Source organism: Alexandromys fortis, unplaced genomic scaffold (assembly GCF_014885135.2).
Source record: "Alexandromys fortis isolate MF-2015 unplaced genomic scaffold, M_Fortis_MF-2015_v1.1 scaffold_257, whole genome shotgun sequence".
NCBI lineage: Eukaryota > Metazoa > Chordata > Mammalia > Rodentia > Cricetidae > Alexandromys > Alexandromys fortis.
Genome location: NW_026068134.1, coordinates 1,204,131 through 1,327,495, shown reverse-complemented (window position 1 = coordinate 1,327,495; position 123,365 = coordinate 1,204,131). Strand labels below are relative to the sequence as shown.

General features: G+C 46.9%; 2 protein-coding genes across 3 annotated transcripts; one reads left to right on the top strand and one right to left on the bottom strand.

Annotated features, from left to right (window-relative positions):
- The first annotated feature begins 132 nt into the window (after positions 1–132).
- Positions 133–2,293, top strand: Mrpl35 (mitochondrial ribosomal protein L35). The gene is made up of 2 exons (XM_050126445.1): positions 133–653; positions 1,921–2,293. Exons 1-2 carry the CDS (start codon positions 414–416, stop codon positions 2,107–2,109), a joined length of 429 nt encoding a protein of 142 aa, XP_049982402.1. The 5' UTR covers positions 133–413; the 3' UTR covers positions 2,110–2,293.
- A 4,411-nt stretch (positions 2,294–6,704) lies between these two features.
- On the bottom strand, positions 6,705–107,578 carry Reep1 (receptor accessory protein 1). Of its 2 annotated transcripts, XM_050126443.1 has the most exons (9): positions 107,434–107,578; positions 51,208–51,280; positions 47,054–47,130; positions 37,854–37,974; positions 32,156–32,269; positions 20,926–21,103; positions 18,193–18,228; positions 12,409–12,560; positions 6,705–9,897 (listed from the first exon to the last, which is right to left on the bottom strand). In XM_050126443.1, the coding sequence occupies exons 1-9, from the start codon at positions 107,463–107,465 to the stop codon at positions 9,826–9,828; spliced, it is 855 nt and encodes a 284-aa protein (XP_049982400.1). In that variant the 5' UTR covers positions 107,466–107,578; the 3' UTR covers positions 6,705–9,825. The 2 variants fall into 2 exon arrangements, with proteins under 2 accessions (XP_049982400.1, XP_049982399.1); XM_050126442.1 differs by lacking the exons at positions 12,409–12,560; positions 18,193–18,228 and having other exon boundaries at positions 6,707–9,897.
- Positions 107,579–123,365: the final 15,787 nt, after the last annotated feature.

The following is a 123,365-nucleotide window of genomic DNA, read 5'->3' as shown; positions in this document are numbered from 1 at the left end:
TCATTTCTGATGTTGTTCAGCTCTTGTTCCCGATGGAGGATGTCAGGCGAACCAGATCAAATGAGATGCTCAGCCTATGTGGCTTGGCTGTGTGAGAGTCAGTCAGTCAGATACTCAGTTAAGCACCCATAGGTACCCAGCACTGTACTTGCAGAAAGTACACAAAGATAAACAAGCTGAAGTCCTCAAGCAGTTTATGCTTAGGTAGGCAGACAGGTAAGAAACTGTGTGGTTAAAGTACAGGGATAGATTCTCTTGTAGTGATTGAGTGGGTGAGTTTTATTCTTGTTAGGAAATTGGACCTACAGTCTTGTATGTGCTAAACATAGTTCTACCTTTCCCTTACGGGCAGATTTTAGAAGGCTTGAAGTTGGGAAGGGTGCCATCCTTTGTGCTTACTATCTCATGAAGTAATGTGCTGTGCTAAAGGTCAGTTCCCTCCGGTGGAGCTGTGTAATGTCTCGTCTGTCACTCAGTCTGATTGCTACATCTTACAAACTGTATTTAGAGTGGCTGCACTGGTTCCCAGTGTCCTGAAGCCGCCAGTCAGAACTCTAACATACTGCAGCAAACGGAAAGGCAAGAGGAAGACAGTAAAATCGGTTGTGCATCGGTTCCTGCGACTTCATTCTGGCCTTTGGTTGAGGAGAAAGGTGAGTCTTTACTGTTACCTGGCTGAAAGACAGGAAGTTAAGATGCAGCTGAATTCAGTGTTGTGCTCTCTAATCTTCCCAGTAGCTCCTTGGTGTTGTCTGAGAGGCCAGCTCTGCAGGCATCCCTGCCCATCCTTGTGTAGAGAAAGGCATGCACGTGTGAATAAAGTAGAGCATTATTCAGAGTGGCCAAGTCTCCAGTAAGGCAGGCGCAGTCACTATTGGAAGCCTGAAAGGCTTATTCCCTCTCTTAGAGACAGCCTAAATTTGTAGGTGAATGTGTGGATTAGACATCAGCTCATTGCTCCAGTGAGACAAGCTTGTGGTTCCTAGCCGGCAGGAGCTCAGGGGTCTGGAAGATGCTGCACGGCAGTTTCCATGCTTCCTTTTATTATGCCAGGTCCTTTCGTGTGAAATGAGTGATTTTTTTTTCCTTCATTTCTAGTACCTCTTTTGTTTGTTTTAAATTTATTTTTATATTACATGTATATGTTTGCCTGCATGTAGTTATGTTCACCATGTGCATGCCTGGTGCCTGCAGAAGCTGGAAGATGGCATTTGATTCCTAGAATTGGAGTTAGAGATGATTGTGTGCTGTCTTGTGAGTTCTCTGTAAGAATAGCAAGTGCTCTTAGTCCTTCCAGCCCCTGTGTGTCCCTGGTATTGGGCTCTGGACTCTTGGTCTATACTACAGAAGTCCTGATAAAGTCTTTAGCAGTACTCAACCCAGTTTGTGTCTTGTGCAGAAAGTCCTGCTTCATCAAAGTCTAATTCTATTTTTACTTTGTTAGGTTGATTATTATTAGGTAGGTGACATACCACAGCATGCGTTTGGAGGTCAGAGGGCAGCTGTGTGGAGTCTGTCTGTCCTTCCATCTTCCATGGGTTTGGGGGCTGCTTTTCCTTCACCTTTACTTGGGTTCAAGAGCTGACTCAGGTCAACAGGCTTTTGAGGCGAGCACCTTTCTTGCCTGCGTCAATTGGAAAACAAAAGTCTGGGTTAGCTCTCGCTAATTACAAAATCTGGAAGTATTTTCTGGGGCATGGTTTCATCCAGGCCACCCTAACTCTTATAATTTATTCCTTGCTTCTATTTCTGACCTAGAAGCTAAGGTTTCTAGTGTTTTCATTGTGGTCTATTGCAGAGTCATCTTAGGATGCTAATGGTGATGAGCAGGACTCTATAAAGATAACATCACAGTCACCTGTCCACCACACTCTGCTACCTTTATGATTTTAAAAATGTCTTTGTAACGTTATCTCATAGGCGGGCTATAAGAAAAAATTATGGAAAAAGACAACGGCAAGAAAGAAGCGCTTGAGGGAATTTGTGTTCTGCAACAAGACCCAGAGTAAACTCCTAGATAAAATGACGACGTCTTTCTGGAAGAGGCGCAACTGGTACGCTGGTGATCCTTACCAGATGTACCACGATCGAACGAACCTGCGAGTATAGTTCAGAGCTTTCCTAGGTTCCCAGCTGCGGAATGTGGATCTCTGTGTACATGTCCTTGCAGAAGTGAGTATGTGATAAACTGTAAACTGTATCACCTGATAGACAAACAGAATAGCAGCATTGTGCTCTAAAATAAAGGTCCATGCATTAAACATCCTGGAGTTGGTCATGGAACTGAAAGTTACATTTTTTGTGCATTATTTCCAAAAGTGGTAATGGTTGCGAAGAATCTCAAGTGAGGAAAAACACGAAAAGACACTTCAGTAGTGGAGAGTTAGGGTTGCATCTAGGGCCTTGCATATGCTGAACAGACATCCTGCGTGCCTACCCTCAATATAAGGCATGATACATTTACCCTGGAATTCAGGAACCACCTCACAGTTTGACCTACTTCTGAGACTTCCCCACCCCAGCTTTGGGAAGGGTGGAGTTGGATGGAGCAGATTGATGGTGGGGCTGTATGCCTGGTCTCTGCCACGTTGGTGACTATCCATCCCTCTTTTTCTTGGCTGTACTTATGTAAAGTTTGTGTTCCCTCAGACTATTCAATGTGAACCTGTGGGGTTCCTTTTAACATTACAGCCCTTAGCTCATGTCATCTCTTGTCTCTTATTGCTTAGAGACTCCTAAGTGGGCCAGCTTACCCATTTAAATAAATCTTAATCCATGCCACCATGCAATGTAGAGATTGCCTGTGTCTTAGTTGTATTAGCAGGTTCAAGTGGAATGAAAAAGCAGTTGTGAGCAGTTCTGCAAAGGGGTGACACAGGGTAGCAGTGTAGTTTCATCTTGTGTCCTGGGTTCTTTGTGTTCGTGACAGTTATTTATTTTATTGTAACAGGATACTTTTTGTAAAAGTAAACCACCTTTCCATACACCCTTCTTGAAACACATAGCTATATGATAAACTTTTATCCAATTTTTTTCTTTTCATCTTTAATTTTTATTTTTTACACATACGAGTGTTTTGCCTGCATGTATGTATGTATGTGCACCATGTGGTGCCTGGTGCCTTTGGAGGCCAGAAGAGGATTGTTGGGTCCACTGGCATTGGAATTACACATGGTCGTGATCCACTATGTGGGTGCTGGGATTGACCTGAGTCCTGCAGGCATAGCCAGTACTCTCAACTGTTAAACTGTCTCCAGTCGTCTGCCCAGTTTTTAAAAGGTTTTAAAGTTTATCCACTTGAGATTTCTTATTTTCATTTGTAAGAATAAGCTTTTTTCAAGAATCTCTAAAGTTACATTGTGGAAACCAAGGGGATAAGAAATACCCGTCATTTGAGGAGACTGGCGGGCTGCCCACTGCGCTCAGAGGGCAGCAGTGTTGATTCACCCACTTCAGAAGTGGAAGAGGCCGTGGCCACACCACCCTGAATGCACATGATTTTGCCTGCTCTCGGAAGCTAAGCGGGTCCCTGTTAGTACTGGGATGGGAAATGATGAAGAGTTACATATTATTTACTTATGTGCACGTGATGGCCGCAGTCCAAGGCAGCAACTCTAGCGCTCTGGTCGGAATTATCTGGAAGCATTTGCAAACAAAGCAGCTTGCCAAATTGAAGACTCCCACTAAATAGAATTATGAAATACTGTTTGAAACCTTATTCTACTAAACCACTTAGTAGAATAAGATAATTGAAGTTCTGTGTCATGTCAGGCCATGAATTTGAGGCCATTCATCGAAGCCAGTGCTTGTGTTCATTAAACAGAGAGGGATGTGGAATGATGTGAAACCAGAAAGCCGAGCATGTATTTGTGAGACCAGGCACGCAACTTGAGCACCTCATACTCCACATGGCTTCTGTTCTGGTGGCTCTTCCTCTCTGCCACACTCCTGAGGTGGCAGAAGCTGAGTACCGAGGGGCTTCTGCATTTCCTCACCTGCGCAGCTCCCGCTTCCAGCACATCTGTGGCACTAGGGAGCGCTGATGCTGCAGAAACTAAGGAAGAAGGCACCGGGCAGCCCCATAACTTCTCTAGGCTCAGTGTGGATGTTTCGGGTCTCTGCTACATGGCCTCGGCACCTTGGCGTCTCCAGTGGCCAAGGACAGGCTAGGCAGGGAAGGACCAGCAGCCACAGGCCGTGGTAGATAGGCTGCAGGCACTCTGTGTATAGGTTTCACACATAGCTTTTGTTTGTGGGTAGGGGAGTTTTTCATCAGAGCTGAGTTTTTAGTTTGACGATAAAGCAGTTTGCATTAGGGCTTGCCTAAATGATGTTCAGGTGTAATTGTTTACGTACATGTAATTTGTTAAACACTCGCTATATTTCAGTATATCTGCACAAATCTGCCAGGCCTCATATCATTAGCCTTACAGCGGAGCTAGCATTTATCCCTGATATAAACTGGAGGCCACTAAAGCTTACAGAGGCTTAAATAATACTCTGAATTCACCTTATGTGATCTAGAACTCCTGTCTAACTCTTTGGGATCTTGTGTGCTTCCTTTGATTTTCTAACAAGATAGGACAACTCAGATTTTAATCAACCAGTAACTGTGATCCGACACTAGTAAATCCTTCATTTCTCTACCATTTCAGTTCAGAAGTTGTGTGACTTCGCTTTCTACCTGTCAACTCTGTTGGGGCACGGCCCTAACTCAGTAAATGAATAAATGAATGGATTTCTAGCCTTTCTTCCCATCTCTTCTGTTTTCTGCCCTCTGAACCTACCATTTTCCAGTCTGTACTGTACAAACAAAGGAAACAGAACTGTGATTAGCTCTGAAGCTTCAAGGTCCTCTGTGACTTCCAGCAAAGCTGGAAGGAGCCCGCTGCCTTATTGTTGGCTGGTTTTTGAAATAGTCTCCTTAACCAGGGCTGGCTTCAAATTCGCGGGTAACTGAGGATGACCTTGAACTTCTGACTCTCCCTCTCCACCTCTCTGGTTTCTGGGATGATAGGACTGTGCCATCACGTCCTGTTCTGTGGTGCTGGACAGGAACCCAGTGCCTCGAGCCTTCTATTCTAGCACTCTGAAGGCTAAGGCCCCCAGTGCCTGATGCTCATGGTTTAAAGGCGAGAGTGTTGAGGGCATCTTCACCATCCGCAGTGGCTCCAACACATGTGCAAGCCTGTTCTAATCTGCATAGGTGAAGAACACACTCAAGGAAACGGCTACCCAGTGGTCTACTCACTAAAGTGAAGCTGCCTACCAGTGAGCAGGTACCCAGGTTCCACTGATCTCTAAAAGAGTACAACAGCGACACCTTACCATTACTATTTGTGTGATCATCTGGGCTTACGAAACATGTATCAGTGATGTCATCCTATATAGTGGGCAAGTTTCCAGGCTAGGGAGTAGTTAAGCGTTCAGTTTCTAACCCTTGCTACCTTCTACATTTAAAATTAAATTTTAATTAATTTATTATTTATAATTTTATGTTTGTTTTGTATTTTTGAGGCAATCTCATTGTGTCCCAGGGCTGCCTCAATCTCTGTATTGCTGAGTATTCCCTTGACTTCTGATCTCCTGCTTCTGCCTCCGGTGCTGGGACTGCAGGTGTGTCCCACCGTATCTGCTTTATATGGTGCTAGGGATTGGACTCAGAGCTTCGTGCATGTTAGTCAGGCACTCTGCCAACTGAGCTACATCCCTAGACCCCTCCCACGTTGAAAAACTTATATTACATTTTAATGATTTAATTTTGGGGTGGGGTGGAGTATGTGAGCCACAGTGAGTGGAGGCCAGAGGACAGCTTGCAAGAGTGTCTTCTACCATGCGAGGCCCACTCCTACCGTGCGGCTCCCAGGATTTTGTTGTTGCTGTTGTTGTTTGATTGGTTTGGTTTTTTGTTTTTATTTTTGTTGTTGTTGTTGTTGTTTTTCAAGACAGGGTTTCTCTGTGTAGCCCTGGCTGTCTAGGAACTCATTCAGTAGACCAGGCTGGTCTCTTACTCAGAGGTCGGACTGCCTCTGCCTCCTGAGTGCTGGGATTAAAGGCGTGCACCACCACCACCACCCAGCATGTCCCAGGGTTTAAACTTGAGTCCTTAGGCTTGCTAGCCAGCACTTCTGCTTCTTAAGCATCTCACCATCCCTCCCTACATTTTCAACACGTGTTTTGGAGTTGCTGAAATGGTACCGTGGCTAAGAATGCTAAGAGGACCCAAGTTTGGACTGTAATTCTAGCTCTATGGGATCTGATGCCCTCTTCTGGCCCTTGGGTATCTGAACTCTTGTATACAGGAACACACATACACATAATTTGCTGAAAGCCAGGCCAATCCAAGGCTTTCTTGGAGGCCCCAGTGAAAGGACAAAAGGAACCTAGTTCTGTGGCCTGGCCAAAGGTGTGAAGCTACGGCCAAGTCCTTAAAGGAGCTAAGGTTTTGGTTTCTGGGAACTTGGCTTTTTCCCTTGAAGAGACTGGAGTTATCGGTTCCAGTGCTGATGTGTGCCAGGTCTCTGATGCCCTGGAGATACCCTGTGTGCCCTTGTGCAGCACTGTTTGATCAGCTTCCGCTGACGTCATCCCACTGTACGATGGCTTTCTGCTGACTCAGCCCCACCCCTCCCCGCAAACTATATGTAAGATGTTATACTTTTTTTTTAATATTTTTTATTTATTATGTATACAATATTCTTTCTATGTGTATGCCTGCAGGCCAGAAGAGGGCACCAGACCTCATTACAGATGGTTGTGAGCCACCATGTGGTTGCCAGGAATTGAACTCAGGACCTTTGGAAGAGCAGGCAATGCTCTTAACCGCTGAGCCATCTCTCCAGCCCGATGTTATACTTCTTAAGAAGCTTGTCTGGGATAAGGCATAGCTTGTGCAACACCTCCCAAGCCCAGCTTTTATCTTTATCCTCTCACCTCCTGGTACTCCCCCTTAGGACCACTGAGGAATGACTTGGCAGTCTTTGTCAATAATTGTTTAGAAACCACCAAAATAAGAAATCCTTTTTTACAAAAGTATTTCCTCTTTTCTCATAAGCCCAACATTACAATTTTTTTTTAAATAAAATGTTAAGACTTTATTCAAGATGTTTACCAGGCATTATAACGACAGCAGAGCTTCAGCCTTCAGAATACTGCAGTTTACACCCCTTAGAAACACAGTTCAGGGTACTATTTAGTTACAGCTCACTCTAGAGAGACTTCAGAAATAAGCTAGAGGAAGTGTGCACAGTCACAATCCGGAACGCCAGTTGCTGAGGGCTCGCTGTCCGAAGATGAAGCGCATCCTTCGCCACTTCAAATACTGTGCGAGCCGAAGACTGGGAACGCTACGCGACATTGTGGCTGATGAGCGCTCTTAACACAAACACACGGGCAGGTTACCACGGAGAACGTACACATCGAAGGCCAGCAGAGTGAGCAAGCTCACCACACACAGTCAGGAGAGGTTATGACTAAATCTCCAGTTGATGGGCGTGAGCTCTCACCTCACGTCTTCAGAAATGGCCATGTCCTCCAAGGCGAGCAGCTCAAAGCCGAGACAAGCGCAGACCTTTGAACCAGCACTTTGTAAACAGCCCGTGTCTAAGTCAGCAAACTAGAAACATTCATTTTTCTCATCTAGACAGCACCACACCACTCCACAGACAGGGACATTCACATCATACGTCAGTCCACATACAAGTGCACAGCTTGTCTGACAAGTAAACACGACCACTGCGCTCGGCTCTATAGTGAGTGTCTTTAAGAGAGGAGATGACCCTCTAGTCAACACTTGAAGGAGAAGTAGTTACATTTACAATAAGACAACGATTTAGATACCTTTCTATTTTAAATCTCGAGCAAGAATGCGGCACATCCGAGCGGAGTGCTTCACACTGGGTTTTGGCATCGCTGAGTACAAGCTTGGTAGCCTAGACATGCTCTGACTTCCCATAGTAAAATAGTGAAAATACAACAGGACTTGAACTCTGCTCCTAAAGCCATTGATTTGGGGGGAGTGGGCTAGGGGGGCTGCAAAGCTGCTTCTCAGGCTTTTCTGCACCTGTTTCTCTTCATCCCAGATACACCCAACCAACAGGTTTGTACATTGTACAGGGCATCATGTCACCTGTCTGGAGCTGTTGAAGAGGACAGATGTCTTTAACGGGTTCAGATGGGTGTGGGCCTTAGGCAGACTCTTGGCCCTCGCAGTCACCAGCTTCTAAGTTAGTTCCCTAGGGTTAGTTCTCTAGGGTTAGTTCTAAAATACAAACTCATGTTGGTAGAATTTCACTAGGTGTATCTGGCAGCAATGTACTTCAACTGAAACCTGTGAAGCGGCCAAAGTGCAGCTAACGTAGCCTGGCAGTCTCCTAGCGTATGCGTGTGTAGCTCGGTAATGGAGCCTGTCGGCAGTTACTGCCGGTCTATGTGGTATACAACACTACTTCTCTAGTCCTCAGGGCATAGCTATGAACAAATACAATCCAAATAGGAGTAACTGGGTTGGGACCACTGCATGCATTACACGGAAAGGAAACACCAGCTCTAAGCACAAACAGACTAGCCCTACAATTTGGCTCAGCTCTCAGAGGGGAGGGCAGCTCCACAGACCACCATGCTATCTAAGTCAGATACTTGTCAAGTTCTCCCTTCAGTCCTGGCTTGTGTAAAACATCCACAACGACATGGAGTGAGCGTGAGGGTCAGTCCACCCGGTTCATCTTCACACAAGCCAGGAGGGGGCAAAAGCCACGGCTGCCTGTGGACCTCAGCCTCGGTCCTCCCCAGATCCTGCCTTCTTGTGGTTCTGTGAGCGGCTCGTGGTTTCGGAGCACATCTGAAACAAAGCCTAGTTCTAGCTTTTCCTCTTTGCTTAGTGTTCTAAAACAAGGTGCTCAAATGTAGGCTCTTCCTCCTGGAGAAATCGGCCACGGCACTGGTCCCTGAAGGAGTAATACTCTTGCAAGTGATTGGAGATACTTGGAATTCTTCCAGCAGCTGAGTTTCCACCCCTCCCCCCCAAAGGTTCTGCTAAGGGCGAGCCCTCTGCCTGCCTGAGGCAGTTCCAATGCCTTCCAAAGGGCTCAGATGCTTCTGATCTTGAACCCGAGGAGATGTACTTCCTTCCTCTTCCCTGACTCAGCAAACTTCCTGCTGCCGAGAGCCTGCGCTCCGGCTCAGCTCTGCTGACTACACAGCCACGTGAAAGACGTGGGCCATCTTCCTGCGGGAGAAGACATGCCCTACTGGCACTGGCTTTGTAAGCAGGTTGGAGACATTGTCTAGAATCAAAATATTTGTCTACATTTCCACTTTGTTGCAGTCCTCTCGCTTATCAGAACCTCTAGCAGCCCTTGCACGTTCATTACATTAAGCTAAAAGCCGTAAATATGTACATCATAGTCCAATGTATTAGTACCCTGAACAACAAAAAGGGTTTTTAAAACGACCACTTCGTTTGCATTTACAGGACCGAAAACTATGCAACAAAATAAATTACAAATGTCCATCTCAGCAGCAGGGTAAGAGAGCTTATGTATCTAAAAACACTGTGGCCACAATGACAATCCAGCTGCGGGACATTACTAACCCCAGAAGACGGAAAGGTCACCCTCCACCACCTCCTTTAGCCTCTCCCCAGCAGGAACAAGAAGGGAAGAACAGAAGAGTCTTAAAGGCAGAAGAGGGGAGTAAGTAAAGGCCATGTCTGTGAGGCTGCACACGCAAAGCACACCCAGCCCGTGGACTGCCGTGGTACTAGTGACTAGCTCTTTAAGGCAGAGGAGAGACATCTGTGGATCCGGTGCTGTTGGCTCATCTCACTCACGTGGTTTCAGTGGCCGAGGATGAGGTACTTTTCTTCCTGAAGCGAGACCGAAGGATTCTAGGCGGTGCCTGGTAGAGGAAGCAGAGACAGGGCATCCTCCATGTGAATGAAGTGGAGGAGCTTGGGGGACAGCATCTGGGGAAGGGATACTGAGACATCACCTCCTTTGGCCAGCTTCCCTCGCAGGTAGAGCTGGGGTCCCCACAACAGGAATCAGCTCCTACCGTCCCACCCTTGTATCATGTAAGGTGAGACTGAGCCCCCTGAGAAGGCCATCACGCCTTCTTGAGTCCAAAGGAAGACAGCTCCAGCCCTTTGCTTATTTCCAGTTCCTCTGGGAACTGTTTTCTGGTGTATGCTTCAAACTTCAGTCTTTATTCTGCATGTGAAACCTTTTAGTATCCAGCAGGCCACACCACAAAGGCCAACAGCACCTCACCTCCCCAACAATGACTGTGGGGACTTTCTCTTAGGGAGGCACAAGCCACAGGAGGCATTTTGATCCAAATAAGGAAAAGGGAAGGTGTTCTCCTAGCATGCCACCCAATAGGGTCCCCAGAGCTGGCCCCGACCCACTGTCCACAGCCTGAGCTTCTCTGCCAGGACAGAGAACTTTCCCGCATACTGTCAACCACTGTCCCTTCTGACAGGAAGTCCTATTGCTCCTTTCTCTGTCCTGATACTTCTGGTCCCCCTGAGCTTGTCCAGGAGACCTCTTGACTCTGACCTGCCTGGCCACACAGCCACCTTTGTCCCTCATAGTGGCCTGGTCAGTGTTGTTCATTAGAGACAGGTGGCCATGAGATAGATTATTTTGTAGCCCAGGCTGGACTCAAACTTGTGTTGATCCTCCTGCTTCAGCCTCCAGAGTGAGCAGAGCTGACAGATGTGCTCCACACCTGGGCTCATACACTGCTAAGTGAGCACTCGCCCTACGAGATGCACACCTCCAGTTCCTTTTCCTCACAGTGGTTTGTACACATAGCAGAGGGCTTTGTACCGGGTGCAGTGAGTGGGACATCAGACTGAGGTGAGGCCACTATTTGCTGGTGACTGACCCAAGTGGGGAACGGGCTCAGCCAGATCCCTCAGGCCACAGTTTCACTGGTAGGAAAGGTTCACTGTCCCTTCTGGATAGAGACTGAGACAGCAGCAATCAAAACCTCCTTTTTTAGGCACCCATTTCTTGGACATTAGCAGGGAAGCCGTGTGCAATGCTTTAAAGAAACCCCAGCTAGGTGTGGTGGGGCACACCTGTGACCGCAGAATGCCGCAGGCAGAGGCAGGAGGGGCGGGAGTCTGTGGCCTGCATCCACTCTAGAGGGGGCTTGATTGAGGCCATCATGGGCTACAGAATGAGACCCTCTGTCTGTCTGTCTGTCTGTCTGTCTGTCTGTCTGTCTGTCTCTCTCTCTCTCTCTCACACACACACACACACACACACACACACACACAAAGCATGATCCCTTGGGCATGGGATATTTAGAGTGAATTTTTCCATTATGAGGTTTCCCAGACTCTGAGGCCGGATAGGACTAGTCCAGTACTTAGAACTAACCCACACCGGCTGGTTGGGGACATAACTCCGTGGTAGAGTGTGTGCTAATATATATGGGAGGCCCTGGTTTGATCCTCAGCACTAAAGAAGAGGTGGGGGAAATAATACATGAGAGAATATGAACGATCCATCTTGGGCGGGAATGAAGGGACTCCTACATCTGAGGTGGCTGCAGCTTCCATTCCTGAGGAAACAAAAAAACTAGGCCTCCGTGCTTATGAAGGGGGTGTCTCTGACATCTCATCTGATTCTCACAGGGCCCTCTATTTTTTTGTTTGTTTTTGTTTTGTGTTTTTTTTTTTTTTTTCAAGACAGGGTTTCTCTGGAGCTTTAAAGCCTGTCCTGGAACTCTGTAGACTCACTCTGTAGACCAAGCTGGCCTCAAACTCACAGAGATCTGCCAGCCTCTGCCTCCCGAGGCTGGGATTAAAGGTGTGTGCCACCACTGCCCGGCCGTCCCTCTAATTTTGTGACAGGAATCATGACTTTCTCACAATGGACCCCCAGTCCAGAAAGCTCAGTACACAGTGAACCAGAGAGGAACCAAATGGCTTTGTCCTGAGCCAGTGACTACTGACTCTCCACCTGTATCACAGAACACAGCCCCTGAGTGTCAGGCATGGTCTTTCTGCCGCCACACCTGTCGGCATCCCAACCGGCCATAGTGCCAAGTATACTGTTTCCTGATAACTTTAAAGAACCGTGGTGCTGGAGAAATGGCTCATCTAATGAGGCACTAACCGCCAAGCCTGACCTGATTTCCATCCTTAGAACTGATTCCACATGTGTGTGTGCATGTATGTGCACATGCAAACACACACACACACACACACACACACACACACACACACCTTGGCACGTAGCTAGAGGCTACCAGGTGGCTTATCCTACCTGTTTGATGGGGAAGTCACTTTCCCCCCTAAGCACTCAGAGAATGTTGAGTATTACAAGTGATGCTGTTCTCAGGACCCCCAGATCTCTAGTGCAAACATCTGCTCCAGCCCCCCCCCCCACCATGTACCTCCAGGGGCAACTCCGTCCTCCTCGGTGCCTTATACTTGTACATGAACTCCAACAGGTCCTCCTCCTCGTCGTCAGAAAACGCCAGTGGGCTTTGGACCTGGTGGGGCTCCCATGACTTCACACCACCCTCATTCACATCTCCCTCAACCACTTAATGTCCATCTAACAGAGGAGACAAAGTGCAGCGGGGAGGGGTCAGTGTAGAAAGGAGCAAGGGCAGGCAGGAGGGTGAGATTAGGTACACAGCACAACAAACCTGTTAGGACAACCAGGGGCCCAGGTCCAAAGAAGCTGCACTGTCGTGTGTGTGTGTGTGTGTGTGTGTGTGTGTGTGTGTGTGTGTGTGTGTGAAGGTAACTGGAAGACTTGGCAGCTTGCAGATAATCAACTGTAGGCTCAGAAGCCACTGAACAGCCACCAGGAGGATGGGGGAAGACGTTGAGACTTGTCAAGCCCTGACGCTTAGACCCTTGAGCTGGCACCGGAAGAGCGCTCAAGAGAAACCTCTTCTCCGAGAACAAGAGCTGTGCTCCTGAGGAGTGGCCCCCGGCTTTCTAAATTGTATGCACGGGCGATGTTGAGAGTGCAGTCGGCACCCAGGGCACGCAGCACTAGGAGTTCTGTGGGAGACGGAATATAACACGCCTCCGAGAGGCCTCAAGGGACAGCTTTAAACTGAGCTGTGCAGATTTTTCATTTCAAAGGACCCGGTGCTAGACAGCAGAGGGCCCTCATTTCAATGCAAAATCTGAATGTATCTGCCACCCCACCCCCACCTGACAGCAAGATTCCTATTTCTGGCTAACTTGAATGAACTATAGGCATAGCTCCAGAATTAACTTGGCTCATTGAATGCAGTCATGTTACCGAGCCAGGAGGCCCTGGCTTAGTTAGTATGTAAATTATTCTCTGCGTATACCCAGTTTATCTGGCATCTACAGACATGTCTTTCTATTCTTTGTGTGCTGTCGCCGCCCAAAACCACAGAAGGTAGAGCTAGAGGGCCCACAGCTCCTCTGGCTCCACCACTCTGAGGCCTGCAGGCAGAAACCTGAGCTTTCTGGGGTACCCTGCTACTGATCCTAAAATCACATTCAGCCACAGAACTGGCTCCATCTGTCAGCAGCGGGCTGGTAGCCCTGCAACAGCAGCCCGTATGAACTAAACTAAAAGCCCACAACTAAGAGCTTGTTTAGTTTCTGTTGCTGTACTCCATATAGCCAGCAGGGGGCAGCACGAGATCACGGCTGCCTTTAGCAGGCCTTGCAGAACGGAGTTGGGAGTGGAGGGAGCCAGCAGCTCAGGCTGTGCCTTCTTAGGACCTGACATCATAAATTTGCCCCTTCTTCACTTTGTGCTTCTCTTAGTCGGTTGACTTCAAGTTCAGTTGTTTTCTTGTCCCTCCACCACCTAAATCAGCTTGCTGAACTCGAGGACAGTAACTCCATGACAGTTCCTTCAACACCCTGGTCCTCCAGAGGTTCGCCGCTACAGGCCCCCATAATGCTTAGAGTCTGTACCCTGCGGTCCCCGCCTCATGCCCTGGCTCTTGCCAGCTACCCTGTCTCAGCTCAGCAGAAAACTTCCTCAAGTTGTAGGGTTGTGGCTGCCCATCCCTCACGTCCTCTGAGTATCTGAGGAAGGATTAGCATTCAGCTGGTACAGCCACTCCAGAAACCTAAACAGAAGCCTGTTGGCATCTCAGAGAACTCAGCTCTGGTCTGCACTGGAGCATGACACTCGCTAACCAGGGCACTCCTCTGGAACAGATTCCTCCTGCTTGGGAGGAAGAACAGGTCCAGACCTACCCAGGACCCAAAGCTCCCAGGCCAAGGTAAAAATGGAGAAGCATCCTGGAGAGCCCTGCCTGGCAAAACACCTGCATCCTGAGGATGGGATTGGGCACTGGCTGACGTTGGGCCTCTGATCAGCTGTGTGCTGCTCCCCTTAAACCCTGTTTCCAGGGCTTTCCCTATACTAATCACCACAGGCATCAGAAGATAATCCAGAGACACAGCAGGATCCTGGGTATCTAATTACCCAGTCCACCCACCAGAAGGCACCGAGGCTGAGCATCCCAGCCACGCATTAACCGCAATACTAATGAGCGCTGGGCATGCACACCGGTAATTGCCATGGGTTAACCCGGGCCACACAGTGAATTCCAGGCCAGTCTGGGTTACAGTGTGGGGACTCCGTCTCAGGCACAAAAGCAAAATAAAACAAACAAACTATGCCCATCTCAGTACGGAAACTCTTAACAAGGCTTCGCACTGCAGCCTTGAACAAGGGCTATAGTTTGCAAAGAAGGGATCCCGTGACTTCTAGGAGCGGAGGTCATTCCAGATGAACAGGCAGGAGCAGAAGCCAGACCTGATCTGGCAGAGGCTGGGGCGGGGGGGGGGGGGGGGGGGGGGGGGGGGAGGGGGGGGGGGGGGGGGGGGGGGGGGGGGGGGGGGGAGGGGGGGGGGGGGGGGGGGGGGTCTGGGGGAGAGAAATAGCTTCAGATGGAAGCCACACAGAGCCCCGCCTACAGCCAGCCCCAACTGCTGGGACAGTCCCTGTAAGTCTGTCACGTGTGTCGTTGGTATTTATTTATTTAGAGTGTGGGAAATCAAATCCATGGCTTTGCATCTGCCAGGCAGGGGCCCTACCACTAAGCTGAGTCCCTAGCCTCTTGTTTGTATATGATCTCACTCTCAGGACAGAAGGTAACCATGGGCAAGCCACGCCTCCGAGCTCCAGTGCACTGGGGGCCCTGGCTAACTGTATTTCCCTCTCCAGTGATTTGTCCAGGGGGTCCAGTCTTTGATGCTCCATGACCAGGTGGCCGGCATTAGAATTTTCTCTTAATCCTATTCCTTCTCACGTCCCCCAACTTTCATTTTCCCCCTTACTTTGATGAACCATTTCACATATATTTCCTTCACATTCGTTTCCTTTTTGGAACAAGCAGCAGAATAAATAAGAAATAAGTCACAGTGAAATTGGCCACACTGAAGGGTGCCGCCAGTTTGAGGGAACAGGACAATTGATGGGGCAGGAAACTCAGGAGTGTGCCTATAGATTTGCATAGACTTGTGATCTTCTATGTCCTCAGCCTTAGCAATGGACCACACCCCAAGACCCTGAGAACTTGTGTGGGTACAGGTTCTCTCATAGGAGGTCTCACGCCACACTCCTCCCAATGGCAGCAATGGCAGCCCAGGCCTGGAGCCCACTGGTTTGTCACGTTTGGGTCAAGGTTGGTGGTTTCTACTTAAGGACATGTGTTAGGGTCAGGCTCAGCACTGGATGGTGCAAAGGAGAGGCTGGGAAGTCTAAGCCCTTTAAGGACCTGAACAGATCTGCCAGGCCCAAACCCACAGTGCAGCCCCACACCCGGGTTAGCATACATCCCACGCGACACACATTAGTGAGGCAAGGCAGGACATGCCTGTCTGAACACTTACATCCAGGTCCCCAGCAGTCACCGAGGAGAGAGGAAAGAACATTCTGTTAGAGAAGGAGCTTTCGAATAAAACTCACATGTACTTAAATTTATGTCCTGCAAACTCGGTTTTGGAAAGGGTATCTTTCCTTTTTGGACAGGCAGCTCGGGGAAGGAGAAGGAGGGGAGGTGAGGTGGTGGACGTGCCCCATGATAATAATAATAGAAGCATCTCCAGAGACTGGACTATGCAGGACACCGACAGGCAGATTGAAGCAGAGGTAAGGAGAGAATGCTGTGGTGTCTGGGAGGCGCAGTTTAGAGCAGGCTCTACCATCTGCTGCTTGCTGGGCCTGTGAGCGCTAATGCCATGGCTGTCACTGTCCTCTAAGGTGACTATCAGCTTCCCAAATGCCCACTTTTCCTCTCTCCACTGTCGGGAATTGAGAGCTGGATTTGCAAATCCTTTAGAAAGTTCCGTTTCTGCTCAGGGATCCTAAGCTCCTAAGTCTCTAAGGATACCTAGAACCTTCCTACGCTCTGGGGTGTACACCACCCATGTGACATAATTTTTGGGGGTCAGGAGGAAAGCATCCAAGACCCACTGGAGTCCTCTCAGAAGATGTTGAAGTTTCAGACAAACATACCAGCACTTCCCAGTGGAGCCCTCGCAGAGAGCTGGAGGGACCACAGAAGCCCTTAGGAGGCCCAGAGAGTGGGGAGTTGTCCCTAAGGACATAGAGGGACACACTGTGGGGGGAATCAGGGATGGGTCCTTACAAGGAGCTCTAGGGGTCAGGGAGAAAGTTCTAGAATACTGGGTGTTAGCCGGACCCTAGGAGAGCAGCGCCTGCAAAAGACAGCCCCGGTCCCAGGCAGTACTATCCTGGCTCATGGAATTTACAATTTAATATGCAGAATGCGGGACAGAAATGGCCATGACCTTCTTGGGGTCACTGAAGTGTCCTATGAACTATTTCCTATGAACTAGGAAGTCTACCTGACCTATGTGCCAGTGTCTAACAATGGAAGGCCCCAGCTTCCCTGCTGGACTGGGAGGCCCCAGTTGGACACCGGCTGGTAAGACTGGTTGAATGCTTCTCTCCCACTGTGGCCCTGCTCAGTGTTCCTGTCTGTCACTTGTCTGGGACTTCTGGCTTTCATTACCCAGGACCTTCCCTAGTCCCTAACGCATCTAGTTAAGCTCAGGCAACATCTTCTAAGAGAGCAGTATAGCTGGCCCCAGAGAGCCACAGCTCCACCAGCTGTCACTCACACACCAGCAATTGCAACATTGCAACATCATGAGTGGCTGTCTAGAAGTGGGAGTCCCAGAATCCTGAGTACGTCTGGCTAGTCCAGCCTGTGAAAATAGTAGTCACAGGCCAGAGAGATGGCTCAGCAAGCAAAGGTGCCTGCTGCCCAGCCCGATGGTCTGAATATGATCCCCCAAACTCACACTGTGTGAAGAGAGAACCAACTCCCCCACGTCATTCTCTGACCTCCGCACACAGGCCATGGTACGCACATCACAGGTACACGTGCACCCCACACAAATAAATAAATACAATTAGTAGTTCCCCTTCAAAAGCCTTTTAACAGCCATTTCCTTTACGGTGCAGGGAGGAAGGCAGGGGCCCCACCTCTGTTGTGTGATGAAGAAACAGGCTCAGGGCAGTTAGCTGACTCACAGAAAGCTGCACAGCTAGTAAGTGGCAAGCCAGAGCTCCTTGAGCAGGGCTGACTCCCCTGAAAACTCAGGGCTTCCTCCCTTCTGTGGAGCGTGGGCAGTCTCTGCATCCCCAGAATGCACTGTACAGGGATGCGACTACACATTGGCTTAAAGATTCACACATGAGTCTCTGACATTCCTTCCAAGAGGCTGGATAATTCTCTCGTGGAACAGAGGTTTGGCTTGGTGACTCACGGCCATCAAAGAGAACATCTCAAGGGTAAGTGCTAGCCTGACTTCAAAGGCCAGGTCATGAAAGGTTACGGCTTCCTGCCTTTTCTCTCTGTCTAGAGCCGTTCACTTGCCATGTGTTTGGACTCTCCAACAGCAGCCCGAGAGGGACCCAGGCAGTAAGGAGCTGTAGGTAGAAGCTCCTGGAACCATATCAGAGTGGATCTGCCAGGCTCGGTCAAGCCTTCAGCTGACTGAGCTCAGCCAGAGTCCTACGAGGTTTGGCCATGGAAATGAAAGACAGTGCGTTTGCTTGCCTTAAGGGTTTTGTCCCCCATCTGGCCAGTGCAGCTGAAAGGGAGCCCCAAGGTCAGGGGCCAGCACCTGGTTAGTGCCCCCCTGAAGCAAGCTGAATCCAGCAGGCTGCAGGCAGGCTGGCTGCTACTCACCTTTCCGGGTCCTGCAGGAGGAGCAGCAGGTGCACACTGTGGGAGTCGGGTGAGGGCGCTGTCAGAGACGGCCCCGCCCAACAGGAACCGGGCCCCAGCAAACAGGCAAGTCACCCCAGGAACAAGGAGGTGTCTACAGACACTGCAGTGTGGGAAGGGATCACCTCTGATTCAGCTTCCTCTAAGGGCAGGCCCTGCTCCTAGAACTCTAAGGGGATGGGAACTGGGAAAGTTTCCCCTGGGAATAAGTGCCCCTTCCTCAAAACCTCTTCTTCTAGACTTCTGGTTCAGAGATTCCTCCAGGAAACCTTCTCAGGCCGGTCCCTCAACCCCAGTGAACTATTGTCTGAGCATTTGGCAGAAGGCTAAAGGCCTACTGGTTTGGACGCTGCATTCATTGGTCTCCAGACCACGTGGACCCTGACAGATAGTAGGTGCTCACTAAGTCCATGCTGACCTAGTGACTCAGAATCTGTGGGAGACTCTCTGCATCCTCTCGGTTCCAATGCAGGCCCCTCCCTCTCATTCACTCCTCAGGGAGGGCAATCATTGCTGCCTGCCCCAATCCTTCAAACCAGAGGGCAAACTCCAGGCAGGTGAGCCAGCTCTGGTGTGTGGCCCAGCCTCGCCCCGGGAGCTGAGGGTGGCAGCAGAAGGCTCTGCTTCTCCATCTACCAAGCTCAGGTCCTGTGTTCTCCTCGTGATACACACAGGGCGCTGTGTATGAGGCCCGTGGCAGGCAAGTGGAGGTCGGCTGGAGAGGGAGGCAGAGCCAGGGTCTGTCTGCTAGAAGCTTGTAGGCAGAACAATCACACCTCTACAGTTTCTGTGTCTTATTCTTTTCTGTCCTCAAGATGCAGAGAACAAATGATCTTGTCCCCAGTTCTCAGCCGACCTGACGCTGTGTCTTGGATACACTCCATTGCTTCTCTCCCGTATCATTTGTCTTCCTCAAGAAGCATGAATCTCAATATCTACATGCATCTTTGTGCTTAACTGTGCTCTGGAAAACTGTTATTCTGTATTCTGTATATTTTGTGTGTAATATATGAATGTGCATGTGAGGGTGAGCCTGCTCCTGCTGTGAGTGTAAAGGCGAACGTGGCCTCTTCTCTTGCTCTCCACTTCACCATTTGACCAGGATCTCTTACTGAACCTGGAGTTCACTGGTTCTTCCAGACTGGCTGGCTGGACAAGTCTCAGGGTCCTGTCATCACCTTCCCAGAGCTGGCTTGTGCTACTGCACGGGGATTTTCTGTGGACTCTGGGGACCCGAACTCAGGTTCTTATGCTTATAGAAATACAGCATCTCTCCAATCCCTGCTACCACCTACCTACCTACCTATCTGCCTACCTACTTCCTATGTACCTACCTACCTACCTACCTACCTATCTGCCTACCTACTTCCTATGTACCTACCTACCTACCTATTTTTTTTTTTTTGAGACAGGGTTTCTATGTGTAGTCCTGCTGTTCTGGAATTTGCTCTGTAGACTAAGCTGGCCCCCAATTCACAGAGATTCTCCTGCCTCTGCCCCCTGCATGCTGGGATTAAGGCATATTTCATCACATCTGGCTGTATATTTACGTTATATAAATAAATACATAAGACCGCACTGTGGGCTGTGCATTTCTATGTGGTACCCTGCTTTCAAGACCCACCAATGCCCACTGGATCTGGGGCTCCAGGTGCTGCAGACACAGCCTGCAGCCATGCTGTCCCCTGTTCCTTCTCCTAAACTGTCTTCAGCTCCTGCCATCTGTTAGGAGTCTAAAAATGATCTTTTTTTTTTTTTTTTTATTCTTCTGTAACAAGGAGGGGAAAGGTGGTGGCACCCCCCCCCACACACACTCGGCCATCAGGAGGTGGTAACCAACCCATCATCGTCCTCTATGCTTCCTGCCGTTCATCATTTTCTGTTAGCAACCCAGGTCTGCTCCCCAAGTCATTGTCACCTCCTAAGGATCCATCTTGGAAACTGATGGCTCCCAGTCCATACACCAACCTCCAGAAGCATCAAGTCCACATGGGTAGATTAGATACTGGCTTCACACCTCAGTCTACACAGCGGGGTCTCACTGAGACCTCTGGAGACAGGCCCGAGTCTCCACATATTAAGCAAGGTCCCTGGTAAAGACCTATATGGGCAGTCTCATGCTAAGCGCCTATCCACAATAGTTAGACAGCAGAGGTAGATTTTCAGATATCATAAGGTCTTGACCTCCCCAGGAACTGGACCTCAGGTCTAGAGTGGTCCATGGTAGGTGCAGGCTGTGGGCATGCGTAGTGTGTAAATAGTCAGAGATGAGGTGGAGATGGGAGAGGGAGGAAATGTCTAGGGGTATCACCAGCCCTGAGGAGTGGAGAAGATGCTCAGGGGGGGTCACAAGATCTGAGTAAGGGGCCAGAGAGAATAGAAAGTGCTTTCAAGGCCCAGACCACACCTCCTGCTCCAGACATGACCCAGTTACTAGCACCCAACATCTGATTCCACAGACAGTGATGAAGGAGAAATAACCCCTGGGTGTGTGTAACCTCTCCTGCCAAAGGCACAGTCCCTAGGCCAGCTTCCTGAGTGGCTGTGCTCATCATCTGGCCTGGGATAGTCTAACAAATACCTCTGTTTGGACAGGTCCACGGGACAAAGGGATACCTTGTGTGTGATCCATCCAGTACTGCTCCTCTAATGACAATGAGGCCCAGGAGTGAGAAAGGGAGGGGACAGACCTACCTGAGCTGCCAGCACTCTCAGAAGCACTCCTGGACATCTTGGGCTGACCATGCTTGCCGCTGGACCGCCCAGTCCCTGGAGGAGGGGGGCCTGAGGGAGCAGGGGCACCATCACCCCTGATAGTGGTGAGGTCCTGCATGCTGAAGCTTCGCAGTCTCTCCGACAAGGCACCCTGTCCCTGGACACAATACAGGAGAGCACTTGTTAGAGGCCTGACGGCGGGCTGATGGGCTCTAATGGGAACAGGCATGAGATGTGACAGCGGCCGAGAGGCCTTTGCTCTGTGAGTGGACAAGGCAGAAAAAAGCCCTGGGTTGCCTCTCCTCAGGTTCCCGCGTATACTTGCTGATATGCAGGTATGTTCCAGGGCCACCTCTGGGGGTCCCCCTTTCTTTTAGAGATGTTCCCGTCCCTTTCAGACCCAGGGAAATCTGTAGCTAGGATCACTGATCTCTCCAGCTCCCCACTTTGTATGTTTGAGACAGGGTTCTCACGTGTCCAGGGCTAACCTTGAACTTGCTGCTTGGCAATGTAGGCATACCTGCTAGGATGATCTTGAACTCCTGATTCTCTTGCCTTCACCTCCCAAATGCTAGGATTACAGGCATGCCTGGTTTATGTAGTGATAGGCTCAAATTCAGGGTTTTATGCACCTCAGGGACATCCCCACTACAATCCCAACTCTCCAGAGACGGCTGGAGGCTGCTGGCTTCCCACCAGTAAAAGTCTATATATGGCTATGTTATCCTCAGTTCTCAGAATCTGGATACAAACTCAAAACCTAATATTCTATGAGCTTAACCCTACTTCTTCCCAAAGGCTATAAAATGCAGACAGTGTTGTTTCAATGTATGACAACAGTTTTGTTTTGTTTTTTTAAATCTGTGAAGCTGAGACGGTTTACAAGGCACATTTACTCGTATTGGGCATATCGAGTTTCATAAAATACCCAAAAGGTAATGAATCAGAAAGGAATAAGTGATATTTAAAAAAAATCTCTGCTGCCTAAGTAACCACTTCAAATACTGAAGGAGCTGTGCAGGGAAACTCAGTGTGAATGTATTCTTTTGTTTAGGAAAGCAAGGTAAATGTGTTGTGTGGATGAAAAATCAAACCTCCTCTCCCCCACCCCAAGTGAGGGTCTGTCTGTGCGAAGAGAAAGGACAAAGGCAATGACAGGTTTGGGTGTAGCTCTGGGTGTGCAGGTGTGCCTCAGGGCAGGGGAGAGCCTAGTGACATTCTGTTGTTGTTTAGATTTATTTTATTTTTTATAGTTTAATTTTCCACTTACTATTTGAGGCTTTCATAATGCATGTGATGTGTTTTGATCAAATTCATGGAAGTCCCGCCTTGCTGAGGAGTTTCTGGCAACTGATGGCTGCAGGCAGGAGTCAGGGAGTCAGCTACCTTTTTAAAGATTATTCACTTAAAGTTATCTCTCTGTGTGTGTGTATGTGTGTGTGTGTGAGCATGCGTGTGTGAGAGCATGCGTGTGTGTGTGTGTGTGTGTGTGTGTGTGTGTGTGTGTCTGAGCAAGCACACACTGGCCAAGCTAGAAGAAGGTATCAGATCCCCTGGAGCTGGAGCAACTGTGAGCTGCTGGACGTGGACACTGGGAACCAAACTTGAGTCCTTCAGAGGAGCAGCAAATACTCCAAACCACGGAGCCATCTTTCCAGCCAGTTTTCTACAGGAACAAGGCCCTGATAGGTTGCCTTTGTCTCTGGCCTTGAACTCACAGAGATCCATCTGCTGGGATTAAAGGCTGTGCCACCACCGCCTGGCTCTATTTTATTTTCATGCTACTGAAGATGACGGTTGTTGCTGCTGCCTGCTGCTGGCCATACCCAAGTTGCTATTGCAATCAGTGAAAGAAAAGACAACTTATGGCCAAAAGGACCAGGCTGGGTTTCAATACCCCAATCCCAAATAACTGGTCAGGGACTAACTCCATCAACATCTTCTGGATCTTGTAAACACTCTGCCACAGACCTGAGGGAAACAGCAGTCTACACATTACGTGCCCATTTGGCAAAGGGCTCAGTTTCACTCAGAGAAGCCGAGCCAATGCAGCTCCAATATCACCAGCATCAGGAAGATGGAGAGTGGCAAGGGTTAGGAAAGAGGATATAAGGATGGCTCAGGACCAAGCCCGGTGCCAAAGGGAACCACAGAAGCAAGGAAAAAAAAGTCCTGAAAAACAAATCAGAACAGCTGGAGATGTCTGAAAACAACATGCCTCTCACTCGAAAACCTCATAGCCTTGTTCAGTCTCCGTTCAACCTCAGTCATATTTATCGTCCAGGAGGACTTCTTTAGCTGTGCTCGGGAGAACCCCCATCTTTTGTTTGGAAGCTGTTGTCTTCTGGAAGAGCGTCTGTCTGCCACACTGGTTTCCCTACTCTGGGAAAATAATTCTGGATTTTCTATGCTTGAAGAAGCATAATATAAGCAGGGCATAGTGGCGCTCACCTTTAATCCTGGCACTTGGGGGGCAGAGGCAGGTGGATCGTTGTGAGTTGGAGGCCAGCCTGGTCTACAAAGTGAGTTTCAGGACACCCAGTGCTATATACTGAGACTTTTTTCTCTCTTTTTTGAAGATAGCGTCTCAGTATGTAACTCTGGCTGGCCTGGAACTTACTATGTAAACCAGCCTGGCCTTGAACTCACCAAGGTCTATTTGTGTCTGCTTCCCAGTGCTGGAATTAAAGGGATGTACCACCACATGCATCTTTTTCTTTTGAATATGTGTGAATATGTATTGCATGCAGGTATTTTGGGGCATGTGTGTATTTGTGTATGTGGAGGTCTGAGGCCATCCTCAGGAACACTGTCTACTTCCTTTGAGTCAAGATCTCTTCTTGACCTGGAATTCATCAAATTATGCTCGGCTACCCTGGGGACCCTTTAGTCTGCATCAAACAGCCCCATCACAGGAGTTGTAAGCATGTGCTACCACACTTGACGTTTTTTCTGATCCTGGGGACTCAGATGCTCATCCTTGCATAGCAAGTGCTTTACTGACTGAGCCATTTCCTAGTCCTCATTCCTGAAATGATTACAAACAAAACTTAAATGTTCCTGCCTCCCTTGCAGCTATGGCTGGCATTATACCACCGTCTTGTCCAATAGGGTGTGAGGAGAGATCTGCCGAGGGGTTTGAAGCTAGGGAGATATTTTCTCTTCCTGATATGCAGAAGGGGAAAATCCTGCCCTGCTCCCTTCTCTCTGCCTTTGAGGATGGTTCAGATCCTGGAACTGGTGAAAAGAGAGTCACAGAGCATCGCCCAGAGCCATGTTGTAACAATGCAACTTCCATCCACTCCTAGTTTTTCCACAATTGGTCTTCATCAGTTCATCAATACAGTCTTCCACCTCTGAGAGATACAGTGCTTCTGATATCACTGTCTCTACCTACACACAAGTGTACTTGGTTATCACCTGTGGCAAGACTGGAGACAATGGAAGGTTCTGAGTGTTCAGCTAAGAGAAAGGAATACAGGTACTGGTTATCTAAGATTCCACTGATCTTTCCTGGAATCATCAAGGATCAATAGCATGGGAATAATAGGTATTCACAGCGAGATGAAGGTTCCAGAAATAATAGCCCTATATCACTAGTCCTTTGCAAGAACCAAAGAAAGGGCTATTAGCACAGGTTTCCGTGGATGGCTAAGCTGTGGTGATTCAGTAGACTCTTGACAGTAACAATGGGGTTAGTTAGAGCTCAGCCTGTTTACTGTGCGTTTGTGCTCCTTTAATTTGTGCATAAGAGCTTTTTAAAAATCTCAGTCTAGCAGTGTGTTAAATAAGAAGCAGTAAGCACTCTAAGTGGAAGGCATCATGTCCCCACTTCACTAGCAATGTTTCCTTTCTTAGTGGCACTTGAGTTAATGACATCCAGGTAATGAAAAGGGCTGCCCTTTTCTGAGCAGCTTCCGATAAATATCTAGACTCCTTGTAACACGCTCTCCATGGCATCTAGCCTGCTCCCCATTCTCCATGTAAATGCACTTAACTCTGGGTATTGTCTGCTGGTCTTCCCCTCCAGACAGTTTACTATTGCAGTCCTGAGTCCACCTTTCTACTTGACACACATTAGGGCCGAGGAGCTGGAAACCATCAGCATGTAGGCGTCTATCGTGTTACTGCCCGAGAGGAGTAGCTACAGGAGACCACCCACCCCACTCCCATCTATCAGCCAGGGGCCCAGACCTGAGGGGCATTCTGTTGAACACACCTTGGGATGTATCCACAAGAGTAGGACATAGGGACAGGTCGCATACCTGTGAGGCAAAGTGCTCCAGAGGAGAGCCCCTTCTGGAGAACCTGGTTGTGAAAATATGTGAACCAAGTGGAAAGAGGGCTTTTGGTCTTTTTGTCTGTTTTGAGACAGGGTTTCACTGTGTAGCTCAGGCTGACCTAGAACTCTTTGTGTAGATCAGGTTAGCCTGGAATTCACAGAGATCTGCCTGCCTCTGCTTCTCAAGTGCTGGGATTAAAGACATATGCCACCATTCCTGGTTGTTTTGATTTTTTTTAAGACAGGGTTTCGTGTATCCCAGGCTGACCTCGAACTTGCTAAGTAGCTAAGGATAGGCCTGAACTTCTAATCTTCCTGCCTTCACTCTCAACCACCAGGAGGAACCAAAACCACACTTAATTTTATGTGGTGCTAGGGATTTGAACCCAAGGATTTGTGCAAGCTAGGCAAGCACTCAACCAACCTAGCCACACCCCTAGCCTAAGAGAGGTATATTTCTTGGGCAGTTTTTAATAAGTTACCTATTGCCAGTGCCCATGACTGTATCTGTCTGGTGGAAGCATGCCTGTGACAGGTTTTACTAGGTGCTAGGATTAGGGGGGACCTCACCCTCTTTTATCCCTTTTCATCTTGCACAAGGCTCACACACTCCTGTAGGGAAGCAGTGCAACTGAATTTCCAGCAACACACAGCAATCTCCAAGATAACCCGAGGACCTGAGGTTGTGAAGACGGGGATTCTGTGACAGTGACAAAGGTCTTCAACCCACACAACAATGCAGGCAGTTCTGGTTTGGTTTTAACTTTTAGTTATTTTATGTGTATTATTGTTTTTGCCTGCACGTATGTGCGCCATGTTTATGTCCGGTGCCCATGGAGGTCGGAAGTAGGCACTGGATGTAGTTAGATGTTTGCAAGCTACCACATGGATGCTAGAAACTGAACCTGGTTCTCAACCACTGAGCGATCCCTCCTGCTCCTATTTTGATTTTGGAGACAGGGTTTCACACAGCCCAGACTAGCCTCAAGCTCACAATGCAGTCAAGGTAACCTTGAGCTCCCCATCTTCCTTCCCCACTTCCTAAGTGTTAGGATTACAGGTGAGTACCACCATGGCCCATATATTTAACTGAAATTAAAACACAATGGAGAGGTAAAGCAGATACTTGCAGACACGGAACAATTTACAGCCCTGAGGAGGTTCTGGATGGAGCCACCATGTCACAGGGGAAGGTGCAACGGAGTGTCAACTCTATAACTCATCTCATTTCCCCGAGCACCCAGTGCTCACTTTGGATGACCGTGAGGATAAAAGGGACCGGTTTTAGTGAATCAGGCAATCGTCAGCAAAGCCACTGGCAGAACCACATTTCCCAGGGGTAATTCAAGAAGAGTGAGGACTTCCTGCTAACCCTCACGGCACAGCCAGCCCACTGACAGCTTCCCCCACCTCAGCATGCCACACAGAGAGCAGGCTTTATAGGACATAAAACTGGATTAACAGACAAACTAGAAAGAGATGAGGACTTCTACCAGGAGAGCATCAGTACAAATCCAGTTCATTCTCCAGGCATTAAACAAAGGAGGCGGGGCTGAGTAAGTTAGTCACGTTAGAGGCTGCCAGGTGAACACACTAACAGGCTCTGGTATGAGGACAAAGTGCAGCCAGCCTGTGTGTCTGGCACGGAGTCACACATGCCACACAGAGGAGTTGGGGCAGCAAGACACCTGCCTCTGATCCAGACCAGAGGCTGGCAGGTAGAGACAGCTGGCGGGCCTCTCTACCAGACTGGATTGGTTTGGAGTTAGTCACACCTCTCAACAGGGTTACCTGCCCTTCTCTGACGTCCAAAGAGGAAACAAAATGAAAGAGTCGAGCCACCTGATAAAAGGTAAAAGGGACACAAAAAAAAAAAGGAAGAAAAAGAAAAAGAAGAAGAAGAAGAAGCCATGGGCACAGGCCAGCAGAGACTGAAGAGTCATGTGATCCTCATTTCTTTCCTCGTTCACGCACTCACTGCTCAACTCTTGCATTTCTCTGTCCACACACAACAATGCTGGGAATACTGACAAAACTCCACTAAATCCTGAAGAGGAACGGATGCCGGTGTGAAGTGGCTCCTGCTCCCAAGGACCTCAGTCAGACTGGGGCATCAAGACAGAAATTTGTACAAGAGACCACATGGCCAAGGTGACATAGCATGCACCGGTCTGGGTGGAAGGACAACAGGGCTGGTCTGATGGAGGCCTCGCACAGGAGCTCACAGCTGTGCAACATCCCAGGAGGGAAGGGCGGAGGACAGAACTGGGTTCTCTACTGAAGGTTCTGGAGTAGTGCGTGAAAAACAATAGAGGACAGTAGGAAGTGAGAACCTTCTAGAAACAGTTTGTAGACTATGCTGAGAGCAGCCCCAATGTCCCAGTGTATTTCTCTCCTGTTTTTATTTTCATTTTGCAGCTGTGGACAGAAAGGTCTGGAATAAGATCCACGTCCTGACCTCTGCTTTGAGAAGCACCCTTAAATGAGAAATAACAGGCAAAACCAAACCGCCTGGAGAGCCAGATCCCTGTGTCAGGCCACCCATAATGGTCACCCCCAGGAAATGGGTTTAGGACCCTCTGGATCCTGAGTGCTCAAGAAAGTTGTCTCAGCTGAAAGCCCTGCCTGCCCTGTGCATCCTTAGAGATCTCTCCAGTCCTCATCCATGTTTCTGATGCTCTCTGGCACCCAGGTAACAAATTCCAGTCATTTCTGAAGCTTACCCCTTTCCACGCCTCAAATCCTAACCCTGCAGCATCCTTCCTCCTTCCCCTTTCTCTGCCCTTCTAACACGGACCACTGCAGTAGCCACTCAAGTGGCTGGCTGCTCTTCCCCCTTCCTGTTGAGGCTTGTGCAGCCCAGCTCTGGTCCCAGCTTCCAGTCCCATCTTTCTCTTTCCATTCCTTCTTGTGTTACACCTACAGGACCATTTTCTTATCATTTTAGAAAGAGCAGCTCTGAGTACTATTTTTTTAAGATTGACTGGGAATAAAACAAATGAATGAGAAAACATAATTTTATTTCCCAGTGAATGGTGCCCATCTATTCGGAGAGGAGACTGTGGCCAAAACTTGACTAACCCGTGGTCACAGATCACAACTGCAGGCCAAGTGTGAGTTTCTAGTATCAAGTCAAAAAAGGAAATGGCACTCATGGTGTGGAAACCGGGCCCGCACAAGGGAAAGGACGAAGGAACAGGAGCCGTTGCATGGGTGCTGCTATAGGCAAGGACTCCCAGCTCTGCTTCCCTGGGAGTCCCCAAAGAACTTGGTGAGTACAAGAGGGGAGCATCCCACCAAACCAGAGTAGCTGCAGGTGAAAGAGCGAAACAAGGCCGGGCGATGGTGGCGCACGCCTTTAATCCCAGCACTCGGGAGGCAGAGGCAGGCGGATCTCTGTGAGTTTGAGACCAGCCTGGTCTACAGAGCTATTTCCAGGACAGGCTCCAAAACCACAGAGAAACCCTGTCTCGAAAAACCAAAAAAAAAAAAAGAGCGAAACAAGACCAACGAGAACCCAAGGATGCTCAGAGGGCTTGAGGCAGCTGCCCAGCAGAGGTTCCCCATAATGGAAACGTGCTATGCCTGCGCCAGTCACTGGCCAGCCAAGGACCTCAATTCTAGCATGCCAATTAACTGCAAAACTAAGCATTGTTGTTTCTATTATTTAACTCTTCTTCTTGAGATCTTATTTTTAATTTATATTTACTCATCTGACTGTATATAGTCTGCGTACCATGCCTATGCTGTGCCTACAGATACCAGAAGAGGACACCAGATGCCCTGGGAGTTATATATAGATGGTTGTGAGCTGCCATATGGGTGCTGGAAATTGAACCTGGGTCCTCTGGAAGAGCAGTCAATGCCCTTAGCTGCTGAGCCATCTCTGCAGCCCCTTCTGGTTATTTTCCAAAGGAAAAATGAAGGAAAAAAGGAAGGCACATTCCTGTGGCTCAAGACACCAGCAATCTAGGGGCAGAAAAGACGGCTCTGCAGAGGATCTGAGTCCAGCTTCCAGAACTCATGCCAAGTGTCTCACAGCCTCCTAGAACTCCAGCTCAGGAAATCATATATCTCTGGCCTTTCTGGGCAACACCATTTATGTGCAAATACCTACACACAGACATGTAATTTAAAATAAAATAAGTTTTTAAGTAAAGAAGTCTGTAATCTAATTTTAAAAATGGGGCTCCTGTGCCGAGGGGGAGCAACATGCAAGCACGTGAGTGCCACCCCCCCCAACACATTGAAAAGGACCTGCAGGACAATCTCCAATTCACAGAATGCAAGTCTCACTTAGGGCATTTTTCTTCAATGGCTGACTTTAATAGCAGGGCTGGTAATTAGGGCTGTCCCAAGGACACATCTTCAGGGGAACTAAAGCAACTTTGTTTTTCGAGTCAAATGAGGAGTTAAAAAGAAAAGTTGGTCTAGTAAGTTTAAGAAGAAACAGGTAGATGGGACCTAGTGCAGCGGGCAAGTTTCCAAGGGAGTAAGGTGTTCTGGACGCCTCCCGGTTGCATAACTTTGGTTCAGTACATTCTTCTCACTGGGGCCTTCCGTTAATGTGAGATTGAGCTCTTCTGGACAAATGACTTTCAAGAGAATTGTTTTTTAAAAAGAGAGATTATCAATTCTAGTCTTTTAAAGAGTTGGAGCTGTCTTCCTTCTGCATGGAACCATGGGCTATGAAATAGGAAATAGAGGGAAAAAGCTAGCAAGGCCATGGGGACAGAGAGTGAAGTTTTGGAGAAAATGGTATGGACAGGGATAAACAGCAAACAGAAAGTGCCCATGTCTGACGTTCTTGTTTTAGTTTTTCTAGTTTCAAGATAAAAATAACAGCACTATATAGAAATAAGAAATTATATTTTCATAATGATATGATTTATGAAGCTCAAAACATTTGTGTGTATGTGTACATATGCACATGCTTGGCACACATGCAGAGGTCAGAGGTCAACTTTTTTAACAGTTGGTTCCTTTGTTCTACTATCTGGGTTCCAAGATCATCATAAGCTTAGCAGCAAAAATCTTGACCACTGAACACCTCAGTGACCTAGACTTATAAAGATGTCCGTCCATACTTCATGAAGATAAAACATCTTCCACAGGTATTAATTTTACTAAGGAAGTTGCTCAGAGCCCAATATTGTTTTAATTTTAAGTTGCTTATTGTATGGATATTTTGCCTACATGTATATTTGTGCACCATGAGCATGCTGGGCCCCTGAGGCCTGAATACGACACTGGATTCCTTGGGATTGGAGTCTCAGAATCTTTTGAGCTGTGATGTGGGTACTGGGAACTGAACCTGGTCCTCCGGAAGAGGTGCTCTTACCCACCGATCCATAATGTACCCAAAAGACCTTTCCTCTTCCATGTACAGCTCTTAGTATACAGGATGTAAAAATAGATGAGAGAGCAGCAGAAGGGTTGGGGACCAATTCCTTGATCACATAACCTGGCAGAGGAATTTGCAGTTCCACTGTGGCACAGATTCACGCTGCACAATGATGTCTTGGTACGCGTGCGCGCGCGCACACACACACACACACACACACACACACACACACACCCCACGACCCTCCACCCCCACAGCTCTTCTCATCTTCAAGGTTAATGTTCTAAGGTGTTACATTTGCGCCACAGGAAAAATACAGAAATAGACTGTTTTAACCTCAGTCACCCATGTTTTCTACTCTGGATGGGACTCCAGGCAGTGACCTATCCAAAGCCGAATGCTTAAAATCACCTGGGGACCTTATTAAGAACAGAGATCCATGGCCCAGCGGGCTCACTGCCCGGGGTTCTGATTCAGCACTGCTTAAAATCAAAGCCTCCTAGGTGGTTCAGGCATGAAAGCCAGATCTGGACCCATAGCGAGTGAGTCATCCTCCAACACTGCTGGGTGCTGTCCACTGTCGCTATGGAAACCACTGATGGAGAACTCCGTTTGAAGTTTTGGATTGTATTATTACTTTTAAAGCTCATATCTGTTTCAAAAAATAGAGGGCATTATTTTTGGAGGAAAAGATGTGTTTTCTCTCCCTATTTATATTTTGTGAGAAAAGGCAAGGCTTCCACAAAGCAGGAAAATTTTCTCATTTAAAACCATTGGACAGAATGAGGAAGTTCTTTGCCACGTGAAACGTGGAAGGAACTGACAAGATGTTGCTCCCCGAGGCGAGCTCTAGAGCGTCTGGACATCCTTCAGGTTTGAGCTGAGGTAGGGTGATTGGCTGGAGGAGGTTGGTTAGAGCACGTTTTCCCCCCAAAGATTCATTTTATTTTTAATTACGTGCACGCCTGTGTGCGGATCCACGCATGAGTGCAGGTACCCACTGAGACCTGGAGAAAGCATCAACGCTCCTCCCGGGAGCGGGAGATGTAGCTGTGAGCCCCCTTCTGGGAACCAAACTTGGGTCCTCTGCAAGTGTAGCGTGTGCTCCCAAGTGTTGAGCATCTCTCTAGCCCAGGTGAGAGGTTCGTCACCTGTGATCCACAGGGAGCTTCAAGGGCTCTGGGAAACTCTTGCTGTCACATATCATGTATGTGTGTATGTGCATTTGCATATATATGTAAGAGGGGAGAATGTTCTGGAGGCAAAAATCACCATCTTTTCCCCATCATAGTTGGTTTTTTTTTTTTTTAGTCAGGTTTCCTTGTGTAACCTTGACTGTCCTAAAACTCACTCCGTAGACCAGGCTAGCGTTGAACTCAAAGAGATCTGCCTCCCGAGTGTTGGGATTAAAGGCGTGCTCAGCTACCACCCCACTCCCTAGCATGTTTTTAAAGGGACCTTTGAATATAAAGATAATGGGGTGCCAACTGGTCTTTAGCCTATCCTGTGCAATCCACACAGGTGACCAAGGGGCCTAGGGTATGGAGCAGCCCTGGTAGTCAGACCCCAGCATGGTACTGTACCTTAGAAGCAGCCATCACAGCTGCTGTGGCCGCCACGTTCAAGCCCCTCTTCCCGAAGTGCACAAGGGCGTCATAACTTCGATCTTTGGCTTGGACCAGGCAGTCATCAATTTCCTGTCAGAGGAGAAGCAGAGGCACACTGAACTGACAAACTCAGATACATCTCTTCTCAACCTTTCTTCCCAAATACGGGCTTGGCAGCTTGCCCGATGGCTGCTCTTACTGGCCTGTGAGGTCATGGACACTTTGAATATGTGTTCATACATGGAGGATGGAGAAGACAGGCTAGCTATGGCCGAGTGCAAAGAGAATTCTAAGTAAGTAAAAACACAGCAACTCACTGACCCAGCAAGGCTCTGAGTTATCTCTAAAGTTTCTCTAAGTTCCAGGGATGCAGAAATCTTGCCTTTTTCTGAGAAGCTGTTCAGCAAGACAGACCGACAGAATCCGGCATGACAGAATGCCACAAACAAAGCTTTAGTCTCAGATCTCAGCTAGCCGGTGGCAAAACTTAGGGGTTTGTTTGTTTTTCTATTTTTGGGGGGATTTACTTTATATGTATGAGTGTTTTGCCTGCATGTACATGTGCACACCATGCAGTGCCTGTGGAGGTCAAAGGGCGTCGGATCCCTGTAGTTACCGATGGCTGTGAGGCACCACCTGAGTGCTAGAAGCAGCCGGTACCCTTAAATGCTGAGCCATCGCTCCAGCTCCTCTACATGTTTTATTTTCTAGAAAAGGGTACCAATGATGGCGTTTCCCTTGTGGTACATGGTGAGGGCTCACAAGGCAAGCGTCTTGGCTACCACATGTGATAGCCTCCACCATCCTCTTCATCCTCGGGAAAGGCGATGGGAAATTTGCAACCCCCAAGTTCTGTTATTCCAAGATATTGATTGCCTCATGTGTGTAATGAGAGGAGAGACTGGATATGGAAAAAAAACAGGCATTAATTTTGTGGATAAAGGAGATTTTAACAGATGCTGAAATAAAAGAAATTGAAGTCGTTTGCTGTCACACAGCCAGGGAAAGGCAAGGCGGTAAACCATTCTGGGGTCTCCTGACCAAAGCCAACGACAGTATACTAGTTTAGATCAATTCAGGATCACCTCTAGTGTATTCTGGATATTTCTTTGTTTTGTGCTTTTCATTGTTCTGAGAAAGTGGGTGTTTGGTAGCCACCGTGGCTCACTTCAAAGCTCAGTAAGAAGTGTGGCATCAGTCTTGTTTGGCGCTCCACTAGTTAGTGAAGTTTCCTTTGTTTGGGGTGGGGGCGGGTGTCAGCGCCCCTGCTGTGATCCCTATTCACAGCCTCCCCAAGAGGTTCCAGCCACTGTGATCTAGAAGACTAGGGGAGTGATGCTTGGCAAGTCTGAAGACACACAGCATTTCCTCCAATCCAAGGAAAGACAGCCGTCATTCAGGGAAAGGAGAGAAGAGGGACGGACAGCCAAGTCAGGAGGTACCAGTCTCTAATCCCACCTTTCTGAGACGGGAACAGCTGTGGGCTTGCTTCCAAAGGGGATGTTCAGGGCTGTCTACAGATGCCCAATTAATTGGTCTCTTTTCCAGAGCCTTCCTGTACAGGAAGTCCAAAGCATTGAACGTCAGAAACTGCAGACATTGACACACTAGTGGGCGCTACCTACAGAGCTCTGGGTTTGGTCATTTTCTCGGTGCTTGACAAAAACGACTCAACTTGAAGAAGGGATTTTTTTCCCCTGATGGTTTAAGATGGTACAGTCCATCGTGGTGGGCAAGACGCAGTGATGGGACTGCGCAAGTTCACAGTGCAGGAACATGTGACAGCTGTTTCTTACGTGGCACAACGAGGAGCCAGAGATCTCAGTGTGCCGGAACCAGAGTCAGATAGAGACTTGAATTCCTGTCCCACAACCCACATTTGCCCCTTACACCCCATGTCCGAAAGAATCCACAGCCTCCACAACAGCACTGCCAGCCGCGACCGGCTCCTCAAACACGGGAGCCTGTAGGGGATATTTCACATCCAAGATGTGACAGACTCCTACTACACAATTGTTAGAAAATAATCTAATTAATGAATTATACACTTTTAGAATCATTTAGCCCAGTAATCCTACCCTTGGGAATTCATTTTAAGATATAAGAAGGAACTGAACAAACTCGGTGGAACAGGAAGAAAATTGGAATAATCTCAATGTCTAGCTAGTAGAAGTAAACAGTTCTCTCACTGCGGTCATTAGAAAGACCATGCAGATATGAACTGTAGTCATTGTTTACTATTGCAAAATACAAGTAACTCTTTGCTTGGAGACTCATCCCTATTCGTTTATTTACCTAGTGTGTGTGCTGTTTGCATGTTAGGGAGGGGGAGATGTGTGCACCCATGCATGCACATTGGGTATCTCCCTCTATTGCTCTCTACTTCAATAAAGATTTTAAATCTACAGTTATTTACTTGTGCATGTGTGGAAGTGGTGGGTCAGAATACAACCTCTCTCCCATCTGGGTTTTGGAGCTCAAACTCAGATAGTCAGATTTGATGGCCAGGGTATTTATCCTATGGGTAATTTAACTGGCCTTCTATACCTTGGTCTTTGAGACAAGATCTCTCATTGGACCCGGAGCCCACCACATTGACTAGATAAGATATCTCATTGGACCTGGAGCCCACCATGTTGGCTAGACAAGATCTCTCACTGGACCGGGAGCCCACCACGTTGGCTAGACAAGATCTCTCATTGGACCTGGAGTCCATCACATTGGCTAGACAAGATCTCTCATTGGACCTGGAGCCCATTACGTTGGCTAGACTAGATCTCTCATTGGACCTGGAGCCCATCACGTTGGCTAGACTAGCTGACACTGAGTTCCTGGTATCCACTTGTGTTTACTACCCCTCCCCACCCCCCAGTACAGGGGTTACAGACACATACCATGCCTGTCTTTTACACGCTCTGGGGAATATGAGCACAGGTCCTCATACTTGTAAAGAACTGAGCCTTCTTATTCTTTTTTGTTTTTCCAAGACAGGGTTTCTCTGTTTTGTAGCTTTGGAACCTATCCTGGAACTCACTCTGTAGACCAGGCTGGCCTCTAACTTACAGAGAGATCTGCCTGCCTCTGCCTCCAGAGTGCTAAGATTCAAGGTGTGTGCCATTACTGCCTGGCTGAGAGAGGAGCTGCTTGTTCCTGGCCGGCCTGGGACTCCCTCTGTAGATCACTCTTGTGTTAGGAAAACTCACCTGCTCCTTCCTTCTGAGCACTGGAACTAGAGGCATGTGGTTTGGGAGGAGTTAAATTATTCATCTTTTTTTCTTTTTTTATGAAACTGTTTTATCAATAAAGATAAATAACATCTTTATATAATTTTGCCACTTTATTTGAGACAGGATCTCACTATGTAGCTCAGGCTGGCCTCAAACTTGTAATCTTCCTGTTTTTGCCTCTTGAGAGTGAGGATTACAGGTGTGAGCCAGCGTGCCCAGCCATTATGTTCAAACATGTGCAAACACACACTTTTTAAACAAAATGAGTACTTTCAGATGTCCTTGACAACAACATTGTCATTGGTGTGTTAGGATGTGACTGAGGGGCTGGGAACAGAACATTTGCCTAGCATTCATGAGTCCCTGGGCTCAATCTTTAATACCATAATAAAGAAGGAATGTTACTGACTGTGGTGTGCATGTGTGTTTACATATGTGCACACAATTGTGGAAGCCATATCTCTATCCCTCTCTACCTTCCATTTTTTGAGACAGAGTCTTCACTGAACTTGGAACTCACTGATGTGGCTTGACTTCCACACAGGGATTTCCATGGATCTATCTGTCTCCATTCCTCCCCCACCCACCAGGGCGGGGTTACAGGGAGGCACCTCAAGCCGGTCTTGTCCTGTGGGTGTGCATGGTACGGATTTGATACCTTGGTATATTTTTTAATTCTTTGATTTTAGTGAATTCATTTGTCAGTTTAGTCTTTTTGTGGAATCCTTAGCTTTTTCTATAAACAGAATCAGATTATATGTAGATAGAAGTGGTAGACTTCTCTTCTTGTACGTATGGATGTCTTTTATTTATTTATCCTGCCTGACTGCTATGGAGAGACTTTCCAATACTGTAAGAATAGGAATAGTGTGGTGGACACAAAATTGTCTTATCTGAGACATAAAGGCAAAACTGAAAACGTCTCCCCAATCAGGTATAACACTGGCAGTGAGTTGTCATACATGGGGTTTATCATGTTCGTGTATGCTCCTTCTGTATGTAATTTTGATAGCTTTGTTGTGAATACTGTGTTATGTTTTTAGATATTTATTTTTAGATTTATCTGTTTTATTTTTATGTGTATAAGTGTTCTCCCTGCACGTATGTATTAACACCACAAGTGTGGTGCCTGCAGAGGTCAGAAGAGGATGTTGGATCCCCTGGAGCTGGAGTTACAGATGGTTGTAAGATACCATGTGAGTGATGGGAAAACCTCAGGTCCTCTGGAAGAGCAACAAGTGCTCTTAACTGCTGATCTGTCTCTCCAGCTCAAGGAATACTGAATTCTATCAAATACTTTTTTCCTGTAACTGTAGATTTTGAACCAATCAGATATTGCTGTAGTACTGATAATAGTAAGATAGGAAATCCATATGCTCATCATTGGATAAATGAGGAAATATGGTATAATATCCATAACGGAAATTTACTCAGCTATAATACAGAAAGATAATCTTTCTAAGGAAAATGGGCCACAGTGGAGGACTGCTGAGTAAGGTGAAATTAGCCAGACCCAGAAGTACAAACACCATGTTTTCTTTCCTGTGCAGATGCTAAAACAGTCAGTGTGGACGCAGAGATCAAGAGGAGACAGGGACATGGGAAGCTGGGCAGCACTATGGACAGGAGCAATGAGCGCCAGTGTTCTGAAACCGCCGAGTGACAGGAGTTTACAGTGAGCGGGAAGAGAGACAGACAGAGAGAGGAGGTGGAGGTTCCACAGACAAAGCGAGAGAGTAACACTAACTACCTTGATTTGGTCAGCACAATTAAATGCATCTATAAGATTATCACGCAATACTCCATAGATACATACAATTAGAATAATAAAAGTACAATCTGAAAAATAACTGGGGAGGGGACTCACTTTGTAGAGCAGGCTGGCCTCAGACTCACAGAGATCCATTTACCTCTGCCGCCTGAGCGCTGCAATGAAAGGCATTCAACATCAGTGCCCCGCTACTAAAGTGCTTTTAAAAAGGCATGAGGGCTGAGTACAGTGGTGTAAGCCCTCACCCAGCACATGGGAGGCTAAGGCTGGAGAATCATGAGCTACATTGTGAATTCAGAGATGGCCTAGGCTACAGAATGAGACCCTATCTAAAAAAAAAAAAAAAAATCAAGAGAGAGATGGACTGAAGAGATGGCTCAGCCTTACAACCTGAGTCTAGGTCTTAGGGTTCTTATGGTGGAAGGAGAGAACCATGTTCTCCCTGCAGGCCGTCCTCTGATCTTCACGTGCGCCACGGCATGCACGTGCCCACATACAGTAAGAGAAAGAGAGAGAGAATGAGAGGGAAGATTGTGTATGTGTGTGTGTAGCTATTAAAGGAAACAGCTTACCTGCTGAAGTAAAGAGGAACCACGAGGGGTCTCCTGGAACAGAACAGTTCTTTCTACACAGAACTTTGATTTATTTTTTGCTTGTTAGAAGCAGTGTCGATTACCTTTTCTTTTGAAGACAGTGTGGGATGAACAAACTTCCTGTACAGGAGGCTGGATCCTTTTGTATAGGGAGACAGCAGCCAGGCTACAAATGCTATTTTTAGTTCGTAATAGAATGGGAACCTGGAAAGAAAAGAAAAACACACTTTCCATTCCATCCTCGGAAGTACTGCCCGAGGCCCGTGTGGGAAGGACCGGGGTTGGCACGGGTGCCTCCCACCTCAGACACAGATGAGGTTCCCAGACTCCTCGTCCTCCACCTGTGGAAGGCACGTGCGCACACATGCACATCTGCACACCCGAGACCTCTCCCTTAAAGCCAATTCGAGTTTTGTTTTGTTTCTGTTTCCCAAGAAAAACAGGAAGGCAGGTTCCCTCCAGCAATTGCAGCGTGGTTCTGCCTGACAGCAGCTGGCAGCAGAAACGGCGGGGCGACTGCTCACTGAGGTTGGCATGTGGCTCCAGCTGCAGCTGTGGGCTCAGAGGGTCAAGTTTGTATCTGGGCATGTCATTACTCACCCTTCATTATTGATGGCCAGGAGACACAGAGACCAGGGGAATTGCAGCAGGGTGGAGCTAGCAGGGTCTCCACACTGGCCCGGTACCTCCCCTTCTTGTCTCAATAGAGGCAGAGAGAGGAGCCTGCCTCCTACCAAGCAGGAGAATCTGACTTACTCTATTCAACTCAACAGCAGGCACAGAGATTGTAATCTTTTCTTGTGTGTGCCAAAAGAAAGAAGAGTGTGAGGTATGAAGTAACACACGATCCTGGCCTCCTACACCCGCGGGCCCATTCATTCGTGTGTCCCACAAACACTCCCCCTCCCCCTATCCAAGCTTAACTATGGTGCTATAAGGGGAGCGGCGCAGACCCCTGCGGTCTTGGAACTTCCAGAAAGAGGCGAGATTTTGGCATCTTGGTTGAGGAGGTAGTGAAGTCAGGAGAAAGCTTGCTTTGCGAGTGTGATCCATAGAACCGCACAGAAGGAAAAGCCAGATGTAGTCGCATGTACTTAGAACCCTGGCGCTGGAGAGGCAGAGACAGGCGAATCCCTAGGACTCTGGCCAGCCAGTTTAGCCTCCTCAAGTTGGAGCCACAGGCATGGAGATTCAGTCTCAAAAAAAAAGTAGATGGATCAGAGGAATCACACCAGAAGCTCTTTTCCGGCCTACAAATACACGAGCACACATGATGTGTATCTTTATTTTTTTAATTATTCATTTATTATGTATACAGTGTTTCTGCCTGCATGTATTCCTGCAGGTCAGAAGAAGTTACCAGATCTGATTATAGATGGTTGTGAGCCACCATGTGGTTGCTGGGAATTGAACTCAGGACCTCTGGAAGAGCAGCGAGTGCTCTTAACCACTGAGCCATCTCTCCAGCCCATGATGTGTATCTTTAAAAACACACACTTGCACACACACACACACACATGCACATATCCCTTCAGAAACACCAACAAACAGAGAAAGAGGATGGAGGTATGAGAAGAGAAGAGGAGAGGGCCTGACATCCTTGAATTAAGGATCGCCTGATAAAATATTATCAACCTGAGACAAGTGCCATAGTGGGTCTCTGTTACTCTACAGCAAGTCTTTGAAAAAATGGAAAAGCCAAGCCCCTCAAGCGGGTGCAGACCAGTGGGACCATGTAGTAAGTAGGGTTTGACCCAGATCAACCCCACCACCTCAGTCTCTACCTGGGGCTGTGAATAACCTGAATAAGCACAATCATATTGTGGTGCCCAGCGGTAGATTACCACGAGTTTTGATTTTCTGAATTCTGACAATGTGGCATCCTGAGGCTTTGCTGACCCTGGGGGAAGTGTCCTTACTAGGGAAAGCCAATTCTTAGAGCTAGCCAAGAATGCGCTCCCAGCACAAGGCTCCTTCTGAACATTACTTTTTTTCTAATATTTTATTCTTAGATTTTGTGTGTGCATGTGTGTGAGCGCGGGTTTATGCATGTAAGTGCAGTGACCATGGAGGCCAGAAGAGGGCACCAGATTCCCCCAGAAGCTAGAGTTACAGGCAGTCGTGATCCACCTAATGAATGCTGAGAGCCTAAGTTGTCCTCTGCAAGAGCAGCAAACATTCTTAACCGCGGAGCCATTTCTCTAGCACCTTCCCCAAGCTGCCTTTTTATTTCATTTTAAGAGAGGGTCTCACCTGCAGTTCCAGTAGCCTAGAACTCATTATGTAGACAAAGCTAGCCTAGAACTCACAGATATCTGCCTGTCCTAGCTACAAATCACCATGCCCATCCTCCATTTCTGTTTTTGTAAAAGAAGAAACAGAGACAGTCTATTAAGAAAGGGGAATCACTGCTGGGAGTGAGAGTGGGCTAGTGGGTGAGGAAAGGCCCTTGCTCAGAGTCCTACAGCTACACACACAGGCCAGCGGGCCAGAGTCTGCAGGATCTTATACTCTGAGCCACTCTGCCCTTGCTTGCATTTCCCTAGGAGCACGAGCCAGAGCCAGAGATGCACCTGTATCTCAGAACCAGTGGCAACAGCAACCCCAAACACACTCACCTTCCTAGTGCATTCCTTCCCATGGAACTGTGCCCACAGTGAGAGCCACTGTTCCTACCCTCGGCCTCCAGTACCATCCTGGCACCTCCCCTGGTGGCCTTGTATGGTGTGGTAAGCCGCACTTCCTGTCTCTAGGGATCTATGAGCTGAATAAATATCTCCCTTCCTATCAGTCATTTTCAGGTTCCCAAGTTGGACCACATCTCCTTAAAAGGAATCTCAGGTATCCTTAAAACAAGATGCAGTGGGCGAGGAGGCCCCTTATGCTAGGCTGAGGATCAAAACCTAAGTCTTTCCCAGGCATCCTTTCCAGAGGAAGGAGCTGAAAATAAAAAGCAATCCCTAGCAAGCCATGGCAGAGCCTTTTCAAAGGCTCACGCTCCCCACCTTCCCTCCCCATCAGCAGTTCCACCTCACCAAAGCCTGTCTGCTTTCTGCCTCCAGCAGACTCTTCCTGAATGTTCTCCAAGCCACTGGGGTGGGGTGGGGGTGGGGAGGGCTCTTTCCTGGCAAAGCTGTTTCATCTTTCACAGCCACAGAAGACTGGGGCTAAGAGAGGGGAGGTGTGATTGATTCCCCCAGAGTGAAACACACGGGTGATTAATAATGGAGGAACTTTTGTTTTGAAAACAAATTATTTGCCAGCCCAAGGGGAAGGCGACCGAATCTAGCAAGCTCAGACAGACAGTCCCAAGGGCAGCCGTCACACTGCAGCTCTTCTGGTATTATGTAAAAGATATTTTAAAAAAGTAGGTCATGCACACACACAGTTAAGAAACGCTAAAGAAAGTAAGAGTATACAGGAGAGTCTCCTTCCCACCACGTCCTCTAGACTTTTTCTTCATCAGTTTCTTGCACATCTTGGACTAGGAGCTAGGCCTGTTCAATCACATAGGTACCTGTGATTCCTTTAGCTGTCTGGTGGTGGCATTGGTAGCCTGGCAGCATCGCTACACTTCCTTCAACACCTTGCTTTCTCTAATCTGCACAGAATCAACAGTATACATTGGGGAATGTCTCATACCAGAACATGGAAAGCTTCGGTCCTCTTCATGGCTTCCTATAGGTGTGCAAGCATCTTCCAAGCAGACAACCCTTGTCTATTACAAGCCAAGCTTCCACCACACTTCCCTGTGTGTGCTTTTTTGAATATACATGCAAACGAGGCAATGGCATGGGGCTCAGGAGTGAATTATCTGTGTGCACTTTGTAGATAGCAGACACCTCCGTATAGACGGAGTAACGGCGTTCTCACTACAGCCAACTAAGAGCCTCTGTCCTAGGCTACACGGTTAGAGTTTGAGGAATGCCTGTCAGATTCTCCCAGGGGCCCCTCAGGACTGCTCAGGCTATCTTGATTCCCTGAACCATTTGTTCCAGATCACTTGTTCTATAGAATCTTTCTGGCATATCCCACCCATGCTGATGCAGCTTTTCAAACCTTCCTGTTCCTGCAAGAAGGCTGGAGAGACATCCTGTGCTTAAGAACACTCGCTGCCCAGAGGGTGGGCGTTTGGTTCCCAGCACCGATACTGGGAGACTCACAACTGCCTATACCTTCATCTCTGGGGATTTTGACACCTTCTTCTGTCCTCTGAGGACCCACATGTGCCTGTAATGAATGCATCTGCAGGCATATTCTCTCTCTCTCTCTCTCTCTCTCTCTCTCTCTCTCTCTCTCTCTCTCACACACACACACACACACACACATACACACACACAAATACATATATACTTATAAGAATATCTTTGAAAAACAACAATTTTTTTCTGTCTCCCCACTTTTTAGTTCATCCCTTGGGCCTCCTCTGTCAGACCAACAGAGCACATTCCTGTGACGATCAATGTGAAAAGCATTAACACAGGTGGCCTCTCCCACCCTCCCTGTCTCCCGCATGTTCTAGCCCAGGGAAGCCCATCCTTATCGCTGGGCTACGGCCCTGAATCAGGATGGAAAGCTGGTGTAGGAATGCAACAACTCCAGAGATAAGGGACTGCCTGCCCCTCCAGGACCGGATGCTTACAGGCAGAAAACAACTCCTAAAGCTTTGCTGTGGCTAAGGAAGAATGAACAGACCTTAATCTACCTCTACAAATGGTGCCCACGAATGGAATTCCAGTCTCTCTGTTTGTCCCAGAACTGCCCCAGTCCTGGTTCCATTTCCTCATCCTTAGCCTGCACTTCCTTCTCAACCAGACTTCCTGTGAAGGTCCTGACTGAAAGCTCGGCTTCATCTCCAGGTGAAGGGGTTAAACTCTGCCACTTTCACAATAAGGACACGCACGCACGTGTCTTTTCCAACAAAGGGCTATTTATCTACAAGGCCCTTACATTCAGGGTGGAGGGAAAAAGCAAACACAGAGGGCCTAAATTAGCCTCACAGTATCTCAAGGATACACCCAACAGCCCCCTTCCCCGTCGTGGCCCAGCTTGTGAAGATGTGACCCAAAGTGATAAGACCAAACCTCAGCCAATTAGAACTATACTAGTGTAACTGCTGCTTGTTTAAACTAATTATATAGCTGGCCCTGAAACACCCCTTAACTATACTTAAAAGCAGCCTACACATCCCGCTGGGGCCACTGCCCTTTCGCACAGGTGAGTGACCCTACGTGACCCCACACGCATGACGGTATAATAAACCCTCTTTATTTTTGCATACTATTCGAGTCTGGGGTCTTCCTTCAGTGTTTCCTCAGACCCAACACAGGGGCACTGAGAAGGAAGCTCCTGCTTGTCCCTTGTTGAGTAGAAGAATGTGGCTTACAGACTTGCTCTCTCAGTCCCTGGCAGGCTCCTGTTCAGATGCCTTTACTATCTAGCCCAGGAGCACCTGGTGAGGGGTGTGCTGCCCTCTGGGCTGAGTGCTCCTACACCAGTTATCTATCACTACAACCCTCCACTGACACGCCCATTGGCCAATTCCTCAACCTGTGCTTTCCTCCCAGAGGACTCTGAAGCCGAGTCAACTTGACAGAGACAACTAAGACAATAGGTTAGACTCGTCCTTGCCCCAGGAGAGAGCCAAGACAAAAGGGTGAGACCACAGCAAGGCCACACAATGCAGTCTAAGTGTGGACAACATAGCTGTGCAGTCTTTCTTTTAAAGAAGCCATGTACTGGCCATTGCAGGAGTCTGGATTTCTTTTCTTTTTTTGGGGGGGGGGCGTTGATGGAGGAAGGTCATTGGTTAATAAAGAAACTGCCTTGGCCCATTTGATAGGCCAGCCCTTAGGTGGGTGGAGTAGACAGAACAGAATGCTGGGAGGAAGTGAGGCAATCATCATGCCTCTTCTCTCTGGGTCAGATGCGATGAAGCTCCAGCCCAAGATGGACCTACACTAGAATCCTTTCCGGTAAGCCACCACTTCGTGGTGCTACACAGATTATTAGAAATGATTTAGTCAAGATGTGAGAGTTAGCCAAGAAGAGGCTGAAACTAATGGGCCAGGAAGTGTTTAAAAGAATATAGTTTGTAGGGGGCTGGAGAGATGGCTCAGAGGTTAAGAGCATTGCCTGCTCTTCCAAAGGTCTTGAGTTCAATTCCCAGCAACCACATAGTGGCTTACAACCATCTGTAATGGAGTCTGGTGCCCTCTTCTGGCCTGTAGGCATACACACAGACAGAATATTGTATGAATAATAAATAAATAAATATTTTTAAAAAAAGAATACAGTTTGTGTGTTGTTATTTCAGGTATAAAGCTAACCATGTGGGAGCTGGGCAGGACGAAAAGCAGGCTTGCCCGCAGCACCATCTACAGGGGTTGGTTTTTGTTTTTGTTTTTTTATTTTTCAAGACAGGGTTTCTTTATGTCGTCCTCACTGTTCTGAACCTCAGGCTGGTCTTGAACTCAGAGATCTGCCTGCCTCTGCCTCCCAAGTACTGAGATGAAAGGTATGCCCCCCCCCCTTCAATTTGATTTTTGTGTGGTGAGACATGTAAGTTTGATCTTGTACACAGTCGTTATTCTACCAAGTTCCCTGCTCAGAACCTCCTAAGGCCAGGGTCAAGGTGTGGAACAGCCAGGCTCTGACTGAAGGCTCTGGGAACAATTCCCGCTTACAGTCACTGAGGTTGTGAGCTGTATTTTATCTGTCGTGGTTGTAGGACCACGGGCTCTGTTTTCTTAACCTGCACCGCTCCCTTCTTCAAGCTCACAATGCTATCTTGATCCTCCTCAGGCTTCGGAATTGTCTTCTGCTTCCAACGGAAGATCTGTGTGTTGGCTACGTAACGTGTAATTAGATAGGCTCACCCAGATAATCCAGCTATCTCCCCGCCTTAATATGGGCTCTGAGTAACCTTCATTACATTTGTAAGTACCTTATATGAACGAGGTACATGTGACATGGGCATACATCAGGAGAAGAAGGTCATCAGTAAAATCCCATCTAGAGTGGGAATATATGTGGTACCTGGTGTGTCCAGAGTGTTTATACGGGCAGGGTAGAATCCCTGCCTTTCTGCTTGTCAGCTGGAGGCCTCACCTGTTCCTCCTTGGCCCTCTTAGCTGGTGGTGTCTAGGAGTTTATGGGTAGGGGATGAGAGTCCCTTGCCCTGCTCCTGGAGGCCAATGACTCAAAATGGAACTCAGAGAATTGCTGCCCAGGTCTGACTCTGGGCCTATGACGCCGTGGGGTGGGGAACCATACTGGCCCTTTCGGAGTAAAAAGCTTTCTATTATCCAGAATGGGAATCACTGCTGTTTGGGTGGAAGCCAAAGCTGATCTTAAACTCCTGATCCTGCCTCTACCTCCCAAGTACTGAGATTAAAGATGTACATCTAGCAACTGTATTGTTTATAAGCAAAAGAAGCCAAACAACTTATTGTCCATCAAAAGGACATTAACTGGGACTGGAGAGAAGGCTCAGTAGTTAAGAGTGCATGCTGCTCTTTCAGAGGACTTCAGTGTGGTTCCCAGCAAGCACTCTTGTTAGGCCCCTCTCAACACCCTGCAACTCCAGCTCCAGAGGATCTGATGCAGTCTCCTGGCCTCCTCAAGTCCTGGACTCATGTGCACAGCTCCCCTCCTCCACCCACCCACACACACGCAAGTGGACCTATACACAGTTAAAAGTAAAATACATCTTCAAACATTCCAAAAGGACACTAGTTAAATAAGTTATACTTCATCTAGACCATGAAATTCTATGTGACCATTGAAAAATAGGTAGATATGCTTATGCTCACATGAAAGTCTTTCCAAAATAAGGTCAGTAAGCAGACTGAGAACTGTTATGTCTAATACTATTATTTAAAAAAGAGAAAACAAAACATATAAGGAGCATACTTAGGAACCTAAAAGAGAAACTTTTTTTTTTTTTGCATTTTATTTATTTGGTTTTTCGAGACAGGATTTCTCTGTAGCTTTGGGGCCTGTCCTGGAACTAGCTCTGTAGACCAGGCTGGCTTCAAACTCACAGAGATCCACCTGCCTCTGCCTCCCAGGTGCTGGGATTAAAGGTGTTTGCCACCACCGACCTGACAACGACAAAAAAAGTTACCATAAGAAAAGAAAAACTTTGGGCCAGTGAGATGGCTCGGTAGGTAAAGGCGCTTGCTGTACAAGGTTGATGAGACAGCTCCAAGGTTTTCTCTAACTTCCACTTGTGTCCCATGGCATGTTTGTGCTCAATGCACCATGTATGCATCATATGCAGCACACACACACACACACACGCACACACACACACACGCACACACACACACGCGCACACACACACATGCGCACACACACGCACATACACACGCATGCACACACACACATACACAATCAAACTTTAAAAATTAAAAAAAGTCTGTGTAAGTGTATTTATTAACACACCAACAACTTCGTTTTTGTTATTTGGAGACAGAGTTTCTCGATGTAGTCCTGGCTGTCCTGGAACCCACTATGTTCAAGATGGCTTCAAACTCAGAAAGATCCACCTGCCTCTGCCTCGAGAGTCCTGCAATTATTAAAATACCATGCCTGGCACCAACAAATGTTTTATGAGGACACACAAGTGTGAACAGCAGTAATGAAAGAGCACAGGGGGGGCTGGAGAGATGGCTCAGTGGTTAAGAGCATTGCCTGCTCTTCCAAAGGTCCTGAGTTCAATTCCCAGCAACCACATGGTGGCTCACAACCATCTGTAATGAGGTCTGGTGCCCTCTTCTGGCTTGCAGACATATACAGAGACAGAATATTGTATACATAATAAATAAATATTAAAAAAAAGAAAGAAAGCACAGGGGTCAGGAGGAAACGTGGTATTTTGATCGCATGCCTATTTTGCCTTGCAGTGCTAGGTCTCGAACCCAGGACCTCATGCGTACAGCATTAGTGTTTTCTTTTGAGGCTCAGCCCCTTCATGCATACTCCCGTATATTACTTTTTCCTTCTCTGGCATGCGAACACGTCACTAACTCGGGTCACGGAGGAACTCTGCCCATGCAGTCCATACTACATCCCCAGGGCCTTACACAGCACCTGCTCTTAGGAAGTCCAGCACGGAAATTTACTTGAGCAACTTTTATGGAGTAATTTACTAAAAATGCTGCAGCTAAGATTCCAGTTTTGGCCCTGCTCCTCTGCCCAAGGGAAGGCTGAGGTCCTTTCTACCTCTCCCCACCCACAAAGCTGCCCTCTGAAACGTGCCAGTCCCTGGAGCACTTACCAGCAAAGGAAGATGTCTGTGAACGTCTCTGCTGTGGTGAAGAGGGCAAATATAATCCAGTACATCATCCATTTGACCTGTGAAAGAAAGACTTGGTCGACAAGGCCATGGCTGCCCAGCCCGAGGCAGCGGACACAGAGGCGCCCGTCGCCACCCTCCCCATACTCCCTAATTCAGGTACAGTTCCACTACACACCTTCCACGCTGGGAGCAGCTGTTGTACGGGGTAAGACTTCAAGCAAAACCCTTGGAGAACTCTTAGACTTTACCCAGGTTAGCTATACCTTAGGACAGAGAGCTGGGGAAGGAGCCCAAGCCTGCCAGACTGGCCACAAGTTCAAGAGGGAAGAGCCTCAGAGAAGGGAAGCCAAGACAGGAGACCCCAGAATTGACACTCTAAGCTGTTTTCAAAGTCTTGATGAGAATCCTGGCACTTGGGGCTCTCAGACGGATCATGAGGTTGGGGTCAGCCTGGATTACCGAGCAAAAACCTTTCACAAAAACAACAAAGCTCCTGACCTGACCTTGAACTGCAAAGAATCAAAGTAAGATTTCAAACAGGGATTTAAATATGTACAGAAACAAATTTTTTAAAAAAAAGATAACGTAATAGGAAAAGATAGAAAAGACTGGGTGTTCTATGGATGCCAGGTGTCCAGCACAGTTCCAAATTATCCTGGTTCTTCAGGCTTCTTACTTCTCAACACTGGCGATTATTTATTGTTATAGAAAACTGATTTCAATGACAATATTCTTTCCATAAGGATGCAAATCAATTTTGTCTGGGGGGGCACACCTGAACTTTCACGCATTCCTGCCAATGACTGTGTCTAATCTTAGCTAACACATTAATTCCAACAGTTTCAGTTTTGAGAAAGGGTCTCCCTCACTATTAAAGTGGCTCCCCAGGGATGGTGACCACGACAGAGCTAAAAGGGTTTGACAGAGTTATTAATGATATTGAGATGGCAAAGTCATCCTACCGACTGTAATCACATGCACCCTTAAAAGGGAATTCTTCCCAGCGGTGGAGAAATGGCTCAGGGGTTAAAAGCACTGTCTGCTCTACCAGGGAACCCAGCACCTACATGGCAGCTCACAACTGTCTGTAACTCCAGTTCCAGGAGATCTGACACCTTCACACCAATGCACATAAACTAAGTTAAATAAATTTTAAAAAGAGAGAGAGAGAATTTTTCTGAGTTGGGTCTTTGCATTATCCTGGGATAAAGAGATAGCTGGGCCATTAAGAGCACTGGCTGCTCTTCCAGAGGACCTGGGTTCAATTTTCAGCAACAACACGGTGGCTCACAACTTTCTGTAACTCAAGTCCCAGGGGATTTGATGCCCTGTACTTATGGACATTCAGGTAAAACATCCATATACATGAAATAAAATAAATTTTCATTATCCAATAACCTATGTTTCTTGTACATATTTTGTAAATTGTAGACAATAAATATAATTTCAGATGTAACCAATTTAAAAATAATAAATAAATACTTTTTTTCCCTCGAGACAGGGTTTCTCTGTAACTTTGGAGCCAGCTCTTATAGACCTCGAACTCACAGAGATTCGCCTGCCTCGCCTCCCGAATGCTGGGATTAAAGGCTTGTGCCACCATCGCCCGGCTAAAAAAAGATTTTTGAAAGCTAGTTTAAGAGACCATTGACTCATCCCAGGGAAAATGGTGGGAAGCAGATCTCAGGCGTGGCTGAGAAGGATGGGAGACCTGGTTTGGACTATGACAAGGGTTCTAAGGACGAAGGGGGACTGTCACCAAAGGGACATGGTAACTAATGGAACTGGATAGGGGAGGAGAGGGTGGAGTCTCAGGAAAGTCCCAGGTTTCCTCCCGCACAAATGGAGTTATGAGTGCCACAGAGTCTTCATCAAGAAATTCCCTAGATCAAACTGGCCTGTGGCAGTGTCCATAGGCGATGGTCTTGACTGTGGGCAGTACCATTCCCTAGGCTGGTGGTCCTGGACTAAATAAGGAGCCTAATCGCGCCATCAAAGCAGCACTCGCCATGGTTTTTGCTGCACATCCTTGGCTGTGAGTGAATTTTTTGGTTAGAGGCACTGTTGCATGACTAGCAAGCTCTACCTTTAAGCTCCTACTTGAGTTCCTGCCCTGGGTCTGCCAATGATGGACAGGGACCTAGAAGTGTTAGCCAAATTCTTTCCTCCCCAAAGTGTTTTCGTTTTTTTATTTTTTAATCTGTCTCTCCGTCTCTCCGTCTCTCTGTGTCAGAGAGAGACAGAGAGACAGAGAGAGAGATGTGTGTGTGTCAGAGAGAGACAGAGACAGAGAGACAGACAGAGAAAGATGTGTGTGTGTGTCAGAGAGAGAGAGAGAGAGAGAGAGAGCGCAAACATGTGAGGACAGAGGAGGGAGGCAGGTCTCCCCTGGTACTGCCCAGCTCCTGTCTCCCAATGCCATTTTTACCCAGAAACCTCGAATCCTAACTCCCAAGCTTTCCCGCAGGGGGACAGTGTGCACGTGCCAGCCAACACAGACAGCTGTTCTGCTTGTCGGTTGGTTTTCACTCTAAATTAATGAATCACCATTCTGCTCATTCATCGGGCTCCTGTGAGTTTAGTCAGCGCATAACAATTTACCAGGGTTTGATCTCTCCCAGCTGGCTGAGAGCGTGCTCAGCCACCCCGCATCTCCCCTCCCCCGCTTTGCAGAGGATCAGCCCTCACACTGCAGAGACCACAGTAAGGCGTCCCTGCCTGGCGCAGCTGCTGAACACCACAGGTGGGAAGGGGTCAGGAGGGGCAGGGCTGGAAGAAGCTGCCTATTGCTTTAGCCTGGGCTGTGTCAATTGAGAACCAGGAGCCTCTGTGTTTGCAACTTCCCCACTATTTATAGTGTGCTCACACATACTGGAGACTGAAGAAGTAACTCCAGAAGTTAGCGGCTCTGGAGTCCCTGGCAGAAGTAGCTGAAGCAAGTAGTTCTGGGAAACTGGGAAAAGGGGGCTGATGCAGCTGATCTGGAGGTGTACATCATAAAGACTTCTTGGGAAATCCATGAGAATAATGCTTCCAAGCTAGCTCTGAATTAATTCTTTAAGATTTTACTTTTCTTTTTTCGTGTGTGTGTGTGTTCTTATGTATGTAAATGCCTGCGGAGGTCATGAGCCTCCCCAAATGGGTGCTGGGATCGGAACCCTGGTCCTTTGTGAGAACAGCAACATTCTTAACTATTGAGCCATCTCTCCAGTCTTGAATTATCTTTTTATCTACACCCCTGGGTGACTGGGGTAATGCTGGGGGCACCCAACATTAATGATTGCCATCTTCTAAACAATGCATCCTCCTGACCCCAAACTTGTCAAGTAACATCTTCTAAGAGGAGGAGGGACTGTCACTGCTAAGACTACCTGAGGCTCTTGGAGGTCTAAGCCACTTGTCTAGCATATAATTAGCACCAATAAATTTCAGAGCTAGGACTTGGTAAACTGGTCTCTTTAGGACCAAACGCACATCCCTTGCACTCTGACCTGGGCTAGCCCCCTACAAGGGAAAGGACATTGTAGTCGCATCCTTCATTCCACACCGTCTCGGTCAATCGGGTGGCTAAACAGGAGGTGCCTGGGGTCACCAGAAATGATGTGCACAGCACCCAGACCACCCAACAGTAATGATGGCAACCCTCTAACCAGGGAGTCCTCCTGAGGGATGTGACTGGAAGCACCTCATGCTCAAAGAGCTTAAACTGCAGGTGCTGGAAGACAGCCCGGAAGGGGGTCAGAACTGGAGAGCCAGGAAACAGCCAGGTCAGCTGGCTTCGCAGACCTGTGCACCTCAGTGCCAGACCGAGGTCTGCGAGGTCTGCGGTCTGCAGCGTTTCCCAGATGGGGAAACCCAGGCTGGGAGAGAGAAAGTCACCATGGCTCTTGGCCTCCAGTTCCAGAAGCAATTTCCTCTCACACTTCTCTGCGTCCCTCACAGCAACACTTAGCATCTAGATGGGGGCAGTTTTGGAAGGGGGCAGGACTCCCAAGAAGTCACATGAGAAGAAGGGCGACTAGGGGTTCCCTCCTGTCACCAGTACCCGTCCCAAAGGAGTATCTTCCTCTACCTCGACTTCGCACTCAGCCACTCACCCCATCAGTCACCCCCAGACGAGAGGCTGTACTTACATATTCTTTAATGTCCTTGGACTTCACAGCCTTGTAGGAATAATATGCAGGATAGAGGGTGCCAAATATAAGCCTGGAGAGGAGAGACAGAGGAAGAAAGAAGAGATGTCATTTTCCCCGATGCTGTGAATTGGGAAACTTACATCAAATCCAGGGACTGTGCTCTGCGTCAGGAAAACGAATCCCCTGAAAGGTTCCTGCCTTAGGAAACATCTTCTCCTGAGATAGTCCACCCACACACTTCCTACTGCTTTGGTTTGGGCAACACGGAAGGGAGATTTGGTGTTCTGGAGGTCAAGATGGGAGGGGACAGCTGAGCTGAGCAGCCAAGGCGCTATCCAAGGCTGCCCTCCTTTCCTCACCTCGAGCCCATCAGCAGCTCCTCAAGCCTTTAATCACTGGATTTGACCTCAGCATCCTCGCAGCCAGAATAAGCTTTTATAAAACTCACAGATCTAATCAGGTCGAGCTCTCCTCCCACCAGCCTATCTCCACTCTGCCTTCACTTCCACATCGCCCTTAAGATGCAAGTAAATAGTACACCAGCTGGCTGGCTGCATTTCCGCTCTCACGGTTCAGCATGCAATTAACTCTCAGACCTGCAGCTGAGATCAGTCTTGAAGGGAAAGCTCTACCTGCCCCTACTCTCTACCTTACCTTCGTCAATGCTGATTTCTTCTGGAATCCCCCTCTCCATCTTTTTTGATTAATACCTGCTCATTCATCAATCTGAATTCCCACATGACTTCTTGGGCACCTCTCTGACCTCCCGGACTAGGTCAACCTTCCCCATTGGACGCTCTCAGCACCATGTACATATTGTCAATGTGATCTTTTTCTACTCCTTGGTGCACTGGCTGACACCAGTGATCCGTAAATGCCCCCGAGGGCTGAGAACACTTTTTGAAGGAGAGGGGCCACAGGGCCTCATTATTTGGTCCAGGATGACCTCGACCTGAGGATCTTCTTGGCTCAACCTCCTAGCACTGGGACTTTCAGGCATGCAATACTATGACCCAGAACAGGGGTTTTAAAAATTACATTTATTCATTTGTGTATGTATAAGTATTCATACGGATGTAATAGCACACGTGTGGAGGTCAGAGGACAGACAACTGTGGAGTGAGTACCCTCCTTCCACAGTGTAAGTCCCAGGGACTGAACTCAGGTCATCAGGCTTGGCAGAAGACGCCTGTACACACTGAGTCATTTTATCAGCTCAATACATCATATTCATGCTTTTGAGACAGGGTCTCTCGACGTGGCTCTGGCTGTCCTGCAAGTTTCTATGCAGACCAGGTTGGCCTCAAACTCAGAGTTCTGGCAAAGGTGTGCGCCACCACACACAGGTATTATTATTTATTTATTTACTATTGTAGAAGGAAGGGTTTATCTGGGCTTACAGTTACAGAGGGGGAGTGTGGCAGCAGGCAGGCAGGCCTGGTGGCTGGAGCAGCGGCTGAGAGCGCACAGTTTATTTAACTTTATTTTATGTGCATTGGTGTGAAGGTATCAGATTTCCTGGAACCGAAGTTACAGACAGTTGTCAGTTGTGGGTAGTGGGAATTGAACCCGTGTCCTCTGGAAGAGTGATCAATGCTCTTAACTGCTGAGCCATCTCTCCAGCCTGAGAACTCACATTGTAAAGCAGGAAGTCCTCCAGCAAAGTCACACCTCCTAAGCCTCATCAAACAGCTCCACCAAAGTATCCAATGCTTGAGACGATGAGAGACATCTCAGCGGTCCTCACTGTAGATTCCCTCTGGGTAGATCTGGGTGGTCATCCCTTCCCAATAGGTATTTTAAAATAAACAGAATGTCAGCTCTAGAAGACTTCGTATTTTTGCCCAAATGACAAGGTCACTTGCAACTGTCACCTCAGTGCAAGCTGACCTAGGTACAGAAGCCACCCAGTTTCAGGTCTTACAGGAGCTGGAAACCTCAGGCAGAGAGTGTGTGTGTGAGTGTGTCCCTTCAAGGAACCTGCCTTGTTAGAAAAAAAAATACCATGCTGAGGATCCCAAAGTCAATGCCCATTAGACAGTCAGAAGTCATAGAAAGATACGCAATTAACCTAGCAGGGAGCAGCTTTATCAGGAGCACCGTGGCTGGGAGACAACAATGTCCATAGAAAACAGAAATAACAGAACCAGGTCAATTCTGTCACTGAGGAGATAGGTACGTGCATGCGCGCGCGTGCGTGTGTGTGTGTGTGTGTGTGTGTGTGTGTGTGTGTGTAAATGCCTGTTTCAAGTACTTTACAAGCCATATATATCCTAGACTTCTCTAGCTGAGGACCCCCTCAGCTAGAGAGTTCTCACAGAGGCTGGCTGCTTGCTTGCCCAGAGTCTCATTAAGGAAGGGAGAAAAGCAGGCCCGACAGACTGGCCTCCTATAATTGATTTCCTATCACCACGGCTGGCTGAGATGAGAGGCATGAGAAGGCAGATAGCAAGAAAAAGGGACAAAAGTAGGTTGAAAGGGAGAGAAAGAGTAAGGGTGGTGGTGGGAGAGAGAATTTAAGACGGGGAAGGCGATAGTGGACGTGGGAGTGATGCTGGGCATGGCGGTGATAGTGGGCATGAGGGTGGTGCTGGACATGGCGGTGATACTGGGCATTGGGATGATACTGGGCATGGGGATGATGCTGGGCATGGGGTGATGCTGGGCATGGAGGTGATGCTGGACATGGTGGTGATGCTGGGCATTGGGTGATGCTGGGCATGAAGGGGAATGACTGAAGTTCTAGCACGCAGGAGACAGAGGCAGGAAGATTACTGAAAGTTGGAGGTCAGTCTGGTTTAGAGAGTGTATCAAGCCAGCCAGGCTTACATAGCAAGACCCTGTTTCAGAGCACAAAACAGGGCAGGTGAGGTGGCTCCAAGCCTGATGACCTGAGTTTGATTCTGGGGCCCACGTGATGGAAGAAAAGAACGAACTCTTCCTACTTGTCCTCTGACTTCTACACATGCTCCATGGTACCTGCATACCCACCCACCCCACACTAAATAAGTAAATAAATGTGATTAAAAAAAGAAGCTGGGTCAAGATGTGTGGCCTGGCCCGAGGGGCACAGGTGACCCTGTGAAAGAGGTCTCTCCCGTCACTCTGTCCCCCTTTTGACCTGCCCCACTCCCAAGCAGTTTTGGGAATTAGAGGACACTTCCTTCTTAGCCAAGGCCTTCCTGCCTTTTTTACTGTCTCCACCACCCCTGAGATCAGGCTCCTCTCCCTATCCTGCCAACACAGTCAAAGCTTCCTGCATTTTTTTATTCCTCATCTTTATCCAAAACACTCAGGTTGTATTTTCAGGGCTGTCTCTCCCACAAGGTGGGAAGTTCCACAGAGTCAGGAATCGTGTCTGCTTTATTTGTAGCTGCATCCCCATTCTTGGCCATGAAAGAGAGTGCAGAGTAGAGACATCAAAATCAGCATCCTCCAGGGGACACCTGTGACCTTGGACGAGCTCTGGGCAACGAGGTGTATACCAGGCAGCACCAGGCTGAATCAACAAGGCCTCAGGCACAATGCCAGCTATTCTGGGGAAATAACAGGCAGCTCCTGGGGCACAGATGCCATGGTTCCTATCCATGCCAGGCTGGTTTCCAGCCCTTTCAGAGGCGGCTTATAAACAGTGGAAGATGAATCCAGGGTCCTACTGAGTGGTACCTCTGAACTCCAGTGAGCTGGAGTTCCTTCTCAGTGGTCAGAGCTGAAAATCTCACAGGGCACCTAGCCAGGGAGGTCTGGGCTCCAACAGCCAGTGTGTCTTCAGACATGAACTGGTAACCAGCAACCCCTGCCTTTGCCCTGTTTGACAACAGAGCTCCCTCCGTGAACACATTTACATTTGAGTCTCTGCTAACTCAGACCTCCCCAGGGAAGAGAGACGGATTAAAACGGCGAGTTCTCAAGAAGTAACAAATGGAGCCAGTCCAGCTGGAGGGATGTGGCATTTATGTCTGTTTAAACCAGATGAACATTCTGAAGAGTTTTCACAGGGGAGGGGGGATGACAGGGGAGCAAACCTAAGACCTGTGCCTCCCACACAAGGGCTCTCTCCACCACTGAGCTACCCCCTCAGCACTTTAGGTCTGTTCAAGACCAAACGCCTCCTAAAAGAACATCTTCCAATGATCCGTCTGTCCACATCCCCAGTCTCACAGCCGCCCCGCCCCCACCAGCTTCAGATTAGAGTCCCAGGCGCTTTGCTAAGGAGCCAGGTGGCCAGCAATCTTCACCTTCCCAGCAGCTCTTTCTGTCCGAGTCTTAGAGTAAGATCCCCTCTCAACCTCCCAAGTGTTTTGTTTTCCTTGATGGAACCCTGCTGAGCTCAAGAAAGCCATTTCAGTGAAACCCGGTCACTCCTGCCCCAGAAGCTTCTCCATGCTCTAGCTTTGTTTGTTTTTTCAGACAGCATCTCACGTTGCCAAGATCAACCTCACAGTCACTCTGTAGCTAAGGATGACCCTGACCCTCTGACTTTCTGACCTTCCTGCTTCTACCCCTAGTGCTAGGAGCACTGGCTTGCATCCCAGGCTTTGTTTGCAGGTGCTCAGGGCTTCCTGAACCTATTTGAGCTCTCGACCCTGAGTTACATCCTCCACCCTGGCACTGCTTTTTAAAATCTTTTCTTTTACATAGTGTCTTGTGTAGCTCAGGCAGGCCTTGAACTTGCTGTGCAGGAGCCAGAGGTCGTCTTGAACTCCTGCTCCCGCTGAAGATACCTCCACTTCTCAAGTGCTGGGATTACAGATCTGTGCCACCCTGCTCAGCTTGGTTCTGTGGGCTTTCCTGTAAGTTTAGGCCGTGTTTTAGAATCCACACCCTTGCCCCCACCCCTCCCAACTCCATATTCTTCCTTGTCTTCTTTTTTAAATAACCCATCCAGTTTTGAGCTGCCCATAAACTCCTGGGTGTGGGGTCATCCACTGGAGCTCCGTCTACCTACCAAGGACCACACCCTAAAGCAACTCAGTCTCCCTCCCCTAAGAGCATCAACTGTCAACAGCATCTCAGCCAGGGTCGGGTCCCTCCCTGCTCTACACTGGGATGTTTACTTGCTCTTGTGCCAGTCGTATGCAGGGAACCAAAGCTGCTGCTAACTAAGGAATGACGCTGTCTTGGCATGTCCAGAAGACATGGTTTCACTTCAATCCCCCCCTCAATCTCTGGCTCTTACAGTCCCCTTTCCACTTCCTCTATGGCCCCCAGTCTTGGAGGAGAGGATGTGACAGAGATGTCCCATTTATCAGTCCTTGATTTTATTTTTTAAAGATTTGTGTATTTTTATTTTATGTGTATGAGTCTGCGTGTACGCATGTGTCTACTCACACAACTGGCACCCATGGAGGCGCCAGAGCTGTTGGAACTGGAGTTACGGATGGTTGTGAGCTACTGTGTGGATGCTGGGAGCTGAACCTTGGTCTTCTGCAAGAGCAGTCAGTGCTTTTAACAGCTGAGCCATGACTCCAGCTCCAGAAGCCATAGATTTTTGAGACAGGGTCTAGCCACATAGTCCAGGTTGGTCTCAAAGACACGATCCTCTTACCTGGTGTCCATCCAGGAAGCAGAGGGAGCCAGAGAGATGCCCAGAACAAGGTAGGAATCTCAAGGACATCCTCACCTTGATCTAGCTCTCCTAACAAGGTTCCTCCATTAAAATGCTCATCACCTCCCAATGATGCCAATAAACTTTCAAACCATCGGTGAATTAACCTACTGATTGGGTTAGAGCCTTCACAACCCCTTCGGCTCTCAGTGAGCAGACCCACTAGCTGGGGACCTAGCTCTCAACATATGAAGCATTTTGTTTGAGAAGGCACTTCACATCCACAACATGACAGATGGGGACATTGTGTGGCAATGCACAGCATCTTCCCCTGGGTCACAGGAAACCACTCGGCAGCATTGTATCACCTTCTTCTTCTCCTGCAGACAGAGTTCTAATGCTCCCATTTTTGCCAGCACAATATTATCAGATTGACATTTTGGCCAATCTGATGGATGTGAAATGGTGCCCTTGTTGAAATTTCCTCAAATATATGCCCATGGGAGCTGCTTAACTGCCCTGCTCATCATCCTCAGTAAAGTTACCTTTCTAGAGACTTTTTTTTAAAAGAAGGAATTCTGAGTATAGATATTTCCTTGGATATATACATTACAAATATTTTTCCCCAACATCAACTCTAGGACTTTGACCTCCTATGTCTTTTGTTGTCCAAAAAGTTGGGTATTTTATATGAACGAATACACTCCTCTTTGACACTTATTTCTACATATTTTAAGAAGGCCTAGACACATTTTCTTACAAAAGTTTTAAACTTTTGAGGCTGGACAGATAGCTTAATTGGTAAAATGCTTGCTACACAAGATAAGGACCTGAGTTTGGATCCCCAACACCATGTAAAAAGCTGGACGTGAGGGCTGGAAAGGTGGCTTAACAGTTAAGAGTTCACAGAGCTCTTGCCAAGGACCCAAGTTCAGTTCCCAGACCCACATCAGGTGGCTCACAGCTGCCTATAACTATAGCTCCAGAGGATCTGTTGTAGCCATTGTCACCTGAACTCACATACCTATATCCCACATCACAATACTCATAATAAAAAGAAATCTTAAAGCTGGACATGGCAGTGCACACCAGTAATGCAATTGCTGAAGAGGCAGAGGCAGGAGGATAGCCAGATCAAAAAGCCCCAAGTTCAGTGAGAGACCCTAAGTCAAAAAATAAGACTTCTGGGTACTACATGCATATACACGTGTACCCATGCACATGCACAAATATACACACATATGCAAACATATGTGTCCATACAAACGTGAAACAAGAAAACGCGCAAATGTGCACATACTTAAACATAGGCTTGCACACACACACAGGTGCCCACATGCAAATGTGCGAACATGCAAACTGCACACACAAACACTTTAAACGCTTGTTTTTCCACTATCAGATTTTAACTCATCTGGATTTTATTTTCTATGTGACATGAATTACAGATCCAATGTTATTCTTTTCTGCTTGGAATGTGCACAGCACATTTGCTGAACACTTTCTCGCTAGTGTGCAGTGCTACCTTGTCAAACGTAGAGGTTTTGACATGCTAGAGTATCATCGCTCAGCACTCTGGTCTGTCCCACTGACTTGCTGTCTAACAGGGCATCTCAATAACAACAACCATGAACTTGGTAAACAAAGCTTTAGAATAAATCCTGATAGTCCCAAAATTTTCCTGGCTATTCTTACCTCTTTGTTTTTCTATATAAGCTCACATTGTCTGTTTGTGTGTGTGTGTGCATCCTCCTGCCACGGATGCCTATGGAGATCAAGGAAAATTCTCAGGAGGGGACTCTCCTCCACCACGCCAATACTGGAGGATCAGACGCAAGACAACAGACTTGGCCACAAGTCCCTTTCCTCGCTGAACTTTCTCACAGACCCAATACAGTTCACTTTTTAAGTTAGATTTCTCATTGGTTATTAATGATATACACGAATGCTATTGTTTTTCCCAGCCAATCTCAGGACTACTTCCTTAGTTGCAACAATAAAAATTGGATTATGAAGTGGAAACAAAAGAAGCAAACTCAAATGGTAACACGTGGCACACCCCACTAACACACTGTTCTGAAAGTGGAACACTACAAGAACAAAACCATTTCCATGGTTGCCAGGGTTGCTGGCTCACAGAGGGTGATACAGAGCTGTGTGAGCAACTTCGGGGACCTTGAATGTGGCGGTGTTTATTCAATTTTATGAGCTCCTAATACTTAGATTTGAGTTCGCACTGAAAACACCCCCTCACCAAGAAGGGTGGGTGCATTTTACTAACTTGGCCTCCATAAATTAGGCACTCAAAAACACAAAAGTTGCAAGTGTCATGACTTAACTTTAATTCATGGCAGATTAAAATTCCATTGTATGCATGTACCACCGTTTCCTTATTTACTCCTCTACTGATGGGCTCTTAGGATGCTTCCATCCCCAGCTGTGTGAGCAGGTCCATGGTAAGCAAGGATGAGATGGTGTCTTGTGATAGGACTTGGATTCCTCTGAGGATGTGCCCAGGAGTGGTGTAGCTGGGTCATATGGTAGGGTCTATTTTTAGTTTTTAGAAACTTCCATACTAACAGCTGCACAATGAATACTCACTCTACAGATTGAGGTGTCTCCCCAGCCTGGATCTTGGGTGTGTGTGTGTAGATATAAAGGGAAGGGGACTATGAGAATAAAAAGGTCTCAAAGCAGGATGGGAGAGGGGGAAAGAAGACCACAGAACTCACGTGACATGGAAGAGGAGCAGGGGCTCCTCTATTCTAGGGGGGCCACAGGAAGGAGGGAGGGGTTGGGGAAGAGATCAACAGCATGAAACATGCATGAGGGTGCTATGAGGGAATCCACTGGTTTGTTCAGCAACCTAAAAAACCAAAACCACAAACACTTCGGGTGAAATTCATGCCCATCAGTGAACTGTGTGTGCATAGCTCTAAAAAACGGAGAAAGCTGACTTTATGTCCGCCTCCACACTGAGACAATCAGGATATGGTGATGTCAGAGAGCCCAGGCGTGACAAAGCAAAACTCACAAAACCTGCGCTGCATCTCCAAGGCGCAGCTGCACTGAGTCCTCAGAGTCTCAGACACGTGATGAGACTGAAACCCTCGTCTTTCCCACACCTCTGCAGGGAACATTCTTACTCACCATGAGCACCCAGAAGCTACTGCTTCACAGAGCTGCTCTGAGCACAGCGCTTCTGGTTCCCACAACACAGAAAGCCACCTGGGCTTGGTTGCCGTGGTCCCAACCCTTGGGCTTCTACTTACCCATCATGACCTTCTAATAGGCTGGAGGGAGACAACAGGAAAGCAGCAGGCCTGGTTCCCTGTGCATTTGGCTCTCCAGAGAGTTATGTGTGGCTTGCTTACTACACATGAGAAGCTTAATAGGCAAACTTATCAACAAACATAATCTCTAACCTTCATTGAAGTCAGGTACTATTGTTTTTCTCATAAGACAGGTGAAAACACTAAAATCTGGTGACTTCAAATAATTCCACCATTAGGCAGGGCGCCAGACTCTAACCTGATGGTGGTGACGCCACTGCCTAGTTCCTTTCCGCTATGACATATGCCCTTCTCGACTCCACACTGTAGAGTGCAGCGTCTGCCAGCGGTCCCTGAGTGAAGGAGGGAGTAGGAGGAAGAGGAGGAGAATGTGAGGTTTGAGGGACAGCTCAGTGGTTAACAGCACCGGTGACAATCACCGGTGACTCTAATTTGAGGGGATCTGACACCTTCCTCTGGCTTCTTCTGGCCCCTGTGCTTAGGTGGTGCATACACATTGAGGTGTACACTCAGTCACACACACACACACACACACACACACACACACACACACAGATAGGCACACACACACACACACACACACATCTTTAAAAAATAAAAAACCAGCCAGGGGGAGAGTATTGCCAATTATCTTTTACCAACTGTCTTGTTTAACACAAGTCTTCATTGGTCCTGTGTTAAATATTAATTTCTTGGCAATACACAGCAGTATGGCTACAGGGTCTAAGCACATGAAGGGTCACCCAAGTGAGCTGCTTTCTCAGGCTGAACGGATCTTGGCAGAAAAGAGGGAATGTCCCTGCTCACCTTGGCGTGTGCTTCTGCCAGCCCATCTGCAGCCCTCCTTCTCCCAGCGTTCCAAGTGCCTGTTTCTCTCTGCAGATCTTCACTGACTAAAGGACACACACATCCCCTAGCCTATCCCTGTCATGCACTGTGTTGGCTATCTGCCCCTTTGATCTGGGTGACAGCCTCTAAGACACTAAAATGATGGAGGTTCCTGAGGAAAACCTGAGCTACAGAGTGACCAGGGAGTTGCTAAGACCTTTCCCAGTCCGGTAAGAGTGAAACCCAGGCCTTTCATCTCCAAGGCCTGCTCAGCCTTTCTGAGAGAGAGGAAGTCATTTCTCAGAGCTATGTGCATTGTGTCTAAAGGAAAAAAAAACACATTTAAATTGGATTATGGAAAGCCTCTCAAACCAATTTAGGAAAACACAAGACCGAAAAGTCTGACGCAAGCAGGAAACATTCTGGAAATCCTGAATTCACGCTGTTGAACTCTATAATCCAACCCACTCAACTCCCGCTCATATTTCTAAATCCTTTTTTTCATTTTTTGTTTGAAATATAAATTGTAGAGAGTTCTATTCTTAAGATGCTGTTTGTGGCTAGCAAGAGGCTGGGCTTGGATGTCAGACCTGAGTTTGAATCTGACTCCATCAGTAACAAGTTATGAGACTGGAGGCATGTCTCTTAACTATTTTGCATCTGTTTCCTTGACTACAATGGGCAAGAACACCTACTTACAACAGCCGCTAAGGAGCTCAATGAGGAGGTTTTAGGTAAAGATTTAATAGCCCCAACAAACAGCATCTGACTCACAATTACTGGTTTCTTTCTCTACTATTTCATCTCAGAAATAGTAATTTCAAATTCCTATTCTTTTAACCACAAAACCCCCTTTTCATTCAACGATTAAATCGGGAAATGGTGCAGTGGGGGAAAAATTCACTTGTCCTTAAGCCTGACAAATTGGGTTTTCTCCAGGGCGCCAATATAAACGTTGATTATGGTGGCGTGCATGCGTAATCCTTCACGCCTTCAAGATGAGCTAGAAGCACAAGGCCAGGTGGCCTGCAGAACACAGTACAGGAAAAAGAGAACTCACATACACACACACACACACACACACACACCCCTGCGCACACAGATACCTGCACAAACACACATGCAGGTTTTTTAAAAAAAAAAAAAGGAAAAAGAAAAATTAAGCATTTACTGTGTGTCCTGGGTCCCCTGATAGGGAAAGCATCCAACAAACAGATAATTATATAGATAACTGATTAACAAAGATCAGCCTGGTGAATCCTGCCAGCTCTGTATTTGTTTGCTCAGATTTTTAAGAGAGCATCTCATGCTGTAGCCCAGGCTGGTTTGGAACTCACTATGCACTGCAGGTTGGCTGTGAATTTACAGTCCTCCTCCCGCCTTGACCACTTGAATGTTGGGATTACAGTCATGGTCACCACACCCTCCTGGGTCTGTTCTTTGAGTGACAGCTCCATGGCTGCCTATATCCAAGCCCATTTCCCTTTCCAGATCTGAGAGCCAACGGCAACCCCTGTTTGCTACTAGGACCATAGTTCATTATTCCAGAAGACTTCCTCTAAGGCCCCCCACCAGGTACATGTTTGGGAGATCCCTGTCTGTGTCATTAAAGAAGGGGAGGGGAAAGTCCAGGGAGCTCTCCAGACTGGACTTGTGAAGTTCAAGTCAGCAGGCATCTGTGGGGCTTTCTTGGCATTGATCTGCTTAGTAAGTGGCCCTCATGGCTCCCACCCAGCAGGTGCTCAGATCTAACCTTATCTCTGAGGTCTGCACCATATGCACAAATCAGTCTGAAGGGAGGAGCCAAGGGACTGACTTTAAGGACAGCCATGGAACAGGACAACCTTACGGATGCCGACAACAGGTGACCCTAGATGCTGACACCTACAGCAGCCAGGTAAAGGGTCCTCTCACACAGGAGCAACTAAGATTTCAGAAGGGTGAGTTCATTCGTTCATTCAGCCAACAGGTCCCCACTCTGTGTCATGTTCAACAGAAGGTCACAGAGCTGCTATGTTTGAGCTGGCTTCAAACAATCTGCCTGACTTCAAACTGCTCTTTCCAATCCCATTTGATGCTCCAAAAGGAGCAGCGTCTCAGGCTGGGGAGCAGCAGGGCAACCTACCGTCTAAAGACCCAGATTACCGGACCCAAGTAGGTGCTTTCCTCATCCCTGGCTCTGAACTCTCTGAGGACCCAGCCTTCCCCATCTCAGCATCACCAGAGCTGGGCATGGGGGAGCAACATGCGACACAGATAACATATAAACGCACCAGCAGCATGGAAGAAGCAGACACACAAGACCACATGGTACAGGCCAACTTAAGATGTCCTTTTTATACTGAAAAATGCAAAGCCACAGAGATGGAAAACTCGTGCTGTGCCAAAGGCTGGGGATGAACTCGATTAAGGCTGTCTTTTGGGAGTCGTGTGCCTGCTCTTCCTTCCTACCGTATGCACCTAAGTGACTGTGCATTTGTCAAAGCTCATGGAGATGTGCAGTAAAATTAAAAGGCTGATTTCACCATGTACGAATTATACCCCACTTTTCAACAGGTAAAAGGGTGAGGATAAGCAGGAGTGGCTGAGACAAGCTCCAGGTGCCTCAGCAGCACGGGGTCCGGGGGTCCGGGAGGGGTCCCAGCAGGATGTTCGCCAAAATGCTTCTGACCTGGGGATGGGAACGCAGCTCACTGGCAGAGCACCTGTAACCATGGGCGGAGCTCTAGGCTCAGTATTTAGTACTGCCAAACAAACAAGAACAAACGTCAATGTTTTTTCTAAACACTTTATGCCTAGGGCTGGCTCAGTGGATAAGAGCATTTGCTGCTCTTCCGAAGGTTCCCGGCACCTGTGTCAGGCGGCTCACAACTGTCTGTCTCCAGCTCTAGGAGATCCGGTGCCTTTCTTCTGAGTACCACACATAGGTGGTATTCACACACACACAGTCACACACATGTACATTGAAAAGAGAAAAAAATTCAGGTTCCAGAAAATCTATCTCATGAAACCCTGAACATAAATAGACTATGAATAGAATGTTCCCAAGGAGGTGGACTCTAGTGGGATCCTGAGAAGGGCAGAGAGAGGTAAGCAGAGAGGAGCCAGCTCGATGACAGCAGATTCTCCCTGTGAACCATTACCACATGGCCACCAGGGATTGGTGTGTCTGTTGTAAACATTTACACCCCCGCCGGCCTACATGCCAAGCCATTCTAGGCTGATAAGGGGAAGTGAACGGTCTAAATGCAAATAAGCAATATAAGAAGGGTCTGGCATTCTTCTGGCTCCCAGTAAGGCAGGGACCCCTCTGCCTCACGTAGGAAAGTTTCTGCCTTATGAACCTAGAACCATCATGTCTTGTGCTGACTTTCCGTTTCCCCTGCAGCACACCATCCATCCATCAGACACACCTGCCCAGGTCCTTGCATCTCCTCGCACATATACGGAGACTGAATCCCTTATGCATACAAGCCCGTGACACCATGTGAAACTATTACCAAATGAGGCTAGTCCGATGGGTTCCATTGCTGAATTCCTCTTCTGTTAGCATCTGCCAGCTGGCATCCCTGTAAACCCCAGGCAGCTGAGGCAGGAGGACTATGAATTGGAGGTTAGCATGAGCTACGGAGCAAGATTCCGTGTTAAAATCATCATCATCACCCAAGTTAACAGAGTTGCAGCTGAGCCCCCAAAGTGCTTCCCACAGAGATATTTACACACCTGTGTTCACAGCAACACAATTTGCAGCAGCCAGGAAATGGAAGTGAAGCAATTGCCCAACAATGGAAAGATGAAGACGCGAACTTCAGAATACGTACAGAAGGAATTAATGTACTCAGCCTTAAGAGGGAAGGGAATTCGAACACAAGTTACAACCCAGAGGACATTAAACTAAGTGAAATAAGTCATCAGAAAAGGTAGATCCCCAGTGAGTCCATTTACAAGACTTAGCAGATACATTAAATTCTCAGAAAGCCAACAATCAACAAAAAAAACAAGCAATACAGACAAACCGGGGGAGTTGTTTGATATAGAGTTTTTCAGAGTCCAATCCCGCAATGGGCAAAATTCTGCTGAGTGGTTGTATACCAACATAAGTATGTACCACTAGTAAAATGTCATTTAAGATGAGAGCTGGCATGCAAACTCTTTTTTAAAGTAGTCCTGGTTTCTTAGGAGGGAAAATGGCTGTGTATTATGTTCCATTTGGAAGTTACCCAGGGTGGTGGTTCCAATAGGAATGGCCCCCACAGACTCATGTATTTGAATGCTTGGCCATGGGGAGTGGCAGTATCTGGAGGTGTGGCTTTGTTAGAGGAAGTGTGTCACTGTGGAGGTGGGCTTTGAGTCTCACATGCTCAAGACACACCCAATGGGGCAAACTCTTTCCATTGCCTGCAGATCAAGACGTAGGACTCTCAGCTACCTCTCCAGCACCATGGCTATCAACATGCTGGCATGTCCCACCATGATGACAACGGACTAAACCCCTGAAACTGTAAGTCAGTCCCAATTAAACATTTCCTTTATAAGAGTTGCCGTGGTCATGGTGCCTCTTTACAGCAACAGAAACCCTAACGAAGACACCCAGCAAACGTGTTTCAGTTGGGGCTGAGGGTGTGGCTTGGTGTTACAATATGCATTCTGCATGCCCAAGGCGCTGGGTTCAATGTCTAGTACGAAAAAGAAGAGAAAGAGAAAAAGGTTTCAACTAGGAAAAAAAATGGTTTTTGAGACAGGATCTCTTGTATTCCAGGATGGTTGAGCTCCAACTCACTGTGTAGCCAAGAATGACCTTGAATTTCTGATCCTCTAGCCTCTACCTCCCAGATGCTGGGGTATTTACTACTAAGACTGGTATATGTGATTCTGGGTTATTGAACCCAGGGATGCAAACATGCTAGGCAAGCCAAGTTATATCCCAAGCCTGACATGTTCTATTATAGACATTTTATATATTTATTTGACTTTTTAAAATTTCATATATAGAATTACATACACACATATATTGTGGTGTGTGTGTATGTGTGTGGGTCCGTATGTGTGTCTGTGTCTGTGTGTGTGTGATGTGTGTTAGGGGTGTGCATATCACAGTGCACATATGGATGTCAGAGGGCAGCTTTGGGGGTCAGTTCTCTCTGTCCACTGTAGGTTCCCTGGATCAAACTCAGACCACAGGCTTACAGGACAAGTACTTCTATCCACTGAGCCATCTTGCTGTTTCTCTCTCGTTCTCTCTCTCTCTCTCTCTCTCTCTCTCTCTCTCTCTCTCTCTCTCTCTCTCTCTCACACACACACACACACACACACATGCACACATGGAACAGTTGGAATTTATTAAGACACAAAAGGTGCTTGGGAAGAAAGTAAACACTCAAGAACATAGGTGTGGTCTTCTCAAAGGAGAGCCACCTATGTGTTTTGTTTTTGTATGCAAGGCTCTGCTGTCTCTACCCTGAAGTGGAGGAAGAATTGGGGGAAAGAATATTATGTTCAGGCCTGAAACTAAGTTTCACCTGATCTTGGGCTGACAAAGATCCTGTGAAGGAGGGATGTTGGGCTCACGTCCAGAATGCCACTCTCATTAGACCACGAACCCCCATGGAAAGAAAGCCAGCTGGAAACCCGCCAGGTTCCTTCAGGTAACAAAACTGAAAATCTAAGGTGACCTCCCAGCATGTCTTAAGTATGAGCAAGTGCAGAAGAGTTAGCAAGCAAACACAGTGACGGTCAAGGGTAAGGATGCTCCTGAGTGCTCCCTCCAGCCTGGGGAGCCTGGGGAAGCAGGGTGCGGTAGGATGAGAACCCGTCACAGGCATCTCCCACAGGTGAGGCAGGCAGGGGTCTGCTTCCATCATGCAGACTGTATAAGACATCCAGCCTCAGGAGAAGTGAGGCCTCTATCTGGGCCACTATGCTTTAAAGGGCAGTTATAATTCTAAGATTTATTTTCATCATTTGTGCATGTGTGTGTGCGCATGCATGTGCACACTCGTGTGCCGGTGCTCACAGAGGCTAGAAGAGCTTGTCAGACGCCATGGAGCTGGAGGTACAGGTGGTTGTGAACCACCGGACATGGAAGCTGGGAACTCAACTCCCGTCCTCTGGAAAGCAGCAAATGCTCTCAACTTTTGTGTCTTTCCAGCCCCAAATGGTAAATCTTTACAGTGGATACAACTCAAGGATTAGGTTAACCTATAAACAACCAGCAGCTTGCTTTGCTTAGAAAACAAAGCCACTCCTTCAAGCACCACAGGTGAGACGTACTCTTCAACAACTGTGCCATTAGGCACTCCAATGGAGAGGAGAAATCCAAGGTAGACTAGCAGAAAGAGATAGCTCTGGAGACGGCTCAGCTGTTAAGAGCATTTTTTGCTCTTGCAGAGAACCTGGGTTCGATTCCCAGCACTGACATAGTGGTTCATAACCTCTGTAACTCCAGTTCCAGGAATCCAATGCCCTCTTCTGACCTTCATGGGTATCAAACTCATATGTGGTGCACATACATACATGCAGGGGAAGCACACACACACATAAAATAAAATGAATAAATCTAATTTAAAAGTTGGCTTTGGAAATCTAAGGTGTTTTACTTGTTCCAGAACGCAATATTGTACAGTCTTTCCATGTGCGAACCCCCAGGGGGCCATGATTATGGGAGGGCGTAAGGGACAGTCTAAATGGAGGATGCTTTCTTATTGTGATGGTTACTTTGTCACCTTGACCCAAGCTACAGTCACTGGGGAAGAGACTCAAATGATGGCCTGTGAGCAGGTCAGGGGCATTCAGATTGAATAGATTATGTTAAGGGATGTGGTAAAAAGTGGGGGTACCATTCCCCGGACTTAGGGTCCATGGAGAAGGTAAGTTGAGCACCTGAGGCATGCATACACTTATTTTTATCTCTGCTCTTGATTGTGGATGTGACTGGTTGCTTCAAGTTCCTGCCTTGACTGCTCCCTTCTCCCCACCCCCCCTGCGATGGAATGAACTAGAATGTGGAACGGCAGCCAAATAAGATCTTTCTCTCCTGTTATCACAGTGGTAGAAGGGAAACCAGGGTATCATAAAAGGAACCACTAAGAGGGAACCTTCACATTCTGGGGGAAACACAGGCTGAAGGGATGTGCTGTCTTCGTTTATCCTGTGGAGCTCCTGAACCGGCTGTACTGTCAAAAACGGATGACCACAGAGACTCTGGAACCTAGGGACCTTAGTGCTGGGCTGGGCTGGTGACAGGTGCCCAGGAGGAGTCTCTTATTGTAAGTCCTCTGAAAAATAGGCTGTATCCACTGCACCGGTGGGAGAGTCATATAGGATAATATGCCAGGAGACAGCTTGAATAGGACTGGTCAACTGGTCAACCCTTGTACCTGTAGGATCTAGGACTTCTATATGCTAGAAAACCAAGGATAGCCATTGTAAGCAAGCCGGATTCTCCCTGAGAGGGACAGGGCAGGAAAGGAAACACATTTCCAGTTTGGATTTGCACTGTGTGTGTGTGTTTGAGCAATCATGAGAAGGGGACCATTGTCTCCTGTGCCCTGGTTCATTGATTTTGGATATGTGCCCTCAAGAAAGGGTCTTTGGGGGGGTCTCAGAAGACACCCAAGGCCCAGTCTGGCTTCCTCTCCAAATAAAGAGAGAAAATACCCAGCAGGGCCACACAAGACCTTTCTGTTGTGTGAGTTTGACCCAAGAAGGCTCTGCTATAGTTTGGACAAGACTTCAGCCCCACAGAGGGTCCCACTTCCTAGTTTCAGCGGGGTATCACGGCGAGGCTCTGCGTATAGCTGAAGAAGCTCCCAGTCTCTAGCTTCTCTGCAGAGAGCACAGATCAACAGTTCTGAGGCCTGCAGCATGGGGAAGGAAGGGCAAGCATCTGGGGTGCCGGCCTGTGGGGGATGGTGGCGTCAGGAACAGTGTTTGGAGGTCAGAGCACAGGAAGCAGATCTCAGGAGAGGAAGGGGAGCTGGGGCATAGGCGAGAGGCAGCCGGGGTGGATGACTCTGGCTCTAGGCTCAGCCCTGATCCTGGTGGCTGGTGATTTTGGGCCATCACTTTACTCCCTGGCGCTCAGTCTCACTCTTGCATCCAGGAAACACTCATCAGTGCTTTCTACAGGGTTTGCATGCCGCAACGTTCCAAAATTCTTAAGTTTTTGAGCACTTAAGATATATATGTGCCTAAGTGGAAAATTCTACCCTGACCTCATGTAATGAGCTGCAGTCAGAATACAGGTGGTGTGGGAGTCCCCTCTTTGTATGCTGTGAATACCATTGGTTAATAAAGCTGCTTTAGGCTTATTGCAGCGCAGATTAGGGCAAGGTGAAAATTCTAAGCAGATAGAGGAGGAGAGAGTCAAAGAGACATCATGTAGCCGCCAGAGGAGACAGACTCCCGCACGTCAGTACCAGTAAACCATGAGCCTCGTGGTAAAATATAAAATAATATAAATGGGTTAATTTAAGATGTAAGAGATAACTAGAAATATGCTTAAGCTATTGACCAAACAGTATTAAAGTTAATATATTTTCTGTGTGATTATTTAGGGTCTGGGCAGCCAGGAAATAAACAAGTGGTCTCCGTCTACATGCAGGAGCATAAAAGAAATTGTATAAAATTCCATCCAGCCTGTAAGATTATAGTACTTACGAAACAAAAATGAATTTACTTATTTTTAAAAACATTATGTTTTTATTTACTGTTATTATTAGTGTGTGTATGTATATATGTGTATATGAATGATGTCGGCATGAGAACGTGACTGTATGTAGAGGTCAGAGCATCTCCTTCCACCATAGATCCCCGGGATCAAACATCTCACCCATCCCCCAAATGACTTTCTTTCTTTCTTTCTTTCTTTCTTTCTTTCTTTCTTTCTTTCTTTCTTTCTTTCTTTCTTTCTTTCTTTCTTTCTTCCTCCCCATTTTCTTGAGACAGTCTCATGCAATCCAGGCTGGTGTTGAACTTGCTGTGTAGGGGAGGATGACTCTTGCCTCAGCTTCTCACATGCCGGGACCATGGGTGTGTGCAACCATGCCTATCCCAAAGATGACTCTGTGTTGTGACTTGGGTCCTATCTGCAAGCTATTGTGGTGTGTGTGGGGTGTGTGTGTGTGTGTGTAAGTATTTAAAAATCTGAAAATAAAATTCTGACTCTGAAACATTTCTGGTCCCCCAAACTTTGCCATAAAGACACTCAGTCTATAGTCCAGTGAGTGCCCACAGTGAACTGTACCTTGTTGGGTCCTGGTGAGTCCTCCCCATCCCAGGCACTCACACCCGCACTTTCAGGTGACTGGGGCTAGGCCTTTGTTCCTCTGAGGCTCTGTCTCCCCTGAAGGGCATCACTCAGCATGACTGAGTCACAATGCTCTGCATCCTAAGTTAGTGGAGTGATGGCAGGCACCCAAAGAATGACAAGGCCAGGCAAAGCTACTCCAGGGCACCAGAGCAACCATGGGCAGTCAACTTTGCTATGATACATCCCGGGAAATCACAGGAGGAAGCAAAATAGCTTAAAAGCAGTTTGGACTTTTTTGTTTATTTGTTTTTTCTCTCTGCATCTCTTTGTCCCCGCAGATGGAAATCCGGGTCAGCAAGGCAGAGGGCTGACACAGCTTTCCTTTGAATGGTGGACAACACAGAGTGGATGACAGTGGAGGAAAACAGCAAAGGAAGACGCGTCTTATCCCTGTGGCTAGGCAGAGGCACAAGGGGCGAGGCAGGATAATGAGAACAGACACCTTTCTTTCTGCTGTTGTTTTTGAGACTGTGTCTTTCTACTCTGTATCCCTGGCTGTCCTGGAACTTGCTATTTAGACTAGGCTGGCCCTCAACTCACAGAGATCCATGTGTCTCTGCCTCCTGCGTTCTGGGCTTAGAGGCGTGCACCACCATGCCTGGCTGTTGTTTGTTTTAGACCAGGCTGTCTTCACATTTATTATGTAGCTCCTGCAGCTGGAGTTACAGGTGGTTGTGAGCCACTCAAGGTGGGTGCTAAGCGCCAAACCTGGGTCCTCCACAAAAGCAGTAAGTGTTCTTACTAAAAATTAAAAAGAAGCCTTATATAAATGTACCATCCACAAAATATGTACTATCCTAGGTGAGCTTAACTTGTTTAGAGTTAACATAAAAACAACTGACATTTATGGATTAGAATATGGAAAAAAGACAAAAATGAAATCATATATCCATCACCTGGCAAAAACAGTGAGAATATTGATAGACTGGCTGGCTATGCCCCTCATGAGCATGCCATTAAAACTAGTGCATGCGTCCCTCTGATATAGCATGCCCAGAGAACCCAAGTATACGCTGCAAAGGCCACAGTCCCGAGCCACATTAACTCATGGTCACAGGCACCCTGAAGGTTACCTAGTCCCCCCACACCCTCCCGCCCCAGCAGCCCAGTTCCCTCTAGGATTCCATTCCATTCCTAACTTCTCAGATACCTGCATATACAGGAAGCTGCTGTCCCCCAGGCAGGCCTGCCCTCAGGGCCACTCTAAGGAGCTATTTTGTTCTTGGGCTTTTGGTGGCACTGGACTGGACCTAGAGCCTCGTATGTGTTAAGCAAGGATCCTGTCATTGAGCTGCATCCCCACTCCTTCTCACTTTTCGTATCACTAAGATGTCCAGGACGGCCTTAGCCAAGAAGCTATTCACTGTGCTAAAGCTGCTACCTGGAAGCCTCCACTCCTTGGTCCAGCCCACATTCTACCTTGTCTACTTTCACTTTTATCCCCGAAGAGATCTGAGATCATAGAGGCTCCACCCCCAAGGTCCGCTCCCAGGGCAACCCCATAGACCACAGCACCAGCACACACCATCTCAGCTGGCCAGGAGAAACACAGTCCATCCTCCTCCGGGAGCCGATAATGAAGAGGGCTTCCTTCCAGCTCCCGACAGACACAAACCAGTCCCTTGAGTGCTGGGCTTTAGAGGCAAGTGTTCTTGCCTCATTTCTACCAGGTATTGTTTTTATGATTTCAAGTTATTAAACTTCTGTTTCAATTTCTTCACCTACTTTTGTAAGAAACCACAGCAATCCACACTTTACAGATTAAATGAAACAAGGTACTTCAAGGGCACAGCATGGTGGCGCTCTCCAGCAAGGAGTGTCCCATCTTACCTTGCTAAATTAAAGTCCTAACCGCATTTTATACCTTTACCTATTTATTTTGGATTTGGGTTGTTTCTGTTATGACACAAAGTCACACTCTATAGCCCAAGCTTTTCTAGAACTTACTCTGTAGCTTAGTCAGGCCTCACACTAGAGGTGATCTGCCTCAGCCTCAGCTTAATCCATTTTCAAACTAATTTAAGAGATAATGTGATATTAATGTTAAGATATAATCTAGGGTTGGAGAGGCGGGTCAGCAGGTAAAGTGCTTGCTGAACAAGCACGAGGACCTAGCACCCATGTAAATGCCAGTCAGCATGGCAGGCCACCTGTAACCCCATCAATAGGGAGGCAGAGACCAGGAATCCCCAGGGCCAGCTGAGCAGCTAGACTAGCCAAACTGGTGAGCTCTGGAGACAAGTGAGAGACCCTGCCTCAATATATAGGGTGGAGCAGAGTGTGATGGAGGAAGACACCCAGTGTCAACCTCTGGCCTCTGTGCTTGAGAATGCACATAAATACAAGTGCACACACACACACACACACACACACACACACACACACCATAATTTAGGGAAAAAAAACATTCTCACTATGTATAGCCATCTAGAAAATAGAAATTTGATTAGGGCTCATTTTCTTCTTTAAAATGTTGTCTGCAATCATTAATTAATAAATGTCCTTGTCCACAAATTAGCAAGAGCATTCTTAGTCCTTCCACAGATCTGTAGGCCCCAGAGGCGGTGGTCAGGCAAACGACTCGTCTCTAAGCTGCCAGAAGGTTCTATGCTGATGAATTCACAGGGCGACCTCCCCAGCGGAGACTGCAGCAAACGGCTCATCCACACCCCATCTTCCTTCCATTCCCAAGGGTTTTCCTCAAACCAGCCGGGCTTCCAGAAGCCAGAGTTCCGAGTTCCTCCTTGATAAACGTGTGACAAACGGAGCCTGGCTGCAGGGTGCTGAGCCCAGAGCAGGTCCAGAGCTTCCTTTCCTCCTCTACTCCAGGGACCCCGCAGCCTCTCCAGAAGGCTTCTGTTCCCAGGGTGCCATGGGACCCGGCAGCTGGGCTGAGTGCCACCGAATGCCCAACTCCTGATCGCAAGACCGCAGCGTGGCAGGTCTCTCTCAGCCCTAGCCGTATCCAAATAAAGGCTGCCCAGAAAGTTTCCTCCAAATTGGAACCATGTCAATAAAGTCACCGGAGATAGAGTTTTGTTTGCTTTTGACCAATCTCTTCCCCACCCTAAAAAAAAAAAAAATTAGGTTTTTAAATTTAAAAATGTAGATTTAACTTAATTAGTGGTTTGTGTCTATGTGTGTATTTGTGTGTGTCACACTTACCCTACGATTGGCATGTGGAGGTCAGAGGACAGCTCAGAGCCCATTCTCTCCTTTACTGTGGTTTGGGGGCACTGAACTCGGGCCATCGAGCCTGTGCTAAGTCATCTCACCAGCCTGCCCTCATTTTTTTTTTTTCTGAGAATCCACACACTTAAGCTGGAGAGTGTGGCTCAGTGCTAGAACACTTACCTAGTCTGACATGTGCAAAGCCTGGATCCTATCCTCAGTGGTGTGAGAATATAAATGAATGAGTGAATGAGTGAATGAATGAATGAATGAATGAAGAGACTTCCCAAACTCAATCGCTAAAAAACTAGGTGGTGACCTGCACCTATATTCTTAGCACTTGGAAGGGTGAGGCCGAGAATTATGAAACTGAGCCTGGCCTGGGCTCGACGGTGAATTCCAGCCTGCCCAGGGCTGCAGTGTGGGGCCCTGTCCAAAGGGAAAGGACTGTGTTTGAGAGAGGAGCTTGGCACGCTCTCTTGGGAGCCAAAGTGCTATTGTTTCTCAATCCTTAACAGTGTTACTATCCTCTGATCAGTAATTGTCCTCCTGGGAATCCATCCAAATGAAACAAAGACAGAGGCATAATGCATTCCTTGAAATTTAATGTCAAAAATTGAATATAAAATAAAGGTCAGACTAAAGAGGGAGTGAGCTATACAACACAAAAAGTTTGCCGGGATGTGGTGGTGCACACCTTTAATCCCAACTCTCAGGAGGCAGAGGCTGGTGGATCTCTGTGAGTTCAAGGCCAGCCTGGTCTACAGATTGAGTTCAAGTACAGGCTCCAAATCTACAGAGAAACCATGTTTCGAAAAACAAAAACCTGGGGGCTGGAGAGATGGCTCAGAGGTTAAGAGCACTGACTGCTCTTCCAGAGGTCCTGAGTTCAATTCCCAGCAACCACTTGGTGGCTCATAGCCATCTATAATGAGATCTGGTGGAAGGAATGTTGTATAAATAATAAATAAATAAATCTTAAAAAAAGAAAAACAAAAACCAAAACAAACAAAACAAAACAAAAGTTCCCTACACTCATATAGAACACTTGTGAACAAGAAGCATTAGTATCCAACCTGAAACACACTGTGTCTGAAATGTGCTAAGGGCCCCTCTAAATTGATCTCTGGGTAATGAAATATCGGTGACTTCTGTTTTCTTCTTTCTCCTTCCAACTGGCCTCCCACCCTGCTGAGCACAGTGACCTTCGGTCCTTTAGCCATTTTTGCTGTGACATAATGACAGGTGGAACAGACCCAGGCCCCACAGAGTTCAAGTCTAACTGGACGCGGCACAAGACAAACCATCGCACCCACAGGGAATGCTGTGCTGGCTGAGACAGGGCTTCTAACTCAGCAACTTCCCCAGGCAGTGAGAGAGAGAGTGGGGGAAGGACAGGTATGCCAGGCAGGAAAAGTAGCATGTGCAAATCACAAAAACATGACAGTGTGGTGGCTTTGGGCCACACAGGGCTCAACGCATTTGAGTTGGGCAGAAGCCAGGGTGAGGGGGGCCTCTCACTCCCCAGAGCATGTGCCGCCAATGTCTATCCAGAGAGAGGGCTGGTGACAGACAATGTAAAACAGGGGCAGGGGACCTCTATTTCCCAGCACAGTGATGACCGCAAAGCAGGTTTGCTGTAAATATGAAAGGGCGGATGAGTGAATTGCTGGGGTCAGAGGGAGAGGTCAGAGAAGCGTTTCTACTGGAGGGAGCCAGTGAGGTGACGTCTCCCAGTGAGGAGAGGAGGAAAGGGGCTGAGAAATACTCCTGTTCCTGTAAAATCATTAGCTGCAAAGCCTGGATTAGAGGACAGGGAAAGCTTACGGCAGCCCAGCTCCACTCAGCACTAGCCAGATGAAAGATGAGCCCATTCTGGCTAGGAGCAAAGAACACAGAGGAACATTTTTCTGTTGTCTGAGGCCAAGAACACAGCCTTCACCACAGTGGACTGGATTTTCTAGTCTCCTTTGGGATGACAGGCTCTCAGAGTGGAGGACTTTAACGATCACCTACATACGCCCCCCCCCCCCGAGAGAGAGAGATAGAGAGAGAGAGAGAGAGAGAGAGAGAGAGAGAGAGAGAGAGAGAGAGAGAGAGAGAGAAGTTTCTACAGCAACATGCTCCTCCCCGCAGTCAGAACTTCCCAGTCCTCAGTACACACTCACCCACCCATGTGGGACACCCCATCCTTTTTGGAAGCAGCTGCCTTACTGTTGGGGGCTCATTTGTGTGTGTGTGTGTGTGTGTGTGTGTGTGTGTGTGTGTGTGTGTGTGTGACACTTATGTGGAGTCCAGAACTCTTTAGCCCACTCTCCTGTTCAAAACCTTTAGCTCTGAGGAATCAGGCTGTTAGGAATGCTTGACCGAAGTCTGGTATTAGGATATATGTTGTCCTTTCTCCTGGGTAAATACTTAAGAGCAGAATTGCTACAACAGGTGACAAACATATACTTACTCCATAAAACCAAAAAAGAAAAACAAACAAAAAAAAACCCCAAAAACTACCCAGCTATTATTTAGATTTGCTGGGCTGCTTCCCCTCCCCTTTCTGCTCATGGCTTTTATATTGTCCCATAGAACATTTAGACATTTTCTGGACTCTGGCTTGACTCCGCCTCCGCAGGATCTTGTAACCTATACCTGGGGTCCTCATACTCCTCACTGTGCCCACACTGTGTCTCTGCTGCCTCCTAAATCCCTGTAAAGCCCAGATCAAGCCCCGCCCTGAGGGAATGGATGGATGGCTCATTGGTTCAGAGTGCTTCTCAGTACCCAGGTCAGCCATTCACAATCACCAGTAACCTGAGTTCCAGGGGATAAGATGCCTTCTTCTGGTCTCTGTGACATGCCTGCACACACATGCACATGTACACATACAGAGACTAACAAGTGCACATAAATAAAAATAAAATAATTTAAACAACATTTATTTTAATCTTATGCACATGAATATTTACCTGCATTTGTGTATGCACCATGTGTACACCTGGTACTCACAAAAAAATAAAAGAGGACCGGGCATATGGTGGCACACACCTTTAATCCCAGTACTTGCGAGGCAGAAGCAGACAAATCTCTGTGAGTTCCTGGTCTATGGCGTGAGTTCCAGGACAGCAAGGACTGTGAAACCCTGTCTCTAAAAACCAAACCAACACACACACACATACAGCCAAAAGAGGATATCAGATTCCTAAAACTGAAGTTACAGATGTGAGCCTCCATGTGGGTGGTGGGTGAACCCTGGTCCTCTGCATAGAGGAGCAAGTGCTCCTAACCACGGAGCCATTTCTCTAGTACTTAGAATAATTTTTAAAAGATGAATGATAACAAAAATAATTCAGGTGCTCACCTCTAATCCCAGACCTTAGGTGGTGGAGGTAGAAATAAGAGTTGAAAGCCAGCCTGGACAGAAAATTTGATACAGAAAATTCTGATACAGAAAGTTCAAGGTTCGCCTGTGCTATATGAGACTCTGTCTCAGAAAAACCAATTTTATCCAAATCTTCACCCAGTCTTTACTAATCTGCTCAAAAAAGTCAACTAAAGGATGTTTATATGGGATAAATATCAAATGAAAAATTTTTATCAAATGAAAAAAAAGATGTATTTCCCACCTCTACAGTAGTGACCTACAATTTGATCACTTGATTACAAATTGGTGGTTGGGATGGTTTTCTTAACGCATTTCACAGAACACTGAGGAAGAAGATGTGTCTTTATCCTCCTCATGTGTTGCTTATTCGGAGCCCAGGACAGAAAGGTGAAATGCTGCTGGCGAGTGGGGACTCGTCTGTCCTTGTCGAGAAGAATCTGCTGACACACGTGAGACTCTCTGAAGAGTCGCATGTGCTCATCTGCTTATGAAATACCATGCACAGAGAAGCGCCCAAACACAAGGTGCAGGCCGTGGACCAGCGACTTAGACGCCTAACACACTGGTGTTTAAATCTTGTACTTCCCAAATGTCTTCATCTAGGGGTTTAGCATGTTCTTCATAAAATGTTCTCCACTTACCAGGACGACCACAGACACACAAGAATGACATTGATAAAGCATGTGAGATTACCATGTTAAGTGGGGAAGTGGAATATGATACTCTTAATGGATAGTTACAAGTGTGTTTTTATAAATTAACTTCACAAAGAGAAAAAGACTAGGAGGATTTTCTAGAAAAATATTGGAGTGTGATGGTAAAAGCTGAGGTAACCATCCAATTAATGAATTCATTTTTTAAATTTTATTAATCTTTTAAATTAGCATGCAATTTAATGGTTTTCAGTGTGTCAGTTTCATACATAACTATATATATGAATATGTACATATTTTTAATTAAGTATATTACACCTTGTTCTTATTTGGCTTCCCATCTTTCCCTTACTTCCCCCTAAATAGTCCCTCCTTTTTTATTTTAAGTGTATTTCATTACCATATTTTCCTCTTTCCACCCCTTAGATCTCTGGCTCCCCTTTCAAAGTCCGGTTTCTTCTTTCATGTCGCACACATATATACTTTAATCTGGATTCCATAGACGAGAGAAAACATGTAAAGTTTGTCTTTCCAAATCTGGCCTATTTACTTAACACAGTGTTCTTCAGTTCCACCCTTTTTCTTTAGGTGTCCTATTTTCATTTTCCTTTACAGCTCAACATCATGCTCCATCATGTATGTGCCCACATTTTCTTTACAGCTCAGCAGAGCTCCATCATGTATGTGCCCACATTTTCTTTACAGCTCAACAGAGCTCCATCATGTATGTGCCCACATTTTTTTACAGCTCAACATCATATTCCATTGTGTATGTGCCCACATTTTCTTTACTCTGTCATCTGGTGAAGAACATCTAGGCTTGCACTGTAACTCAGCACTAACAAACTCACTTTAAAAATGTTTAAAAATAAAGACTATTTTTAAAAATCGTGAGCTGGAGAGAAGACTCAGCAGTTAAGGTCACTTGTGGCTCTTCCAGAGGAGCAGAATTCAGTTCCTAGCACCCAAGCCAGGAGTTTCACAATAACCTGTAGCTCCAGCTGCCAACACCCTCTTCTGGCCTTTGAGAGCATCTGCACACATGTGGCATTCAACCTCATGCACATACACGTTATCTCTCTCACACAGATACCAATAAAAATAAAAATATCGATTTAAAATATTTAGGGGTTTATCTTTTCATGCATATGAGGCATTTTGTAAAAGTTTTATGTGCATGGGTGTCTGGCTTACATGGATGCAAGTGCCTACATGTGTACTTAGCGTCCACAGAGGACAGAAGAGTGCATTAGATGGTTGGTAGTGGAGTTACAGATGGTTGTGAGCCACCATGTGCATATTGAGAATGGAACCTAGGTCCTCTGGAAGAATAGCCAGTGCTTTTAACCTTTGAGCCATCCCTCTGGCCTCCATGTGTTGTGTTCCACCTGAGTCTATGTATGTGCATTATGTATATCCTTGGTGCCCATAATGTTCAGAAGAAGGTGTCCGATCTCTTGGAACTGGGGTTGTGAGCCACTATGCAGGTGCTGGGAACCAAACCTGTGTCCTCTGCAAGAGCAACAAGTGCTCTCAACTACTGAGTCATATCTCCAGTCCCCCAAATACATATCTTAAGCTGACCATGGTGGCACATCTGTAAACTCAATACTTGAAAAGCAGAGGCAGTAAGATCATGAGCTCAAGACCACTCCGGGGTACACAGCAAGTCTCTGACTTAGCAAACCAGTGGGTAAGGGTATAGCTCAGTGCTAAGAGAGACTTGCTTATTGTATGCAAAGCCTTGGGTTCAGCTCCCACGGTGCAAAAGTGCATGCATGTGTGTGTGTGTGTGTGTGTGTGTGGTGTGTGTGCTACATGTGCACGTGCGTGTGTGTGCATGTATCTTTAAATAAGAGGACCAAATAGTGTCAGGAATTCTCTATTACACAGCTCAGGGAAGACCACCTGTTCTTGAGACTTAACTGTAGTTCACATTACAAGAACAAAAGGAAGACAAATGCAAAATCCACACAGGAATGGGAAGACCTTGGCTGTGGGCCAGGAACACAGCTAAGACTCTGAGATGCAAGATCTAAGAGCTCCAGTGTAGGTGTTGAGGGCCTTGCTCGCTCTGACAGTGTTACACAGAAAGGAGCAGACTTGCTTGATGCTGGAAAGGTGCTTTCACATATGACGGAGACGGATCACGTCTCACTACGTAGCTCTGGCTGGCTGGACCCCTCCATGTAGACCAGGCTGAACTCAGACTCACAGAGATCCTCTGCTCCTTAGTGCTGGGATTAACGCTGCACATCACCATGCCCAGCTGGGATTTGTTTTGTTTGTTTTTGTTTTGAGACCCAGGCTGGCCTCAAACTCTGTGTATAGCCAAGTTTATCCCTGAATTCCCGATCCTCTTGTCTTCATCTCCCAAATGTTAGAATTAGGGGTGGGTACCGTCATGTGTAAAGAGATCATGTGTACAGAGGCTGGTGTGAGAGGAATGTGTACTGTCCTGGTGGCTTCAGAGCCACTTTGAGCCTGATTTCCTGAGTCCTCAGAGTAGAGAGAGCAGAGGATGGTTGTGGAAACCTGCCTGCAGCTAAGGAGCCACTACTCCCTGGCATCCCATGGAAGAATGCTGATAGAGGGTCTTTGGGCTACGAAATAATGAGGACGTGCAGGGGAGGGGGCTATGGTGGCACACAATTCCAAGGGCAGCCTGGACCGGTAGGCCTCAAGAACCAGGGAAGAGTCCTAGAGAAGCCAGGCCAGGCAGCATTCCTCCTAGCCAGAGGCTCTTTGGTTGCCTCTCTCCTCTCTCTCTTTGCCATCTTCCACATCGTCATGAATGTGTTTAACATAGCTACTCGTCATTTGAAACCCAGCTGAACCCCACTGTCTTGGCCTGGCTCAGTCTCCCTCTGTGTGGCCGTCTACGAGTTTCCTCCTCATCTCACTGACCCCAGACCTAACAGATCCCACAGCTGCTAACACATCATTCACTAAAGACGGTGTCAAGGACACATGCTCATTCTCAGTGTGTATTTTCTTAGCCACCAGCCCAGGTCTACCATGCCCACAAGAATGCACAGTGGAGAACCCCACTAACCTTAGTAAAAGCACAGCCCCACAGGCTACTACCTGAAGACACACATGCTTCCAGGGCTGAGCTCCCCGTATGCCCAGATGGCTCACTGGCCCCACACCGGCACCCCTAATCTTTTCGGGACCTGTAATTTATTCCATATGGTTCCTGCCCTTTGGTTTCCTTTCCCCTTTGCGTCTCTCCAAACACGTCAGGGTTCCTCTCCGCCAACTATCTTGGCTCATGACCATTCTTGTAGATATGTTTAAACTTTTGATACTGAGACATGACATTGTCATCTAAAAAGTTCATTCCCAAGAGTGACACAATCGAGATTTTTCTAAATCTCAAAAAAAAAAAAAAACCCAGAACAAAAAACAAAACAAACAACAACAACAAACCAAGCCTCTCACAATGTTTAAATAACCTTGCAGGTTTGTGTTGGCCTCAGCATCCCTAGCTGTCTTGAGGTGCATGACAACCATGGCCACAGGTGGGATGCATCTACCGGAGACCTCAAGACCAAATGAGAGATAGCTCAGTGGGCAGCAGAGGTGACTTGGCAGCTAAGAATTCTTGCTGTACAATCATGAGGACCAGAATTCCGATCCCAGCACACATGAAAATACACACATCTCCAGCTCCAAAGGATCTGATGCCCTTTTCTTGATTCTGCACGTAAACACCAGCATATACTCATATACACACACATACATAACACAATAAGCAAATAATAAAAAGATTTTTAAATAAGAAATCAAATGCACAAGCTCTTCATGGGAACTTTCATCCACAAGACAGGCACAGCCTGTCACCCCACCCCCTTTTTTAGAGATAGGGCTCCACATATCCAAGGCTGACCTTGAACTTGTTATACAGCATAGAATGACCATGGACTTCTTATCCTCCTGCCTCCACATTTTAAGAACTGGGATTACAGGTATAGCGCCACTTCTGGTTCACAGATGTTTGAAATCAAACCTAGGGTTTCATTCATGCCAGGGAAACACTGCCTACTGAGCTACCCTCCAACCGCACCCCTGCTTCTTATTCTTTACAGCTCACGCTTATTAACTAAACACTATGTTAGCCAGACCCAGCTGCCATCGCTTGATAACTATACACTGGGTAGCTTAAACAGAAGTTCACTTCCCTACGGTTCTGGACACTGGAAGTACCAGGTCATTGGCACTACTGGTTCTGATGAGAACTCTTCTGACTTTCAGATAGTGGAAAGAGAGAAAGGGAGGGAAAGTCTGCTGAGAGCCTCTTCCTATACAGACACTAATCCCATCATAAAAGGCCCCACCCTCATGATTATATTTATACCCATATCTCTCCCAAGTATCCACCTCCAAATATCATGACATCATGGGTCAGAGCTTCAGAATATGGATTTTGGTAGAACACAACTCAGTTCATGGCAACTGGCTACTTGTGAATCCCTTATCTGTTTCCAGGAGAGGTGAAATAAATTGACCCAGCTTGAATCAGGTGTCCATCTGCTTCAGTTAGTCACAGCTAATGGAGAAGGCAAGCTATGAAAAACAAACATGGCCTCCAGGAACACAGCCCGATTGGCTGGCCTGGCTGCACTGTGCTACAATGATCAAAAGCTATAGGAAATCAACTTAAATACTCACTTGCTCTGTGCCCATATTTTCTGAGAATACTACATTCTCACTGAGGAATAGAGTGTCTGTCTTATTTTACATGGCTGCTACTGTTTCACCACAGAAGTGGGCACTCTGAAATCTCAATGACTTTTTTTTTTTTTTGCTTTCTGGATAAACAAGGCTGGGCTTGCTAGAAGGGTAAGGATTTGCATGGCAGTAATATACACAGAGTATACAATCTAGACTGTGCTAGCTAGCTTAAACTGTCAACTTGACACAACCTAAAACCACCTGAGAACTTCAATTATCTACATCAAGCTGGCCTGTGGGCAACTCTGTAGGGGACTGTCTTGACAATTAGTTGATGGAAGGAGGCTAAGTCTACTGTGGGCAGCACCATTCCCTAGGCTGGGCCCTGAGAGCAAGCAAGCAAGGTGCCATGAGTTTACTCTCTGCTTTTGACTGTGGATGCGATGCTTTAATTTTCTGCCTTGACTTCCACCAAATCATAGACCAGAACCTAGAATTCTAAGCCAAATAAATCCTTTCTTCCCTAAGTTGCTTTTGGCCATGGTATCTTATCAGAGCAACAGAAACAAAAGCAGGATATATCCCAAAGATCCAGATTTAACTTGCGTTAACAGTTCTCTTTCTAATCTTCCTCAAGCCAGGAAAATTAACTGCAGTCATCGCTTAGAAACATCTTTCTTTCTCTACCTTATCTATTCGATACTAATGCACAAAGAGTACCTAGGAGAAAAGGAAGAAGACTCTGCTATCTGCCTAGAGCTGAGCTGGAGCCCAAGCGGCAACACAGCAACACTGGTCAAGCTGGTAAACAAACAAAGAACTAATGAGTTAAACATGAAAACACATAAAAGCCCCAGGACAGCTCTGTATGGTGTTGCCCAGAATCCATGCTGGCACTGTGTACTCTGAGGTCCAGAACTAAGCATCTCCATTTGACTACAAAGGTCCAGGGCAGAAAAGTCAGCATCTGGAATAGGACATAGACAGGGAAGGAGACAGGGAGACGTGTTCCGAGGGAGACAGCAATGACCCCATTATGGCACAGAAAGCTTGGGTTATATAGAGATGCTGCAAAGGTGAGTACTGATCGTCAGCTTGACAGGATCTAGAATCTTCTAGGAGACAAGCTTCTGGCATGTGTGTCAAGGAGCTTCAAGATTAGTTTAATTGTGCTGGGAAGATTCCCAAAATGTGGGCGGCACTATTCCAGAGGCTGGGTTTTGTTTTTGTTTTCTGAGACAGGGTTTCTTTCTATACCGCCCTGGCTGGCCTTGAACTCACTAGTAGACCAGGCTGGCCTTGAACTCGGAGACCCGCCTAAAGGTGTGTGCCGCCCACCCCAGCGAGGCTGTAATCTGAGATTGAATTACAAGGAGAAAGCCAGCTGAGTGCAAGCACACACCACTTTCTGAGTGTGGATGCAGTGTGACAGGTGCCTCACACTTCCGCTGTCATGGCTTCCCTGTCATGAGGGACTGTGCCCTCACACTGTGAATCCAAACAACCTTCCCTCTGGAAGCTGCTTTTGGCAGGTGTTCTCCCCAGCAATGAGAAAAGCAACGAAGACAGATGTTCATGGGAAGAGTGAAGAAATAAGGTTATCTGGGATTCTAAACATCACACAAAGTTCTATATCACCTATTCCTGCCCGGCTTCACAAGGACACAGCCAGCTGAGCTGCCCTTGGGCCCTTTTGCAACAGGGGTGCAGGAACGATCGACAGGTACTTCAGACTAATGAATGGCACATTGGATGGCAACTGCCAAGCTTGGTGGCTTGAAACAACTTATTCTTGAGGCTCTGGAGTCTTCACATCTAAAGTCAGGGTGACAGCAAGGCCATTCTCCCTCTGAGGACTGTAGGAGAGAATTCTCCCTTGCCTCTTCCTCTGTCACCATTATGTGTGACCACAACACACAGCCTCCATTGTCCCATGGTGTTCCCTTACACATCTCAAATCTGTCCAAATGTCCTTCTTCTCGTAAGGACACCAAACTTGACATACATCGTATGAGTGCTACTTCCAAATAAAGTCACATTCCGAAGGTCTGGAGAGACACGGAGAGAGTCGGGGACAGCAAACAACACTGATACACCGTCTGGCCTCACTCCTGACAATGCTCTCATTGGCTGGCCCCTGCCTAAAAGCAAAGTTCCGGATCCTTCTCTCAAAGTCTGCCTTTCGTAGTGAATTCCCTCAAACAACATCAGACCAATTTTCCACCCGAGCCAGGCAAATGTAACTGCACACTCTCCTTGTTCTCCTTAACTCCAAACAGCCCAGAACAAACATGCCTCTCCCCATACAAAAGGTGATCACAAAGGCATTTGGAACAAGGCTGGAGCAGCTTGTGTATCCCCTAGTGTTACTGCATATCACAGTGGAGCTGGGGGGAGAACTTTTAGTTTATCACCACCCTGCATTATGGGGGATCCCTTCACGGAGAATGGGGGTGTAGGAACAACTAGACAAAGGCCCCACGAAGACAGTGAAATATGCAGATTCATACTGGATCCCTGTCTGGGACTTTTATGAGCTGGGTGCATTCTTCGGCCATTGTGAGCCTTGGTTGCTCCTCTAGAGCATGTCTGTGTGCCACGTGGCTTAAGAGACCACATAAGCAGCCGGCCAGTGTAACTGCTCTGCTGGCGGTACTGCTCAATCTCACTGTACTACTACAGTTAAGTGTGCTTCCAAGTGGGGGGACCACACACAGGTCCGTTGTCCTCACTGTACACTCCCCATGGCTACCCAGAATGACAAACATCCATACAGGTAGGAATCCCAGTGAGCATTTAGGTACCCAGGACCCTTGTTTTCCTTGTAGTGTGAACAGCCAATTTTATGGAAGATTCTGGAAAATAAAATTAATGCAATCCCAAAAGCAAATGGATTGAAGCAGAATGAGATGGAACCCATACACAATTCTGCTTGAGTGGCGAAGAACCTGATACTAGATAGCCCAGGAACCTAGGAGAAAACCAAATACTACCGTTCTGCTAAAGGAACACAGCAATGACTCCTAACAACATCTGATATACTCATCGAGCCATGCCTTGCTCAACCATCATCAGAGAATCTTCCTCCTGTAGCAGATGGGAGCAAATACAGAGACCCACAGCCAGAAAGATGGAGAGAGAGAGAGAGAGAGAGAGAGAGAGAGAGAGAGAGAGAGAGAGAGAGAGAGAGAGAGAGAGAGAGAGAGAGAGAGAGACACACACACACACCTTGGAATGCCCAGCCCTAGAAGTACTGTCTCCATCAAATCCCTCACCCCAAGGCCCAGGGACTCTGCAGAAGAGGAGAAGGGGAGAGTGTAAGAGCCAGAGGGGGTGGAGGACAGCAGTGAACAAGGCCTTGTAGACACAAGAGGGCTGGTGCACGCATGGACTCACAGAGACAGACTGTGCAGCATGCACACGGCTGCACAGGTCTGCACCAGAGGGGATCTAGAGCTGAAAGAAGAAGTGGACATGCGCTCTCATGCCTAACCCAGAAGCTATCTCAAATGACAGCCACTTGCAAATAAAAAATTAGTTTTCTCCACAGGAGTCTCCCTGGGGAAACAAACCACTCGTTAGGCCAGGCCCCATGCCCAGACATAGATGGCCAACACTAAATAAACGCAACGGTCTCTTTGGAGTCTTTGTCTCATGACGTTTAGTCAGGGTTTTTTTTTCTTTTTTAATTTTCATGTCCTTTGTGTATGTATTATGGCTTCCAGTTTTGTGTTTTTATGGAATTCCTGTGTGTATAAACATGCGTCTCTATTTCTATTTACATCTCGTGTGCTTTTCCTTTGACTTTTTTTGGTTGTTTTGTCCTATTCTGATTTGTTTTATCTTATTGTGTTGTGCTCTATCTAGCTACCTATTTTTTTTTTTTGAGACAGGATTTCTTGTGTTATAGTCCTGGCTGTCTGGGAATTCGCTTTGTAGACCAAGCTGGCCTTGAACTCACAGATCTGCCTGCCTCTGCTTCCCAAGTGCTAGGATTATGGGTGTGCACCACCACTAACCAGCCTTTATTGTTATTCTTTAGATACCTTTTTTTTTTTTCTTTGCTAAGGAGAGGCAGAAAGAGTGTGGTTCTGTGTGGGAGACGACGTGTGTAGGTGAGAATGGGGAGGAGAAGGGAAAGTGTAATGGCCTGAATAGTACGGCCCCATAGACCATGTGTTTGAGTGCTTGGTCCACAGGGAGTGGCACTTTTGGGAGGTGTGGCCTTGCTGGAGTAGGTGTGGCCTTGTTGGAGGAAGTGTGTCATTGTGGAGGTGGGCTTTGAGGTCTCGTCTATGCTCTAGTTGCGCCTGAGGATCAGGGTACAGAACTCTCAGCTCCTTCTGCAGCACCATGTTCACCTACACGCTGCCACCTTCTCACCACGGCAATGATGGACTAAACCTCTGGAACTGTAAGCCAGCTCCAGTTAAATGCTTTCCTTCATAAGAGCTGCAGTGGTTATGGTGTCCCTTCACAGCAACAGAAACCCTAACGAAGACAGAAGTGGAAACTATAATCAGGATAAATTGTACAAAAAAAAATCTATTAAAAAACAAACAAACCAGAAGATAAAGGGTGTGTGTGTGTGTGTGTGTGTGTGTGTGTGCGTGTGCACTCACTTTTGGGTGAAGGTGAAGAGGACAACCTTAAATACGTGTCCTCAGGTGTCTGGCCCCTTTTCTTTGAGACAGGGTCTCTCACTGGCCTGGGCCTCTACCAAGTGGAACTCCACTGACGAAACAAGCTGGCCAGCATGCTCTAGGAATCAGATCTCTGCACAGATTACAGAGGACACACCACCACGCAAGGCTTCCTGAGAAGCTGTATTTTATTTTCGATCATGTATTTGTGTCTATGTGTGGGTATGTACACATAAATATAGGCGCCCAAGGAGGCCAGGGGGTTTGGGTCCCCCAGAACTCCAATAAGAAGTGGTTGTGAAGCACCAGCTGTGGGTGCTGAGAGCTGAACTCCTAACCTCGTGACTGATGAGCCATCTCCCCAGGCCCCACGTGCAGCTTTTGATGTGGACACCGGGGGCGGAACTCCAGTCCTCACACTCGCTAGGCCAGCGCTTGGCTGACTCGTCGGTCCCCCTGCCTTTCTCCTCTCTGGTAGTGCTGTTCGGCTCCCTTCTCTCCTCCCTTCCTTCCTGTCCTCCCTCTCCTCCCTCTCCTTCCTCAGCTTCCCAGAGTCTATTTCTTATGGAGGAATACGCTACCTAGCTCCTTCATTTCTGGAAATGGGAACCTGGGACCCAGACAAGGCAAGCCATTCACTGCTAAGTGGCAGAGCCAGGACTACTTTTCTACATAACATGTTGAAACCAGTCTGAACCATTGTGACCTCATTGGCAAAACACGGATGCTTTTTGCTGCCCCCAGTTGCTCTTGAAATACAGGCTCAAGGTCTATGCTAGTGATGGAAAAGCAAGGGTTGAGCCGGGACACTTGTTACCATTAGCAGACTTCAGTCCCAGGGGCAGCCACCCAAAGCTCAGTCAGTGCTGCCCTGCTGGAATCATTCAGAACTTCTGTCTTTTGAGACAGGGTCTCATGCATCCCAGGCTGACCTCAATTTTACTACTAGCAGAGGGTGACCTTGAACTTTCTATCCTCCCTTCGCCACCTCCCAAGCGCTGGACGGCAGGAATGCATCCCCCGTCTAGTTTATGAGATGCAGAGAACCCGAAGTGGAGCTTCACACATTGTAAACAAGGATTTGACTCACAAAGCTACTTCCCCAAGCCAGAACTTCTTATTGTTCGAGAGTTTATTTTCTGGAGTTGTATTTCTCTATCTTAAGTGTTGGCAACTGATCCCAGCCTAAAACCCTGCAAACCCACAAGCCGGTCTCTTCTCTCCAGCCAGCATATCCACGACCCTGGATGCCACAACATACAAGAAGACAGTTTAGAAACCGCTAAATTTCCAAACGAAACTTAGAAAATATGAAAGACAAACCCACAGCAACTGGTTCTGACTCTCTACCCAGGACGCTTTTCCAAAATTTCCTCCTGGGATCTGAGCTCCCACACCAAGTGACTTTATCCAGCCTGGCGGCTGGCATGCAAGGACCACAGCTGACCTCACGTTCCTGCCAGTGCGGTGTCAGCAGCTCAGCTGCCTAGGCATCCATGTCAGCTGGGGAATTTGCCCAGGCCCTGCAAGGAAACTACCTCTCCGCCCAGAGCTGCATTAAGTTGGGAAGTGCTGAGCCTGCCATGCTTGGAGGATCCTGCAGGGAATGGGCTGGCCCAGGGTGATTCCAGCCTCTCTGAGATGGGGCTGGCTCAGGTAGGTTGAGCAGGCTGGCCAGAGCTGAGCCATCCAGGACAGAAAACACCAGCTCCAGGGTTATCCTCAGATGGTTGGTGGGTCCTGGCTAGTTTCAATCCCTTGGCATAGCCCATCTCTCAGCCATTGGAACGGTAGAATGGCAGGCTTGTGACCAAACTAGAAGGTGTTTTCTAGGGGCTTCTGCAGAAGAAGCATCTCAGATCCCTGCTATGAATTCAGATGAATTCAAAGCTGAATTCAAAGCCCATTGGCTGCCAGGGGTCATGTCATATCAATACAGCAGCCACCAAGGGCTGCAGAAGAGCGAACAGGGAACCTGCTGGCTTGGCACCAGTGCTAAGCTGCTGGATTAAGACTCCTCAGAAGCCAATGTCGCCTGAGACATCTTTGAGCCAGCATGCCATACTTTTAAATAAAAGTAATGTCTTCAAACTCAAACATAAAGGATAAAGAAGGGGCCATGGTTTCCTGTAGCATCAGACAAGAGACCCTGACTTACTCCAGCATGGAGAACAGCTACGGTAAATCTTTCAGCAAGTGCTCAGGCTTAGGGATGAAGATGGAGCTCAGCGGGAGAGAGCTCACCCAGCACAGGTAGGGCTGAGTCATATGCCCAGAACCAACCAGAAAAGTCCATTTGTGTGTGTGTGTGTGTGTGTGCTTGCGTGCACACATGCAAATGCAAACACACATGCATGAATGCATATTTACATGGCATATTTGTGTAGTCAATGACAACTTTGAAGTCTTCCAGGTAGGTTCCAGGGATTGAACTCAGGTCACCAATCCCTTTACCTTATAGGCCATCTTGCCATATCCTCCACCTTATTTTCTGAGACAAATTGGAGCTCATCACTTGATTGGCTGGCAAGTCTTAGGATCTGTGCCTCCTCAGTGCTGAGGTATGCTGTGAATGGAACTTAGGGGCTCATGCTTGCTCAGCCAGTGTCTGACTGCTGGGCCACCTCCCCAGCCCAGGAGGATTTATATGATGAGATTAAAGCCAATATTCATGAGTCTTATTTTTTATGCTGAATGACAAAACATATCATAGTTTCCAAAAGACCAATGCAATCAATCTTGAAGTCAGACAATGGTGGTGCACACCTTTAATCCCAGCACTCAGGAGGCAGAGGAAGGCAGACCACTGTGAGTTTGAGGCCAGCCTGGTCTACAGAGCCAGTTCCAGGACAGGCTCCAAAGCTACACAGAGAAACCCTGTCTTTAAAAACAAAAAACAAACAAAAAAATCCCACAATAAATCTTGATATGAAAGAGGCCTGAAGAAAAGTACAATGCCCTCTTCTTGACACTTTTGTTCTGGTAATATTATTTTTATTAAAATGTATTGATTCTCTTTGCCTACCTCTCTCCCTCCCTTCTCCTCTCCTCCCCCGTATGAGTGTGTGTTTATGTGTGTGCTAGTGTTTGCCGTGGTACTTGTGTGAAGTCAGAGGACATGACCAGGAGTCACTTTTCTCCCTCCATCATGTGGGTCCCTGATCACTCAGGGAGGCAGCTTGGCAGTCCCTGCCTCTACCTGCTGAGCCATCTTACTGGCTCTTATTGTCATTTTAAATTAGTTCATAAACTATGCTATGAAAGAAGCTCAGTGGAGCAGACATGTAATCCCACCACTTAAGCAGCAGAGGCAGGAGGACCAGGAGCTGAAAGACATCTTTAGCTATATAGCATGTTGAAGGGCAGCCTAGGCCAGGTGATGCCTTGTCTCAAAAATCCAAACATAAACACATACTCCAAATGCCTCCATTTTCATTTTAATGTGATAAATACTGAAAGATAGAGCTATATAAGCAGAAGTTTGGGGGGACGGAACCTTCAGCCTTTTTTCTTTTTTCCTTAAGTATAAAGAAGCCCAGAGACAAACAAATGTGAGTGCCGCTGTCACAGAATAGTCCTGTCCCTGAGTGAGACTAACGTGTTGGCAACCATGCGATGGCTACAGGTACTTATATACTTCAACAGGAAAACCGTGTGTCATTATGCAGAAAGCAATAGTGCTGTTGAAATAAGAATGACACACTGTTTCTCTGATATTTCTGTATCAAAGATTTTTCAGATTTGAAGATGTAATCAGTACAAATCATTTGCTAAGCAAACATATTAATGTAGAGATGCCCTGGAGGTCAAAAGCAAGTCAAGGAAGAGCCCCAGAAAAGTAAATTAGGGTAGTTTCTCAAGTTTTGGACTTCAGAGTACAAGCCAGCATGTGTGGCAAGTACAGGAGGTGTGATCTAAGGTGACGTGTGGGGTTTTTCAGACATGTTTATTAACATGCAGATCCCTGAGCTCCACCCTCAGGCACTTTCATTCAGTGTCCTTGGGGCAGTGTGCTGAGAACACACGGTTCTGATAAATTCCCAGGCAAGGTGATGTGGGACTCCCCTCGGTATGCTAGGAATATGTTTTATTACCATTGGTTAATAAAGAAACTGCCTTGGTCTATGGTAGGGAAGAATATAGGTAGGAGGTAAAATTAAACTGAATGCAGGGAGCAAGAAGGCGGAGTCAGGAAGATGCCATGTAGCTGTCGAAGGAGGAGGATGACAGACACAGCCTCGTGGTGATACATAAATTAATAGAAATAGATTAATTTAGGATGTAAGAGCTAGCTAGGCATATGCCTGAGCCATTGGCCAAACAATGTTGTAATTAATATAGTTTCAGTGTGATTATTTGGGTCTGGGTGTCCGGGAAATTAAAAGGCAGTCTCCGATAACAAAATCACACAGAAACTATATTAATTACAACACCGTTTGGCCAATGACTTAGACATCTTTCTAGCTAGCTTTTATATCTTAAATTAACCCATTTTTTTAATCTATGCATCACTACGATGCTGTGGCCTACCTGTAAGGTTCTGACATCCTCCTCCTTCAGCAGCTACATGGCGTCTCCCTGACTCTGCCTTCTTTTTTCCTGCATTGAGTTTAGTTTTTCTCCTACCTATATTCTGCCCTGCTATAGGCCAAGGCAGTTTCTTTGTTAACCAAAGGTAATAAAACATATTCCTAGCATACAGAGGGTAGTCCCACATCAGTAGGGTGATACAAGTCCCCAGAACACACTTTCCAAAGCCTCTCTCTCTCTCTGCCATGCATTAATTCCTGTCCCTCCAAAAGATGTGCTAAAGTCCTGACCCCCAGGATGTTTGAACATGATCTTAGTTGGAAGCAGAGTAAAGGCAATGCTATTACATAGGGCTCTAATCCAGTATGACTGGTGTCCTTCGAAGACGAGGACAGGAGACAGACATGTAAGGAGAAGGTCAGGGGACAACAGGTACAGAAAGGCAAAAGCTTGCTGACAATCCTGAAGGTGCAGGATCCCCCCACCAAGTCTCCAGGCCCTACCTGCACTAACTTCAGGTTTCTGGACCTCAGAACTGTGAGAATAAATTTCTCTCATTTTAAGCCACCTATCTTGTGATGCTTTATTATAGCAGCCTCAGAGAACTAATACTGACTCCAAAGAACCCCATTATCAGAGACAGCAGGTTGGCTTGGCTGGTATGGGAGCCTACTGACAAAGCTATTTGAGATCAAGCCCCAGAACCCACAAGCAAGAACTGACTGCTGGAAGTTGTCCTCTGACTTTCATATGCATGTGTGTGCACGTGCACAAGTGTGCACTCTCAAAATAAATACATAAAAATGTAATAAAAACACATGAATAACTCCAATATCAGTAAAAGGGTGACCTAGAGAAAGACATCCCACCCTGCTTGAAGGTTCATATTCTTTAGCGGTGACACTGGGTGAAAAAAAAAATAATGTTTTTCCGGAGACTATAACCCCCAGCCTGCTCTCATTAAAGCCTGGGGCCCCAATTTATCTTAGCCAGGTTGGGAAAAAAAAGTCAGACATGAATTTTCTCTTGTTGAGAGGTCCTGAAGTCCAATTGGACAACTGCTGGTAGCCCCAAGATAAAAGAGCCCCTATTGCACCATCGTGGCTCTCCTGCCAGTGCAGGCCTTGTTTTACAGCTGAGGAGGACGACTGATTGCCCCTCTCCCCCAGCAGCCTGTGCAGCACCGTCTGATACTATGAGAGCCAGTCCTTAGGGAGAAGACTTCAAAGTCAGCTCCAACTTGATTCTTCCAAGCCTGTTTCTATAACGTGTGGCATCTTTAGCAATAAGGGCTTACCTTGAAGTTCTGGTGGGGGGTGGGCAACTGGGTGCAATGGTAACTCCCTTGTTTGGGGGTCTCTTACAACTTGAAGGGATGCTTCCCATGTGTGACATTGAGGTTTTGTTGGATAGCCTGTGGCTCTTGAGGTGAGCATATCCCTCAAAAATTTACTTTCTAGTTGTCCAATATTGGAAGATACCCTGGACACACAGCACAAACTCTGGCAGAGCTCACCTCTAACCCAGGCCTCCAAAAATTCCTACAGAAAAAGCCCTAAGCCATACAAACTCAGCGAATAACGCAAACAAACATACAAACAATGTACTGTGATTAAGAGACAATGGGATAAGAAGCAATGAAGCGGGAGCTGGTGAGAGGGTGACCTGAGTCTGATGCCCAGAACCCTCCGGAACCCTCATGCTGGAAGGGAGGAGCTGATTCCTGAAAGTTGTCTTCTGACTTCCACGTAGTGCCATGGCTCCCTCTAATGCTCCCCTAAAGAGAAATTAACTTAAAAATTAAAAAAAAATGGTGCACACCTTAAACCTAGTACTTAGGAGGCTGAGGCAGGAGCATTGGCATGAGTTTGATGCTAGCCTGGTCTACAGAGTGAGCTCCACGCTAGCCTTGGCTAGAGTGAATTCCTGTCTCAAAAAGAAAAACAGAGTATAAAATAAATGTACCAAACATATTTAAAGGGGAAAAATTAGTTCAAAATGTGTAGAAGGAAGAGCTATTATACACAGGCAGGTTTTATTGCAGGAGAACCAAATCGGATTTTTAATATATCATAAAAATCTCAGCATTTAGGATGAGGGAGCAAGAAAATGACAAACCCAAGGCTAGCCTGGGCTCTAGCAGCCTGGGCTTTACAGTAAGACTTTATCTAAAAAGAAAGACAGGCAGACGGACAAACCCAACATGGGCTGATGAAATGGCTCAGTAAAGGCGCTGGCTTCTTGTCCGATGACCTGTCTTCAACCCCCGGCACAAGGAGAGAATCCAATCCCAGAAGCTGTCCTCCAACTTCCACATGCATGTTTACACGAATAATTAAGTGTAACTCCAAAAAATTAGAAGATAATTTACTAATGATGGAAACATGAATGAATGTGGTGTTTAGTGCCTCTAGTGAGACTGCCATTACACTGTTAAGTGGCAAAGCGTACAGATTAATCTTATCATCAAGCTTTCCTCGACTTCCTGGTCGTTTGTGTAAGACTGGGTTTCTTTCTGAATAGTGAGTAGAACCTGCTAAAGTCATTAGGGACACATGCCTTTTCTATGGGAAGATTCTAAACTGCTGATGAATTCCTTCTTTTCTTCTCTGTTTTTTTCTTTTCTCCCTTCCTTCCTCCCTCTCTCCCTTCCTCCCTCCCTTCTTTTCTTCCTGATAAGGTCTTACTCTTTAGCCCAGGCTGCCCTGGAACTTACTTTGTAGCCACGGCTAACCTTGAACTCATGATCATCCTCTCCTCACCTTCCTGAGTGCTGGAATTAACAGACATGAGCCACTCTTGCTTGATTCCGTATCTTCAGAGGTATGAAATTTCTCTTTTTTCCTTAGGTCAACATAGTCATTTTATAAACATACTGGTAATTACCAATAATCTGTCTCCCCTCCAAGTATTCTCATAGCTCTATGTTGAACGTTCTTACTCTGTCTTCCACACTCCTTCCTTTCTTCCATCTTGTTCCCTTACTAGCTGCAGTACAGTTAAATTTCGGCACGTGCGTCACCTCAGCCATGTCTAACGAGCCTCTGAACACATCTTATTTTGCTATTTTAAATGTACATTTTAGAAAAGCCTGCAGCAAGAACAGCATGGGGAAACCCAGAAACATTCCCTCTTTATTCATGAACAAAACAAGCATGTCTGCCTGTTGGGGGGCTGTGGACCCCCAGACCCCGAATTTCTTGTAAACAACGTGTTTTCCCGTGTTTGCAGCTGGAGACCCTCAGGAGTTCCTGATGGCAAGGGAGGGGTTTCTGGTGGGTTTGGCTGGGGTGTGGCTATCAGTTAAGGATCCCTGTATAAGCTGCCCTGGAACACAATAAAGGGGGGCATTCTTGTTTCAAGGATGACCCGTGTCTCTGTCTGTGTGTTGTTGTGTGTTTAAATCTCCAGGCCCTTGCCTGAGACTCATGATCTGCCTTGTACACGTAGTAGCCCGGTCAGTACATCTGCCTTCCCCACTTTTAGTCTCGGGCACTGGGGGGCCTGCCACTGCTGTGAGGGGAGGGGAAGGAGTGACTGGAAAGACAGGCATTGCACTATCCTCAAAAGACATGGCTGGGTGAGAAGCAACCCTCTGGAATCTAACATTTAGCAAAGCTGTAGCCCCAGTAAACAGTTGGAAAATAACAAGTTCATCAAGACACTTAGTGCTGGTCTTGATAAATACCAAACACCCGAGAGTAAACAGAACAATGCCTTGCATGGGACTAACAGCAAAAATGATGAAATTAGCCAGGCAAGGGGAGTCACACCTGCAATCCCATCTCTCCGTAAGAAAGCCGAGGCAGGAGAATTTCCTTGAGGTCAATGCTAACTTGGATTACAAGGTGAGTTCCAGGCCAGCTTGAACTACATAGCATGAGACTTTGTTTCAAAGATAAAATAAAATAAAATGTTATTGAGAGTCATTAACTGGAGAGGTGACTCAGAGATTATGAGTTTACACCAAGGACCACAGAGCAGTCTCCAGCATCCATGTGAGATGGCTCACAACCTCCTGTGACTCTACCTCCAGGAGAGCCAATGCCTGGCCTCTTCTGGCCTCCACGGGCACTCATAATCCATACACCACAGACACACACACACACAGAGACACACAGACATACACACAGACACAGAGTCAGACACACATAGGCACACACACAGAGACACACAGACAGACATACACACACAGACACACACACAGACACATACAGAGACACACACAGACATATAGACACACACACAGACATATACAGAGACACACACACAGACACACAGGCACACATAGAGAGACACACAGACATATAGACACACACAGACACATACAGAGACACACACAGACACACACAGAGACACACAGACACAAAGACAGACACACACAGACACACAGACACATATTCAGACACACAATTTTAAAACAATGAAGTTATGAGGTAAAAGAAAACCTAAACATCAGCTTCTCATTGTTCCGTACATTCATGCTGTTCCAGACAAAATGCCTGTGTGTATCGCGCGTGTGCATGCATACATGAAGGAGCAAACTGGCGGGAAACTGCCATGCCAGATGCTAAGCTCTTCATAAGCTTCTGTAATTAAAAGTGTGGTGCTGGAGTGAAGGCAGACAAAGCATTCACGGATGAAGCAGAGTCCAGAAACACCCACACCGGGGAATCCAGTTCTCGGTAGGCTGGTCACTCAGAAATGCAGAGAAAGGACACGCTTTTAATACACGGCACTGGGTAGCTGGTTTTCTGTATGGGAACAATCAGGCACCTGCTTCATGTTATACATGAAGCCCGCTCAGAATGGCTTAGAAAAATGGCACGTGAATGGGGATGCTGTAGAACAGCTGGGAACAATACAATAGGCTCATGAGTTCAGGGAGGGAAGCTTCATAGGCTATGAACAGCACTGTACGTAAGGGACTGGAGACGTGGCTCAGAGGCTAAGAGCACACGCTCCTCTGGCAAAGGAGCTGGGTTCAGTTCCCAGCACCCTCATTGGAGGGCTCGCATTTGGGAATTCCCATTCCAGGGAATCTTACGTCTTCTTGCTTCCAAGGGCACCTGGAAATCTACGGCATGGAAACCAAGAAATTCTGCACATCAAAATACATCACAAAGAAAATGGGAGAACAGCTACAGACGGAGAGGTGACACTTGTGACGTACAAACGACAATGAAATAGTATACAGGATATCTAAAGATCTCTCCTCCATATGAGAGAAAGTAGGGGGAAATTGGAACAGGTACTTCACAGGAAAGAGGACATATGTAAGTCCCGGTCTCTGGCTTCCATCTTTGGAGGTCCCGCTCCTGTCTGGGCCACCTGAGAGCGCAGAAATCCCATTAAACCTGGATATACTTTAATTCGGCTTGTTGTGATTTGGCTTGATTGGGATTTTTGCATCAGCAGAGAGCTCGCGTTAGGAAATATTCCTAACAACATAAATAGCCAGTAAATGCACAAAAAAGACACTCAGTCTATTAAGTTTTCAGGGAACATAAACAATAACAAACAAACACAACCATAGTGAGGGTTTGCGACATAGCATGTCTGAAAAGAGTTAGGCATGGCGGCACATGCTTGTAAGCCCAGGGCTGGAGCTCACAGGCCAGCTAGCCTAGCCTGCTCGGTAAATTCTGGGACAGTGAAAAATCCTGCCTCAAGACATGAGGAGGTGGGATGGGAACGGAGAAATGACTTAGTGGTTAAGAATACTTGCTGCTCTGGCAAAAAAAAAAAAACCCAGGTTCAGTCCCCAGCACTGAGGTACTTGGTGTGCTCTTCTGGCCTTCTCAGGTGCTGGGCACAAACCTGCCTGTCAATCACGGAGGCCTTTGGGACATTAAAGAACCAAACTAAAACAAATAGTGAGGACTCCTATCCTTTCTCAACACCAGTTCATTAATTCACCACTCAGCTGACTTCATCATCAATCCAACGTCCATTATTGATCATTTCCTGGTGCTAGGCCCTAGCTGGGCATCTCAGACATAAAGAAGAATGACTTATGATTCTGTCTTTGGGAAACTGTTGGGGTCACAGAGCCGCTGAATGGAAACTGGGGCTTAAATTCTGGCATCTCGACTGCCTGACTGGGGGTCTTTCCCTTCGTTAGTTAAACAAACAACTCAGCTAGGCCTTTGAAGAGGTGTGCTGTTATATGTTATCTCATGTTTTTACATGTTTTGTTTGTTATGTTTGGTTTCTGACTAACTTATAATTTACTATGGAGCTCATGCTGGCTTCAAACATGTTGGAATCCTCCTGCCTCAGCCTCCTGCATGATGAGATTACAGTTGTGAATGACCCTGCCTGGCTTAGAATTTCCTTTAATTTTCTAATTCACTTTTTTTAAGGAAACGTTTCCAGACTTTTTTCCTTCCTTCAGTATTTCCAGAAACAGGAATCTGATCCTGAATTTTAGGTCAAGTCTCACTATTTAGGTTGTCCTGGAACTCAGTATGTAGCCCAGGCTGGCCTTGAATTTACAGAAATCCACTGCCTCTGCATCCCGCGTACGGTATTAAAGGTGTATGCCACTAGGCCTGGCTTTATCCGTGAACACTTTAAATGAATCATTAGGGGAACAGGGATCGAGGTGGAAAAGTTTTGGCTAATTTTCCTGAACTGTTTCTGTTTATTCGTTTTGCTCGCTGTTTCTGTTTATTCGTTTTGCTCGAGAGTTCTGAAGATCAAACCCATGGCACTGTGCACACTAGGCAGACACCCCAGCGGCACACGGGCCTGGCCTGGAGTATGCTCAGATGCCTTGGAGACACAGGGACTAGTGGGTCTACATCTCCCGTGCTCATGAGAACAGGTCCTAGAGTGTTCTTAGACATCTACTCCAGCACCAATTAGTCATGTCCAACCAGCTTCTTTCTCTAGGCAGGCTGCATGCATTCTCCTCCGAGTGGTGTATGTAACCTGCCTAGCCTGATATTCTGTATGGCAGGCACTGTCTTGCCCATTTAAACCTCAGTGGTGACAAAGCATATTTTTATTGCTCACAATTAATCATCCCGTCTTTGAAAGGCTCTAGGTAAGCGGTTCTCAACCTGTGGGTCATGACCCCTTTGGGGGGATCAAATTCTTTCCACAGGGGTCACCTAAGACCATGGGAAAACTATTCAGTTATCATTATTCAATTACAATACAATTAATAAAAGTAGCAAAATTACAGTTATGAAGTTAGCGATGAAAATAATTTGTAGTTGGGGTCATCACCACGACAGGAAGAACTGTATTAGAAGGTCAGAGCCTTAGGAAGGTTGAAAACCACTGTTCTAAGCCCTGAGCACTAGGTTAGTAGGATCCAATCACATCATCTGAAACTCATTAAAAGTTAGGGTGCGACTCTTAGGATTAGTCCCCCTGAAGAGATGAGGAGCCTGAATCCCAGTTCTCCAGCCAAAGCAGCAGCCCAAGATTATCTGTTCCTTTTTCTTTCATATGGGTTATGATGAAGCTTGTCTCCTGACTCAGCAAACTTCTCGAGCTGTGTGAGGATTTCGAAAAAATGCAGATTCCTTAAGTCTTGGGTGAAGCCCTGAATGAATGCTGTCTTCCCAGCTATTCCAGAAGTCCATGCGCTGGGGCCAGTGTTTGAGGAAAGAGGGTCCTAGCTCACCCACAATACAACAGGAGCTCACCAGCCCCTACTGCAGACGAGGGAACAACGGAACAGATGCGGTCTTCAAGGAGCAGTCAGTGCACAAGGCAGAGTATCAGACGATACAATGACAGTTCTACCCTGGAAACTTAGCGGGCACCTTTATTCAGTCAGGGGACCAAGGCTTCATGGATATTATGGCTGAATCTAAAGCATCCACTGTAAGCCAAAGTGTTTGAACACATGGTTCCCATGCTGGTGGTGCTGTTTTGGAAGATGGTAGAACCTTTAGGAGGGAGAGCTTTGAGAGAGGAAGTGAGTCAATGGGGGTGGACCTTGAGATTTCATAGCCCAATCCCATTTCCTGTTCACTTTGCTTCCTGACTGTGGAAACAATGTAACCAGCCACCTCCGGCTCCACCATGATGGTCTGCATTTCCTCAAACTGTGTGCCAAATAAATCCACCCTCCCTTCAGTAGCTTCAAATATTTGATCACAACAACAACAAAGAATGTGATCAGTTCAATGAGGAAGAAATTAGAACTAGACATGATTCCTCCGTGTCCTCAAGCTCTCCTCAGATGACTTTATTTCAAAACAGAACAAAGAAAAGGAAGAGAAAGGGGAATGAGAGAGATACTTCTAATTTAAAGACGCAAAAGACGATCCCCCCAAAGCACGTATCTAGACCTAAGTCACTTGCCTTTCTTCAAGCTTAGTGGAGGGAGACGGGCAGGGTGGGTCCTCGTCTGGAATGGGAAACTTGGTCTGCAGCCTAAAGAACTGCCCATCATTTCCCACAAGTATAAAAAATAAGTGTATAAGGGTACCCAAGGGGCATGGAGCTTGGCTGTGAGGTAAGAAGATTAAAAATTGGAAGCTACCCTGGGCTGCATTCAGCCTTCAGGGCCAACCTGAACTACACAGCAAGGCCCTGACTTTAAAAATAACTAACTGGGATTGGAGAGGTGGCTCAGTGGTTAAGATCATGGTTTGCTCTTCCGGAAGACTGGAGTTCCATTCCCAGCACCCACCCAGCAGTTCACAACTGTCTGTCATCCCAGCCCCAGAGGAACCAAGGGCACCGGGCATGCACACAGTGCACACACAGACATGCTGACAAAAAACCCATACACTCAATTTTTTTAATTAAAAAAAAAAAACCTCCAACTAACTAAACAGAATTAGGACAAAGGAGAATGCCTATGGCAAAATATAACTGAACTATGACCGGTAGAAGGAAAAGGAAAGGAGGCACTGGGGATGTTCATTCGGTCGGAAGAGAGCACAGAGCCTTGGGTTAGCACCACAGATCTTAGCACCTGAGAGGTAAAGGCGGGAACTTTGGAAGTTCAAGATCATCCTCTGCTACACAGTTTCAGGCCAGCCTAGGACATATGAAACACTGTCTTAAACTAACTAAATAATATAAAATTTATGAAAAGATAAAAGTGGAAATTATGCATGATTGCTGTTCGAGGGAAGAGGCAGCTATACAGAGCCTCTAGGCTGGACAGCCAGCAGCATGTCCGGCCTTAAGGCCCTGGTGTGCAGTGTAGAGGGACTGGCGGTGGCTGCTGCTGGACAGACAGATGCTGGGAAGGTTTCTTAACTCAGGAAAGGAATGCTCTTCTGATGTGGGAGTGTCATATATCAATCTGTTGATTTCATTGGTTAAGCAATAAAGGAACTCCTTGGCCCTGATAGGTTAAAAGATAGATGGGAGGAGGAAACAGAATAGAATTCTGGGCGGAAGAGGAAGTGAGGTCAGACTCTGCTCTGCTCCCGGAGAGACCCAACAGCTCTGCTCTCTGGAGCAGAGACACCAGGATGGACAGAGGCTAGACTCTTCCCGGTAAGCGCACCTTGGGGTGCTTACACACATCATTAGAAATGGGCTAGTCCAGGTGCGAGAATTAGCCTGTAAGGGCTAGAGTTCATGGGCCAAGCAGTTCTTAAATGAACACAGTTTGTGTGTTGTTATTTTGGGCATGAGCTAGCCAAGCGGCCGGGGTGTTGGGGACGCAGCCCCGCCGCCGTTCTTATTTCAACACTCTTCCACTCACAAATCTAGTAAAGATGGGATAGAACCAGCGATCAAAGCTGGAGCAACTAATTCAGTCTTCTCCGAAGGAACCATTGAAAGGACTAGACTCCTTCCCACTGCAGGCTTTTCCTCCAGACAGTATTCTGCGCAGCCTCACAGGGATCATAAGAGATAGCAGGGCAATGTCTGCTCTAGGCATCTATGTCCATGCTTGAAGGGCTGTAACAAGATACCTGTCAAGATTTCTTCTGGGGTTAGAGGTGTGGCTCAACGGTAAAACATATTAGAAGGTTCTAGGTTTGATCACTAGCAAAGAAAAAGACTGAAAATAAGAAAATATTTCTTCTAACATTCCAATTGTGCCACACACACACACACACACACACACACACACACACTTTCCCCCTATATTCCTAGGATACTGCTTGGATGAGAACTAAAACACCCCAAAAGGACAGTAGTGTATGTACTGTGTGATGGCAGATGAGATCATCGAGCTCAGAGCACACTGTGTTAAGTATTCCTCTTCCAGTCCTTTGGACGCATTCTCCAGCCCAGTAGTAAGAGGAGCATATTCTTCACCTAGTGATTCTGCCATTATAGTTTGGGGGTTGCGGGTGGGAACGTGTGTGTGCGTGTGTGTGTGTGTGTGTGTGTGTGTGTGTGTGTGTGTGTGTGTAGGGAAAATAACCTGGCAAGGAAGTGGCCATAATACACGGTACCTTTGGCAGTTCACTGTCAAGGATGTGCCGTGCACAGGCTCACTCATCTTGCATTTGGGTCTGTGCCAGTTAGTTTCTGTCAACTGGACACAAACTAGAGACACCTGAGAAGAAGGAGCCTCCATTGAGGAACTGCCTCCATCAGATTATATGCATCAAATCTATGGGGACTTTTTCTTGATTAATGATCGACATGGGAAAGCCCAGCCCAGTGCCACTCCTGGGCAAGTGGTCCTGGATTGTATAGGAAAGTAGTTGGGCAAGCCAAAAAAAAATAATAAATAATAAAATAAACCAAGTCAGTAAGCAGCACTTCTCCATGGCTTCGATTTCTGCCTCCACGTTTCTGCCTTGAGTTCCTGCCCTGACTTCCCTCCATGATGAACTGTTACCTGGAATGGTAAGATAAAATGTACCCCCGGCCCTCACATACACTGGGTTGCTTTTGTTCAGCGTTTTATTACAGCAATAACTAGAGCCGGGCAGTGGTGGTGCACGCCTTTAATCCCAGCACTCAGAGGCAGAGGCAGGTGGATTTCTGTGAGTTGGAGGCCAGCCTGGTCTACAGAGAGTTCTAGGACGGTCAGAGCTGACACAGAGAAACTAGGACAGAGCCATCTTGATTGGCATAGCTTTTCCGCCATTGATCAGTACACTCTCTCGGGATGGCTCTTTTCAGAAAGGAGGGGCCTACTCCGTCACAGCACTCAGACCCTCCCTTGCCAGCTAATCCCACTGATACATTTTAGGAGGTCCCAGGGCCCCTTCCTAGCACACAGGCAGGATTAGTGAACAAAGAGCTGTGGTGTCACCTAAGCTGGTACTGTCACTTCCTGCAGGGTTCTTATATTTACAAATCCTTGTGGCACTCTGGAGCCAGGTGGGGAAGGAAACAGCCTTGAAGTGTATCGATTCTTGGGGTTATTAGGACCTCTCAGGTGATGCTGGCCATCTGATCTCTCAAACACTCTGGACTCTAGCAGTGGGGAAGTTCAGTGTGGAGACTAGAACCCACATGCTCTCTTCCAGGCCACCGTCTTTCCTCTTTCAATTCAACGGAACAGTCACCCGGTCTTTTTACCATGTCCCACACAGCTGCACCAGGAAATACATCCTCAACAAGCATAACCCTCTACTAGCTGGGTTATCTTTCTGGGTTCCAGATTTTAAGAGCAAGCCCCAGAAAAAGGCAAGCTTCTGTCTGAGGGTTCAGTCTCTTGGCATTTGTTTTGCAACAGTGGGGGAACAGCTTGAGGCCAGCCCACAGGCACCCTCCCAGTCCCCTCTCCTTTCCATCCCTGACACAGAATGAATGCCGTCATGCTCCAAATCCTACTCCTGGGATCCAGCCAGACTTCAGCATCACTTTGTGCTTCCCTAAAACTAATGGCTTTGTTTGTTTTTGTTTGAAGAGTTATGCTCACATCGTATACATGTGTGTGCCATGTTGAGGTTAAGAGGACAACCTGCATGAGTCAGCCCTCTCCACCACGTGGGTCCCAGGGACCGAACTCAGGTCGTTAGGCTTAGCTACAAGTACCCTTACCTGCTCAGCCATCACACTACACGCCCCCTTTTAAGTTAGATTTTGGTTTGTGTGACTGTACGGATGCTTGTGTAATGGCTCGTGTGTGGCGATCAGAGGACAACCTGGGAGCTGACTTTCTTCTTTGACTACCATGTGGGTCCCGGAAATCAAATTCGAGTTGTCGGGCAAGCTCCTCTACTCGGTGAGTCATCTTACTGGTCCCTTGTTTTGTTTAGAGACAGGTTTCCTGTGTCCAAGGCGGGTCTTAAACATGATAAGGACAGCCTTGAACTCCTGACCCTCCTATCTCTGCCTTCTGAGTACTGGAATTACTGAGATGCCATGCCATGTTTATAAGATGCAGAGCTCAGCGAAGCCTAGGCAGGGACTCTTTAACAAATGAGCTGTGTCCCAAGCCCAGAAACTGACATTTAAAAAAATACACAGAAGGATTTCAGGTGTAGCCAGAGGTAGGGTCCTTGCCTAGCCTGTTCCTAGCCTGTACCTACCCTATGCTGATCCCATGCCTAGCCCTTGTCTAGCCCTTGCCTAGCCCATGCCTACCCTGTGCCTAGCCTGTGCTGATCCCATGCCTAGCCCTTGCCTTGCCCTTGCCTCGCCCCTCACACACTGACCCTGAGTTCCATCTTCAGCACAGCAGAGACAATAAGTGATCCTAGAAGCCGTACAAGGCAGAAATATCTTTCTTCCCAGTATATCCATTAGATAGTCATACATTTTCATTGGATGAAGATTTTCCTTTTCTCCTGTAGTAAGGTGGGTTTGGGTCTTCTAACCACACAGTGGCTGGGAGGCTCTGGGTCCATTCTGCCAAGTCTGAACCTTGGCCAAAACTCTGTCAGGAACAATGAGTACTTGCTCCTTGGGATGCTTCAAAAGGGCGCATTCTCCCGAGTCACAGCAGCCTCTGTGCACCCCTCTACAAGTTTACTCATGGACATTGTCTCCAGTGTGAGATTCATTCACATTTAGGCCTTGAGAAAGAAGAGTGCTGACTGGCTCAGTTAGTAAAGTGCTTGCCTAGCATGCACAAGTCTGAGTCCAGCCTAGGCACAGGAGACCCTGTGTAAAAACAAGTGAAGAGGTAGAAGGCAAATCCTAAACCAGCCCCATGCCCATAAAGACACCAGTTAGGCGCTAATAAGGTCTACTTGCTACCACACTGACTCTCTTAATTTCTCCCTGATTGAGCCCAGGGAGGTTCTCAAATGGATGCACACTCATTGAGCTTTGCCCACTGGGCACAAGCCTGCCTGATACCCAGATACTTCCATCCTCAGAAGATGGCTCTGCTAAATCCCTTCCTTGTATCCAGGGCCTCTGGAGCCTCTGGGCTCCTTCAACAAATCAATGTTTGATGAGTGGCCTTAGATGCCAGGTACTTAATTTAAAGCAGGAGGAGAGGAGGACGAGAGGGAAGAGGGGAAGAGTGAGGGGCCGCTGCTGCCTTTGGAGGGACAGGGGCTGCAGAGGGGAACAGGTCACAGTTGCTGCCTCACAATACTCATGGCCAGTGGCAGAAAGGACCTCGACAGCATCAGCTTGTCCCAGTAACTCTGGTTGGATGATTGGGACCATAAAGACAGGAAGACACGCCCTCTCCATCCTTAAACACAGCGATAGGTCTTCCTTAAATATTCTTTGATGTGGCTGACAAAACTTTGCAGAGCCTGATCACAGGAAGGAAATGGAACTTATGAACAGAACCGTCACACAAGCTCAGACCAGAGTGCTAAGGAAGCCTTAAAGAGATAGCCTCTGTGTAACCATCATGGGTCCTTGACCATGAATCCATCAGACCCAACATCCTGAGTTCATTTACTCCAGCTGGTCTTTGACCTTGGGCAAGGAGCATCCCCTCTGCAGTTCCATAGAGGAGGGTGGAGGACTAGATTGGTGGGTTTTTTTTATTAGCAATAAACCCACATATTATCCAATTTTACTTTATCTGGAACCCCAATATATAAAATAAAGGGGAGCTGTTCATATGGAACGAGAGCATCAAAACGCAAGTCCCTTTGGGAACCCGGCTTGAAAACTGCAGAGTGCTCACATCCTCTTGCAGACACCCCAAGGGCAGAAGGGAATCACCATTGATTTAGTGTTCTCCATGGTGTTGGGAACCCACATGTCACGTGTTAGTGAAACCTCTGCAACAGCACTGTGCAGCTAATCAGCTTAGGAACCGAGATCTGGTGTACTCAGGGTTATGAAGTGGGATCTGCTGGCAAGAGGCAGAACTGGATTTGAACCATGGATGTTCTTGACTCCAAACACAATATCCCAGCCCCACCCCCTGCTCCTCACCCTTTACCTCTGTAGAATACTGGGCTGAATCGATTATTTCCTTGCATCATAAATACAAATATATGTATAAACATATGAGAACAAGTTATATTCTTAAAGACTATAACTCCCCTAAATTATCATGAGATTTCCTTCTGAGGCAAAGATGTAGCTGGTTTTCAGTTTGTTTACACCTGCTAATATTCCATAAAGGGTATTGTTAATGTGAACCAGGAATTGTTGATTAAAATCGGTGCTAATAATTCATGCTGAGTTTATGTCGTGGTTGAGGGACAAGATTGGAAGCATCCTCTTGACCTTTTCAAGTTGCTCCAAATCCCAGTAATCTTGGGTGCAGAGGGTAGCAGTAGACCCGAGGGGCAACTCTCACGGTCATTTAAGCCATCGGGTGTCTCAGTTCTTCAGGGTGTGGATTTTCAGGAGGTAACATCACGGTGTTGTTGCAACCCCTCCCAACACTGCACATCTTTTCTACACCCCCCCCCCGTGCCTCTTCTGGGGGTATGCTAAGAAAACCACTACAGTGGCATCCTGCTGCTTGAGGACCTATAGAGAAAGCCCACCAGGCCAGGAAATAAACGGCAGCGCTCCACCCAAAGGTCCCCCAGAGGCCACTAGCAATTCAAGCATCACAAGACTTCAGGAAAGAAAATACCACTGAAGGCAAGACAAGCTTTAGTCAGGCACGAGGCGTGGCAAGGTGTGCCAGTGGCTTCTCTGTATTATTGATGCCAGTGGTGCCACAGAAATCGAAATATTTCACATACCCCCTGAAGGTACAGAGGAAACCCCCAGCAGTCAGCGACAGCTGTTGGGGAGACCCGAGTGGGCTCATTTGCTGGACTTTGGAAGGAAAGGGCAGAATGGTGGCAGGGAGACTTCGGCTAGGACTTTATAGAAAGCCACCATGGACTGCCCTGAAATATCAGTCAAGAAGCAAAGAAGAGAAGTGTGCCGCGCTGTCAAAGAGGGTTAATAGCCCCTCTTTCTCAGACAAAGAAAATGCTGGGCACGTGGCCCTCACCCAGACCTCCCCAGACCCATTTCAGTCCCAGGTCCCCTGAGTAGGAGGTAAATCAATTGTCCTGATCCAGGTAGGAAAGGTGGGAGGCGAGAAAACAACAAAAGTCCCCATCACACCTCCCAAGGACTTCATACAGGCCTCACCCCGGATGACTCTGCTCTCCTGCACCGTCTGGGAGGTGTCACTGCCACCGCCCTTTGGTGCTGGTTGTGGGGTGGTGGGCAGCTGCCTGTCACTAGGAAATTTCCTGTGCATTCCTAGAGGTTTCTGTCCCTGTCTCTTAAACCCCTGCAAAGGAGAGCAGACAAGAGGGACGAAGACTTCTACTCCAAGATGCATACTAGTTTATCTGCCACCTGCCTTTGCCTCTGTCTATTTGAGAAACCTAAAAAGGAGTATCTTCTTCACTCCATTGAGCGCCCCACTTCCTTCTGGCGACTCGTCTCCGCAATGACCCCTTCAGGCAGCACCTTTTGCTTGTCTGTCTGTCATTTTCACCTGACAAAGCGCGGCGGCAGATGAGACCAGGGCATTTCTCCCAAAGGAGAGAGAGACGCGCGGGCACCCACTCCTGGCCCCTGAAAATCCGCCCCACCCGTAATGGAACAAAGCAACAGAGGCAAGGCGAGACGCGCATCGCCCAACCCGGGCGACTCCACCAGTGTGCGGGGACCCACGCCCCGGTCCCCCTGCAAGCCGCCGCCTGCGCCCGCGGCTACCCTTGGGCCAGTAGCACCGCGCGTCCTACGCCTCCTCACACACCCCGCGTCCCCAAGCAGCTACTGTACCTGCTAAATTTAGCGACCGCCGGGTATTAATAGCTCTAGCGACCCGGGGTTGGTGGCTCGCAGGGGCGCGCGGCCCTAAAGGGACCTGGGGAACCGGGAGGGAAGGGAAGAAGAGACGTAGAAGAGGCCACTTACACCACCAGCCTGGAGATGATCCACGACACCATGGCGGGCGGGCGGGCGGGCGGGCGCGGCCCGGGCTGCTGAGCTGCGGGCAGTGCTGCGCTCCGGGCACGTCTGTCTGTCCGAGCACCGCTGCCGCCGCCAGACTGAGCGCGCCCGCTCGGCCCGGCCCCGCGCTCGCGCGTCGGCGCAGCCGCGGCACGTTCCGCCTGCTGCCCCAGCCCCCCGGGGCTCCGCGGGCCCTCGGCGATTGGGCGGCTAGCGGTGAGGGCACCCGCGCGACCCGCCCCTGCTCGGTTCGTCCCAGCCCAAAGGCTGCAGCCAGGGCGGGTCCTCCTGCACACTCAGTGCTTGGAACCTTGCCTCGCAGTGGCCCAGTGGGCTGGGCCTCGGAACCCCCGGGGAGGGCTGCCCCACCCTCAGTACTAGGTAGGGAAACTGAGGTCCGGTTCTGGACTTTGAAATCTTGCCTACACCTGTCTAGACGAGATTCTGTCATTCTTCACTTAGATCATGTCCTAGCCTCAGGAGAAACATGACATCTTCAACTTCCCCTTAAGTCACCATTACAGCATCTCAGCAAGTGTCTGCCTGCTGACAGTTCTAGTGTCCCTACACAATCTGTACCCTGTCTGCAACCCTATCACCATTCACCACTTGTCCCTTTAGTTCTTTTTCCTGCAGATACCTTATGTCTCTCTCATTTACTTGTATGCGTGCGTGCATGCGTGTGAGCGTGCGTGTGCATGAATGCATGCACCACCACACATATGTGGGCGTCAAAGGACAACATGCAGTAGTCAGTTCTATGTGGGTCCCAGGAATCAGATTTGGGTTATCAGGCATGGCAGCAGGCACCTTAACCAGGGGGAGCTGTCTCGCAGACCCGCACCTTGGATTTTTCTGTGTACCTTCATATATACATCTGTCTTGGCTTGGTTCATCTTCAAGGCTCAGCAGATGGGCTATGAGAGCTGAACGTTGTCTACATTATTGCCCAGATGCATTTGCAGAACCTTGTGGCGTCTTAGGCAGAATGGAAACTGTATTCAGTATAAACACTTTCATGCATTTAAAAATTACTGCATCATAAAGGATTTATCTTGATAACTAAATTTTATGGCGTCCCTTCATTCAGTATCACTGGAAATCCTTAGCCCTTTATCCTTTGGCTCTGCTGCTACCTTCCTCCAATAGCTTAGGGCCCAGTGACCTGCTCTTTGCTGGTATTCAGTGTGTAAAATTCAGTGCGCAATATGAGAAATTCTTTAGAGACATAGCTTGCAGCCTTCTCTAAAGGAACTCTGTCCAAGATGGCTTCCTGCAGAGGCAAGGTGACTTTGGACTTGAGTTGAAAGACACTGAAAATCCAGTGCTTTCAAATGTGGTAGAATGTGCATGGTGGCATGTACCTATAATTCCAGTACTTGGGAGGTAGAAACAGGAGCCTGAGCTAATGTTCTAAGACCAGTCTCAGCTCCCTCCCTCCAAAACCCGGGCGTGGTAGTTCACACTGTAACCTTAGAACTCAGGAGGTAGAGACAGGCAAATGAATTCAAAGTCATTCTTGGCTACTTACGGAGTTCAAGACCAATATGGATATTACATGACTCTCTCTCTCTCTCTCTCTCTCTCTCTCTCTCTCTCTCTCTCTCTCTCTCTCTCTCGTACACACACACAGACAGAAAACACTTTCTGACAATGAAGGTGCTGTAAGAGAACTGTCTTTTGGGGGGAAGAGTCTTAAAGAGCCTATGAAACGCTTACAATGTAAGGGGTTTAATGTAGTGTTGAGGCCGTTTGGAGGCTGGCCATTTCTCTTTTGGGCAGCTGTGAACCTCACAGCCCCAAACCACTTCCCTTACAGAGCCCTCACACTCCAGGCCACTGTACCCCTCGATACGAGACAACCAGAGATGCTCCTGTATTCCAGTACCCCTGAAATTATTCAACTTAGGAAATCATAAGCCTGCCTTGCCTTGTCTTCCTTCAGGAATATATTTGCTATGGCTTCTTCTCTCCTGTTTTGTGGGAATCCCAGTGGTTTTCTTTGAATCCTACATGGCCTGTGCTCTCTTTAGGTAGGAAAACAAGTAGAGTAAACCTATTTTTCCTCCAGTTCTCTCTTCACTGTTTGGCATCACCATATTTTACTAGAGACAATAAAAATTAAATGGGGAAAAGCTTGGAAAACTTAGAAGGCAGTGAAAACTGTAAAGCCAAGCCAGGCATGGTGACTTATGCGTCTAGACCCAGAACTGGGGAGGAAGGTGAAGGGGGATGCTCATGAGTTTGAGGCCCTACCTAGACTACAAATGTGAGCTTCTGTATCAAATAACAAAACACCAAAGGCAAACCTGGTATAGCAATGACCGCCTGTAATAGTAATAACAACAATAACAACAATAAAATTAATAAAAATTTAAAAACACAGCAAAACCACAGAGTTTGGTCATAAAGTACATGCCTTGCAAGTACAGGACTTGAGTTTGACCCCCAGAATCCAGGTTACAAATAAAAAAACTTGCAGTCCAGAGACAGAGGCAAGAGAATGAATCCCTGGGGTTCGCTGGCCACCCAAAGCCCAGACTACTTGGTGTGCTCTGGGCCGGTGAGAGCCCCTGTGCTCCAAAACAAGGTGGATGCTGCCCAGGAGAATGACCCTGAGGTTTAACTGTGGTTTACACACACGCATGCATGCACATCTTGCATACTCTAAAGCCCGAGCAAGACAATACTAAGGGCTTCTGAGACCCCCCCAACTTCTCTCCATGTTCCTCCACCACGCTCACTAGTGATATCAGAAGGCCTGTCAGTCTTCTTGATGGGTGGGGGGCACGGACTATTAATGACTGAGCAGGGCCTTGGTAGCGCAGGCCTTAGTCCCAGCTGTTGAGGAGGTTGAGAAAGGAGGTTTGCAAGGTGGAGGCCTGCCTGGGCTACTTTCTGAGACTCTGTCTCAAAAAGTAAAACAACAATAGCACAACAAGGAGAGCCTGTGATAGCTCAGTAGCAGGTTTGCCTTGTATGTGCAAAGCCTGGAGCTCAATCCTTAGAACTGGAAAATAAATTACAATTTTCAAAAATTGTGGTTTGCAGGGGTCTCCTGAGCAGGGAAACAGTAGAGTGCTACCCCATCTGCCATGCTGTGTCCTTCCCGGACAAGCCCAGTGGGTAAGCTTTACAGGTAAATGGAAGACTCAGGTTTGCTTACTGTGCTCAACTGGACATTGTCACTACTGAAACGAAACACTTAGGTCTGGAGGAATGGACTAGAAACTTAGTGGAACCACCACAGGTTTTCTTCAGCTTTCTTCAACTTGTTGAAGACTTGTTCCTTAGAGCAAGGCTGAGTGATGGGCAGGCAGGGAGAGAAGCAGGGGCCGGAAGAAAGTGGGTTTTTGTTTTTGTTGTTGTTGTTGTTGTTGCATTCCATTTCTCTGAACAAACACGTTGCACATCCTGGCTCTCTCCATCCTGGGCCCCTCCAGTTTGTCCTTGGCCACAGCCCTGAAACGCTGAGACCAGGGAGGAGTTCAGTCTTCTAGACAATGGGGCTCTCAAGCCACTATCAATTGGCTCACTTTGAATCCTTTTTCTCACGGTTGGACTGGCTGTGGAGTGACTTCTGCTTTCGTTCCCAAACTCTTCTATCTTCTGACACAGCCTGCTGTTTTGTATTCGAGAGTTATTCTCTCATATCCTAGCCTTAGAAATTGCAATTTCTCTTATGTCTTTATTACTTCAATTAGTTTGTGGTTGATCACCAGACATAAGCTGACTCAAAAATGTCTCCCTAGTATTTTTTTGTACTGAAAACAGAAGAGACTTCTACATTTTCCTGTGAGCTAAAGTTCCCCAAATAAAGGGCCATGCATGTGTTACAGAGTCTACAAGGCTGGCTGACTTAGTCGAACTTTCTGATTGTAGAAAATTATCATGTTCCATATCCATAGGCAAATCATCTTGTATCATTTTTATATATCTTAATATCCATTCCTTGCTGGGATAGCTATTCTTGATTGTCAGCTTGACTACATCTGAATGGAAGTAAAACCCGATTAACTAAAAACCAAATGACTGGGCACACCTGTAAGGGAATTTTTTCTTAATAAATCATTTGGAGGTGGGAAGATACATCTTTAATCTGGGACACACCTTTGGCTGACAGCCTGTATAAGGGTATGGAAGAAGGAAGCTTCTCTCTCTTTGCCTGCTTGCTCTCACCTTCCTTCACTGGCATTGGAGCCTACTGTTTTGGGATTACAGCATATATAAATTCTGTTTCTCTAGAGCAGTGGTTCTCAACCTGTGGGTCAGGACCCCTTCCACAGGACTCAAATATCTGCACATCAGATATTTATATTACGATTCTTATCAGTAGCAAGATTACAGTTATGAAGTAGCAATGAGAATAGTTTGTGGTTGGGGGTCACCACATCATGAGAAACTATGTTAAAGGGTTGGTCACAGCATTAGGAAGGCTGAGAACCACTGCTTTAGAGAACCCTGATCAAAAAAAACACTAGCCCACCACTGAGTCTGGTTAGCGTCAAGTGTCAGGTAATACCTATTGCTAACAGACCATTGGCTTCTACCGACCCCAAAGCTGCAGGTGTCACCAGGTAGCAACCAACGCCTGCTTATCTGGCTAACATTCCCACTATGTGCTTGAAAAATAACTTGGTTTATGACTTTGTCTTATAGCTCTACAAACTTCATGGAACCATTTCTACATTGGAGCAAATTATTCACCTCTTTTTCCTGCCACCTCTCTCAAGCCTATCATAACAGAAGTTGTCACAGTGAAGGCTTTAGGTCACTTCCTGGGGGTCCTGCTATAATAGGACCCTAGATATCAGTAGGCCCCCAGACCTTAGCATGACTGACTCCATGATGGAAGTGTCATTTGAGCTGTAAAGCTCAGCATGTAGACAGCACCACCTGCCAAAACCAAAACAAAGGCCTAATCTGTCAAAGTTCATAGAGTTCTGGGAAAGCCTCAAAATGTGCTAACCTTGCTTTTTTAGCTTCTCTAATTCTGCTTCTAACTGTTCTTGTGAACTGAAGTATGTCAATCCAGAACATGGTTTTTGTGCTTAAAAGCTCACCCTGAGAAACACTCAGGACTATCTAGGGTCCCAAACTCCTGATGTCATTGCTGACCAGTTAATAAAGACTTTCTATTGGCTAACCCATGTCCAAGTAGTCATTTCTGGTGAATAGCCCACACTGCCGGTGGGTGATTAGTATTATCCTCAGCGTCAACAAGTAATTTTCTTCTAGCTTTTCTATCTTCTTAACACTTTGATGATGGAAGTGACCCCTGGCCTTCAAGCCCTTGGCTCTAGTCAACCAATTTGATCTAATCACAAATAAAACATTGGCCTTGGGGAGTCTGGTCCTCTCTTTAGTCTTCATCCAACTTTGCATCAGGAAAGTTCCCCAATCCCTTTCTTTGGCTCCTGGTGTTCCTTCAGAGTGAACCTTGGCTTCACAACACACTATTGACCTCTCTGTGTATTGCTTTCATAAATGCAGCATCTGCAGGATGCAAGCCACGCCCAAAGACGACCTGGAGCACAGCAGCAGTGCACCCTGAGATCTGTGATGATGACATCATTCCCATGTCCAGGCGTGTCCCCTGCCGTAAGCCACACCTTGACACCACCCCCACATGTCCGTTTCCACAGCTGAAGTCTCAATTTGAACAGTTCTTTCCATTTATTTTGCAGCTCCTCACACAGATGAGAGATTGAAGAAATAGATTGTGTATGTGAGCCAATTTTTTCAAGATTCAATTCAATAACTACCATCCACGTGAACTGATGGGGGAGAGTCTTCTGTTTTGTGTTAATTTCATTGGTTAAATAAAGTGACTGCCTTGGCCCTTTAATAGGACAGAAAATTAGGTAGGCGGAGTAAACATAACAGAATGCTGGGTGAAAGAAGCCGAGTCAGTCAGTCGCCATGATTCTCCCACTCCAGACAGACGCAGGTTAAGATCTTTCCTGGTAAGCCAGCTCGTGTTGCTACACAGAATATTAGAAATGGGTTAGATCAATATGTAAGAGCTAGCCAATAAGAGGTTAAAACTAATGGGCCAAGCAGTGTTTAAAAGAATATAGTTTGTGTGTTGTTATTTCGGGGCATAAGCTAGCCAGGCGGCCAGGAGCTGGGGTGGCAGGAACACAGCCCGCCGCTTATTACAACAGTGAGCCTTGGTTCCCTGAGTTTCCTTGAACTTGAGGGGGCTATGTTTCAGATCTAACATAACCAGGAGCTTCTTGATGCACTAACTGAATTGATTATTGCTTAGACATTTTTCGAGGTTCTTTTCACCTACACTGGTGTGGCTTTTTGCTCAGCATCATGCTGCCCCATGGGAAGCTACAGTAGATAGGGGCTGGTCCAGAGATACAGGGTGGGAAAGAACAGGGGAAATAAACTTAACCCCGAGCCCTGAACTTGTCCAGAGTATCTCAGACCTGGCCTGCTCGATATACACACACTTCTGTTTCCAGGATCCTGACTGAGTACCTCAAGAGTTTAGTTAACCTCCTCCTGTGGGTGACCTTAGAACCTTCAAAGCCAGTACTGGTTTTCTTTGTCCTGGGTCTGCTTTTTTGGGCTCATAAGACTATTATGGAGCATTATTTTAACTATGTAAAGATGTGCTATATTTGTTTATGCTATGGAATATTACTTTAACTGTGTAAAGGTGTGTTACTTTTGTTTATGCTGCATTTGCTTAAGTATGCAAATATTTGTTGCATTTGTTTCTCCTTGCCTGCCTAAGACAACTGATTGGTCTAATAAAAAGCTGAACGACCAATAGCTAGGCAGATAAAGGATAGGCGGGGTTGGCCCACAAAGAAAAGAAGTAGGAGAAGAGGAACAAGAGATAAGAGAGGAAAGAATGAGGGAGAAGAAGAGAGAGATGTCTGGGACCAGAAGCCAGGCAGCTACTAGCCAGACATGGAGACAGCATTAATGTTAGTTATACAGAAGGAAAGAAAAATAAAAATCCCCTAGGCAAAACGTAGATGAATAGAAATAGATTAACTTAATGAGAAAAAATACTAGCCAGAAACGAGCATAAGCTAAGGCTGAGCATTCAAAAATAATAAGTCTCCATGTCATGGTACAGAAGGCTATGGCATTATTGGCACCGTCTTTCATAGGGTATGCTCAGTTCTAAACTGGAAGAACGAGACCGCCATTTCAAGAAAACAGCTGTTCGCAGTTCATTAGCATGAATGTCGACATCAAGTATCTCTCGTTTCTTAAGACCAAACGAAGCAAGCATTTTGGACTTTCTACCAAGTAGATTGGAGAGTTGAAATATCTATTCCAAAGTAGCCAGGAGATAGAGCAATCTATACTACCCTGAAAACTCTGTTAATGATCTTCGTGGTGGAGAGATAAGATCCTGCATGAACAATGGCCACTGGGCCACTACCTCTGTGTGTGTGTAAATAGGAAGATGACTGCAATGCGGACTGAACACTGGTCAACATTTTTTAATTTCAGCCTGATGTTATAACCCACGGTTGGGGTTCCTAAATATTCAGCCTGATGTTATAACCCAGGTTGGGGTTCCTAAATATTCAGCCTGACGTTATAAGCCACGGTTGGGGTTCCTAAATATTCAGCCTGATGTTATAAGCCACGGTTGGGGTTCCTGATGTTATAACCCAGGTTGGGGTTCCTGTCTTGGTCTTGTTTATAATGAAGTCCATTCCGCACAGGGTAGTCGCTAGACTCAGAGGCGACATGTCGGAAACCCGACGCTGCTGGGGAGTTTTGTGTTGTCTGTGGTTGTTATCTGTCCCCTTATGGAAGCAGCACATGTGTCCATTTATAGTACTGCCCCACCTGTTCCCAGAGAGGATCTAAGACAGCAGGGTAGTCTTTCCACAGACACACCCCAGATTCTTGTAACGGTGCCTGAACCAGGTGGGGCCCTTCTCAGGGCACTGGCAAGTTTCAATCAGCACAAAGGGTGGATCAGAGGTGGCTGTGCACTGTTGGCAAAGGCAGAGCTACCGTGGTGTCCTTTGGTGGGGTCAGCAGGGAAAGACAGGTTGGTACCAGAGGCCTTTGGCCTTACCCTTCTGGCCTGTCTCCGAATGTGGACTGTCGGCAGCAACCTCTTCAGCTGTCTTTAACCTCTTCATCTCCGCACACCTCTCTTCTCAGGTGACTGCTGCCATCCCCAGCCTTCTTGTAAAGGAGCTGGAATCTGTCACAGTAACTGTTCTACTGCTGTGAAGAGACACCATGGCCAAGGTGACTTATAGAAGAAACCTTTTTAACTGGAGGCTGGCTTACAGTTTCAGAGGGTGAGGAAGCATGACGGCAGGCAGGCATGGTGCTGGAGTAGCAGCTAAGAGTTTACATACTATTCCCAAGTTGGAGAGAGAGAGGGGAGAGAGAGAGAGAGAGAGAGAGAGAGAGAGAGAGAGAGAGAGAGATAACTGGGAATAGATGGAAATGGTGTGGGCTTTTCAAACTCAAAGTCCACTCCAGTGATACACCTCCTCCACCATGGCCATACAATCTAATTTTTCCCAAAATGTTCCACCAACTGTGGACTAAACATTCAAATATATGAACCTATGGGGCCATTCTCATTCAAACTACCACAGGACCCATAGCGAAGCCCAAGAATTTACTCTTGAGAGGCTAGTACAGCAGAGGAGTTGACCTCTGGGGTCTGCACACCTGCACTGAAGCCTGGCTCTGGCATTTACTGTGTATGTTATGGCCTTGATCAAGCCCCAACCTATGGATTCTTTATGTGTCTTAGACTACCAATGTGTAGAGTGAGAACGTTATTATGTGCTTCCAAAAGTAGTAATGAGAAGTAAGTAATAAATGTACTCACTTAGCTTAGTGCCTGGGCAAAGCACTTCAAAACCACAGAGAGATGCTATCCCACCTACTCGTGAGGATGGCTAATAGTGGAGGAGGCTGGCAGTGCCAAGTGCTGTACATACACAGGTACCTGGAACCCCCATGCATTGTTGATGGCAGTGTGATCATTTGCAAAACACCGTGGCAGTTTCTTGTTACTTAAAATATGTGCATCAAATGTGTAAATCAGAGGATACATAAATGTATATTTATTCATAAAAAAGAATGTGTTTACTTCATTGCTCAGCAGCTCTACTCTTAGACATTTACCAAGAGAAAGAAATCATATGATCATATAATGACTTACCCATGAATCCTCATGGTTACATTGTATGTAATGATCAAATGAGCTGTAGCAAGTGTGATAGTTTGTTTTAATTGTCAACTTGTCACAATTTAGTCACCTTGGAGACAGACTCAGTGAGGAAGTATGTACACCAGGTGTCCTGTGGACATATCTGTTGGAAGTTGCTTTGATTATGTTAATTAGCATAGGAAGAGCTATCCTAAAAGTGGGCAGCACCATTCCCTAGGGTTGGGTTCTAAAGTGTATAAAATAGGAGAAAGTGAGCTGAATGCAATCACTGACACATTATTATCTCTCTGCGTGAGTGAGAATGACCCTCATAAGTTCATCTAATTGGTCCCCAGTGGGTGGAACTATTCGGGAAGGATGAAGAGCTGTAGTCTTGTTGGAGGAGGCATGTCAATGGGGACAGGCTTTTGAGTTTCAAAAAACTTCCACCAATCGAGTCTCTCTCTATTTTGCAGTGTGTCTCAAGATGTGAGCTCTTGGCTACTGCTCCACTACTATAAGTTCATGGATTCACCCTGTGAAACTGTAAGACCCCCAGAAAAAACTCATCTATAAGTTGCCTTGGTCATACTGTCTTTTCACAACAATAGAAAATTAACGAAGATGTTGCTTTTGTGTGTGGATGTGACTAGCTGCTCAAGTATCTGCTACCTTGGTTTCCCCACAGTGACAAACTGTAGCCTGAAACTGAACCAATGAGCTAACAAAAGCCCCTCCCTTGTGCCCAGATTGTTTTTCTCCGGGTATTTTATCACAGTAACAGAAATGAAACAAGAGCATCAGGTGAATGGATAAAGAAAATGTGGTGTGTCCACCTTGTAGAATAGTACTCAGCAAGGAAAACAGTGAATTGTATCAATTCATGTAACAATGGAAACGAGCCACAAAAAGTTTAGAATGAGAAAAAAAAGAATAAACAGTGTTTGATTTCATTTCTCTGAAAGTCTAAGAAGGAGAAGTCTAATTAGAAGGATGGAAAGCTCATGTGTGTTCTGGATGGAGAAACTGAGAAGAATCATAAGAAAACTCCCTAATGTGTTGGCAGTTACAGAGTATGTATGTGTGTTGTTGGCAGTTACACAGTATGTGTGTGCATTGTTTAAAACCAACAAAGCATTTTCTTGAAATTATGTGAACTTTTTTTGAGACAGGGTCTCATATAAACCAGCCTGGCCTCAAAATCTCTGTGTAGTCTAGAATAACCTTGAGTTCTGGGATTATAGGGTCTGCTACTAGTTCTGTTTGATGTGGTACTGGAAATCAAACCCAGGGCTTCTTGCATGGCAAGCAAGCACTATACCAACTGAACCATACCCCCAGACTGTTTGAACTTTATTACCTGGAAATCAAGTCTTGATAAAACTGATTTAAAAATGGTGTGTGTGTGTGTGTGTGTGTGTGTGTGTGTAGGGGCAGTAGAGATGGCTCAGCAGCCAAAGCATCTCCCAAGAACCAGCGACCCTCTCTGTCTACTGTTTCCACACAGCTGTGCACATCTTTCCTTGCTTGCTCCCAAGCATGTGTGTTGAGTAGTTGTGTGTCAACTTGACACAAGTCATCAGAGAGGAGGGAGCCGCAGTTGAGAAAATGCTTCCATCAGATCAGGCTGCAGGCAAGTCTATAGGGTATTTTCTTGATTAGTGGTTGATGGGGGAGGGTGCCATCTATCCCTGGGCTAATGGTCCTGGGTTCTATAAGATAGCAGGATGAGCAAGCTAAGGGAGCAAGTCAGTAAGCAGCATCCTTCTGTGGTCTTTGCATCAGCTACTGCTTCTAGGTTCCTGCCATATTTGAGTTCTTGTCCTGACTGCCTTTGATGATGAAGTGTGATGTGGAAGTGCAAGTCAAATAAACCCTTTCCTCCCCAACTAACTTCGGTCATGGGGGTCCATCACAGTAATAGTACCCTGACTAAGACACCATGTGATTGCTGCAGCCAGTGGTGCCCTCAAAGACTGCCTGCACGCTCCCAGAGGGGCTACCTCCCAGTCTCTGACTCCCTAAGCCAAGGGCCTTGGCAATCCCAGTTGAGATTGTCTTTTCTTCTTTCCCCAACACTACTCCCAATTTGTGCCCAGGGTTCCCTGTGACTTTATAGGATGGGATCCTGGGCTCATTAAATCAAAGTCCTTCTTGTTTCTTCTTCAGACCCTTTAAGCAGCGTCCCCTCCCCACTTGTCAGTATCGTGGCTGCAAGGGCACGCTTCTCCATTTAGCCACGGCCAAATACTGTTTACTCACATTCATAGCTTAAAGTGCTGCTATCCAGAGAGACAGCCTGTTTGCATGAGGTCCTTTGGGATCCTGGAGGTAACTATGGAAACATTGCAGGATTAGAGGAATCTAAGGATCAGTGCAAGGCAGCAGGGGTCTAGAGCTTTCGCTTATTGAGTGTTAAAATCAACAAGAATCCAGCCCTGCTGGAGAAATGGCTTGGTGGTCAGGAGCACTGGTTGCTCTGTAAGAAGGACCAGGGTTCAATTCTTAGTACCCGTACAGAGACTCACAACTACCTCTAACCTTCGATCCAGGGGATACAGTGCCCTGTTTTGGCCTCTATGGGCACCAGACACACAAGCCTCAGAGGCATACATGCAGGCAAGACATATAACCACACATATATATTTTTTAATTTCACAAAAGAAAGGATCCAACAAGCAAGACTGTTAATCATTTATGGACAAACCTATATGGAGTAAAAGTAAGAATGAGAAATAGCACATTTGAGGTTTTTTACCCATGGACAGGGAATGTAGTCATGTAGAAATATACAAGATATATCACGCAGAAATGTAAAATGTAGATTATCATCTGTTTATCCTTAGATCAATCATCTAAACATCTCTGTTCTTTCCTTCCTCCTTCCCTCCCTTCCTTCCTTTCTCCTCCCTCCCTCTCTTCTTTCCTTCCTTCTTGTTGGAGATGAGGATCCTAAATTTTCTGAGGAGCTTCCATACTGATCTTTATAGCGATGGCACTAACTTACACCCTGACATTGTAATGGCCCCTCTTCTGAGCTCTGTAGATTTTCCTCTTGAGTTTGGCTCTTTATGTTGGTAATTTGCAGAGTGCAGAAGTAGTATGTAGTGTTTTCTCAGGTTAGAAAATCGTGCTGTGCTTTAGGAAAGCAGCTGGGCTCAGACAGGAGCTGCCAGTGCTAAGTGCAGTGTCAACGAATCAAGAATGTGCACAAAGTTAGGCGTCTTTAAAAGAACCACTTGTAACTGTCCTGATGGAGATACATCCTAGAGAGTGATGCTTGCTCCCTTCCACTGCACAACTGGACAATTGGAACGACTGCCTTGCAGAGAGAGAGCTCCACAGTCTGACAACAGCACAGACCACCTTTCAGAACAGACCTGAACACATACAACCGTGAGTCAGTGACTGATTGTCCCCAGTTTAAACTCAAACTTCAGTATGAATAGTCCAACAACAAACTTGGGGGAGGGGTCAGTGGACCATCTGGGCCACTTCCCAGTTTAGGAACATTGGATAAATTTCTTTTTTCTACTGTTCTCTATTGCTTATAGTTTTTATTGGCATTTTTGGGGATGGTTGACTGAGTCTAGTTTGTTGGGATGGCCAGAGCACAGGCTTTGCTTTAAAAAGCTCTAGTCTCTCTCTCTCTCTCTCTCTCTCTCTCTCTCTCTCTCTCTCTCTCTCTCTCTTTCTCTCTCTCTCTCTCTCACACACACACACACACACACACACACTAAAAATAAACACAAGAAATCCTTCTAGAAGCTTGTGGGATTAATGACTAAATGAATTATCTGTTGGTAAAAATGTGGCCAGAAGCTCAGAGGAACTAAACTCGGGTTTTCCAGGGAGCTCGGTGCTCGCTGATTAGTGACGCCACAGCCCTAAGCGCTGGGGAGAGGAGCCCAGACTGCTCTTTAGTCATTCATTGTGTTTGCTTTCTGTCTCTCCCACTGCATGGGAGCTTATAAAGACAGACTTTCGCCCTCTGCTTCTTCCTCTGTGAGTCCCTGCTACTCATGATGGTGCCTTCACAGGACAGAGCTTAGTAAGTAAATGTGGAATGGGTGGGGCTTGAGAACTGTGCTACAGTCCCAGTTCTTCGAGGCTACCCTGAGCTACATACTGAGTTCAAGGCAAGCCTGAGCTACATATCTTGTCTGAAGAAAATGGGGCTGCAATCCACAATGGGTTTAATGTTGCTTCCCCATGGTATGCAAAATAGAAGCTCCCACCTAGCACTTTCCTGTCTGACTTAGTGTCTGAGAGAGCCTCCTCTTATCCTCGTATACATCTTACACAACCCTGTTCCGTAGAGCCAGCACCCCATCTTTCTTCTCTAGAGATTTCGTTCATGTAGCAGGTGGCTTTGCAGTGGCTCATATTTAGTTACACCTCTTTCGATTGCAGCAGGCCAGGGAACCCCATCCAGGCTCTGACTTGTTTATTGACCTCACAGCCCTGTGGTCGGCATATGGCAGGGGTTGTGTACAAGCTTGCTGAATAAATGGGTAAATGAATGAAAGAAACCAGGAGACAACCTCGCTGATCAGGCCTTCTTTGCTAGCAATGGGCTGCTCCAGCCGTATCAACTTTTTCAATTCTTTCTTTCGGGTATTTGTATCAATATGAAGGTGGTGGACACACAGAGAGGCCCCAGAGACCCCAGTGAAAGGAACCTCTGTTCCTCCAGGTAAATATAGCAAACCCAAGCTACAGCTCTTCTCCTCTCTGTCTCTGCCCCACCCCCACTCTGTATGTTTGAGCAGGTGTGCATGCATGTGTGCATTTACAGGCTAAGCACCAACCCTAGGAGCTGATTTCTTTTCTTTTTTCTTTTTCTTTCTTTCTTTTTTCTTTTTTTTTTTTTTAGACAAGGTCTCTTACTAGCTTGGAAGTCAGCAAGTAAGCTAGCTTGTCTGGCCAGTGAGCCCCAGGGATTCATCTGTCTCTGTCTCCTCAGCACTGGGATTTCGAGCATATTCACAGCTTTGTGGCTAAGCGAGTTCAGGTTCCAAAATCTACAGTTTATTATTGATATTAATTCTTCTGAGACTTTTTCTTGGATAGTGTAAGGGTTTTAAATTTTTTTCTTTAATTACATTTATTTATTTATTTGTTATGGGGTGGACAGGAGACACACATGCATGTGGAGGTAGAGGAAAATTAATGCACAACTCTTTTTTATAGGGACTCCAGGGATCAAATTCAGGTTCAAGTGCTTCCTAGGCAGGCACTTTACTAATGGGCAGTCTCCCCCAGCCTTCTCTTTCTGATGGCCTTCAATAGTGTCTGTGTTCTTGATGGTGATCATCTAATTCATTTATTATTCCACCAAACTATACTGCTGTCCAGAGTGACCGTTCTTCCCTAAGGGCCCAGGACACTGATTCGGTTTCATGGATGGGCTCCCCTGAGAAATGGGAAGGAAGTTCACTTCCTTTCAGTGTCCTTGTTCAGTGGACTTGACTGAGATGCCTGGAAGAGCAAGCAGTTTGCCTTCAAATGTGAGTTCATTGAGTGTTCATACCAAGACTTCCCAGAGCAGAGGAAACCGGTTTCATGCCTGTAGAAAGGAGCAGTATAAAGTCTTCAACTCCATCAAAGATTCAAGAAGGGAAATAATATTACTTGAGCAAGCAGAGAGTGCAATCAAGCAACTTCCAAAATATGCAACAAATGACAGAGACAACTGGCTATCTGGGCAATCACCCAAAGTCTCATTTGCAATGTTGAAGCAACCAACTTTGGCTAAGGCCTAGAGTAACTGACAGACTATTTTCAGAGGCAGGAAACTTTTCAAAACCGTCTTACCCTCCCCTCCCCATCTTGGCAAGATTTGACAGTCCTGCGTAACCATTTCCAGATACCATGTACCTTGTCAGTGGTTGTGGCATGGGCAATTCCTTGCCCAAAGGCCAGTTTTGCCAAGAAGAAATAAGCTCCAAGTGGAGTGTCTTTGGTGCTCAACATTCTCTCAGGATTAGATCAGTGCTGCCAGGAGCAATCATGTCTCACTTCAACAGAACCCTAAATTATTTAAATGCCATATTCTACAGCTCTTTGAAGTGCTCGAAGGTTACCTATCTGTGCAGAATACAATATCTGTGTATTTAAGAATCTGATTCCTGATTAGGCTAACTATAAGTATGACAAACATGGATGACTATTGGTCTATAATTCTTAATACATATATAACTTAAAGACTAAGACTTCATATCAGAATATTATACAATAAACAACTGTGCAACGAGTGAGGACAATGACCTCAAAATGTAAACAATGTGTAAGTACCTTGATCAGAGGTAGAAATGTACATTACAATATGATAAATATATCCTAAAATTGTATCAATATACAAAAATGTTTTAAGTAGAGGTAGAAGCATACAAATATGGTGGATGAAAATAGGAACATATTCAATATAATTTAAGTTTGTATTAATATACAAAAGTCTATACCAATGTAAATTGCCTATAAATGATAGCTCACAAGTATTCCCTCTATTACTCACTATTATTATTAGTGTGAGTAAGCTCATACTAATCTATTATCCCATCCAATTTTCTTCTTTTTTTCCCCAAAAAGATCCCTGAGCCTACAAAATTTCCCCCTCAACCCCAACCTTATACCAATTATAATAAACCCCTAAATGATGTTCCTAACCCTGAGGACAAACTTTGTTGGAAAAGGGGACATTGTCTTCTAGAATTACTTCCTGCTGTCA

Bases quoted from the DNA above. Each gene is read 5' to 3' on its own strand.
- Mrpl35 (XM_050126445.1), top strand. From the start codon at position 414: ATGTGCTGTGCTAAAGGTCAGTTCCCTCCGGTGGAGCTGTGTAATGTC. The intron at 654-1,920 runs GTGAGTCTTTAC...GTTATCTCATAG, and splicing joins GCCTTTGGTTGAGGAGAAAG to GCGGGCTATAAGAAAAAATT.
- Reep1 (XM_050126443.1), bottom strand. From the start codon at position 107,465: ATGGTGTCGTGGATCATCTCCAGGCTGGTGGT. The intron at 47,131-51,207 runs GTAAGTACAGCC...TTTCTTTCACAG, and splicing joins CCAAGGACATTAAAGAATAT to GTCAAATGGATGATGTACTG. The intron at 18,229-20,925 runs GTAGGTCTGTCC...CGACTCCCACAG, and splicing joins TGAGAGTGCTGGCAGCTCAG to TGTGCACCTGCTGCTCCTCC.